At 35.9% G+C, this 103610-nt stretch overlaps 2 protein-coding genes across 2 annotated transcripts; one reads left to right on the plus strand and one right to left on the minus strand.

Annotated features, from left to right (window-relative positions):
* Positions 1 to 4907: 4907 nt before the first annotated feature.
* Positions 4908 to 44359, minus strand: LOC129260938 (trichohyalin-like). Its single transcript, XM_054898948.2, has 15 exons — positions 44263 to 44359; positions 42265 to 42398; positions 37145 to 37338; positions 35492 to 35643; positions 33492 to 33550; positions 32924 to 33013; positions 32378 to 32440; positions 30734 to 30852; positions 29392 to 29497; positions 28562 to 28627; positions 26776 to 26874; positions 26003 to 26148; positions 25041 to 25167; positions 16766 to 16888; positions 4908 to 14322 (listed from the first exon to the last, which is right to left on the minus strand). The coding sequence occupies exons 2-15, from the start codon at positions 42307 to 42309 to the stop codon at positions 10543 to 10545; spliced, it is 5169 nt and encodes a 1722-aa protein (XP_054754923.2). The 5' UTR covers positions 42310 to 42398; positions 44263 to 44359; the 3' UTR covers positions 4908 to 10542.
* Positions 44360 to 66284: 21925 nt separating this feature from the next.
* On the plus strand, positions 66285 to 98701 carry LOC129260937 (SH3 domain-containing protein 19-like). The gene is made up of 13 exons (XM_054898946.2): positions 66285 to 66488; positions 72683 to 74064; positions 76221 to 76365; positions 76949 to 77064; positions 83734 to 83802; positions 84232 to 84360; positions 85262 to 85441; positions 87595 to 87635; positions 89672 to 89880; positions 90867 to 90928; positions 91732 to 91869; positions 92629 to 92898; positions 93797 to 98701. The coding sequence occupies exons 1-13, from the start codon at positions 66482 to 66484 to the stop codon at positions 93902 to 93904; spliced, it is 2856 nt and encodes a 951-aa protein (XP_054754921.2). The 5' UTR covers positions 66285 to 66481; the 3' UTR covers positions 93905 to 98701.
* The last annotated feature ends 4909 nt before the right edge of the window (positions 98702 to 103610 follow it).

A 103610-nucleotide genomic window follows, 5' to 3' on the forward strand; every position in this document is an offset into this window, starting at 1 on the left:
AATATACATGTAGATGGATCGAAGCAAATCATCAGTGAATTGCAGAAGATGTGACAATCTTCCACAAATTCACAAAAAGAAGTCCCACAGTATTGACGGGACATACATATTGGGCAAATTGCAAGAAACCAACAACTTTTAAATTTTGCAAATCAAGAGTAACTCCTAAAATCAGGTTTGATGGAGAGTGGCATTTGAACACAAATCAAATACAAATTTGTGTGCAATGAAAGGATTTTTTTGCTTGAGAGGAGCATTTCATCAGCATGTTTGTCCAACAAGTCCTTGATTATGATTGGCTAAGAGGCACTGTTACCATAGTAACTGTCAGATAAAACACTACTTGTCGGATAAATGTTTGACAAATCCTTTCACGAAATGCTCCCCAGGACTAACATTTGATTTGTACTTGAACATTGGTTCCATGTAATACCAATGGTCTTTTGGAAAAGGAAATTGTAATATTTTGCATTTATCCCCAGTTTATTTCTGGGCATTAACATGGAATCGCACAAATTAACCAGCATTTCAGAAAAAAAAGTGTTTGTTGTGTAGCAAGAGCCAAGAGAATGGTAGCTTTATAATGCTGTACATTTTCCTGTGTAGCCATACTATGCATGTATGAATCATGTTTTTGACATTAGATAAAGTAGTCTGGCTCTACTATATTATCACTTTTTTATTGAAAAGCAAAGCTTGAAATTACTTTCAAAGCATTTGCATAGACTCAGTATGATTTCAATTCGTGTCTAACTTTGCATCTGTAATATTCCATACTTTCATTTTAGGTGTGTGATGCTGTGTGCTATATTTCGTTATAGCCCTCTTAGAGAAATTTTACTAGATCATTACATGAATAATTTCAATCTGAATTTTCAGTGACTTTGACTTGAATGATTAATTGAAAACCGAGCCCTGTTGCCTGTAGTTAAAGGGGAAGTTCAACCTGACAAAAACATTATTGGAAAAATAGCAGAACAAATAATGAAAAAATATTGGTGAAGGTTTTAGGAAAATTCAATAAAGATTAAGAAAGTTATCACCCGGAATAACTAATTTTTTGTATTTGCGATGTCACATACGAGCAGCTGCCCCATGTGTTATGTAATATAAATGCATACATTTCTTTTTTTTTTTTAACGGTTTATAATGAATAGAATTTTTTTCTTGCGGGAGCAGGAGTGATATAATTTGTTTGTTGATATCTGAAGGTACAATAAAAATATTTTAATTTTTTGATAAAATGACATTTCATTGAATTTTGTAATTCACGATACATTGGAAGCTGTATGATGTTACAAATAAAAAAAATGACATTCAGATAACTTTTAAAATCTTTAATGGAATTCCCTCAAATTTCACCAATATTTTTTTCTGCTATGTTTACAATAAACTTTTTGTCAGGGTAAACTTCCCCTTTATTATAATGACAAAATTCACATGGAAGTTTATGCAACATTTAGGACCCAGCATTGCTGATATTGTCATTAGGTGTGGCCTTTAGATACTACAGGTGATTCTTTTGGAACCGTGAAAAAATCTGTTTGATGTAGAAGATGTAAATAACACGTTTGCATATTCTGGTCTGAAAAAAAAAAGAATGCTTCGGCTTTGATATGGAAGGTCAACATAAAGGACAAGTCCACCCCAACAAAAAGTTGATTTGAATAAAAAGAGAAAAATCCAACAAGCATAACAATGAAAATTTCATCAAAATTGGATGTGAAATAAGAAAGTTATAACATTTTAAAGGTTCGCTTAATTTCACAAAACAGTTATATGCACATCCTGGCTGGTATGCAAATGAGGAGACTATGACGTCATCCACTCACTATTTCTTTTGTATTTTATTGTATGAAATATTCTAATTTTCTCATTGTCAAGTGATACAACGATTAATTCCTTCCTGAACATGTGCAATTAGCATTGTTTAATACTATATGGTTCAGTCAAGTCGGTCCTTATTGTCAAATCTATAAAAATGAAATATTGTATAATTCAAACAATAAAAAACAAAAGAAATAGTGAGTGATGGACATCATCGACTGACTCACCTATTTGTGCATATCACTGTTTTGTGAAAAATAAGCGAAACTTTAAAATGTCATAACTTTCTTATTTTACATCCGATTTTGATGAAATTTTCAGCACTATGCTAGTTTGATTTTTCTCTATTCATTCAAGTCAGCATTTTCTTGGGGTGGACTTGACCTTTAAGCAGAGTCTTATGTTTTCCTTATGACATGTTTTATCAGGAGTTTGCATTCAAACTGCTATGATGATTACATACTCCTATAGAAATGCTACAATTTTTGGGTAATATTTCATGTACAGTATATCTGCCTTGAATTGTACAATAACTACATTCAGTCATGTAAAAAATTAAAAATACTGAGTATTTTTCTGTCATAAATTCATAAATTCGACAGAATTATTGAAAGTTTGTTAATGCTGAACACATGGACAATATTCATATTTTGCATCCACATTTGCCTTGTTTTGTGAAATCAGCATTGGCGCATATAGGTAATATGCGCTTGTGATTGCGCACTCCAAAAAAAAAAAGGGGGTGGGGATTCGGGATCCCCTTGCGGATTAAACCTTCACTGTGAACCTAACTCTAGTTCATAGTTTCACACCACTGTGCATAATACAATCCTCTCCATTGAAAATGCATTTGAAAAATGGAGTTGGACAGTGAAAAATGGAATTGGACAGTTTGTACATCATCTCTATTTCTAATTTCATTTGTATTAAGAGGACTATCAAAACTGATATTCTGAAAATTTAAAAGTATAATGTTAAATCAGTAGGTACATGTATGTTGTATTGTAACTTTTTATTTGGTTGCTCCGATGCCTTATACTGTGTGCTGGCATTGGACTCTGTGTGTACATGTACATGTTCTTGGACAAATCGAGTCAAGATATTAAAAATCAATATTACATATTTTGGGGTCCATATTTTTTTTATCAAGCCCTGTTACAAGAAAGATACAATCGATTTTGAGGTTTGTCGATAATCACAGCCTTGGGGCAAACCATGCATTTAAAAGTCAAGTCCACCCTAGTAAAAATGTTGATTTGAATCAAGAGAAATTCAAACAAGCAAAACCAAAAGCTTACCAAAATCATGAAAAGCTTACCAAAATCAGTATGTAAAATAAGAAAGTTACAACATTTATTACAGGACTCTATGTCCATGATGCATTGACTTGTGATTAATTTCATGTTTAAATAAGCGATGCCGATTGGTTAATTGCCAGCAGTATGAATAACAACATGAAACAATAGATCTTGTTTCTTGTAACTGATAATGCTATGCCAAACTATTTCCTCCCCTACTGTACGATATAAGAAGAATTCCTTTATTTATGTAAAGTTGGATAATGCGTGATTGATATAGTATACATATTAAGTTGGAACAGCGATGCATATGAAATTGATGCCATGTATATAATACATTGTACATGTATTACTTTGACAATGAAATAAAAAGGAATAATCTTGCAAGGAACTAATTTGACTCTTATCTTGATTTTTGTGTGCATCTTGTTTGAAGATATTTCTTTATTTTTATCTTACAAAGGTGATTGTAAAAGAAAGCATATATGGATACCAATTTGTCAATTTCTTTATAAAATGTTAATTGTAACTACATATTATTCAGCCCCCCCCTGGATTTCTGTCTTAAATCGTCAGTGATTTTATGAACAGGCTCAAACGTAATTTTTTTGCATATTCTGAAAGCCAGTGATTCACTCTATCGATTTGCCAAATTTCAGATAAAAAATTTTATTATTGAAAGAATAAGAGCATCATTAAATTTCTTACGAACCATTTCAACTCCCTCCTCAGACCATTCTTTGTGTACTATAAAGTCTCTGGAATGGTGCGCTCAGGCCAAAGACCCAACCTAGATGCTGCGCGTATATGGTTTGTGCTGCTAAAAAAACAGTGCGCATGGTTTTACCCCGTTTGGGTCAAACTTAGCAGCCTCTGAAATGCATACATGTGCACTTCATTTCAAATATTGAAAGAATGAAGATGAATTGCAGACAAAATTTTGTATATTATAAAGGAATAGAATAAATGCTTTAAATTGGTATAAATAATTGATCTGGTTTCTTTCAAAGTGTGAAGTTATGAGCGTCTGAAAAACATCCAAACTTGAGGTGATTATCTCGAAATATTTTGGAGACCAGCAGAGGTTTGAGCCAGTTCGTAAGATCACTGACGAAAAATGGGGATTATGAATCTCTGATCAAACAAAAAATTCATCTTCCAACTTGGAAAATAGTAAATTTAATCATGAGATATACAATCATTGATTACCTTATTTGCATAAAATAAGATATATTACCATATTGTGAAATTAAGTAAAAAATTTTGAATGTCATTAATTTTCCTTTCTTACTATACATCTGATTTCGATTAAGTTTTCAGCATTCTCCTAATTTGATTTTCTCCTTTTATTCAAATCCATTTTTTGTTGGGATTGAATTTAACAAATTGTGACCAATTCTTCTGCGCAACTGGGTTTTGACACTTAAATTCGTCATGTACACATGAATTGTTCAGATTATATTAGGTGTTAAAATAGGGAAGAACAAGTAACTGATGAAATAACGTAAATGAAATGCTATAAATCATTTGTCTATGTTAAAAGATATGACCAAGAATTTTTTTGGGGGGAGGGCACCCTCAATTCATGAAATATGAAAAATGCTCCTAAACAGCAATTTTACAAACTGGGGCCAAACATAATAATTTGCATGTTTGCATCATGAATATTTACTTGCATTTAGTGGTAACTACAATTTTTTCAAATAATATCAGTGATGACACCAATACACACGGAACACACATCACCGACACAAATCAAATATTACAATTATACCGCAAAAGTTGAATGTTCTTTTTTGAGTTTTGAAACATTTATTTCCAACCCAGAACAAGTCCTCTTGATAGATGACCGGATCTAAATCCAATTTCATTTCAACTTGATGTTTATAACACATTTTCTTTACATACAGGCAAAATATATATACACTGTGAACATATACATAATTATTGAGTTTACAACTAGATTTTTCTCTCATTAAGAGCATTTCCCATATAGAAGTTTTTAAATTTGGCTCTCTTTCCGCATCTTATTTACAAATCTACTGGAAATTATCTCAATGTACAGCATATGAAAAATAGTTTGCTTTCTGCATTTTCACATGAAAACATTGGTATAAAGAATGATTTTGAAGCACAAAGTAGGGAAAAATAGGGCTATTTATTCTGATTTTTCTCTCCATTATTCAAAGTATATCCAATACAACCCAGATCGTCAATTGCACAGGAGTGAGCTCCATGTACACTAAGGCCCCATTAACACAAAGCCTGGTGAACGATCCTACGACTGACTTTTGTAATTGACTGCACATTAGGATCAATGTATTGAATGTTACAATCAACCCCATAGCCAGCTGTTCAGCTCGTATTATGGACCAATATTCTTCAATCATGCACTTCAAATACCACACACTACACGGTGGTACTTGCATTACAAAATACACTAGAAATTATGAATAGGACTACACACAAGGGGTAGCTGAGCCACAAAATAAGTAATCGTATCTGTATGAATATATCATTAATGAACATCTTAAGTCCCCCTGGGCCGTCTTACAAAGAGTTCCTATTGATCCGATCGACCTCGACAATATGGAAACCCGTCAATGCCATTTTTTTTCTACAGGAAATTTGCACATGTAATGTCCTTTGTAAAGAAAGAGAAGCACACTGAATTTCCAAGGAAACAATGAATATATGAATATAAATCATATCCAGAAATATTTTGAACAAATGTGCATTTTAGATGTTGATGTTGCTGGCTTTCCATAATTGTGGTCGTCTTACTCTTTGTTAAGACCTGTAACACGAAGCATAGCATTGATTAGAGGGTTGAGCTCAACAATCGATTACATTGACCGACATGAGCAATCATTTGTAAAAGTTCAATTGCTATGCTTCGTGAGACCGGGCCCATAACATGAGCTGATACAGAACTGCGGGGACACAAAGACATGTAATTCCTATCTAAACTAATCATTTCGATGACATATTAACCTCAACAACAAACCCTGCCAACATGCAAATAATTACAATCCGGAGCATTGCCCCACATCTTGATATTCATGTAAGTAAAAAGATAATCTTGTTCACCGATAAGGTTATGTAGACTGGTTTAAACATGAGAAATTATTTTTTCTTTTTGGTGACAAAAGAACACTTCAGAATTTCAATACCTTTGCTGTCTCGTAACAAACACTATTTGAAATACTAGCCACTTAGTGGACATTTTATTAAATCTGACTTCTTTTTTACTACAGGGATTAACTGGATGCCTAGTGCTATGTATTTCCAGTATTAATGTCATGTTTTGTACAATGTGACCTTTATTACAAACAAATGGGGGAAGAACTTTCTTTCTATCCTTTTTTTTTTCAATCTAGAAAATCAAAGTACTGGGGTTCTTTACAAATAACATGGCACTGGAGGTGCAGTATCTGACAATGAGTATTTTCTGTGGTTGTTTGCTATTCCAATTTGTTATGACAATAATTGAAAAATATTCTAAATAAAATATTTTAAAACCTTAATTTTAATAGAAAAGAAAACATTTGAGAAAATGACATATCACTTGAAATAGAAGAATAAATACATATTTCAGAACTTTTACAAAAATCCACATCTATTGCAACTCACTGCCATTCCAAGAGGACAGACACTCTTGATGTTATTTAACTTGTAATCTCTTTTGATTTTAAGACATAGTTAGACCATGGCCCAAGTTAAACTAGACTTCAGAAATCAGGCCATAGACAATTGAATCCATTACAGGGACCACTCTGTTCCAAAGGCAATGTTTAAAATTTACGACTCATGAAAATGTTGTCTTTAAACTGCCAATTAATGCATTTTGAATAGTGAATCACAAGAGAAAAGAAAACTTTAAACGAAATTGCAAACTTCAGGAAATTTTGAACATTTCTATTTTCTAGGGAATGAACATGTCACATCCACTGTAAAAATGCCTATTGAGAATTGAGTTGAGTTGGTGAATCCCTGATTTTTCAATAATTTTCATCTAATTGTGTCAGATTCCAGACTTTCACCAAATGTATATCCATTCTTAATAGGTATCTATCACACAAAATGATTACCGGTAATTTCCAATTTTCGGATTGCCTTTCAAAATCAACATGTAAATAGTGAAGACAAAATACAAAATGTTAAAATGAACATGCATTTATATATGTAGCATACAACTGGGTGGTCTTTCATAAAGCTGTTCTTAAAGTCATGCAAAATTTTACGCACGACTGGAACACGTTCCACGTGATAAGTCAGCTACATAGCACAAGGGTCATCAGTTGTTCATAAAGTCCTCCGTAACTTGCGAAAAGCTTTAAGAAACGGCCACCGGACTTACAAAAATGGGTTTAGGGATCTGTACAAATAATTTCAAGAACTACAAAGAACCAGAATCCTATACTTTCAATTTCCTAAGATGATTACAATATTACTGTTAAGTGTTAATGCCCAATACTTTTTTCTCCATAACCATTATCGGCCGTACAAAAAAAATGATAGTCCCAACAATGCAATAACAGAGGCCCCTGTTACAACTAGTGATGTTGCAGCAATGCCTAATGTCACAACAACGCCTTATTTTTCCATCTTGGATCAAGGTTTGACATCACATTCCAAAAAATGTGACTGGGCCTAATAACTGTTAGTACTAACAAAGTTTCTATGCAGCCGTACGGACCACTTCATTGTGCAATATAATTGGTTTGCTTTCAAGTGTGCGAGTGATTATAATATAAAGCCTAGAGATTGATCAGGGGGCAGATTCCTAAAATTGATTACTTTGATTTACGATCAATCTTAAACATTAGTCCCACAATCTATCACTAGAGCTCTATGTTACAGCAGGTTGCGACCTATTATATCAGAACTCTGAACTCAAGCTTTTTTGAAGTTCTCCTCAAAATTTGTTAATCTTGAGATACAAGATATTAACAGCCAGTAACCCAAATCTTAGCAATCATCGTAGAACATTTTTTCACAATCGATTACATTGACTACAATGTACAATCACTAGTCAAAATCAAGCATATGAGTAATTTCTAACCTTTGCGTTACGGGACCCAGACTTGTCTATTCGAAACTTCACATAGATTTACGCATGAATTTGTATTACCTTCAGCAATTCTGTTTCTAATACTATATGGGTATGTACTGTCAGGTTTTAAAATAGTACATTAAGATTAAATCATTGTTCAGATGTGCACTAATAACCACCAACTTCTCGAATGAAACCATATATTGAAATAACTGTCAAATGCAACACTCGTCTTTTGCATGTACGACAAAACTATAAAGAAACTAATTGTTTAACTCCATAAGAGGGTGATTCACAAACTACTGAAATTAATTTTCAAGTGTTTGTGCAACACTCTAATATAGCTAAGTTGACTATAATTGGATTGCATTACGATCAGTGGTTCTCAACTAGGTTTCTTATTAATTGCAAGGGACCTTGTTACACAAAGCATTGCAATCAAACATTGATCTGATTTTTATGATTGATTGCATTGATCATGATGTGCAATCAAGCATACAAATCAACTGCAAAGTCAATCGCTAAATTTGTGAAAGAGGCCCCTTCCATGAAGCTTCCCTTTTTTTGTTCCAATTTAGAGTGAGCCCAAAATTGGAATACGCTGCATAAAAATTACAATTTAAAACAACCAGTGTGATAGTAAGGCAATCTTTTGACCATGATATTAATCAAATAGCAGAATAAATCATTGAGTTATGAAAATCAATGATTGTAATTAGTTTACAAGTACCTAGGAAATTAACAGAATAACATTCATTTATTCATGTCCAAATCACAATTCTAAATTTAATAAAGAATCATTATTTATTGATTTAATCTCAGCAAATAAAACCCTATTTTTTAAACAGTTTCAGAGAAACCCTAATCACAGAACCAGAGATGCCAAACTGATCAAGAACATTTCATTATTTTAAAGGCTGAATTTCAGTATTTTGGTAAAAAAATCAGTATTTTCACAGAAATACCATAGGACAACACATAAACTAAAACTTTAGAAATCAGTAATTTGCCTGAAACCGCCAGTATTCTTTCTCCTTTTTAAGTAATAATTACTGAAAACCAGTACTACTTGGCAGCTATGCAGAACAAATCACTGCCTTCTCCTACCCAATAATTAGACCCCATTTTGTTATATACCCCAAACCCTACATTATGATTTATGTAGTCAATTATGCAAACACGACAGTGAGGCAATCCTTTGATCATGATGTAAATTTCTATACCAAATAGCAGAATAAATCATGGTGATGCATCGTAATACCACAGAAGTCTTCAAAATAACTAAATTTAATAATGGGATCAAGAGTTACCTTGAAAAATCCACCAAATTGCCATAATGGGAGCTTCAGCCCCATATCCAGAACCACCGATCTAATAAAAATATTCATGTAGATTATGAAGAGACAGTAAACAAATAGCGAATAGGCATGAGTGAGATGGTGCGAGATTTCGATGAGGTGAAAGAAAGATGCTCTATTCAACGAGATGTTAGCCGAGCTGAATAGTGTCACTTTCTTTCACCGAATGCGAAATCTCGCACCATTGCACGGATAAGAATATTCTCTATTTGTGTTGTACAACGGCTCGGAGTTTAGCGAAAATATAAAAAACAAGAGTTTTTCCCTGCAGTAATCTATAAAAAGGGAGCAAAAATATTGAAAGCGAAAAGCAAAATCTCACAAGTGCACATGACCTTGGGCAGCATTGCGCATTTAGCCAGCAGGCTATACGCGTATTTCACCTTCATTTTTTTTTTACTGAGTGCAATGAATTGAATCGTATTGTGACATCACCTACTAAAGCTGTGCAACGGTACATTTTGGATGGTACGTTGTGTGTGCAATAGTACGCATGTTTGACATTCAGTCTCCCATTTGCTCGCGTACAAGCTAAGCAGGCGTTGTACAATATGAACATTGAAAAATAGCAACAATGGAACATAAACACTTTTCATCTTAAAACTCACTCAATAGTAATTATTTGCATGTTGAATATAATTCCTCCTTCATTGAAATTGTCTTCTAAAATCTATCTTTCTTATTACATTCAGTATTACCCATGATAATGAGATGAAAAATGAAAAATAATGCATGATTAGCTTGTTCCACAAGGTTTGTTCATGCTACTACCAAGCTACTACAAAATAGCGGATAAGAACTTCTTGGAGTGCTAAGCACTACTCACATCACAGCTTCTTCTATGCTGTACCCTGTACCTTAAACCTTGTCCACCTCAAGATAGCGAGAAGAGAAAGAATAAGAGAAGCCATTAAAACCATGCAGATTTGGTCTTCAGGAGATGCCTGAGATGTAACAGTTATCCCTGAACGAGGCGGGTTTATTGTCACTGGCAAAGTGAATGCTAGAGATTGATAGTTGAATTCAGGAAACGTACAGCTGCATCGCGAATCCTGGAGCTGAGGTTGCGCTTCTTCAACCTCTCCTCCCTTGCAATGTTTGCCTGGGCCGTCGTCAGACTGGCAGGGGTCTCGTTCTCTTCCTCGCCCCCTTTGTAAGGGGAATCCCGCCCCTGGACACACAAGCTCACCTCCTTGTCGACGTTTTCAAATTGTCTATCACTGCAGCTGCTCTCACTGTCTATCTCATCCTCGATCAGTTTCTTCCTGCTTCTCGTCTCCGGTTGGTGCGCGGGTTCGTCGAGCTCGTCGACGAACTCGAACGGATCGATCTCCGGGGTTTCCTTCTTAGCAGGTCCATTGGACAATGTATGTGAGATGACTGGCTTTTTTTTAGGGATACGGTAACTTTTCAGACTAGGTCGCGGCGAGGCACTAATTAGGATACGCTCTCTCAGTTTTGTGGCTTCCTCGTCTAATTGTAGCTTTTTAGGCGAGATCTTTGACGGGCTGTGGATCTTGATGGAAATCTTACTCGGTGAATCCCGAGTGGGAGTCCTAACAATACTGTACACTGGTTGATCACTGATGTCATCGCTGCTTCTCCTTTTCCTGTTTTTCGTTTTGCGATGGTGCGAGTCTCGCTTTCGCTTTTTGGACATGCCGTTCTTGCGCATCTCTGCCTCGCGGATGGCTTTCAAAGATATTTTCCGCTTGAGGGACGGCCTGTTGGGAGGATCACCCTCACTGTGTCTGTGCTCCGTGTCATTGCTAGTCACTGAATCCTCAACGGGTCTCAAAAATGGTCCTTCCAAGTATTCATCATCCTTCGACGCGCTACAGGACGTCTCCGAGCGCACATCGTCTTTCAATATCTCCTCCCTTCTCGCTTCAAGACGCAACGGAGACGAAGATCTGATGAAAAAGTGTTCCGAATCTGAATCGTCAATATCCGATTCATCTGCGTCCACACTCCTAGGTGAACTGCAGCGGTCATTGCTAACAGAGGACTCTCTGCTTCGATGTGGGCTCACAAGCCTTAGATTGCTAATGTAATTGTTGTGCTTTATCACAACGCCTTTCGTTCTTTCTTCGACCTGATTCAAATGTGGCACTGGGTCTTCCTCCTCTTCGTCATACTCTTTAATCTTTTCATTGATTTGCAGTAACAAGTCTGTAGCGTCTTCGTCTTCATCAGGCTCTTCTTCCTTCGAACCACTTTCCTCTCTTGTTTCTTCCTCATTCCCTTCCTCCTCCGCCTCAACCTTTTCCTCCATCTCTTCATACATCGATTCTTTTCCATAATCGTTCTTTCCTTCCTTAATTCCAGCAGACACATTATTCACAAGTTCCCTCTCATCGTTCCGACTGTCGTCCTCCTTTTTGTCAACCACTCGTATCCGTAGCCTCCTCTTGCTTTTCCAATGCTCCTCTTCCAGCTCCATCTCTTTTGTACTTAACCTTTTATTCTTCCAAGTATCCTCCTCTTCCTCCTTTTCCTCATCTTCATTCCTTGTCCTTATCCTTCTCTTATTCATCCAGTTCCCCTCATCCGTCCCTTCTTCCTTCTGCTCCTCCCTCACCCTAAACCTTCTTTTACTCTTCCAAGTTTCCTCCTTTTCCTCTTCTTCTTTCTCCTCCTCTTCGTCCCTTGCTTTAACCTTTCTTTTACTCTTCCAAGTTTCCTCCTTTTCCTCTTCTTCTTTCTCCTCCTCGTTCCTTGCTCTAACCCTTCTTTTACTCTTCCAAGTTTCCTCCTTTTCCTCTTCTTCTTTCTCTTCCTCTTCGTCCCTTGCTCTAACCCTTCTATTACTCTTCCAAGTTGCCTCCTTTTCCTCTTCTTCTTTCTCCTCCTCCTCGTTCCTTGCTCTAACCCTTCTTTTACTCTTCCAAATGTCCAACTTTTCCTCTTCTTTCTCTTCCCTCGCCCTAACCTTTCTCTTATTCTTCAAAATTTCCTCTTCTTTCTCTTCATCTCTCACCCTATTGTTTAAATTCCCCTCATCTATCTCTTCTTCCGTCTTCTCCTCCACAATGTCCCTAGCCCTAACCCTTCTTTTATTCTTCCAATTATCCACCTCCTCCCCTTCTCTCTCTAGGTTCCTTGCCCTTAACTTTTTATGCTTGAATTCAACAGGCTTCTCTTCCCATTCCTTCTTTTCCTCCTCTGACGAGTCCCTTGCCCTTAACCTTGGTTTATCCTTCTTATTCTCCTCATCTTCTACCTTATCCTCCATAACATCCCTCAACCTCAAGATCATTTTATCCTTCCTATTCTTTTCATCATCCTCTTCTTCTTTCTCCGCCTCCGAGTCCCTTGCCCTTAACCGAATTTTATCCTTCCAATGATCCCCATCCTTTTTCTCCTCCTCGTCCTCTTCCTTCTTTTCCTCCTCTTCCTCATCCATGTTCCTTGTCCTTAACCGTCTTTTATTCTTCCAATTATCCGAATCATCCTCTTCTTCTATTTCCTTTTTCTCCTCTTCCTCGTCCTCCTTTTCCTCTTCCTCTTCCGCGTTCCTTGTCCTTAATCTCCTTTTATTCTTCCAATTATCCTTAACATCCTCCTCTTCTATTTCCTTCTTTTCCTCCTCCTCCTCCTCTTTCACTTCCTCCTCTACATCTCTTGCTCTCAGCCTCCTTTTATTCTTCCAATTCTTCTCCTCATCCTCTTCAATTTTGTCCTTCTCCACCTCCCTTGAATCTATCATTTTCTTACTCTTCAAACTATCCCCCACTTCTTCCGGTTCCTCTTCTTTCTTAATGTCCCTCCCCCGAAGTCTTCTTTTATTCTCAAAATTAACCACCTGTTCTTCATCTTCCTTCTCTTCCTCCTCCACTTCCCTTGCCCTTAAACCCCTTTTACTCTTCCAACTTTCCTCCTTGTCTTCTTCTACTTTCTCTGCTTCTTTTTCCCTCACACTTCTCCTATTCTTCCTTTTCTCCTCGTCCCCTTCCCTCGATCTTGACCGTCTCCTAGTCTTCAATTTCCTCACTGCTTCCTCCTCCACTTCCCTCGCCCGTGACCTTCTTCTCTTAGTGGTTTCCTCAATCTCCTTCACTTTCTCTACCTTTACCTCTTCTTGCTCCGCTTCTAATTTATCTGGGGATTCCTTAGCCACTTCAACATTTTCCTTCAAGATAATTTCCTTTTCCTCCTCCTCCTTTACTTCCTTTTTATCCCCTTCCTCCTCTTCAGAAACGACCTCCTTCGCCCCTCCTGTCTCAACCTCTTTCTCTTCCTCCTCCCCCTTCACCGACTCCAGTTCAAACTCCTCATCATCGTCTCCTTTCACAGCCTTGTCCTTTTCCTCCTCCGATTCCACAACTTCATCCGCCGCTTCTACCGCCTCCATTTTCTCATCCTCACTTTCCTGTTCGTTGCATTCCTTGTCACTTTCTTTTCTCCTGTCCTCCTCTCCTGCGCTTGATATTGCATCGGTGTCAGCACCATTCTGCGTTTCCGCCGTCCTTTCCGAAGCACCCCCTTCGTTCTCCCGCTCGCTTCGATCGTCCGTATCACAATCTTTGGACAGCCTATCGTCCGTGTCGCAGTCTTTGGACGTTGACGTAGAAGTGTCTGTTAGTGTAGCCTCTGAGTCAGAGACTGGCAAGTGAATGGCAAATTTCCCGGCATTGATGGCCCATGCCAAATCTTCCTCGGAGTATCTGTCCAGCCCAGCTATATGCATGTCGTACTGCTTGCGGAATATCCCTTGACTCAATACGCTCAGCTGACGGCTTAACTTCTCTCGTCGTTGCACCATATAGCAAAGGTTCCGCACCTGGCAAAACAAAACACAAACAGAGGCTGTTAAGCTTTGAGAAGAGTAATCTTTATCAACCAAAGCAGAGCTGCCAACCTGGGCAAGACAGTATTTTGGGTGATTTCTCGAGAGGATATCTTTAAACAAATACCATAGAACACATAAAACTGAAAATTAAGAAATCTGAATTTTGCATGAAACGATCAGTATTCTTCTCATTTTTCAGAACTTAATACTGACAATCAGTACTACTTGGCAGCTTTGCTAAAGGATATCAAAAATACATACACTTCACTAGTACCTCTCTGGGAACTATCTTTTTAAACCCTGAAATACTGGGTTTAAAAGGGGAAACCAGATTCAAATACAATTCAAAATGAATAGAACCACTTCAATGGAAATAATAACAAAATTGTCTTGACATATATACTTCCATGAGCAGAGGAAATTAGTTTCCTTTTGCTCATGGCAAAAAAGTTCTGTCCTGTGAATAATTGTCCTGCAAGCCTTAAATTTTATGTTTTGGGGCCAAGGCCACATTTCTATAGGAAGTTTTATGGTTATGCATCTCCTAGCAAGATAATAAATTTGTGTTTTCTCTTTATTTTGGCTGCTTATTATAAGAGAACGAATAAAATTTCAAGTAGAGATGACTGGTTGACAAAGGCGAATGGGGTACATTGGTATGGGCACGTTCTGAGGGGTGACTGGCATGCTTTAAAGGACAAGTCCACCCCAGAAAAATGTTGATTTGAATAAATAAAGAAAAATCAAACTAGCATAACGCTGAAAATTTCATCAAAATCGGATGTAAAATAAGAAAGTTATGGTATTTTAAAGTTTTGCTCATTTTTCACAAAACAGTGATATTCACAACTAAGTGACATGCAAATGAGTCAGTCGATGATGTCTATCACTCACTATTTCTTTTGTTTTTTATTGTTTGAATTATACAATATTTCATTTTTTTACAAATTTCACAATACGGACCAACTTGACTGAACCATATAATATTAAAAAATGCTAATTCCACGTGTTCAGAGAGGAATTAATCGTTGTTTTACTTGACAATGAGGAGAAAATTAGAATATTTCATATTTCGTATAATAAAATACAAAAGAAATAGTGAGTGGATGACGTCATTAGTCTCCTCATTTGCATACCGACCAGGATGTGCATATAACTGTTTTGTGAAATTAAAGCGAAACATTAAAATGTCATAACTTTCTCATTTTACATCCAATTTTGATGAAATTTTCAGTATTATGCTTGTTGGATTTTTCTCTTTTTATTCAAATCAACTTTTTGTTGGGGTGGACTTGTCCTTTAAGAAGGGCCTTTTGAGTTTGAGGTGGGTGGTTTGAGGAGGGGATGGTCAATGAAGACATGGAAGAGGCAAGTGGAGGAGGAGAGTAGGAGGGTTGGGGTGAGGTTGGAGGAATGGATGCACTGAATCAGGGAAGGTGGAGGGTGGGGTATAAAGGCGATTGCTGCGAGTTTGAGGTGAATCCGGCCACCCTTGTTCACGCGGACAAAACCAGTTTTAAAACTTTGAATTGATAATGATTGGTATACTAGCAGTGGTTCTAAGTGCAGAGACTCCAACTCTCCCGCTCTCGGCGGGAGATCTCCCGCCGAAAGCCCATTTTCGCAAAATCTCCTGTTCTCCCGCTTGAGATTTAATATCTCCCGCTTAAGATGTGTTTTCTCCTGCTTAAATTATCTTTCTCCCGCCCAAACACCTTTTTAAACTAACTGGAATCAAATTTTCATATCCAAGCCGATATTCAAGTTAAGACTTACATGAAAGTAGAGCGTCAACGCTCCGCGCGATCTCGTACTCGTACATTTAACGGGTGCGAGCTAGCTAGCTAGCATCATCCCTCCTTAGGTCCTCCTATGGCCTACCGTACGTGTTGATTTGATTCATTGAATTGTTAATTACTAAGTACCATTCTAAGGTGTACATCCCACCCCCCCAAAAAAAATCACGACCAAGAACAAAACAGAAAAGGAAAGAGAGAAGGGTGAAATATGATATCAATTTTTTAATATGATGTCAAAATCTATCACAAAGTTGGATTTTTAAAGTAAAAGTGTCAAATTTTTTGATCGCTCGCAACTTTTTATGAATTTTATGGGATACACCATATCAAGCCCCCTCAAAGTTTTGGCTCATTACGCCACTGTTGCCATCAATATTGAAAAATTAGCCTGAGATAGCATGAGAGAGCATCTAGAATCCTAAAGCTTCCTGGGCCCTTTTAGCGAGACCTGGACCCCGGCCGTAAGGGACTTCGCGCTCGTGATCAAGTTGGAGTCTCCAGTTTGCTAGGGGATCCAGGCGGGAGAATCTCCAGATCAGAAGGTGTTTGGGGTTGGAGTCTCTGTAAGTGTAATTGTGGGCACATCAGTGATGCCTCATAATGAAATTCATTCGACAGGAAAACTGAACACTCACCCTTTCAAGATCTTGTCGTAGATGTACAAACATCTTCATTCTGGCAGTGAGGTTGTATTCTTCATTTGATCCCATGCTGCCAACTTCCTTGGTCGGCGTTACTAGAGGTTTATTGTGACCAGACTGAAAGGAATAACAACGTTGGCATGGTTACAAGTATTTTTAATTTTGTGATTACAATTTTTTTTTCAATATCATGGTCATACAATTGTTAAATATCCCTCAAAGAGGAGAAAACAGGAATTTTAACGCATTCCATTATAATTATTAACATTTATGTTTGCACAGTTGCTTTAGGCATCTTCAAAAAGAGTAAGACCATTGAATTTTGGTGAAAAATAAAAAATTATTGTGACTTGAATAAAAAGTAACAATAACTAATCAGGTTGGCATGGTTACAATTTTTCAAAATAATGACTGGCTACAGAAGAAAGGATAATAATTACAGATGAAGGCATTCTTATACTGGGTCTCCCCCCAAAAATGGAACAGAGAATATTGTTGTCTTCAAAGATCATTGAATTTTATTTTAGGAGAATTTAAAAAGTCAAAGTATTGTTAAGTAGTGTAAACACCGGTGTGTACGCTAAGCTGGTAGTGGTCCGTCTCACAACAAGGAGGTACAAACCCTGGCCGCGTCAGACCAAAAGATGTTAAAAGATGGGAGTTTCTGTTACCCCATTTGGCTTTCAACAATAAGGGATAGAGCTACGTCAATATGGCGCTGCCCAGTGGCTGCCGGGCCCACAATCAATTGGGCATCATTTTTGGAGTATTTCTTTATTAGATTTCATTTCAAAAAATAAAATATGGATCTTCATTTTTTTTTAAAAGGAAAAGTACTAGACCAAGTGCCAGGACCTAATTGAGAAATTCAGACTTTTCTTCATGAAATACATTCTGACGGAAAAAGGAGCAAGTAGAAGGCATTGCTGAGCACCTAGGTTGATTAGCAGACCTGCCAACCTCTGGGAATGAAAAAGTGTATTCTGTGATTAAACAAATGGAACACCTATGGCAGTCTCGCCTGCATTACGCGATTTAATATAGCAGCAGTGCTAACTTTTAAAACTACTATAAAATAATCATTCACAAAAACACCATTCATATAATGACATAATACCACGTTCATTGACCATAAATGACATTTGAACGGTGACTTAAGACTTGTCAACTACACCCATGTCCACATCTATAAACTTTCAAAGTTATGATGGCAATTCAGCAATTACCCCAACATGGCCTAAGTTTATTGACCTTAACTGACCTTTGACCTTGGTTTTGTGACCTGAAACTCACAGGGGATGTTCAGTGATACTTGATTACTCTTATATCCCAAGTTTTATGAACTAGATCCATAAACTTTCAGAGTTAGGATGGTAATTCAACAAATACCCCCAACACGGCCAAAGTTCATTGACCTTTATTGACCTTTGACCATGGTCATGTGACCTGAAACTCGTACAGGATGTTCAGTGATACTTGATTACTCTTATGTCCAAGTTTTATGAACTAGATCCGTAAACTTTCAGAGTTAGGATGGTAATTAAACAAATACCCCAACGCGGCCAAAGTTCATTGACCTTAAATGACAATTGACCATGGTCATGTGACCTGAAACTCGCACAGGATATTCAGTGGTACTAAATTAACCTAATGTCCAAGTTTCATGAACTAGATCCATAAATTTTCAAAGTTATGATGGTAATTCAACAAATACCCCCAACTTGGCCAAAGTTCATTGACCCTAAATGACGTTTGACCTTGGTCATGTGACCTGAAACTCAGGCAGGATGTTCACTAATACTTGATTAACCTTATAGTCCGGTCTGTTAGCGTCAAAAACACCCTACTTGTGGACACGGTGGACAAAAGCATGATTTTTTCTCCAGACCTTTGTTTATGTATGAGAATTAAAAATGGGGTATGCTCCAAAAAATCTGGCTGCAGGAACAGTGAAAAAAATGGGTGAAAATGTCAGAATTTATGAGTTTAGATTGGTCTGATATATAGACTAGCGCTAGTGCAAAACTCAATAGCAGTGCATTATTTTGCATTGGTTTAGTTCTTGAATTCAGACCCTTTTTGAACAAATATTCTGTTTGTCCTCACATCTCAATGCACTAAATATCTGAATGCAGATGCTAAACAAGCCGAAGGGTGGTGGTGGAGGGGGTTGAATGTTGGTGTGTATGTACATATTTTGGTCTTGTGGTAAAGATGTGCCATATACATTTTTTGCATGTGTTGGAAATTGTGTTGCCATGGTAACAGTGTATTATGACAAAAATAAGGTAAAAATATTGCAGTTAGAACTACTTCCTCTGTTTTCATCAGATTCTCATGAAATTTGGCACACACATTGGTCTTGAGGTGAAGATGTCTAAGACACATTTTTGTGTGTCTTTCAGAAATTTTGTTGCCATGGTAACAACATAACATTTGGTGAAAATTGGGAAAAAAAACCTTACAATTCAAATTGCTTCATCAGTTTTCAATCAATTCACATGAAATTTGGCACACACATTGGTATTAAAGTAAAGATGTACAAGGCACTTTTTGTGTGTGTTTCAGAAATTGTTTTGCCATGGTAACAACATATTATATGGCAAAATTTAGGTAAAAACCTTGCAATTAGAACTACTTCATCAGTTTCAAACCAATTCTCATGCATGAAATATGGCTCACACATTGGCCTTGAGATAAAGATGTGCAAGAACCTTTTTTTTTTTGCATTTGTCAGAGAGTGCATTGCCTTGATAACCACATATAGCCAGAAATGCAGGGAAAACTCATCAATTGTGGATCAATCTACTTCTCTGTTTTCAGCCTGTGCTCAGAAAAGTTTACACAAATATTCATTTACACAAAGATTCATATTCAGTGTTAAAGGGGAATCCAGCCTTGGTCATAAAATGTTGTGTGGAAAAGGAGAAAAATAAGAAAGGTGAAAGTTTGAAAGCAATCGGATAAGCAAAATAAAGTTATGGCTGCTTTAAAATTAAGATCCCTAAGGCTACTAGTATGTAGATTTCAAATTGACAATGGGTAAGTAAATTATGACAAGGGGCGAGGCTGCAAGGACAACTTTCCCATTGGCCTTGTACTTTGATTTTTGGTTTTCTCCTAAATTCCATTGGGGCCGTAATATAAACCTGTTAGTATAATGTTTTATGTCCTCATGAAAGAAAGATACAATTTGAAGTAAAACTTTTGAAAAAGACATTTTAGTCAATTAATTATTTCTGTACATGGAAGAGTGGTCCTTCCCTTACATCATTATGACATCACGTATGCGGCCAATTTGAAGTCTTCATGGGTATATAGTGATTACCAATGTTTACAACTTTTATATATTCACAACTTTCTTATGGTTTGTCTGATATTGTTTAAACTTTGACCTATTGTCTGATTTTTCCTTTTCCTCTAAAAACAAGTGTTTATTTGGGTTGGATTCCCCTTTAACATCATAAAATAGCGCAGGGTATTCATGGTATTAATCACATTCAATAACATTTATAGGTTCTTTTTTGGGGGGGCGGAGGAGGTCCTTAAAAACTGACAACATAAAAATATAGAAGGTTAAAGGCCATGGCCATTAGGAACGTAAACACTCTTAAAGCAAGCACCCCTTCCATTTTTTTTTTTTTTTTTTTTTTTTTTTTTTGGGGGGGGGGCCTTTAGAAAATTGCCACATAAAGATTAAAAGGAAATAATTACAACTAGGAACTGAACCCCCCCCCCCAAAAAAAAGGGGGGGAAGAAAAATCCTTTACACTTCAGCGTATTAATTTAAAGCCTAAAACATTCTGGTGTGATAAAAGATCATTTCCGGTGCCCAATTAATCAACGTTTTATTTATCTCCTACTCAGTATTTGTTCATTTCAGTTCTTACTCTGACTTTCTTACATCACTTTTTGCACTTTTTGCACTTTAGAGCTTTACCATACCTTCTTGTTTTGTTTCCTCTCCCCCCCCCCTCTTTTTCTCCCTCTCTAAGTACATTTTTCTTTGCTATTTTAAATCATTATTATCTAGCAACAATTATTCCATTTTGAATGCTTACACCTACACTGAAATATAATACCATGACATTTATTATTTTCTTCATAATCTTTTAAACTCTATTTTGGCTACACTCTGTCCTAAATAATACTATTAGCTATATTTAATGTCTAGTTTAAAGAATTGAAGAAATGGCTGTCATGATATTATATTTTGGTAAAGGTGCATCAAATTCATAGTTGCAGCATTCAGAATGGAATAACTGTTGCTTGAAAAAAAAATGGATTTAGTTTTTTTCCGAAAATCCTCTGTGAAAATTTTAGTTATATCACTGAGTTTTTCCATTCCTGCAGTTACCACCATCTGAAAGGGATATGACTAGAATATATGTAGAGAAATAAAAGTCATAATTTGCTCAATGAACAGTGAATACGTCTGTCCTTACTCCAATGGAAAATTATTTGCATTTTTTGTGACAGTCAGATCTTGCATCCAACAATTTTGCTACTGAAACATAATATTCATTTTTTGACAATTGGAGATGTAGGATGTATAAAGCAGGGGGCTGTCACAGAAATATACTGAAAAAATTAAATGAAAGAAAATAGAAGGCAAAAATTTATTGTGCACATATGCATATTTTTGATATGGTATGTTATTGAGTCATGGATTTGCAAGTGAATTTCTAAAACAAGTGCAGAGATTTTTGTATATATATATTTCTATAATTAGTTGCATGATTAAGGTACACTTTATAATATGTCAGAAAAAATATACTTGGAGAGAGAGAGAGGGGGTAAAAAAAGAAGAGAGGAACCATAAGATGGTATGGTGAAGCTCAAAATCAAGAGTGATGTGATATAGTTAAAAAGAAAGAGTAGGAATGGAATATGAATAACAGACTGAGTAGGAGAATATAAATAAACAATGATTAATTGGCTACTGTAAACAATTTTTTACCAAAGCAGAATGCATTAAACATCAAATGAACGGTCTGAACTCTGAAGTGCAAATGACTCTCCTTACCTTTTAATGGGGGGGGGGGGGCATTTTTCTGCTCAAAAAATATATCAGCCCCCTATTTTTTCAGGGGGGGTTAAGTTCCTAGTCATAATCCTTTAACTTTTACTTTTATGAGGTCATTTTCTAAAGACCCCCCCCCCCCCCAAAAAAAGGGAGTAATGTCTCGCTTTAAAATCCAAAGACCCCTGAGGGGCAAAGGCGTAGACTGGTTGAGCATGGGGAGATAGAAGTGGTATGGGGAGGGGTGCACATCTTGGGGAGGTGGAACTAAGGTTTGGAAAATCAGCCGTTGAAAGTAGAAGGGGTACACATTTTGTTTTGCTTGCCAGTGTTGGAACTCCTTTGCCACAGCGGAAGGTTTCACATTCACCCAGTGTACCCCCAGCCTATGCCCTTGAGGGGATGCTTATTTCAAGAGTGTTAATGGACACCGCCTTTAAAGGACAAGTCCACCCCAACAAAAAGTTTATTTGAATAAAAAGAGAAAAATCCAACAAGCATAACACTGAAAATTTCATCAAAATCGGATGTAAAATAAGAAAGTTATGACATTTTAAAGTTTCGCTTAATTTCACAAAACAGTTATATGCACATCCTGGTTCATATGCAAATGAGGAGACTGATGACGTCATCCACTCACTATTTCTTTTGTATTTCATTATGCCAAATATGAAATATTCTAATTTTCTCCTCATTGGCAAGTGATACAACAATTAATTCCTCCCTGAACATGTGGCATTAGCATTGTTTAATATTATATGTTTCAGTCAAGTTGCTCCTTAATGTCAAATCTATAAAAAATGAAATATTGTATAATTCAAACAATAAAAAACAAAAGAAATAGTGAGTGATGGACATCATCAACTGACCCACCTAGTTGTGCATATCACTGTTTTGTGAAAAATAAGCGAAACTTTAAAATGTCATAACTTTCTTATTTTACATCCGATTTTGATGAAATTTTCAGCACTGTGCTAGTTTGATTTTTCTCTATATATTCAAGTCAGCATTTTCCTGGGGTGGACTTGACCTTTAACCTTTATTTTGATGTCAGATTTTAAGGACCAATCCCGCTCCTCCCCCAAAACCTAGAAATGTTACTGAAGGTGATTAATACCCCCACACTCATATATTTTAATGCAGTTTAGAATTTGATATGAATCTTTACCCAAAGATGAATATTTCTTCCAACTTTTATGAGCACTGATTAAAAAAAGGGGAAGTTGTTTGATCCACAATGAGTTTTCCTGCATTTCTGGCTATCATATGTGGTTACCATGGCAATATACTCTCTGACAAATGCACACAAAAAAATGGTTCCTGCACATCTTTACCTCAAGGCAAATGTATGAGCCAAATTTCATGAGAAATGGTTCAAAACTGATGAAGTTGTTCAAATTGCAAGGTTTTTACCTAAATTTTGCCATATAATATGTTGTTACCATGGCAACACAATTTCTGAAACACATACAAAAAGTGCCTTGTACATCTTTACTCTAATACCAATGTGTGTGTCAAATTTCATGAGAATTGATTTAAAACTGATGAAGCAGTTTGAATTGTAAGGTTTTTTTTCCCAATTTTCACCAAATGTTATGTTGTTACCATGGCAACAAAATTTCTGAAAGACACACAAAAATGTGTCTTAGACATCTTCACCTCAAGACCAATGTGTGTGCCAAATTTCATGAGAATCTGATGAAAACAGAGGAAGTAGTTCTTAACTGCAATATTTTTACCTTATTTTTGTCATAATACACTGTTACCATGGCAACACAATTTCCAACACATGCAAAAAATGTATATGGCACATCTTTACCCCAATACCAAAATATGTACATACACACCAACATTCAACCCCCTCCATCACCACCCTTCGGCTTGTTTAGCATCTGCATTCAGATATTTAGTGCATTGAGATGTGAGGACAAACAGAATATTTGTTCAAAAAGGGTCTGAATTCAAGAACTAAACCAATGCAAAATAATGCACTGCTATTGAGTTTTGCACTAGCGCTAGTCTATATATCAGACCAATCTAAACTCATAAATTCTGACATTTTCACCCATTTTTTTCACTGTTCCTGCAGCCAGATTTTTTGGAGCATACCCCATTTTTAATTCTCATACATAAACAAAGGTCTGGAGAAAAAATCATGCTTTTGTCCACCGTGTCCACATAATTCCGCTAACAGACCAGACTATTATGTCCAAGTTTCATGAACTAGATCCATAAATTTTCAAAGTTATGATAGTAATTCAACAAATACCCCCAACTTGACCAAAGTTCATTGACCCTAAATGACCTTTGACCTTGGTCACGTGACCTGAAACTTGAGCAGGATGTTCACGTATACTTGATTAACCTTATGCCCAAGTTTCATGAACTAGGTCCATATACTTTCTAAGTTATGATGTCATTTCAAAAACTTAACCTTCGGTTAAGATTTTGAAAATAATTCTCCCAACATGGTCAAAGTTCATTGACCCTAAATGACCTTTCACCTTGGTCATGTGACCTGAAAGTCAGGCAGGATGTTCAGTAATACTTGATTAACCTTATGTCCAAGTTTCATGAACTAGGTCCATAGACTTTCTAAGTTATGATGTCATTTCAAAAACTTAACCTTAGGTTAAGATTTGATGTTGACGCCGCTGCCGCCGAAAAAGCGGAGCCTATAGTCTCGCTCTGCTATGCAGGCGAGACAAAAAAGTGTATTTTTCCCCAAAAAAGTGTATTTCATAATAAAATGTGTGGCGCACTAGCTCATCGCAGCGCTCAAGCTGCATATAAGCTAAAATGCGCACTGCTCTTGCAGATAAAAAAAAAAACATTTAAACATGTGTATATCTCACCCTGGTTTTAACAAAATGATTGAAAAAAAACAAGTTACCTGAAATTACATTGGTCTAATTACCATATTTGTGTAAGTTTTATGAAATAGAGACATATAGAGATGATTTTTCTCAATAAATTACGATTTTGTAAAAAAAAAAAAAAAAACGTACTAAATACGCCAAAAACGTACTGGTTGGCAGGTCTGGATTAGGGGCCCCTTTCATAAAAGTATGGTAACTTTGCCATTGCTGTAACTATAGAAACCTTGCTTGTGATTGGCTGCTGAGTCCCAGTATCACTGTATTTAAACTCTTTTGAGTCCCAGTATCACTGTATTTAAACTCTTTACTGAACATGCCCTTTTATCAATCATAAAGCATGAAGTAAAAGAAAAGAAAGAAAAGTTACCTTTCTTTTGAGTTTCCAGTACTCATAGACCATGTCTACCATCTCCACATCGTCCTTCATATTAAGAGCAGAAACAATGTCCTTTAACTTGGTGTAGCGGTAGAACTCTTCGGTCACTAGCTGTATTCTGTTACAATAAAATTAAAAGAAATTATACTTCAATTTTTCTCTTAAATTGAGCATAAAGAATTCTGTCTCTATATTCAACTCTTTTTTTCCTTACATGATTTAATATCTATTTCTGCAAATTTAAGTCAGGTAAAGGAAAACGACAACAACAAAAACAAAATTGAATACCAAACTTGCCCAGTTTTTGAAGGGATTGTTCTTTGTTGCAACAATGCAACTTTGGTAACTGCGGCAATTTTGGAATCGATTGCAGTGGTGATTTTTAAAGTTGATCATACTCAACAATCAATGCAATTGCATCAGCCAATAATTGAAATGAATTTTGAATTGGATTTGGATCAAATCTCACTGTCAAGTATATTTACAAATTACACGGAATAGTGGTGACACAACAGCTGCTCCTGCGACAATTGCTCTAAGCTTAATGTCATCCAAGATGTAGGGTTAGGGTTTTCTGTATAGGTTTAGGGTAGTGTATAGTGTTAAACCCAGGGTTGAATTTGCTCATTCATTGTGTGGAAATTAGAGCGGAGCAGTTGTCGCTGGAGCAAATGTCATGGAACTGAAATAGTACATCACATCAGAATAAAAACATTTGGTTATTATCAATCACTAAGCTTTCTGTTATGGACCCTGGGAAGTGTTTCACAAAGATATTTATAAGTTACAAGCAACTTTACGCATGACTGGTGATCCTTTCTTAGGAACTACATCAACACCAATGAAAACTCTAGTGTGTACATTTACCAGAAGAAAAGATCACCAGTCGTTCCTAAAGTCACTTGTAACTTACTAACAGCTTTATGAAACCCACACCTGATACTATAACTAACCTTATTGCTCTTTCATTAGCTCTCTCCTCCTGGGTCATTTCTTTGATATCTTTCTTAGGCGTACCATGAGCCTTGTCAGGGGTCCCAAGCTTACCATCGATACCATCCATCTCACGTCTGGCTTTGGTGTGCTTTTGGCAATACGACTGAAATCATATGTAAATAATGATAATAACAAGGAAACTAACGTAACATTTTACCAATAATAGCCACTTCAGTTGCGAAAAAATCTCGCAGTGGGCTCTGCTTAACATAATGTTATATGATTATTACGCCAGCTTTAGCACTGCTACCCAACAACTAATCCATTCACCCACAACACCTTTAAATGATGGAAGGGAGAAGGAAACAAAATGAAAAAAAAAAACAATGAAAAATCTTTGTAGAGATAGCTAGGGTTTTTAAAAATGGAAAAAATGATTTCTGACTGAATTGAAATGTTGTTGATGATGCTTACATATTGAGTGTGTGACTTGGAATGTACATTTACTTTGCAAAAGCAGCAGAACAGTTACTTTATGAACTAGTTTTAATTCGCCTAAAAAATTTCCAAAATAGAATGCTTCAGGCAACCATCTCTTGTAGCATCACCCCAAGAGCCGCAAAAGAAAAAATATTGGAGAATGTTTATAAAATCAATATTCCACACAAGGCAGATCAATATTTTGGATATACTGCATAGATACTTGTTACGCAAACAGGTACTCCTCTGAATGAAGGAAATAGCCCCAAAGTTCAGGAATAGCCCTGATCTGAAAAATATCTGAACTTACCCTAAACCTGACATCTGCCTCGTCATCTAAATATGTCTTCATTTCTAGACCGTTGCGGAACCCACAGGTCACGTGATATGCAGTCTTACAAGTCTTCACCTACAAACAGATAACAAACACGATTAATAATAATTGTATTTGCTTTTATAGCACTTGACACTTACTATATCAAAAGCCTCTAAGCGCTCTACAGTAATGCAACATAATTACTCTGGCTTTTTAGCAGAGCGGCTGTTACGCGCTCATGAACTTCAAGAAAGAGATTTACTAAAATCTTATGTAATTTTTATCTCTCTCTCCCTCGATAAAGCATTGTGGGGTAGCAGCTCTGACTCTTGCCTTGTTATCAGAGGGCTATGTGCTCGAATCCCACTGCTACCTCGCGTCCTTTGGCAAGGCCTCAATCCACAATTTGCCTCTCTCTACCCAGGTGCTAGGTGGGTACCCAGTAGGATGTAAAAGCCTATGTATTATGTTTAGCAATTGAGTCTTGGAACTCTTGTTGGAATGCTCCCCAGGGAGTGGAGTTATGAGCGACATCACAATAAGGGTGCAAGATGCCAGTCAGACCGCAGGTCCCTATGCTAATGAGCAAAAAGGCCAGATTCATCCAAATCATCTCGTGGCTGAATCCTCCTCCTTGCAAAATCTCGTGATTCGTGAGATTTTCTTTCTCTAAGAATTTACCTGTTTTAACCTCAAGTTAAATGAAATATTATTGCACCATCAGATAGAGTAAAAGTTACTCTTTCATATTGGTCATTTATTTTGTATACAATATTTTGTTAAATAAGTAAATTTCTGGCCCGAAAATGTGCCTCAAAACTGAATTTTCTTCCACTGTTTTCTTTTGCAAATTGTGCAAAACTTTTTATTTTGAGCCTCAATGATATCGCTATCACCATAAAGCTGAATTTCTGTACTTTCTCACAATGCCACTCTTGATATGCGGCACCTTTTAATCGGGTCAAGATCACACTTTTCCCACCAAGGTACAAGACGAGATTTCTGAAATTTTGTACTTGCATGAAATCCAGAGTTCTGATTGGCTGGATAAGGTTCACAGAACTACAGGCGATTACCACATGGGAAGTGTGACCTTCCCACGAACCCAGGCACTGGGACCGTTGGAATTTGCCATTGTGTGGTCTCTTTGACCAATCAGAGTGCAGTATTCTTGTTTTCAAACTGCTTTATGTACTTGGCAAATGAAAAGTGTGATCTTGACCCGATTAAACCAATTCTTATTTTGAAACCTATATCATTTCAAAGCATACATTTTCAGCTTTATCATGATATAAAAATCATTTGGGCTCAAACAAAAATAAAGTGTGAAAATAGCAGCTTTTTTCAGGTGAAAATATTTATTTTGTAGCATATTTTAGATCAAAATTTTAACCTATATTACAAAATCTTTGAATAAATCCAAACACATGACCTGAAAGAATGATTCTTCTTCTTTACAATGGTACCAAATTCATGAAATTCGATGCACAATTAGAGCAGCAATGACCGAATGAAAAGAGGTGTTTTGGTCCGCATCAAGCTCATTAAATATGCAAAACATCTCAAGTCATGAATATCACTTGGATGAAAGAAGCCACTTTCTTGGGACCTGCAGTCTGACTGATGCATGTATAATGAAACACACAAATTGCATTTCCATTCCCCACTTTTTTCCTGTCAAGTATCAATTTTGATTAGTTTTATTTTAGACATGAATAAATGTTAGAGTAACATCCATTCTATCACTTGGAAAAGTGAAAATGAACGAAACGTTACTTACCGAACACTGTATACAGGCCCCTGTTCTTTCTCTGCATATGACACATATAAGGGCCCATCGACTTGCCTAACATAGCAATACAGAAAAAAAGAGCAACCAGTCATTAAAATTGTTCAAGAAATGTTAAGATATTTCATAAACTCAAGTTATATCTTTAATTTGACAATTGTTCCTCAATGAATTTGTAATTCATGCAAATAACTTTCAAAAAGCATTTCACAAAACCATCGCTAATGTATTTCATTTATTTTCCCACTTATATTAAAACCAATATTGCAGCGATGTGAATTTCCACTCTAATTCTCACCACATCATTGCACATGTACATCTAAATCTGGTCAATTACAATAAATCAGACTTGGCAAAATTAATAATTCTTTGCCAGAAAACACAGATAAGCATACATGCCACCTTTTCATAATGAAATTTCTTACTGAAACAGATAAAAAAATCTTATTTGGGGGCATCTACAAATCAAAAGTATACTGCACCTACTTTCGAAATCTGAATTTTTGCTTTTTGAACAATTTTTTTACTAAACATGTTAAAATCTGACTGGTTGATGGACGTGGATAAGCACATATGGGACATTTTAATAACACGCAGAAGAAAAAAAGACTACACCTAGGAGGAATGCCATGCTTGTTTTGCTCTTTTGTCAGCAATTACACATTTTCTACCCAACCATACTTTTCAATAAAAAAAAACACACACAAACACTTGGGTGGTCATTTTATTGGATTCTGTTTGAACTCAAATCACATCAAAATCCAACTTTTAGACTGATAATCACAACCTGTTTATATTAAAGGAAAAAATAATAAACTTACAGGAATTTGCGATATTTTAGTGATGGGTTCCATCCGCTCCACACATCCAATGCTGACCTCTGGAACCCACAGAGCGCAGCTAACATGTGACCACTTGGTACCACTCCTGTGGGGTGTAGGATAACGAGAAGTATTTACATTCAATTGTAACCTATGTACATGGTTTGATATAGATTTATACCAGGCAAAATCTTTTTTTTTTTTTGGGGGGGGGGCGCTACTTTTCACAACTTACTGTCTAAACCTGCAACAAAAACCCTAAATAGACTGGGCTATTTCGACGCCTAAGAAGACTGGGGGGGGGGGGGCTGATTCAGCACCCCCTTATGATCTCGACCGTCGATCGCGACGAAAATTGGCACGCGCGTTACCCATGGCATTATATACAAAACTGTAATATCAAATTCTGCGAAAAATCTCATTGCTCATTAATTATGCTAATTTATGCGTAAAATCATAAGTTTGCTCTAATGAATAAAATAATGCCCCTAAAATGCAAATTTTTGTTTCACATACTCTAGATAGGCATCTGATCAAATTCATTTCTTTTAATTTCAACATCACATTTATTTTCTTATGTATTCTATTGTTTTCTAAATTTCTTATGTATTTCTTTGTTTTTTTACTTTTTGTTTTTTATTGTTTTTTCAATGAAAATTGTCGGGGACTTTATTTTGACCATAAAAAAGATAAATGTAATTGATTTTAAGCAGTAAAAGAAAAAATAATTATACATTTATGAATTTTGGCTAAAAACACTATTTGCATTGGATTTGTACACAAATTCACATTTTTGAGTAATTTTGGGTCTGTATGCACTTACGAAATGTGCACCCGGGGGTCACAATTTTGGTCTCAAAAGTTGCGCGAGACTTGAAAGTAAAAAGTCAGCAAGCGACGCGGTCAAAAAATTTCAAGCAGCGGATTTATCGCGAAAAATGTCGAGGGGGGGGGGGGGCTGAATCAGCCCCCCCCCCCAGTCTTCTTAGGGTTAACATTGCATTGAATGGGATTGTTTTCAGGGCTCTTTTGAGCATTTCAGAGCTAAAAAGCCCCCAGCCCTTGTGTAGATTTTCCCTGATGTACACTTATACTACATGAAGGCAATGCTTGAAGTAAAGCAAGAAGGCAGCCACCTCTTTTGAAGTAAGACGCAATATATATATTTGTTATGCTATTTTGCAATGTTTCACATATCTGATCATGGACATTGTGCCATTGCTATTTATCTTCTTTTTTTTTAATCATGTTTTTATATAGAAAGGTCTTCCTTTTATATTTTCACTAAAGTATGAAATACAAAAATATGTACTGGTTGGCAGATCTGTAAACATTGATTTACCTCGTGCTTTTCATGGCACCTCCTTTGATACCACAGAGTATACATAGAGGTTGTATCCCTAGGGCACATGTTCTACACATCCAGCTTCCCTCCGGTACGTTCACTATGCCGTAACATGCCTGGAGAAAAAAAAGGTCAAATAACTTGAAACATGTAGGGGGTAGCCTTAATGTTATTGTTATGAACAATAAATGATTAGTTTATAACTACTTCTACTAAACTATTATCACTACTACGACTACTTCTATTTTTACTAAACTACTATGACTAATCTACTACCATCAAACTACTACTACCACTGTACTGAAAATTGCAACTACTACTACTACTGCTTTTGCTTCTACTACAACTACTCCACTACTACTACTTATATTCCTCATACCACTTCTAAATGTTTATGCCAACATTGTAATTCATTCATATCAATTTTGTACCATTGTTGATTCATTCGCGGATGCGTCCAATTAGTAGTAGTAGTATATCAATGAAATATACAACATGGATTTTGAAAGGGGGGGGGGAAGAAAAAACAAGTGGAATGCCTCTGGCCGTCTCACCTGCATCACGCGATTCAATATAGCAGCAGTGCTGATTTTGAAAACTACTATAACTCGCACAAGATGTTCAGTGATACTTGGTGACTCTTATTTCCACGTTTTATGAACTAGACCAATACACTTATAGAGATATGATGGCAATTCAACAAATACCCCCAACGTGGCCAAAGTTCTTTGACCTTACATGACCTTTGACCTTGATCATGTGACCTGAAACTCGCACAGGATGTTCAGTGATACTTGATTACTATTATGTCCAAGTTTTATGAACTAGACCAACACACTTTCAAATTTATGGCTGTAATTCAACAAATACCCCAATTTGGCCAAAGTTCATTGACCCTAAATGACCTTTGACCTTGGTCATGTGATGTGAAACTCATGCAGGATGTTCAGTGATACTTGATTACTATTATGTCCAAGTTTCATGAATCAGATCCATAAACTTTCAAAGTTATGATGGTAATTCAACAGATACCCCCAATTCGGCCAAAGTTCATTGACCCTAAATGACCTTTGACCTTGGTCATGTGATGTGAAACTCATGCAGGATGTTCAGTGATACTTGATTAACCTTATGTATAAGTTTCATGAACTAGGTCCATATATTTTCTAAGTTATGATGACATTTCAAAAACTTAACCTTAGGTTAAGATTTTGATGTTGATTCCCCCAACATGGTCTAAGTTCATTGACCCTAAATGACCTTTGACCTTGGTCATGTGACATGAAACTCAGGCAGGATGTTCAGTAATACTTGATTAACCTTATGGCCAAGTTTCATGAACTAGGTCCATATACTTTCTAAGTTATGCTGTCATTTCAAAAACTTAACCTCAGGTTAAGATTTGGTGTTGATGCCGCCGCCGCCGTCGCCGTCGGAAAAGCGGCGCCTATAGTCTCACTCTGCTATGCAGGTGAGACAAAAATGGCAAGATAGAAAACCTGAATGTAAGAAGAAAAAAAAACCTAGACAAAAGAACAGATAGGCAGTTAATTGATGCAAATTATGAAGAAATCTTGGTATTTTTACACCTAGGAATCAACGCCGATTTTCACGATGAAACTCCCAAGAAATTCTTCTTACCTGATGTACGCAGATGTCACACTTGTCACAGAAGACCATTTCATTGCCTTCTTCACTATCAGGCTAAAAGGAGAAAACAAACAGAAATTAAATGATGAGAGTATTTGCATAAACTAAGTTGATACATGTAGCACATTCATCAAGACTAGACTACACCAAACCAAATCAAAGCAAGGCTTTGCTAGACATGTCAGGTTTATGTCACGGAACATTGCTGTTTCATGAACACATACTGACTTTTACATACCACAAACAAGAGGGAATTTATGTGCAATTTTTAGTCAGACTTCTTAAAACTTTCGTGAAACACATGCCAGTGTCCATTTTCGTAAAGACTCGTTATAGTAACAAATGCAACATATCTATAACAAATTTACCATCAGCCAATAAGATAAAAGGATTTCAATAGATTTTTACTGTTATTCCGACAAGTTTTATGAAACAGAACCCTTGTCTGAGAATGAAAGTCATTTTGTGTAACGGAATGCGATTCAGAAATTTTGAAGTTTTTCTCAATTTCAACATAGATTTCAAGGTACAACTCACCGCTCTACAGACATCACATATGACGTCTTCATCATACTCGATACCAAGTCCTTCTTCAGTCTGCATTGCATGCTCCATGTTATTGTTGCACTAATGGAGAAAAGAGGAAAAAAGTTAAATCTCTTCTTGTCAGGAACGGACATCTCTCGTAAGCTCTCGTTTTAAAGGGGGAGTGAACTGTGTGTTATACATAGTCTTAAAATATATATTTTCAGATATCTACTAATACTACAGAGAGAATAAATTGACCTATAATTGTATTTGTACAGAGAAAATAAAATGCTTTGAGAGGAAAAGTAATTGTTTTTCTACTTGGTAGCAGAAGTATTGCGGTATAAATGTATTGAGTAGTTAATTAGCATGTTATCATTCAAGTGGGTCTATATTACTAGACTACACTAGCATTATGGGTCAGGAAACTGGCCAGGTATAAGTAGTTGAGGACTCGACATGGCATTATTGGTTCGTATCTGCTTTAAACCATCACAAATTATATGCCATACATTGCCCTAATTATTCATCAACGCCTTTGAAAGACATCTCAACGGAACAGAATTTATAAGCTCACCTGTACATCACATTCTGAGATTATCCTCTCCATGGTCATTTCATTGATCGGTTCATCGCCTGAAATAAAACAAAGAAATTACATTTCTGGGAAAATCTAATAATCTGTACTCATTATTATTTTTACTTTGACAAACTCTGAATCTTAATCATGTTATCTAACATTTCTAAGCACTTCCATTCCAAGAACTCTTTGGACAATATATTACATCTTTCTGTGGCTGAATAATCCTACTAAAGAAAATAAACATCCACCTTATTTGTATCAAATGAATGGCAACTATGGCAGGCAAATAATGCAATAATTTGTCAATTAATAAACCAATACTCCAGCATGTTGCTCTTGAGGAATGATGAATGAGTGTTCTGACAGATCGTTGTGCCACTTCAAATGACAAAATTTTACATGGCTGGCCTTCCATAGTTGACACTGATTCCAATCAATTTTTTCAATCTTTATCAGACAGGGACTTGTTGGCCAATGCAAGCAAGAATAACAATGTATGTATAATAATAATAATTTTATGGATTTATCATTGTGAAATTCTTAAAAATAACAGCTAATAGCTTTTATTTTCAAGAATTTCACAAGTTGTTGTCATCGAGATGCAAATTAAGGGGAAAAAAGGAATTGGCACTCTTTCCAGGCCTGTCTATGCATGTGAATTTCAAATTCAAGTTATTCACACTGTGCATGAATTTCGGTAGCTAAAATTTGGTTAGTGGCTTAATGTTACTACAGTCCGACCTCTCTTATCTGGACACGTTGGGACCAGCACTAATCCGGATAAGGGATTTATCCAGATCTGGGAGACCCAATATTAGATACATGCAGCTGCCTCCCCAACGGCGGTAGCTACACGTAATCTATTGTAGTGGGCATACACAGTTCCTTCGGTGATTTGGGTGAGATACAGTATTCACAGCAGGATCAGTGCAAATTTATAGGCGGTATTTTTATTGAAATGAAATTGATCGAGGTCCAAAACTATCAGATAATTTACCTGCTAAAATGATTGAGGTATAAATCGAGCATACCTCGAAAGAAAGAGAATGACTCAATGAAACTAAGTTTTACAATTGAATCATCGTGGCGGGTATTGCACCTTCGCAATGTCAGCCATTGTTATACTGACTGTAGGCTCAAACATGATAGATGGCGCTGTCCGTATTGAGCCCTAGCACTAGCTAGCTAGCGAGACGTGTGTTGTTTTTTCCCCAGGCCGGGAAATAAAAAGAGAATGTGATGAAATGTTTGCGATGCGCCCTGATTACTGGAAAATAATCCTGTCTAAGTTCCTTCGGTGATTTGGGTGAGATATTTTCATGAAAAATAATGTGGTTGTTTGTAGACTATATTGGAAAATACATGTAATCAAAGTGACTTTGCATAGGATTGAGTTTAGATTGAAATCTCATTTCTACACGTACTAACTTGAATTGGAAAAAAAAAAATCTTGGCTAGTGTGCGTCCCGATAATGGGAAGCCATTATCCAAGAGATAATGAGAGATCAGGATAAGGGGAGGCCAGAAAAGAGAGGTCAGACTGTAATCACAAATCATTATAAATCAAATCAACACTAATAACATATAAACACACTTACACTTGTATCATACCAACCCTCATTGACTTCAAGTATTTGAATAGTAAGTTTCTTTTGTATTAAAAGCTTAGACATTATCTCCAAATGCATGTATTTCACTGGAAATTATTATTTACAAGCTAATATAAATGTTTACCGTAAAATTTTCACCCCTTTTTCTTAAGTTGACCCTTATTAAAAAAAAAAAATATTTTCTTGTTCTCCTACATATCAATTTCAAAATGCTATTTTTAGCTGAATTAATATTGTTAAATATTAAGTTTATGTATGTGTTTCTATTCTTGTAGCTGTCACTTTACAAGTCAAGGTCGAGGAGGAAAGCCTGCAGGAATTTGTTTTACTTTTTTCTATTCCAGGCAACCTGGGCTTGTACAGTAGACATCCTTTTATCCTTACCCATATCTTCTCTTGTCATGTTGATTTCATCAAGCCAGTGGACGTCCACTTCATCTAAATCATACTGACACATGGCATCTTTCTTCTCAGGTGCGTCGGCATCATCTTCCTTCTCGTCGTCGGTATCGTACCCCTTAATCAACTTCTTACCCCTAGTGGGAAGACAAGTGAAAAAAAAAACAAACCAAGATCAATAATAATACTACTACTAATAATATGGAACATTAATGTATATAGCACTGCATTCTATAGACCTATGCATATGACATCATAATCTCATAGCGCCCTCCCTCAGAGGATATAGGAATACGTGTTAACAGGGTTGTCAGAGATGTGCCAGCTGCAGATCATCAACGCATGCAAGGCAAAGGCTTCAACCTGTCTAAGATGGCGGTCCAATTACGTCAATGCATAAGGTCTTTTCCCCCAGCTATAGCACGCTACCCTGATCGTGCACTCAAGCATTCAATTAATTCCTTCCTCTTGACTACCCATTTACTACACCTGGGTGGAGAGTGGCAAATGTTGATAAATCAGCAGCATAAACTAATTTGCATGATTGAACATCATGATAAATGCAATAAAGTTGTAAAAATCTTCTTGTTCCAGGTGTACAAGTAGTAAAAGACCTCTGGGTTGATTATTTTCATACTAGTATGCCTTGCTGCATTGCTGAATTTCACTACAGGGGTTACATTGTATGACTATAAAGACTAAAGTTCGATTATATGTGATTGACATGTTTCTTGTGACAGGGCCCTCGAGGTCAATTTCTTCAATTTGGACATGTAGAATTGTGAGTAGTGAAAATAAAGAACTTTAATTCATGTTATTTGTACCTACATGTAGCTCTTGAAGTCAATAAAAATACTTTGTATTTCATAAGCATGAAATTTATATTATATGTATATTAATATATGCTCATTTTCTGGAAACAATTCCAACAAATGATTTTACTTGTAGCAAGCAAAACTACTAAGACAACTCCCCACAATATTTCAAAGGGCCAAAATCTCATAAAAGATGTATCATGGTACAAAACCATGATTTGTGCCGAGTTTGTGTAAAATGAATATTTCATTGTACAAATTGAAATTTCATTGTACAAAGAAAAGTCCAATGAAATGCAAACTTTAACCAAAATGTGTTATATTCATGCTTAAATGAAGTGCAATTATACAAGAAATCTGCAGAGACAACGGTCTTGTACCACGGTACAATTGAAACCACATTTGTGAATTCGGGCATACATGTATGACTGATCGAAGGAAGGAACTTCCTTCGATCGAAGGTGGAAGCACCGTGGTGTAGCGGTTCTGACTCTCTCCTTGTAATCAGAGGGTTGTGTGTTCGAATCCCACCGCGGTCTAGCGTCCTTTGGCAAGGCGTTATTCCACACTTTGCCACTCTCGACCCAGGTGCTAAATGGGTACCCGGTAGGATGCGAAAGCCTATGTAGTATGCCTAGCAATTGAGTCTTGGAACTATTGTTGGAATGCTCCCCAGGGAGTGGAGAAGGTGCATACATTGTATGCGGACATGCAAGGATCCGATGACCGGGGTAATAATATATCTGTAAACTGAGCGCTTAGAGACGTCGTTCCGATGTGTAAAGCGCTATATAAATGCGGAATATTATTAATATTAACTTACAACTTGAAGTCGATGTCTTCAGGTTTCCTAATCTCCTTGATGTATGCCTGAGGGATAGACCGGGGATTGACGGGCACCTGGACACCTTTCTCCCATTCCGGTTTCCAGTTGTCCGTCATGATCATGTACTCGTCGGGCAGGAGCTGGGAAGAGTCCGGCAGCTTCATGGCGCTAATCAGATCCTTGCGGAATACCTGGGTGGAAACAAGAGAGGGCACATCACAGTGTGTGTCACTTATACATTAAAGTCTGAAAATCATTTAGAATTACCCCTTTCCAACAATATAAAGGTATTTTCTACAGCAAAAAATATGTTGAAAAAGTCCTTATTCAGACATATGTACATGTATAGTCTGAAAAGTAGCATCCCTGTCCTAAAATGCATTTCCTATCCATCAAGAGATTTATCTTCAAAATCTACAAATTTGCAATAACAATTAACACTTATAAAAAGCTAGCTACTAAAATCACTAAATTTGATTGGCTGAGAGTAAACATGTTTAAATTGTGCATTTCTTATTACAACAAGTCTTCATGAAACATAACAAAATTGATGATCCAAATCACATTAGTGCAGCTCCACACCTAGTGAGATGCATCTCAAGACGAACTTCTTACTTTCAAGTTTGGTGCAGTGTTGATGTAAATATTGTCCTAACACCAACACAAAAGGATCAACACTGAATTTGAAAAAAGCCACTATCTGTTTGAAATCCCTATGATGTATCGGACTATTTTAGTATTACCAACAACAAAAGGTGTTTAAATTGATACATATATATAGATGACAGATCTGTGCAACAAGATTTTGGGATGAAAAAATGTTGCATTGTTTTGTTGCTTTACATTGGAAAACGCTACAGTACATGTACATCATTACATGTACCTTGTCGTTTCCCTCCCATAAAAGGAAAATCAATAAAATATTTAAATGCATGAAAAGAAAGATATATACTAGAGATACTGAATTATCTGCATGTAGGTTGCTTCGAATGAAGATGTGCAAGGCAAAAAAATTGGATGGATTGTGTCGCTAGAGATCCGTGTTAGCAAATGTGTCGAAACATTTAAGATTAAGCTAAGAATCAACCTCTATATTCCTTTTATCATTGATTTCTGCGTTCCTTTGTTAATTTGTTTGCTCCCACCTTCACTTGTGTGCCTTGAGCATCTCTAACGAATTGGATATGGTGCCTAATATAACCATTATAACTATGATGCCTAGTTCTGAACCCCTCCAATAATGAGTCATAAACAGAAAAGATCTATAAATAAAAGAATATTACATAAGATTTATCAAAGTCACATGTTATAATAATAATAATAGGCATTTATAAAGTGCCATCTATCTAGAAATATTCTATTCCGAGGCGCCTTGTTGTTATTATTATCATTACCCTGGCTTTAGCTCGAGCTAAAGTATGTACATGTATGATGTACATGTAAATGAGTGCACATACATGTACGTACATGAACTTCGTCATTAATTTCATTGCCTTGTCGAAGTAGATACTACAATATTTTATTTCAACCTTCAGAGAAAAATATCAATTTCAGTGAAATCATTAAATCCATAATGCATTTTCACGATATCAACATCGTTAATGCAAAACATTAACAGATTTTAAGCACATGGAAAATGAAGATAGGGGTAGTCAAAATGTACAGCCTGAATGAGGTATAAATACAAAGTACAAGTTGAATCTTTGGGGATCATACTTGATAGATTTGACTCATTAGAAAAAATAACATGTGATTTGCATGGGGGGGGGGGGTTCAAAAAAATATATTAAGTCTGACTAAAAGTTGCACAATTCTCATTCGTGTACAGGACTTATAAAAACGCATTACCTCATTAGTCAGCTCATGCCGTAATGATAAATGAGATTGCATATAATGTGCACGTTGGTATGAAAGCATGAATTCAAGTCACATGTAACTCTTTGTGAAACAGCCCCTCATCCGAAAATGTACTTTATTTAACTTATGGAACGTCACCTCATGCAAAATCAACTGTATAATTACTTAAACTGCCATTAACTAAATATATGTTTTACAATGATGTAATACACTGTACATTCTATCATTGTACACATTTAGTATTTTGTTCCATGCATGGTTCTTAAAAGAAATAAAGTGAATTATTAACCGTATCAGACATCTGAGACATTCAATGCATGGTTCTTAAAAGAAATAAAGTGAATTATTAACCGTATCAGACATCTGAGACATTCAATTCATGGTTCTTAAAAGAAATAAAGTGAATTATTAACTGTATCAGACATCTGAGCAGGGCAACTTTTATACATTATTGCTTGCTTAAAACTGTGATCAAATGGTCGGTCAATAAGTTTCCAATTGTTTATCCACGGACCCAATTTATTGCCCGCTCAGGAAAGTCAATGAGTAAATGCGTGGAAATGTAGCGGGCAATAAGGCAGAGCTAACATCCAGGTATTCTATGCACTTTTGTACGCGTCCTTGAACCGCGCAGTGCTATACGTCACAATGTTAATCAAGTTGAGACAACGCTGGATACTGCGTCCCCAGGCCAGGGACGTGTCATTTCAATTACGTCACAATGGTAAAGTTCAGAGGCCCAGTCTGCTCAACATGACAAAATAGATTCCCATTCTTAAACTCTAAAATATCTAAATTCTAACGATTTTTGCTCTAGATGTCTGATTTGGTTAATAATAGCATTATTGACTGGCCTGGGGGTGCAAAAGGACATATATTGCCCTCACTAAATTGATATCACCCTCAGCTCGTGAAAAAGACCCCCTCTCCATTGCTGATTGACCAATCAAGATCAGGTACAGAAGATGCTGAAGGACCAGTCCTCAATTGAATTGAGTGCACAGATTGTAAATATTACACCTTTCCCTGCAATCATTTTCTCCTATCAAGACCATCATTTAAATCAAATATCTGGTGGGTGATTTATAAAGATGTTCATAAATTACAAATAACTTAAAGCACGACTAGTGACCCTTTCTTATGGTGATGATACTGTATATCCCTATTTACCTGACTGAGCAGTTAAGAACATGTTCCAGTCATGCATAAAGTTGTAACTTAAGAAACAGCTTTATGAAACACACCCCTGGACAGGTTCCCGCACATTGAATGGCTTTCAGTTTCAGTTTTGTCTATTTCCAATGTCAGATAAGGACAAAATCTATAGAAATACAATCATTTCCTAATTACTCTAGTGAAAGCGAACCTACATGTACCCTCACACTAGAATCTGACTTGAAACTGGTTTTGTACTCGGGGAAAACCTATCAAGAAATCCCTTCTTTTCAACTTTTTATTAAAAAATATTGATCTTAAAACAGACTATATTGTCAAATGTCAACTTGTCTTCCTGGGATCCATCAATGATCTTAGCTATCAACAAAATGAACAAAAATAAGGGAAAAAACACAACATGTATGTTGACATTGGACATGTATAACATGGTTTTCACAATAATTCATGGGGGAACAAACACTATAACAGCTGGCAACGATTGAATACCAACATTTAGAACATCGTGCAGCATACCAACAACGGCCATGCCATTGAAGGACAAGTCCACCCCAACAAAAAGTTTATTTGAATAAAAGGAGAAAAATATAACAAAAATAACACTGAAATTTCATCAAAATTGGGTGTAAAATAAATGAATTATGACAATTTTAAGTTTCGCTTATAGGACAAGTCCACCCCAACAAAAAGTTGATTTGAATAAAAAGAGAAAAATCCAACAAGCATAACACTGAAAATTTCATCAAAATCGGATGTAAAATAAGAAAGTTATGACATTTTAAAGTTTTGCTTAATTTCACAAAACAGTTATATGCACATCCTTGCTGATATGCAAATGAGGAGACTATGACGTCATCCACTCACTATTTCTTTTGTATTTTATTATATGAAATATTCTAATTTTCTTCCCATTGTCAAGTGATATAATGATTAATTCCTCCCTGAACATGTGGAATTAGCATTGTTTAATATTATACGCTTCAGTCAAGTTGGTCCTTATTGTCAAATATCTATAGAAAATGAAATATTGTATAATTCAAACAATAAAAAACAAAAGAAATAGTGAGTGATGGACATCATCGACTGACTCACCTAGTTGTGCATATCACTGTTTTGTAAAAATAAGCGAACTTTAAAATGTCATAACTTTCTTATTTCACATCCGATTTTGATGAAATTTTCAGCACTATGCTAGTTTGATTTTTCTCTATTCATTCAAGTCAGCATTTTCCTGGGGTGGACTTGACCTTTAATTTCACAAAACAGTTACATGCACATTCTGATCGGTATGCAAATGGGGGTGACTGATGACGTCACCCACTCACTATTTCTATTGCATTTTATTATGATATATGAAAAATTCAAATTTTCTCCTCATTGTCATGTGATACAAAGTTTTATTCTTCCCTGAACATGTGGGAATACCTTTGTTTAAACATTTTATGGCTTAGTCAATTTGGTCCTCATTGTCAAATCTTTTTAATAAAAATAATATTGTATAATTCAAATAACAATAAAAAAAGAAAAAGTGAGTGAGGGAGATCATCAAATCTCCCAAGTGCATGTCACAGAGTTATGCATATAACTGTTTTGTGAAAAATAAGCGAAACTTTAAAATGTCATAATTTTCTTATTCTTCATCCGATATTGATAAAATTTTCGGCATTATGCTCGGTTGATTTTTCTCTATTAATTCTTATCTCTGGATTGAAAAAAAAGTTTTTCTAGGGTGGACTTAACCTTTAATAAGCCCCCTGTCATTGACTGTACAGGGGAGTGTTCAATGAAAGGTTTTCCACTGACAAATGTTACAAGCTACTGTGATTCCTTGATTCTGATTGGCTGAGGGCAAACTATTCAGTGAAAATCAGTAACAAATCAGTAAAATATCTTTTTATGAAACACTACTCAAAACAGTGTCTAGCTTTCAGGGCCTACATTTTACAACTCACTGCCCAAATCTGCAACACTTGATAAAATGATTGGTGATTTTCCTGGGATCCTTTTTGAGTTTTCAGGGTTCTTTTGAGCATATCGGGGGCAAAATCACCCCAAGGCCCCGTGTAATTTTTTCCCTGCTAGCTTACCTCCGCAGGTTGATTGGAGCTACCATGGCTGCTAGAGCTGAACATGGCGAAAGTTTCTTGCTTTCCTCCTCGATGTCAATCCTTATGTTTCTTGTGTTTTCTTCTCACCAACCAACTAGCAAAGAAGGCTGGCCCTGCAAATTGCAAAATAAAAACATTGATACGTACAATATACAGTATACATTGGTGAAATCATTTTACTTTGCAATAAAGAAGCAATGCATTCTGCTCGCATGATGGTGTAAATATAACAATTTTTCTGCCACTTTCACTAAATATTGCTCGACTTTATAGCTTAACATTTTGCTCTGTGATTTTGAAAAGTAAAGTTATTTTCAGCCCTGATTACCCCTTTAATAATGTACTTTTTTCAGTTATCAATAGAGGCGCTGGTCTTAAAAATTGGGATTATCCCAGAAAACAAGGATATCCTCATAACCCAAGACAAGTGGTGTCTTGATAAATTGGGATTATCCTTGTTTATGGGGACAGTTTTTTTTTCACTTACCCCCTGCGGGACGTAGATGGCAATTACGGGATTGAGAGAGCTGAAAATAGATTCAGTGACCTCAATTCCCCCCAGTTCACCAATTATTTTTCATGACTTGCTGTCTTCCAATAATCTTGTTGTGAAACCTGATATGTTTACATTGACTCACTTGATTGGTGTCGGAACTTGACAGGTGAATGAACTTTCTTAGATTTCTTGTGTGAAACAATCTTTGAAAACTGAGACAGTCCCAGTAAACTGGGATGATCCCAATTTTCTGACCAGCGCATCTACTGGTTATAGGGTCTAAATTTATAAAAGCTAATTGATCCATAAGATCCATTGAAATGAGACCTGGGGGTCAATAGTGAATTTCAACAATAAAAAAAGAAGGTCTATCGCGACACAGAATTCCTGAATTCCTGAATTCCTCAAAAAAAGGAGAAGTTCTGTCTCGTTCATTCTCCTTCTGTCAAAATTGAAAACAAAATGGCTGATCGATACCAAACGAACGCAACATAGACGTCTAACTTTTCTTTTATTTGAGGGTCTAGTTTGTGCCTCGATGTCAGGAATTCTGTCTCACGATAGACCTTCATCCATATAATCGAGGTACAGGTGCATAATTTATTTCTTCCCCTTTTATTTGGAGTGCTATTGCGACCACATTCTACCCCATTTTAGAGAGTATATGTTTGACTAGTATTACACGGACGAGTCCTGGGCTCGTACTGCAAGCCCTTTTAAGATTTTTATCCTCATTTGTTGATACCAAAAATGTTTACAATTCTTGATATCAAGAATCGATATTGAAAATGAAAATGTTATATATATAATATGCATGCACGCCTGCGTTGCCGAAACCTTGTACGTCGCTGAACGATATCTCGCTGTTAGTGTTACGGTTGCAGTTGAATTTAAAAGTGTGTAGGCCCTAGGTAACTTAATTTGTAAAAAGAAAGAAAAATTATTTTCCACTGCATTTCATTTATTTCCGATTTATTACTTAGGCCAGGCATGATCATCACCGTTTAGCATTTCACAATTCACTTTCATTCAGTGTTTAACTGCTCAACAATGAAAGAAAAAACCACGTAGCTTAAACAGAGCCATATTTTATCAAACAGTAACACTACAGTTAGTGAGTTACTAGTTTAAGTTAGGACTATGCACAACAACAAACACACAGCCCCAACAAGCACTCCTACTACAGTCACACTCGACCCCTCACACTCTCCATTTCCCCGTATATTTTTTACATGAACGCCACATTCATACACAAACGCACACACAATCACAAGCATTCAAGTTTATCGTGCAGTGTCATGACCTCTGGTATTTTTACATAGCCAACGGTCACCAGCTCATAATAATCAGAAGGAAAACTTCTTTTCGGAACATTTGAATATATACATAATGTGTCGTTCGAACAACAACTTCAAAATTTTGATAAAATCAAGGAATTTAAGTAATAATGAAAAATACAATAATGTTGATTTTATACTTACGACTCAAGCCATACTGTTACTGTTCGTAATAGATTTTCTACATTGATGCGCTATTGGCGCCATACGTAGCATGCGTATTGACCTTTTTCTGTGCAGTAAATTTATATTTTACATATTTTACATTTTATTTCATTGCATGATTTAATTTTAAAATAATTTTAAAAAATAATTAAAATGTGTAAAATATTTTTTTTATTAGATTTATGTGAAACTTTAATTTCTAAGGTACAAAGACTTTTCCCCATAATTGGCAAACTTGTTTTGTAATCTTTTTTCGGTATCTGAAAAAGATGAAGATAGTCGAGTATTTATTTTGCTAATTTGATGAGTGACTGCACAGAAAAGATTGCATACTAGTAATCCGTTGGCAAGGTTTATTTTTAATTAATTTAGATAGTTGGCGTCTGGCATACAAAACCAAATTGTTCTAGTAATACACATAAGGTAAGGTATGAAAATATATGAAATTTTTAAGTTTTATGTTTTCCAATACATTTTTTTTATTTTTATTTTTTCATGTATTCTCCAGGATTATTCCATGGTCAGGCGCGTATCCAGGATTTTGCATCCGGGGGGGGGGGGGGGGGGGGCCTAATGTTGGTGCTCCTGTGAACTTTTCGGAAAATGCCCCCCCCCCCCCAGGCAATCATATGTGCCTTAAATGCATGTTGAAATATCTTATTTTATAATCACGTGAAATTTTTCAGTATACTGACCTAAAAACCGGAAAAAGGTACCTGTTTAGGACTGTTTGTAGTAACTCATGAGGAGGATACATATCTCACTACACAGATAATGTGAGTGCCGAATAAATTTCTTTATATTTTGACCTGAAAGCTTGATATTCTAAGCATTTTTGGTACCAATGATTAAGATGGGTATCTAAAACAACAATAGATGTGAGCGCGAAGCGTGAGCTGAAAATTTTGATATTTCGATCTGAAAAAATTGACAGTCTAATGGACGTTTTTAATAAAGAACAAGGTATATATATCCAATCCAACAAAAGATTATTGCAAATCGAAGCGGGTGTTCTTTTGAGGTTTAGAACTGAAAACGGGACATTCTATTCACCTATTTAATCATGAAAAGTATGGGGTTTTGCTACAGAAATGATGCGAGCGCGAGCTGAAAATTGTTATATTCCAATCTGAAAAGCAGACATTTTGAGCACGATTAAAAATAAAGGACGAGTTGTGTATCTCAACCTCCCTTGCTGATTTCTTTGTAGCATTACAATCTTATTTTATTTTTGCACATGCGGCATTATTGGGGCAGGCGCGTAGCCAGGGGGGCCGTTTTGGGCGGTTGCCCCCCCCAAAAAAAAACGTCTCCAAAAAGAAAAAAAAAAAAAAGGGAAAAGAGAGAGGAGAAAAGAAAAAGCGAAGGGAGGAAAGGGAAGAAAGGTAGCTTTGTGGGTTTTTCTTTTTATTCTTTTTTTCTCAAAAGAGAAAATCCTTCACTCTTGCTCTAAATTTATATACATGAATTTTGCTTCCGCGCTGCGCGCGGTTAAATGACAATATTACAGTTCTCCTTTGTATCCCCTCACCCTTTCTCTAACCCTGTTTTTCCACCTCAGCTATATGTGTTTCTTGCCATTTAAAGGGTAAATGTATACATTAGGGCATGGAATTAGACATGTTTTATATAGCTCCATGGAATTAGAGTAAGGTTAGTCCGAATTATAAATAAATTTATCTTCTTTTTTTTTAATTGATCGCGCAACTTCTGTGCGGGTAAAATCTTTATATAAATTTCTGCTGTCACCTCCATATAGGCAACTTCTCCCGATTTTCAGCTATACTAAACAACCATAATTTGGGGGCAAACAGGTACCTAATCTAAAAAGAGGATGGTATAAATCCGTGTCGTATTAAATAAAAAAAGTACAACATATTTTTTTATCAAATTCTATTCGACTTCATTTCCCTGCACATTCATCTCCTGTCTTGTTTTGCGCCCTCAGTTTGAAATTTTGAATGACACTTAAGTTTCTTTATCATTCAAAATGAAAAAAAAATGTCATCATCCTTTTTTTTTATCTAATTTCAATAAATCACAGAAGTTTCAACTTTTTGCGCATTATTTTCTTTGTAATGAAGTTCAATAATCTTAAAAAATCAATTGAATTAAAACCGATGAAGTATTAGAAATATGTGCATTTGATGAAACGTCCGCCCTTTGAAATTTCAGAATTTCATGGGCGGGGAGGAATATCTTCCTCCTGGCATATACCCTTCTTCTCTGTTTTGGGTGTCAAAGATATGCACTGTCGCTAAATTGTATGTAATCAAATCTGATCTTTCCAAGGGAAGCATTTATTTTAACTTAGAGAATACCCTTAACTCGGGACCCTTTTCTTTGGAAAAAAAGCTTGATAAAACGCTTTAGCTTCCGCACTTTGTGCGGGGTAATTATTATTTTAATTTCCTCCATTCTATCCCTTTTTTGTGCGTTCACAATCACTTTTGAAAACAAGGTTCAAAATCACAATATAGTCAACTGAATTGGAGCTGATATAGGTACTAGAGACAAGAGAGACGGCTCCTTTTCATTTTAATTTATGAAACACCGAAAGCTTCGCGCTTCGCGCGGGAGGGGGGAACTTCCCCTCCCTGCACCCACCGCCTAGGGAGCGCGCTTCGCGCGCTCTGTAAGTGTTGGCATGCTTCGCGTGCATTTACCGCCCCCTCCAAAATGAAATCCTGGGTACCCGATTGTATGGGGGGGGGGGCAAAACGATATGCTTGCCTCCCCCCAATATTTTCATTGGTGGGGCGATCGCCCCCCTGCCCCCCCCCCCCAGGATCGACGCCTCTGCTAAGCACTATTGGTAATCATGAACAGGATAGGTATCCAACATTTAATGCGAGCGCGAGATTATTTTTTTTTATATTCCGACCCAAAGTTGTGCATATAAGCACTTTATTTAACCATTCGGAACAGGATCGTCACTTTATCTATCCCAACATTTTATTGACAATTTTTTAATTTCCGACCCAAAACTGGACATTATCAGCACTTTTTGTAACCATGAACAGGATGGGTGCAATTGTGCCAGAGCGAATCGCGAGCTGAAAAAAAATGAAATTCTGACCTAAAATTTTGACATTCTAAGCACTTTGGTAATCATGAACAAGATGGTTAATTATATAACTAAACAACTGATACGACCGCGAAGCGCTAGCTGATATTTGTTTACTTTGATTTAAAATTTTGATATTCGAGTAAGCATTTTTGGTAATCATGAAGAGGATGAGTATCTATAACAAAACATTTTATGCAAGCGCGAAGAGCGAGCTGAAAATTTATAATCTTTCGACCCAAAGTTGGACATTCTTAGCACTTTATCCAACCGTGATCGCCACCTTACTAAACAATTGATGAGAGCGCGAAGATCCAGATGAAATTTTTTGATATTCTGACCCGTAAAATTTTTGGTAATCATGAAGAGGATGGGCATCTAACTTAGCACTAATTTTGATGCGAGCAAACATAAGTTTGGCGCCCCCCATGTGAAATATGAATTTGGCGGCCCCGGTCAAACATCAAATTGGAGCTCCAAAGTTCGAATATGAATTTGGCGCCCCTCCCTAGGTTGAACATGAATTTGGCGCCCCAGGACAAACATCAAATTGGCGCCCCTATGTCAAGCATCAATTCGACGCCCCTAGGTTGAACATCAATTATTGGGCGCCCCTATGTCGATCAACAGCAATTTGGCACCCCCTAGGTCAGACATCAATTCGGCTCCCCCTATGCTGTCGAACATAAATTCGGTGTGCACCCCCCCAGGTTGAACATCAACCCCTATCTCGAAAATCAATTTGGCACAGCTGACATCAATTCAGCGCCCCCCCCCTTAGGTCGAACATAAATTCGGCGCCACCTATATATCGAACTTCAATTCGGCGCCCCTATAACATATATTCGGCGCCCCCTAGGTTGAACATATATTCGGCGCCCCCTAGGTTGAAGATCAATTCGGCGCCCCTAGGTTGAACATCAATTCGGCGCCCCTAGGTCGAACATATCAATTCGGCGCCCCCCTCGGTTGAACATCAAATCGGCGCCCTCCTCGGTTGAATATCAATTCTGCGCCCCTAGGTCGAACATCGATTTGGCGCCCCCTCGGTTGAATATAAATGATGTGCCCCCCCCCCCCTATGTCGAACATCAATTCGCCCCCTCCCCCTATGTCGAACATCAATTCGGCGCCCCTAAGTCGAACACTAATTCGGCGCCCCCTTAGGTCGGACATCAATTCGGCGCCCCTAAGTAAAATATCAATTCGGCGCCCCAAGATTCCCTCTTCTTCTTTTTTCCTTTCTCTTTCTTCCCCCTTTTTTTCTCTTCTTCTTTCCCTCTTTTTTCTCCCCCTTTTCTACTCTTTTGGCGCCCGCTTTTTCGCCTACCCGAGGGCTCGGGCCCCGAAAGCCCCCCCCCCCCGAATACGCGTATGATGGTGATTATTATTGTTAATATCGCTAGTTGTTGTTGTTATGTTATATAGACAAACTAGTCAGTTTGACTATTCTAAGTTGTTGCCTTGCTAATATGCTTTCCCACTAGTTAGGCCTATTTGTTGATCAGTGCGTGGGTCTAACTTTTAGTTAAAGGTAAAAGTTCCAAGAAATCGTCTGCAAGACTACGCCTTGATCCTGCCTTATTTCATAACACTATTGTGATAAATGTGTAGACGACCGACTGGAGACGAATAATACAGGAGTTAAAATGTGTGATGTGTATTATTTTGAAGAGCTCAGTTGCAAAAGGGGTTAGGTCCATTTTTCATCAATTTTTTTTGTCTCAATGTATAGATTTTAGTAGCTCTATAAGATGATATCAAAGAAAAGTTGAAATTCCCATTAAAAAGTGAACAAAAATTGCAAAGAAAAATTAATTTTTTGTTCAAAAGGGGTTAGGTCCATTTCAGTTTGGTTGCAAAAGGTGTTAGATCCGCAGATAATTTTTTTGGAAAGGAATATTTAACAAAATATGAAGACAGGTAGATTTCTTTTATACCCAATGTTATGTTCATAGGGTATCATGAAAATTTAGTTTCGCATATGAATATTGCAATATGGGAGAATAAAAAAATGATTTTTTTTGGAATGGACCTAACCCCTTTTTGCAACCAAACTCTTCCGAAGAGCTCATTTGTCAAAAGGGGTTAGGTCCATTTTTCATAAATTTCATTATTTTCTGTCTCAAAACTATATATTTTTAGTCGCTCCAATGATACCAAAGAAAATTTGAAATTCACATGAAAACATGAATAAAATTGGTAAAGAAAAATCACATTTTTTATTCAAAAGGGATTGGGTTCATTTCAGTTTGCTTGCAAAAGGGGTTAGGTCTACAATGATAATTTTTGAAAAAATATATAGAAAAAAATTGAATACAGGTAAATTTCTTTTATACCCAATTTTATGTTCACATGATAGGGTATATTACATCGTGACAATTTAGTTTCTCATAAGAATATTGCAATAAGTGAGAATAAAAAACATGATTTTTCTCGGATTGGTCCAAAGTGGACCTAACCCCTTTTGCAACCAATCTCCTCATTTGATTTTGTTTTTCAGATCGACGTTTATCAATCAGATATATGAATGATATTTTTAGTACACTTTAGCGATCATTCATGCGATAAACAGTGAATAATATTGTGTTTTCTGTCAGGAAAAGTGTTTTATACTTATATTCGGACCGACCTTCCGTCGACCGCCCGAAATACTTGACCAGGGCTCGAACCTCTGCATCAATCTTTAACCCCCGCCCCCCCCCCCCCACATAGCTCAAGCTTATTGGATTACCGGGCTAATTAACGCTATAATGCCCAGTTGTTGAGTGAAAGGGGCCATTAAAAAAAAATAATAACATGCAATCCAAACATTTTATTTATTTATTTATTTATATCTGATATTTTGACAGGGTAGCCCATTCACCAATAAGTAGTGGTCTTCCATGGGGCCCTGAATAACAATAAACATATTTACAAAATGCATAACGTATGTACAGAATGTTACAGCATTAAGATTCACATTAGGATTTGAATGTAAAACGAAACATTAACAAACTTAGCAGCAAACAAAACGCAGACGGGCACTCGTTTGACGTATAATAAAATATCAATAAATCAAATTAATTAAGAAGGACATCTTGAAAATACTGATAATATACACCAAATCATCAAGGTCATGCTATCATAAAATAAGCACAACAGTGGATGTTCCGCAAGTTATTTATAAATTACAAGTTCTTTTAAACATTCTCTTAAATGAAATGACAGAAGGAGCTGTTCTAATTGAATTATCAAGCTTATTCCATTCAAATATTGAAGATACGATTGGACTACACTTATAACAATCAGTGCGAAACTTGGGCACGCGTAAATATCCACTGTCTCTCTGTCCGGTATGATGTTCATGTACATCATTTGGATTGGTTAAGTTTACCTGAAGGTAAGAAGGTGCTAAATTATGAACACATTTAAATATCATCAAAACGCGACTGAGCTCAAATCGTTTGTCTAGTGTCATCCATTTAAGACTTGTGAACAAATCAGCCGACGGTGTGTCGTATGTCTTGTTCAATATAATTCTTGCAGCCCTCTTCTGAATTTTTTGCAGCTTAATTGTATGGGATTGAAATCTATTCGACCATACAGCAGAACAGTAATCGAATCTTGGCAACACTAAACTGTTATAAAGCAACTTTAAGGACTGCACAGGCAAATAACTTTTCGCTCTCTTTATTATGCCAATGCTTTTCTGAGTAAGTTTACATACATTTTCAATTTGTTTTGACCATTTCAGTTCTTCATCTATCAAAACTCCTAAGCATTTGGTGAATTGAACTCTATTTATCAAATCACCGTTTAACGAAATCGTGAAAGAATCTATTTTCCTGAGATTAGCACGAGAACCTATTATCATGACACAAGTTTTTTTCATTCGCACTGACGGTAAGTGTCGTGTCGTCAGCGTACATATCTATAATACCTTCATGAATACATTCAGGTAAACTATTAACATATATTGAAAATAAAAGGGGACCTAGAATTGACCCTTGTGGCACGCCTAATTTGACGATTGAAGGGTGCGATTTGGCTCCTTTGAATTGTGTTACTTGTTGTCGATCAAATAAATATGATTTGAACCAAGTGATAGTCCTCTTACTACAACCAATGCAAGTTAATTTCTTTAAAAGCAGCTCATGGTCCACGGTATCAAAGGCCTTCCGAAGATCTATGAACGCAACTCCAGAAATAAAATTGTTATCAATATTTAACGACCACTGATTTACAAGTTTTGCAAGGGCAGTAGTTGTTGAATGCATAGGCCGAAAACCAGATTGATTTGGGTGTAATAAATCATTCACGTCCAAGAATTCACTTAGCTGTTGGTGAACAGCCCTTTCTAAAATTTTACTCACGATTGGTATAGAAATTGGGCGGTAATTATTCAACGAAGACATATCACCAGATTTAAATATTGGTACTACCCGAGCCTTTTTCCATTCACGAGGAACAACTCCAGTAGTAAGGGATTTGTTTATAATATCACAAAGGGACTCTGCGATAACATTTTTTGTCATCTTTAAAAGTTTGCAGCTGACATGATCTTCCCCAGTTGATTTATCTATACTCAGATTATCAATCTGTTTCAAAACAAAATCTCTAGTAATCAACTCTAGCTCAAATTGAGAGTGAATTGAACCAACATTTGTATCATCTTCTATCTGTTGAGACGTATCCCTTTGCAGGTCCTTAGTAATATTAGTAGCATTTGAAATGAAAAATTCATTAAATGCTTCAGCAATATTTGCATTGCCCGACACATCTGTTCCATCTACGTTTATGGTGTTGGGAGAAATAGGTAATGACATTAACAAATCTATATACATTACAATTCAAACGGTGTTTATAAAGGGAAAATTCGCCCGATATCTAGAAAAGTTTGTTGTAAAATACCAAATAAAAATTATTTTAAGAAATATTAGTGAAACCGTTTTTTGAGGAATACTCAGCAAAGATTAAGAAAGTTATTAGAATTTTAAGAATTTTACAGAAATATATTTTATTATGCGATACATGGGGAAGCTGCTCCCATGTGACCACGTTTGTGAAAGTTATCAGTCAAATATACGAATGTTTATGTCCAATTTACCGATATTGGGTGTGTTTTTTTTTAATCATAGGCAAATGGTCGGGTAAACTGCATGGACCCAGAGATAATTTATATCTCTATGACTGGACCCGACCTGGAAATTTAGAGGGCGCTTTTCTTGAATGGTCGCATTATTGCCAGACCCGGTCGCGAAGCGCGAAAACGGCACTTATCTCATTGAGCAAAATAAATGCGAGTGAAATATATTGACTTGTGTAAGAAAAGTTTACTTCAAGAATGAAGACGATATGCATCTCACTAATGGAAAAAAAAAAAGATACTACGCTTATACTAACAAAATTAATGATGCTGGCTTGGAGTGCGAGCTTGAATTATAACAGTTGACATACTGACCTAAAATGCACTGTTTGTAATCGTAGATTAGAAAAAATGAATAAACCTATACCTTAAAAGGACTGTTTAGGACTCTTATACAAATTCAGTAAAAGGATATAGGCGTACATAATATTCAGGACTGAAACAAGACATTTCGTGTACTTTGTAATCATGAACAGGAAAAAGTGTGCAAAGCGCGAAATTAACTATTTCTTTATGACTTGGAAACGAGACAATTAAGCAATATGATATCTCATTAATAAACGGGTGGTGCGAGCAGCGAGCGAGAAAAGCAAGCGAAATTTTTGTTTTGATAGTGACCTAAAAATCGACATGTTTACCTTTTGTTCATTTACCTTCACCCCTCCTTTATTTCGCTTTGTTTTTCTTTCCTCTTCTCTTCTTCGTGCATACTTTTCTAACTCTAATTATACCTTTTCTTTAATTTCCTACCCCTTTTCTTTTTTTTAATAAATTTTTTCTTTAAGCCGCCAATAAGGAACCACATGGATCTGCATTATTTCCCCCATCATTTAATAAGCTCGCTGACATTTCTAAAAATACCCCCCTGCTTCGCTTTCTTTCCTCGGCACTGTCTCTTTCTTGAATTTCTTAAATTGTCCGTTTTCTCTTCAATTTTCCATTCCCTAGCTCCTTAATTATCCTGGCCGCTAAGGCATGGCCCTGTGATGAATCGGGCCAGGGTGCTGGGGGGTGATGAATCACCCCAAAGATTTCCTTTGCTGCGTGTATTATTCTCCATAGGCAGCACCCCCATTCTGAAATATGTGTGAAAATTGTAAAATGTAACCAAAATGGCCTTCATTTTGTAAGAACCTTTTTTGTTTTTGTTTTTGTTTCGGTTTTTTTTTCTTCATTGAAATTTCTCGGAACCAGTTTGATTTCCATTTTGTAGTGAAAACCTTTTTTTTTAATTTGTTTTTATTTTCAAATTTATATCAGCACCCGCACTGTAAAAAAAATCGTTCCCAGGGCCCCGCGCTACGGCATGGCCACTTTTGCCGGTGGAGCATGCTGGCCTCGTCACCTGCTTTCTCATCACAGCGCATGGCTTCTTATCTTTTATTCCCTTAAGAAGAAAATGTAGGTATAGGCCTATATTTTATACAAAGACCCTCACCTGTTTTTCAAAAGAATCTCGCCTTTCACATGCAGTTTCACATACGGAAAGGTAGATGCTAAGATTATATTTTCTTGTTGAATTTCCTCGTTTTCTTTGCCCCCCTCCGGCGTCCTTTCCCTTCTTTTGTTTCTCTTTCTATCTTTTCCCCTGGTATTCTTTACTTGAGTTCTTATCTTTCCTTCCCCTATACCCTCCTTTTTGGTGGGTTGGGGAGGCACCACCCCCCCCCGGCCTACGATTCAATTATTAAATCAGGGCTGAAATGCCTTGCCTGGCAGCTCCGGCAACTTTATCACGTTTAATATCTTTATGAGACGGATCTCAAGCTTGCTCCGAGCGATTTTGAATATCAAGATACCACATGTTCTTTTTGTTTGTAAAGCTAGTATATCGTTCCCACTGATCTGAGGTAGGCCCTATATTTGTTTTTCTTAAAAAAATCATTATTTCTCGCAATGCCAGCCTTAAATCGGCAATGCAAATAGGCCCTTCTTTTCGTACCCTTCTTTTCAAAGTATTCATTTAGCATTCATTTTTGGTTGCTGCCTTCTACCCGAAGCCGGAAATCTGGATTATTTACCGTCACCGTGAAGTGAATAGCCAGCAAAACTAACTTACGGAAATTAATTGAGTTATTTACTATACCAGCTAATACATAATTGCAGGGGAACGTAAGTAGAGTGTATATATTTACGTTAAATGTTACGTTTAACGCCTTTTTTGATCTGTTTGCATATTCTCAATCTCACTTCGCTCAGCAGGTTCAGCGGCAAGCGGCTGCCGTTTCACGAGTTGCCGTCGGCTTCGCGGGATGTGACTGGGGATCACGAGCGCGCCTCCTGACTTGGGGTTCCGCCTACCCGCCTATAAACGTTTGTTAGCTCGTCGTAGCCGAAACTCTCATTTAAAGAAACTCGGCGATGTCACATAAAAAAATGGCGCTAATGCAGTTTCGCACTGGCTGACTTCGAGAGAATTTGGAAAGAGTTCCATATCATACCAGTGTTGAAATTATTTTTTATTTTTTTTAGGGAGCCTAAAATTAAAAAATTCTAAAAAGTTAGAGTCCAGGGGCCTGTCAGCCTGTTGCATGACGAGATGAGTGATACGTAGGAACGTCCTAGGACCATTCTTCCGAGATAGGAAGATTGGCGACAAATCAGCGCTTTCCGTTTCACGAAAGCAATTTTGTCTTTCAAGTACGCGACATCGTTTGATATCGATAGACGATAGTATCGGAAATATATAATTTAGTCTTCATCGTCACCTGGAGCCCGTAACACAAAGCTTAAGTTGATCGTAGAACATTTTTCTACGATTGATTCCATTGACTACAATGTACTATCAATCGTGAAAATCAAGCGTACGATCAATCGCTAACCTTTGTGTTACGGGACCCAGAACCTTTTTTTCGGAATGACGACTTCATAAAATCATATATTTCAATTAAAAGGGGATCAAATAATGTTTTATTTATTACTGATTGTAGAATTGATGTATGGAGCGTAAATAAACTCGGTCAGTAATAAAATTGTATATTTGAGAACATTTTGTTAAATTCTAATCAAATTTGGTCCGTAGAGAGCCACCGGATATGAGCTTCAGTTTTGAGTGTCATGAGGTGTTTGTGAATCTGACTCGACCAATCGAGCAGGGTTGTTTTGAGCGTATACAAACAGCTGTAGGTGACATCATCCCCACTGCGTTAGGCTTGAGATTAGTCTTGGTATTCAGACACAGTATGTTTCAGCCGTTGTATATTTTTTTGTTATTATAATTATAATTATAGGCCTCATAATTATTGAGACAGTAATAACTATTATTACAATGATAATTATTATTGTAAAATAATTGTAATGATAACAATTATAATGAAAGTAATTGTAATTGTAATAATTACTGAGACAGTAATATTGATAAGTCATCAATAATGATTATTATTATAAAAATTATTATAATTATAATTATAAATATAATCATAATTATAATTAAAGGCCTTATAATTATTGAGACAATAATAATTATTTCAATAATAATTATGAAATAATTATAACAATAATTACTATAATGATAGTAATTATAATTGTAATAATTATTTAGAAAATAATATTAACGAAACAAAAATAATTATCATGATAATTATAATAATAATTGGGACAATAATGAAACGATGATGAGACAATAATAATATCAACAATTTTATTGAGACCACAATAACAAGACAATAATGAGATAATAGACAATTGAAATCAATCTTCTTTATTTTTTTCTAGAAATCCTAAGATTATTATTTTAATTCTCTTTCTTTGATTACAAATCATATTCATTGAAAACTTAATTTCTAATGCTCAAGCAAAGAAAATCAATATCAAGTCATGTTTACCCTGTGCACAAACCTACCACAGGGCAATTACCCCCGAAATAGGGTTAGGTTAGGTGTAGATTTTTGGATAGGGGTACAGTGCAGTTGTCCCGGGGGGGGGTGGGGTGAGGGGAATTGTCCGGGGTGGGGGGTCATCGTCCAGGGGTAGTTGCCCTTGAACCAAAGAAATCATATGCCAATATGTCAAATCAATCTGAGTACTTTAAGATTTAAATAAAAAGCTTGTACAATTCCCCATAAGCTATGTATTAATATTATAAATGTGCCATGCCCAAAACAAAGAGAATAATAAGATTTCGCAATCTTCTTTTGTCTACAAAAAGCCCTGTGAATCGTAGATATTGAGCCTCATTGTGAGCCTATCAAATATGCTGGAACAGCCTTTCCTAATTTTCACCTGAAGTGCCTATTTATGAGGTAAAAAGAAAAAACTTTAAAGATTCACAAACATAACTGGATAAAATCAAAATTTTCATTATTTCCCTTATTTAGAACACGGTGTCCTTTTTAGAGACACCTTTCATTGATATTTCAACAAAAGAGACCCTTGTCCGACATAAAAATTGATTTAACTAAGTAATTTCGACATTTCATTAGTTCAATATACTGATTTTTTATTGAATACATATATATAATGATGATTTTGCAAATTATGCGTAATATCTGTTGAGGTAAAAATAGGGTTTGAATGGAGTAAACAAAATCAACAGTGTCTGATTGTATGAGACTAAAATGGAAAATATGAGAGGCTGCCTGTGAAAAATCTAATTTATTTATTTTATTTGTCAGATATAACGCAAGAAATACAAATGTGAGTGTTTAAAGTATAAACATACCTCAGTTGCATGATGAGTAACCGAAGACAAGGAAAATATGAACATTGCTGCAAACATGTCCAAGTGGATAAAGTAGTGCTTTGCAATAACAATTTAAACATAGAAAGAGGTGTGCAATCCGCAATGGAAAAAATACTATTTACAGAAATAATGCAAAATATTACAAATACAATGATCATAAATGTTGGTCATTAAAGTTGATCACTAAATTTATGGAAGCTTAGAATATAAGGTTTAAGAATATAAAAAATATATATGTTCAACATTTTAAAGTTGAGGAGTATAGAGACTATATTATTACATAGGGGCCGAAAGGGGCCTACCCTACGATTTAAAATGCGCCTCTTCATATAGACTTTCCATAATCTTTTCTTTAATGAACTACATGTAGTTTATCTTCATTTGTAATAATTGTGATGGATTCGTAAGCTATAGGCCTAATCTGTATCTTAAATTCAATTAGCTATTTTGTTACTGCAGATTTTTTGTTTTGTTTCACTGTTTCACATCTCAAGTTAGCCCAAATCCGACAATTTTCATTGATTAAAATTAATCTCAGCAAAAAAAATAATTATAATGAAAATGAAATAAAAATAAATGAATGATTTACCATGTTTAACGTTTTAGTTTTGTATCGTGTTTTTTTTTGCTGAACGTTATAAACACGTTTTTTACCTTACATAATTTCTTTTAAAGAAATTTGTTTTCATGTTGTTTAATCATCTATAATGAGAAAGCATGAGGGTCAGAGAGATAGTGCCGCCCATTTCGATATTTCAAAAAAATTTAATGGAAATGGTGTGGGGATAGGACGGAGAATAAAAGAAAACATATTGAAAAAAATATTTGGGCCTACATGTACATTACCCCAGGACATAATGCCCGGAGAAGTTAAAATGACATCTGTTTTTGGTCGTCTTGCCGTGCAAACAGACGACCTGAAATTGATGACAACTAGCCCCCATATAAAAATAACTTGGCGCCAAAAATGTTTAAAGGTGATATGTCAGTGTGGCTTGCCGTAAACGCATTTTCTCTCAATGCCGACGATGGCGGGCGGTGTGCAAAGAAGATCATGCCTACGTAGGACATGTCTGGAGGTGTCTTTCCAATGACCATTCTTCGTATCGCCCAAATCGGCTTTGTGAAACAGTTGAGCGATATCTCGTTCTTACGTAGAATGGTTCTACGAAAGTCTCTTTCATGCAACAGGCCCCAGCATTCTCGCCAGGATTTTTCTTACGCGTGTCGGAAACCCGCCGATTTGGTGGTGGCCAAATTTCCGTGATGTTTTGATTTTCACATGCGCTGCGCTTTGATCCAAAGTCAAGTCAGTGTAATGCTGTTTTAATCGGCTGCGCACACCAATACCTAAAATTGATATCGGCAAAAATATTGGAATGTTAAGTTGTTTATTCTCAATCATATTTAGGGGTATTTTTTTTCATTTTGTCTGGACATGTTTTAAAGTGTTTTGAGGTGTTAATGAGTTAAAATATATTTCATTACGGACTCCCATTCTCCGAGAAAAAATATATTTTTATCACGCATTATTCTGACAACGGCGGAAAAGAAAATAAAACAAAAAAGAAGTCACAAACATCTCAGATTAATGAATGATCGATTTGGAATGTTTTTAAATTGTTTTGAGGTCCTAACAAGTTAAAATATATTTTATATACCTTTCGCTATGAACTCTTTAAGAAATATGAATGATGCACTATTCTGACAACGGCGGAAAGGATTATTTTATAATAATAGAAGTCACAAACATCTCAGATTAATGAACGATCTATCACCAGGACATGTTTTAACATTGTTTTGAGGTGTTAATGAGTTAAAATACAGTATATTTGATATACATTTCGTTATGGACTCCTGTTCTCCGAGAAGAAATATAAATCATCACGCATTATTCTGACAACAGCGGAAAAGAAAATGAAACGAAATAGAAGTCACAAACATCTCAGATTGATGAACGATCGATTGGGAATGTTTTAAAATTGTTTTGAAGTTGTACTAAACGAGTTGAAATATATTTCATATACCTTTCGTTATGAACTCTCTAAGAAATTAATAAATGACGCATTTATTCTGACAACAGCGGAAATGAAAATAAAATAGAACAGAAGTCACAAACATATCAGATCACTTGGATTGTGAAGCGTCCCGGCTTGATAGGGAGACCTGTATAAACTGGGGTATAAATGATAGTTAAAATTGTTGAAGATTCATAACATTTGTAAAGAGTTTTGATGTGATATCGACATGATTTATGATATAAAGTCATTCTCCGAAAAGCAAAATGAAGCACACAGCCAAAAGCAAGTGATACCTCCTTCATCATAAGGTACATTGCATAATACCTTGGGTGACCCAGCTGGGCCAGGTCTGTCATCAGGACACTCGACAACAAATTGAGATAATCTGTTCATTTGCTGAACCATTTGAAATCAGGTAAACATGAGATAAAAATCGTTTCTCTTGGGACTCATTTGGGTAGCCACTGACGTAATTTTAAAACATGAGCCACGCAAGCAATTGCTTTGGGTGGTGATGGACATTTCATTGATTTCTTTTTTAATCAGCGACTTTAGAAATAAAAAAATAATACAAATTCTAATAACTTTTTAAATCTTTGATGAATTTTTCTCAAACTTTCACCAATTCTTATTATCATTATTTTTTCTGCTATCTTTATAATAAACTTTTTGTCAGGGTGAACTCCCCCTTTAATGTTTGGTCACTTGAAAATGACACCTATTATGAACATGTGTTTTCAGTTGGGAAAATTTGGAAATGTACACGTACAAAATCATACATTTATTTTTACCATGTTTTTTTTTTTCCAGAAAATTGAGACTTCAAAAATGTGTTTTTGACCATTTTCATCATTTTGCAATTCAAATTCCCTTTAGAAAGATGTTGCAAAGTCTTAGGCATATTTCTGATCTGTACGATGCCTGATCTGTACGATGCAGGATCTAGGGGCGGGAGGGAGTTGGCATGGCATATCGATTAGAAATACCTAAAAATATATTTTTAATCAATATGTCATGTGATCTAATGCCACCCCTTCCCCCCCCCCCTGCCCCTAGAACATTAATCAATAGAAAGATTCAAAAGTAAACGTTGAAAACAAGCAATTAGCTGTCAAACAAACAATATAAACTTGGTCTTGCTCCTGGGATCTCGCTTTTCTCCTTTCACAAAATCGTGCACGCAAAAATTGAGAATGAACGTTAAGAATAGTACTTACATGTACATGTAGCAAGTAATTAGCGGGTAAATTATGTGGAACAATTCATTTTAAATAAAAATTTCTTGAAAACTATCGGAATACGGTATCATGTAAAAATGAAAGGCTACAATGTACATCGTACCACAGACAATTCAGCTCCAAACATAGTATGCATGTCCGGCTCAGCTAGCGCTAACTAGCTGGGCCGGCACGCTGGCAAAGTTAGTTGATTTATTCTGTTATATTTTTTTCCATTTCTCTCATTTTTGTTTGTTTTAACTGAAACCAAACTTGTTATGAGGGTGAACATTTAGACTAGTATTGTATCTTCACTATCTCTCCCTCAATAATTCTGTTGAAAAGCAACAGCACAGGTTTAAACTTCTCGAAGTTAGCAAAAATGAAAAAGTGTCAAATTTAAGGACATACTTTTACATAGCCCACCCCTTTTCTTGCCTGTGAGCTCCAGCCTCCAGCATTTTAGCATTTTTTGTGTATTGATAGACATAATTTATTATGTCATTGAAATGTACAATGTGCAATGTTTATTATAGAGGTTTTTCCTCTCAGATGTGTGATGGGAAATACAATGTACATCACTGGAAATAGTCATAAACTGTTCTGTATTACTGAAACCATGTCCCATACTACATGTACATGTGTCTTAGATTTATAGAACAAGGATATTATTTTAAATTGCCATGTAACTTTCATATTTTAATTCAAATTGAATTCAGTTCAATTTATTTATTAGGTAAAAATCACATGAGTATTTTATTGTAAGATATGACGATCAAAACACCCTAGAAAAGCCAGTGGCTTGACAAGTAAGGGGAATCCATAACAAATGATAGTGATACAATTATTTTCTGTAATTGTATTCTGTATTTTGTACAATGAACATGATAAAGTATACATGTACTTTAATTTATTATGACTTGCACATAATGTACATGTACAATGTCGATTCTGATCAATTGGTAAAACATGCCTAATGATTGAAAATGATAAAAGATGTGCTGGCCCAAATTGGAAAAAAAAAGAGACAGAAATTTGGTCCTAACTCCTAACATGCTCATCAATATGATCAATTTTGAGAAGTACACTGTACATGGTTTTTCAACTTTTTTTTCTTCTGTATTATAGGTTGCTCTAACAGGGCCTAATAAATCGCCATCATAGATTTGAGATTACAGTATTTTCTTCGGAACTTTTTTTTTTGACTCGTAGAACTCAAAGGAAAATTTCACTGTCACACAAACAAATTATTTCTTTTTGTATGACACTGAAACTTGTTCCTTTTGATTTACTTTTGGCATGTACAGAAAACTGACTTGATCACTTGTGTAGTATTTATTTTTGTTTTTAATTGATAATATTTCAAATACTTGGTATCATTATATATATGTACATGTATGTCATATTATTTCTCATGTTACTTTGACTGGACCTCAAGGAAGAATGGAGCCATTATATCAATGGCTCTGAAGAGAGTGTTCCATCCGTATATTTTTATGTGCATGTTTATATTAGGCCTGGGACGAATATCAATTTTACCATTCGATTATTTCCTGAAAAAACAATCGAATCATTCGATTGTTCGTCGGGAATCACGTCTTCTAAGCCAATAGTTGACCTACTTGTGAAGACCTCCCGAATAGGGTTTTTCAATTATTGAACATCTAGGGTAGAGTAGGCCTACTACATGTATCTGTTCCTTATTTATAAATTAAAGTACACATGTACATGTATGTTGTATGATCCGTACTTGACTTTCCATGGGGATTTTTTCCTTTATATATGCCCATACATGTTCATGTATGTCTCCCACCTGAATTCCCTCAGCTCTCCCTCTTTATGCACTTGACCTTTTTAAACCATGATTCACTCTCCTCCAAGCTGGCATCATTTCAAGCCAAAAGCTTTCATAATGTAATGCCCTGGAAAACACAATTTGGAACATCGAATGAAAAGGGGAAGAAAGGAAAGAGAAGGGAATAAAAAATGCATCAAAACGCAGGTACACATGTTGAATACAAAACAGAGATGAAAGAACATTTGAATAAAAAAATTTAAATTGATGTACATGTATACAAGTAAAAGTGATTTAATCTAAAGCAACAAGGAGCAATAATTTTCAGTGATCTATATATATATATATTTTTTTTTTTTTTGCTGTGATCACAAATTCATGTATCTGATTATACATGGTGAATTCACCTGCCTCTCCTACCATGTACCTGTACATTTAGTAATGAATATTCATTAATGTTCAGGAAGATGTAGGTGAAAATCCTTAAACTCGCTGCGACAACCACGATGTGTCAGTCATGCAAGTCACCATGACTCATGAGACATGAGGCAACATATGAAATGTTGCTTGCGCACTCTCAAAGGAGTGAGACTGCTCGGGAACTCCTTGGGATAAGGTGATAATCAAACGAACTTGACCAGGAAATAGCTGCAACTTCTCCAGGTGGTCTTTCAAGTTGCAGCAATTGCTTTCATGACATACCATCAGTCTCAAGCAAGTCACACCACAGTGGTGTTATGTCAGTGATGTCAAGATTCTGAACTTGATCTCTCAATGACACCGTTCTCATCACGCTTTCTAAAACTAGTTTACTGGAAACCGGTTCAGGAAACCAGTTTAGAAGATCGCTTTGGGCCGTTCCCACTTGATCACATGAAATTTGTTTTCAAAATCACTTCACAAAGAACAAGTGTAAGGTCACAAGCTATAGCAAGAATTCCTTGTTGATCTAGTGACTTGCAAATTTATGGGGTCAAATTTTAAAATGTATTACAGGGTGCTACATAACTTTTTTGAAGCACTTGCCCAGTCGGGCAAGGAAATTTTCAAATAGTTTGAAAATACTTGCCCGAATATAGATTTCACTTGCCCGAAAAAATCCTTCAAAACAAAGTTTTATTGCTTCAACACAAGTTATAGCCTTATAGTTTTACATACCATACATGTACAATTGACGGCTTTAAAAATACATTTTTCAACATGACTATGATGACTACTGATGTACCTTGTAGTTGTATTTCTTTTTTTTAATGATTTTTATCTTGAACATCATGACAAAATAAATATGCTTTTAATTAATTTCCTAATCTCATATATTTTCAATATATTTTGGAGGGGACTAGGACACACAATAAAAAAAGGGGAAATCACTGAAAATAACCGGAGAAAAAAAATTAAGAGAGGGGGAGAGAATGAAAGAAAAAAAGGTAAGAAGAAAGACAGAAAGGACGAAGAAATAAAGGAAGGAAGAAATAAAAAAAAAGAAATAAAGAGAGAGAGAGAATGGCTGCGGGGAAGAGAAAGATGGAAAGATAGAAAGAAAGGAAGAAAGAAGGGAAAGGAGGATGGAAAGAAAAAAGAAAGAAAGAAAAAATATATTTAAAAAATGAGAGGAATGAATAAAAGGAAAACAAGAAAAAAAACAGGTAAACAGAAAGGAAGGAAAAGGGAAAGAAAGAAGACGAGAGAAAGGAAAGAAAGAAGGAAGAAATGAAGAAAGAAAAGGTATACGGATAGATAGAAGGAAGGAAAGAAAAGAAAAGAAAGATACAACAAAAGACAGAAAGAAATGAAGGAAGGAATGAAGGAAAGAGATGAAGGAAGGCAGAAAGAAAAAATAAGGAAGAAAAGAAAGGATGGATGGAAAAAAAAAATCAGAAAGAGAGAAGGAAAGAAAGGAAGAAAGAAAGAAAGAAAGAAAGAAGGAAAGAAAAAAAATAGAAAAAACTTGAGGGGAAGAGAAAGGAAGGAAAGAGAGGAACGAATAAAAAAAGAAAAAGAAAGGAAGAAAAGAGAAAAAGAAAAGGTAAAGGATTGATGGAAGGAAGGAAAAGAGAAAGAAAGAAAATGAGAGAAAGGAAAGAAGGAAAATAGGAAGAAAAAAGGTAGAAGGATAGATGGAAGGAAGGAAAAAAAAGAAAAGAAAGATACAACGAAAGACAGAAAGAAATGAAGGAAGGAATGAAGGAAAGAGATGAATTAGGAAGGCAGAAAGAAAAAATAAGGAAGAAAAGAAAGGATGGATGGAAAAAAGAATGATCAAAAGAACGAAAGACAGAAATAAAGAAAAACAGAAAGAAAGAAGGAAAGAAAGGAAGGAGAAAGAAAGAATGAAAGACAAAAAGGAATTAAGGAAAGAAAGAATGAAAGGGATGAAGTAAGGAAGAAAAAAAGACAGGAAGATAAGGTAAAGAATGGATGGACGGAAGGAAGACAGTAAGAAAGAATGAAAGGAAGGGGAAAAAGAAGGAAGGATTAAAGAAAGAGGTAAACAAAGGTTGGATGGAAGGAAGAAAGAAAAAAAGATAGAAAGAAAGAATGACAAAAAGAAAGACAGCTATAGTAACAGAAAAAATGAACAAAAGAAGGAAGGAAATTTAAAGAAATAAAGAGAGATTCAAAAGAAGGAAAGATAGGCAGAAAGAAAGAAAATAGAGAGAAAGAAAGCTCAAACTATCCAGTCATAAATAAAGAAGAAAATTTATCAATTTCCTTGGCTAAAAAAAAGTTACGAAAGAAACCACGTTTATCAACATACACACAAATGCATATGTGGGACTGTCAAGCAATGTATTTCAGTGTGTGCGATACAGACGATCATTCGAAACCCGTTCTTTTTTAAACATAACAGAAGTGAAAATTTCTCCTTTTACTGCTTACAAATGACAGAGCTACCCCAATGTTTAGGAAATATGGACATTACAAGAATTTTCATTGGAAAGAAATGTGAATTTTGACAGTTCTGTGGGAGATTTCTTCCAGAGCAAACTTCGCTCGTGCAGCACCGTACTCCTTAGAAACTTAACTACATGCATGGCTGCGTGGACTAGGCGCTAGCTAGCTAGGTATGCTAGACTGCCATTGATTCTGTGTGTGTGTGTGTGTACTCTGAGCTGTGTGTTTATTGCAGAAAATGGCGCAAAGTTTGCAATTCGAATTAAAAATTTTTTTGAAAGAAGAAATTAATGATATTGCTTTTTTTTGGTCTCTTTTTCTTTTCTATATTTTGATGGTGAAATATGGGGAATCGTTCTAAAATATAATTTCCATAGGAGAATTTTGCTTGCCCGATTCAGGCAAGCAGTTTTTGTCTTTGCTTCAAAACACTTGCCCGACTCTAACTTTTACTTGCCCCGGGCAATCGGGCAAGCGCTTATGTCGCACCCTGGTATTATGTAGTAGGTGTAATACATGTTGTTTGTACTACATGTACATGGTAGTTGTATTTGTCTTCCGGTATACTCGTTACTGCAATCATTTTTTGTTAGAGTTTGTTTGTTTTTACAATTCATTCTTCTGTGGACCATTGTGTCATGTGCATTTGAATAGATGAACAACAGGTAATGGTGGGTGTCTCAACTGTGAATGACCTCTGCTTTTGATTCTTCTAATTGACTGCGTTGGGCTGGTCTTCATCAGACCGAGTTTGCTCCATTTGAGATTCAAGTCTGGCTACATCAGCCCAAGTAGGGGATCCTCCAGAGATTCTCATTTGAACAGAGGTTGTGATCTTGAGCTACTCATATGAATGCAACTTCTGATTTCAATTAGTACTAATTTCAATCTTTAGATAATATAGAGGAGATTAGATTCTAGCCTAATGCATAAATGTAGGTATTCTCGTAACTCTGTCATCATCCATCATTGGAATCCCTTGATTTGATTGGCTATTGAGTAAATATTGTTACCACTGGATAACAGAGTTACCACACTAGGTATAATGTAACAGAGTCCAGATCAGATGTAATTCCATTTTAATACTTAAACTTGGGCTAATCTAGACAGGCCTTTTGTGACAATAACTGCATTCCTTGCATGCAAGGATAGTAATTAGATTTCAATTGTGTGCAGATATTACTATTATTTGACTCTGTCTGCCCCTGTATTCAAGATGGATCCTACAATGTACATCCGCCCTGTTGGAAAACTTTATGAATTCAAGTCATTGGTAACTGTTTCTCTTCTATTTTTAAATTCATCCCCTTCACAGGTCAGCAGTCGACTATCACTATCCGCCGTTATTGACTTTGGCCGTTCATTGACTGGTTACAATTCAGAGTTTTACCAAGATGGCTGGTGAGTGTTGTAAATGTGTAGGATCTGTAGGTGTATATCACTATGTATGCAGGTAATAATCTTATACCCCTTTCATACTGCCCTCTTCATTTTTCACCGGCGAACTTCGCCGGCGAACTTCTCCGCCTCGCATTCCTCACTTCCCCGGCGAAGAAAAAACTGTACCTTTCGCACTGACATTTCTTCCCTGGCGAAAGTCAACGGGCGATTGCAGAACAAACGAAAGAAAATTGTAAACATTACTTCTTACCTATTACAAAAAGGTATCAAAAAAATTAATTACAACATATTTTGGAAGTATTTTGATAAAAACAAACAATATCACCTTGTTTTTATATCTTAGCGCATTTTATACATGTAAAAAGTGCTTTTTAATAAATATTGTTAGTAAAAAAAAAAAAATGTTCGAGGGTATCTACTTGGCCATAGCATTCAGCTGAGCTTGCAACTATCGCGCGCGGAATCTCGGTGCAGGGGACTTCGAGAGAGAAAAAAAATTGACCTCTGACGTCATTAAAGAGGAGAAGTTCTCCGGTTTGCTTTCATACTGGCCTTTTCACCGGCGAACTTCGCCGGTGAAACAGTTTGGCTGGCGAAGTTCTCCACCTCTAGAGGTGGAGAAGTTCACCGGCGAACTTCACCGGTGAAGTTCTCCTGTGTACCTTTCATACTGGACACTTTCCCCTTCGCTGGCGAACTTCGCCGGTGAAGTTCGCCGGTGAAAGGCGCAATATGAAAGGGGTATTAAATGCATGTATGTGTGTTGTTTTTTTTGGGGGGGTAATTTCTGCTTTATTGTTACATTGTCTTCACTAGTAAACCATGTGCAGTCATGCTGTCCAATGCTGCAGTCACATTTCCCTTATGGTGTCTGCATGGTGAGTTGAAAATCAGCCGTTTGGATTTCTATATATGGGCAGGTCCAAGCTATTTGACTTGTGACGTTTGGGACATGATTTAGAGACTTTAAAGTTGTATAAACATAAAAAATAAATGCACAACAGAGAATCTTTTATGGATTTTGAAAGGCCAGTTGTGCCCTCTTTATTCAGTAAAAAAATTAGTGATCTACAATTCCATTATAAACGATGTCATATTTTGATTAATATGCACTGTGACGTACGGGACCAGAAAAAACTGATTTAAAAAAAAGTTTGTCATTAAAACTCTGTGAATTGGAATAAGCTGGAAATCTCTCATTATCATGTTTTCATCTTGTATCTTTATTAAGTTTCATTAGCCATGAATGAAATGATGGAACTCATTGTTGTTATTATGTAATAGCTTAAAATATAAACATCTGCGCTGTGACGTACGGGACATTTTTCCATGTGTAAAACGAATGGGCAAAGTAAAATTTCATCAAAATTTATGAATAACTTGATGTAAACCAAAGTATTAAAAGTTTTACATGGATTATTATGATTGGTATATATTTCTATTATAATACATGATGAAACAAAACATAACAAACACTTTATGACCTTATAATTATGAAAGATTTAATTAATAACATAAAGACGTATGTTAACAATTATGTTAATATATGCACCTTTGTTATTTATTACAAATCTTAACTTTATTATCAGCCTAATACCAATATTCAACCACTGACATAATATAATTTATCTAAATTTACTTTATCTTTGCTTCTAATTGAAAAATAACCCTAATTAGAATTACATAGAAATCCTATGTATAAAGTATGGTGTGTCCCGTACGTCACACATTTGTCCCGTACGTCACAAAGCTTTATTAGCTGATATAATTAAACTTAAAATTGATTCAGTAAAATTCACTTCAATTTTTGGATGTATAGTAATACAAATAAGAACTCTCCAAAGTGTGAAGAAAACTGTTCAACTTTTCCTTAATTAGAATCTAAAAAAAAACCTATGCTAAATTGTGACGTACGGGACACTACCCATTGGACACCAGATAATTAACTTAATTATCAAAATCATTTTTTCTCTCAAATGTTTGCATTAACATAGCACTACAAGTCCCCACAGAAATATTTGCAAAATATAATTTGCATTGTCTGCAGATAAAAAAAATGTGATATCCCGTACGTCAGGCTGATTAATGATTTCTTGGAATCGTGACCTTGGCATTCATTAACTCTACGTTTTCAGAAGAAAAAAAATACAGGGCAAAAAAATTCAGAGTATAAGCTTTAAAATGACATACAATATGTTAGATTTAGGCAAAGATTTAATTTTGGCTTCAGAGGGGACAATAGCTTGGACCTGCCTACATATATATGACTATAACATGGAAGCTGGTACAAAAATATAAAAAAGGCTGTTTTTGACTCGCCGTACAGCCATCGTAAGCAGAATGTGACTGCGCATATAAATACATTATGCATGTAAAGTTTAATACCTAGTCCATTTTCAGAAAAATCATAACTAGTGTTAAACACTACATGTAGGTTGATAATGGGTGGGGAAGGATAAAGATATCGATTGCTTTGAATTTGCATGAAAGGAATATGAATTTTGTCAAGTATTGGCTGATATTACAGCTCTGTAATATTCTGATATTTTTCTTTTTGAAGTTTAGCATAACACAGCTACTGAATCTGTTTGAGTTTAAATTTTCATTCTTGCACACCATTTTTACACTGTTAAAATAAAGTGCACTCTATTATTATACATACATGTACACCTAGTCATTGTTATTATCGTGTGTGAGGAATGATTTTACTTCTTAAATTCAATACCAGTTTAGGCAGTTGGGGAAATATATTGATCAACAAAGTAAGTCCTATGTCAAAGCCTGCTATATATGTATACAAAAGATATTTTGTTAGCATTTTGAAATGCATAGCAAACGATCAATTGATACAATAAGAATTAGAGCTGTTAGCTACATGTACATGTAGGCCCAAAAATATTTTAATAGTAATACAAGCACCTACATGTAATTAGAAATTACCATAAAGACAGCATTGAAATTAATTGGTAGATCCATGGGCATTACTAATAAAAACTTACTGATGAAAAGTGAAATAACATTAAATAACATTCGAGCAATGGTACTTGCATTGTAACTATGTATGTTTATTTTTATTCTCATATTCATGATGTGTGCTGAAGATGAAAGTTGTCATACATTGTACAGCCGTGATTATGGTTTGTTGGTAGACAACAAAAATGTAGCTGTATTACTGTAGAGCTCTGCAATAATTACTTAATTTTACTTTATGCCGATATGAAAGCTTTCTCCCCCTAAAAAAGTTCTTGCTCATTTTCTTGCATTTTGAAGAATTTCTTTTTAAATCTGTATGTGCATGCTCCTATTACTGCATGTTAGCAACTGCACATATTTAAATGCATTGCTCCAAATTCGTCTCTAGATTTGGGAAATTAATAAAGAATTTTTTTTCTTCCTCTCCATCCTACACCACCTCCTCATTGGCAGCATAACAGGAAGTATAAAATTAGCTGCATGTATATGTCTGTGTAGATCATAGATGTAGTACTGACTGTTATCCAGATTATGATCTAGATCATGTTCACTTAAAATATTATTCACTGACACACTTTAGTAATTCCCGCAATATGACATTTATCACGTTTTCAGAAATTGAATCAACATGCAGTTGGAATTAGGGTCTATAGATGATACTAACATACTGCAGTCAGTGTACACATATCACACACAACATTTTTGTTGTTATTGTTGTTGCATTGGTTAGTAAACTCAAGAATGAAAATGGTCTTTATTATTAAACATGACCTTGAACCTTTGATTTGAGAGGTTTCTTTTTTAAAAGAATTTCTTTGATTTATTCTTTGTGCGGTATTGAATTATTTACATGTACAGTGTGTTTTGTATCATTCTCTTATTTTGTGAAATTGTCACTGGAAAGGATGTGAATTTTCAAGTATAAATGTGTGCTGATGCAAAAAAAAATTGTATAAATCAAAATTATAATTACATGAGATGTAAGGCTTAACAAAGGTTAAACATTAAATAAAAATGAATTTGAATGAAAATGAATGGAAAATCAGTTTATTTTGTACTGAGAAAATGCCAAAACTTGGTTTCTACATTAACTCACTTGATAGAGCAATGAGATAAACAGCTTATCTTGACAAATTAAAGTGTACATGAAACTAATGTGTACATAGCTTTAGAATAGAATAGAAACGAAATTATGCTCATCATTAGTTTTGGTTTATTTCACAAAGTTATTTCAGATCATGAATTTGAATTATAATCACTTCACAACCGGTACATTTTTAATTTTACTTGTTTTTTACTGTTACCACATTAAGAAGAATATCCCTCATGAATTTAATGATAAAGCTAAGCTTTTTTCAAATAAACTTCAATATTATGAATAAACAATAAATACCAGTAATATTGTAGCTATAGGATTATCTTTCTCTATATTTTTGTTGCTATTGTGCATTTGTTAATTGTTAATCATATGTAGTCATATTGAAATTAGCTCAAAATCCTGCATATAACAGCATCTTTTTATTTACAAAAAAAAACCGATAGCATGCTTGCTTTGAGTATTAAAAATGAGAATCATACCTAAAAGGTTTGGAATAAAAAAAAGAAAATTGCTTGTGCATGCATGAAATGAAATTTCCAAAATTCATTTACAGGCAACCATAACCTGTATGTGCAGTAACCGCTGATCTCTCCCTTATCTGGATGGGAACAATAACGCTGATTGGCCCATTCCGTGTTGAAGCACCGGAAGTTGGTACCTTCGCACGCCGAGTTCCCCCCAAAAAGCCAAAATCGAAGTAGAGTCTGGTTCACGGCAATAGTGTCAATTCTTAATTATACTTACCAGATCAACTCTTATTACAGCACTTTTCAATGTGAATTTATACCTGATCAACATAAATTTTGGGGGGTCTGTCCCCCAACCTAAAATTTAGGGTGGAAAGGACCCCCCCCCCCCCCCGCTGCCTATACTATGAACAAACTGGGGAGAGGATAATTGAAGAGGGTCGATCGATGTGACGGAGGGAGAGAGAGAGAGAGACACTCTTAGAGGGCGAGTCCACCTCATGGAAAAGATTATTTGAATAGAGAGAAAAACCACACAATATGCTGAAAATCTAATCAAAATCAGAAGTAAAATATGAAAGTTATGATATTTTAAAGTTTTACTTAAGCGATGAATTTTTCGGTGTTATGCTTGTTTGATTTTTTTTTGGGGTGGATTTAAATAAAAGGGGGTTTCAAGCCCAGTGTTATAAGCCTGCATAACCTAGAAAGTCCTCGCCCTATCCCTAAGATGTTATTTGGCAAACCTTCAAAATACCCCTAGACAAGTCAAGGATTTCATCCATTCTTCCTTAGGTGAGAAAAACACCAACCGCTTCAAAATTATGTTTCCGAAATGTACTGGGAAAGTACCATGGTTTCAAGAATATTGCGAATTCTGGCACCTTAAATATATGAAGTTTTGTATGAAAAGCAATGAGAGCTTCAGTGTGCAGACAGCTACATGTAGCGCTACATGTAGCGTATCGCTCACAATGCACATGCTAGTGGAGCGATCGCGTTCCTTTTGGGGGAACTGGTATGGCGGACAATAGAACTCGCGGGCTTCAAACAAAGGACCCTCCCCGCATATCCAGTTAGTGGAGAGATCAGTGGCAGTAACCTACGGTGATGCATGTGTAGTCTTATTTCCTGGTTGTCTATTGTTTTGTCTAAAGTTCTGAATTTTCCTCTTCCTTTTTTTAGCTAAACCAATAAAGAAAGAAGCTATGGAATCAGAATATTTTCATTGGATGATACAAATAGATTAGCGATAGCTAAACCAATAAAGAAAGAAGCTATGGAATCAGAATATTTTCATTGGATGATACAAATAGATTTATGAGAAAACAAGGGTAAAAGAAAATATGATACATTTTTTTTAATCAAGATTTTGCTGAGGTTTATAAAGGCCTGTTCCTACAGAAGCAATCACAATATTTTGGGTTTGCATGAAATCAGTCTTAAAATAATGCAAAATAGACCTACTGTTAAGTAAATGAAAAGTTTACAAGTTTTGACTCTCTGGTTTCTGGATGTTTTATAATATGAAATACATTTTAATGTAGAAGTCCACCTGTTTGGAAGTTCTTTCACCTCTTCTCTTTCTAACCGACACTTTCTTGGGGGTCAGCAAGGCTCACTCTTGGCAACTCATTTATTTATACTCACTGCAGGTGCACCACCACCACTGCCTACATCAAGGCCCAAAGGAGCTTATGTACCTCCCCCTGTACCATCCAATCGTCCTAAAGTTGCCTATGTGCACCCTCTCCCTCCCTCCACACCAGAGCCCAATCGAGGGGACGTTAGCATGAAACCTGGCCAACAATCTGGCGTGATAAACATGGACCAAAATGACGGAACCCCAAGTAGCTTAGGACAGCAATTGCAGGCAGCGCTTCATGGTAGGATGATGAATAACTTAAATAACATCTCCAGCAAACCAAACCAGACTAATAACGCAAGTAAGGTGGAAGCACAGAGGCCGATCCCATCTCAGAGACCAGAGATTGCACATAGACCGGCATTGGTACCAGCGCCGAATGCCACTCCCAAAAATAGACCTTTGAGCTATAGCTCCTTTGGGGACCTGTTTGGCGGTAGCACTAACAAACAGCAGCCACAGCAGCAGCCCGCATCATTTTCAAACCAAACCCCTCATACATCATCATCAACATCATCATCATCTTCCGCATTTAATCAGTTAAGTGGCTTGTTTGGTTCCTCATCCTCATCTTCACCATCCACAGAGGGAAATGTATCCTTGACAGCTACGTCGGAGCAGAAGAATGCTGCTGCTCATTTCTCTTGGAATGTTGCTAAGGATGCCTCAAAGAATGTTAGTACCAAAGACGTCTTCAGTGTTGGGGGTCTCTTTGCATCTGCCTACAACAAAAAGGGCAATGTGAATGCTAGCCAGGAACAGCAAGCAGCTCTTGGACGCATCTCAGGTCAAGTCGGTCAGAGCGCTGTCAATAATGTCACAGCGAAGGAGTTGGGACACGCAGCTGACTTTGCAACCACAAATGTAAAGAACAATATGGCAGGGACTGCAGAACCGAGCAATCAGCAACAATCCTCAATGGATCTTCTCGCTCAAATGATGGGGAGCAAAGGAGGAGGGCTACCGCCTTCGGCCAGATCCAGACCAAAGCCGTTGCAGCAGAATACCCCTGCTCAACCAAATTTCATGTCAGGTCTCCCTCCCCCTCCTTCTCCCACCCCGCGTCAGAAGGTAGCGCCTCAGGCCCAGAGGGTAGCCCCTCAACCCCAGAGGGTCGTGCCCCAGCCCCAATCAACCCACTTAGTCCCTCCAAGAGCAGCGCCAAGGGCACCACCTTCCAAGACAAAGCCTCAAGGAGGAAGCTCGCTGATTGACTTTGATCCTTTGGAATCGGTCAAGTCTGGGCCACCAGGTTTACCCAAGTCCAAGGCTCAGGGTGGAGTTGGAGGTAGGATCAAACCCACCATTATCAGACCGAATGCGGGTAACAGTAGATCTTCATCACCGGCAGTAGATCAGCAAGAGAAGAAGAAGAGCAAGCCCCCTCCAAGGGTAAGATCACAATCCATGTTAGTTTTATGGGGTGTTGCAAGAAACTTGCAATCAATTGTGCACAGGACAATTTTAGGTCTTAAACTCAATCACAAGTCTTGATTGCAAATTTGCAGTTGATTTCTGTCTGGTTCTTGCAGTAAAATTGATCTGCTTTTAATAGTTAAAAATTAGTTTGTCACTTGTGAATTTGCAACTGAAATTTGTAATCGATTGCAAACATTTTCTTGCAACACTCTCTTTTAATAGTTTAAATGATTTTGATGGAGCACGAAACTCAAAGTCAGCATAATAACATTACATGAGAAGTAGATTGCAATTAGCTGGCTCAGCCTATTGTACTTTGGTGGGGCTAGTTATACCACACCCATTCAGTCATACCAGGGGTGAAAAAGAGAAGAACGACAGAGGGCGCAGATCAGGCGGTAACAAAGTTGATGTGCACATACCGTTTATTCTTGACAATAAACAGAAACTGAAACCCCCTAGTTTATTAATTACCCAGGATAAAGTTCCATGTGCGTCTCCTGGTCGGCTGCGCCCATGGCCAGCAGCCTGTTATGGTAAAAGCCTCAGCGGCTGATGAATAATTAACTGCAAACAAACATCAGAATATGAAACTATGTAGCTTTCCAGCTTCCCAAAACTACGAGTCTTGACGACTTCGTTTAATGTTGTGCATGGGATAAGGTTGCTACCCAGCTACAAAAGCTTGCCTGATATAGCTCTGCATTAAAATTCATGACGTCATATATGTATGAATAATTTACCTATATGTATGAGTGTATGTTTATATTGTTTGATATTTTTTCGACAACAATAAAACAATATAAGATTATGATAGAAAAAGGGAAGGACTACATTTTTTCTTCGTGGAATGATACCAGACCCATGTGACCAAAAAACTAAGATGGTTTTGCGGTCTGTGACGTAATTACACCACACCCGAAATGGTTGTATGGTGATACAAAAGTGACAAATCAAATAGTAAACTTAAAGAAATTAGTTTGGTCACGACAGTACCATTGAATTGAAATACAAACATTCCTTTGCTTGTTTCTGCCAAAAAGGGATCTTGAAGGACACTAAAATTAATTTCTATTGATCAAGGAAATTTAATTCTACTCAGGCTGATGGAGAGACCTGGGCCCTGTAACACAAAGTTTTAATAGCAATGATCGAAGGACATTTTTCTACGATTGATTCCATTGACTACAATGTACAATCAATCAAGCGTACAATTAATCACAAACCTTTGTGTTACGGGACCCAGGGGAGTGATTTCATGAAGCATCTTGTCAATGATTTTCAGTGACTAATTATTTTCTGAGCCAATCAGATGCAAGGATTTCAGTAGCTTATAACAATAGTTTGTGAAGAGTCACTGACTTTTTGTTTCATGAAGTGCTCCCCTGTCAATGGGTAAACACATGTCTTGAATTTCAGCATTGGGTATTAACGGAAAGATGATAAAGGTAGCTGTAACTTTTTTAAAATAAAAGATCTTGATATTTTTTTGCTATCAAGTGTATTAAATAAACAACTCATACCGGTATGTTAGTCTTTAATTTTTTTTCTTTCAAAAAATCAAACAAACAATATTTTTGTTTTAAATGATACCAGTGTACTTTCACCAATAACAATGGCTTATCCAGGGTTGTAAAGATTTGGTTTGATTAATGAGAACTTGAAAATGAACAAGTACTTTTATACCTGGCCCCATTTTTACAGAAACTTAATAACTAATCTGTGGCTTATGTACATGTAGGAGTTGATGATAACCAGACTTATTTAAGTCTTATGAATATGGGCAATTTCTTTTTGCGCAGAATTGAAACAACCAAAGATGGTGAACTTTCCCTTTCTAAGTAATTTATTAGTTGATAAATGCAGCCTATTTATGTTTTGCATATCATACTTGTAACTGAGCATATGCCTGATTATTATCTTTCCTTTAAATTTCCTTTTGTCTTCCTGTTGCCATTTAAAAGAAATTTACCGCATTGTGCCGTGTGAACTTGCTCCAATACAGGAAGAGATTGTAGTTACATGTACAAAGTAATTCAGTACATGCAAGAATTAAGGTACTCAGGTACAGTCCATGTAGGAAGCTTTGTAAAATCGAACCTTGTTGTATTTTCCTTCACATAATGCAGCCTGTCGGTGGTCCTCCGATGAAGAAGCTGGCTCCGGCGAGACCCAGTGCTGTCCATGGCACCCGGTCTGCCGGGAGTACACCACCCAGACCCAGCGGCCTTCAACCAAAGAGGAAGGCACCTCCTCGACCTGGTAGTCAGAAAGGTAGGACATCCAAAGCTTCATATAGACCTCAGACCAGGGGGGCGTTTCATGAAAGGACTTGTCGGACGTTTTAGCCGACAAGTCCCATTTTATCCGACAGTTACCATAGTAACAGTACCTCTCAGCCAATCAACATCAGAGAAAGATGTCAGATCTGACAACTTGTCGGATGAAAATGTTGATGAAACACTCCCCAGGGCTCCGTAACACAAAGGTTTGCGATGAATTGAAAGAACTGCCCTGATTGGTTCCCGGTCAGTATTTTAAACAGAGTGCGCATGCAACGATGATCTTGATTGGTCATTGGTATTTAGCGATTAATTGCAAACCTTTGTGTTTCGGAGCCTAGAAGTTGAATCTGAAAATGTGCATTACACTGTATAGTATGCGAGGAATAATACTATGTAAAGTACATGTATGAGGTTCTAATATGTGTTCATACTGATTACTATTGATGATGTTCGTACAACATCTATCGTACTATTAATGATGTTCAAATTTTTTTGCAATAATGTAGTTTTTGTTTATCTTATATTGATCTTTACTTTGACCTTGACTTTGACCTTGTTTGTTGTACCTGTAGGTAAAAAGAATGCTCCCAAAGGTCCAGGAAGAGGAGGAGGCGGGGGTGGAGGGGCGGCATCCAAGAAATTACCACCAAGACCCGGACCAGGACATCCTCTTTATACTAAATATATGGTAAGATATCAAAGCATTTATACATTCATTCCTTTGTGCGTTCGTTCGTTTGTTCTTTCATTCATTCATTTATGAATGTACAGGTACATGTATTTATTCATTACACAGTGTTTTTATACATGCATGACACAGTGATGTGATAGAATCATAATTCAGATCAGTGTAACGTTGCAATCGAACTTTTTTAATTGTGATCCTGCAAAAACTTTTTTCAAAACACCCCTCTTCTGTGTTTCGTTCTTGTGATTGGAAACAGGTTTACTCTGATTTTGTGTAAAACACAACCTTGTCGTTCATATCATGATTGTAGGGCAAGAAAGTTACACTGCATGTATGTCTATTATACATGCAAACTTCATGCCATGGGAGTAAAATGAAACTCTTTTCTTTCATGGCGTAAGTCTCAATTTCATGTTTATTGAATTTGCTAATCACTTCTCTTTTGATTAGTTATTTTGCATGTTCTTATTAAGATGATTTAAATGTCATCTTTAGTTTTCACGTAGGGACTGCAATCAAGATTTAGGGGTAAATTTGAATTTGGTCCAGAAGCCTAGTCTTTTATCACAGACTCTTATACCAGCATCAGGAAATCAATGCATTTTGTTTTAATAGGGGGAAAATTCAACATACTGTATACCCAAATGCAAATATACTGGACCCGTGTTTTTGGTGAGATTATTAAAAAGAAAATTATATGACTGAAACTGAGAACTAAATTACAGATTTTTTAAACAAAATGAACTAATGAATCAATAATTACATTTATTAACAAATACATTATCAAAAAGTTTTGAATCAAAGAAAAAACCTCCAGAAACATACTTCAAAGATAATGTATTAAAATATCAAGGTATTTAATATTCCATGATAGTGTGTACAGTAGTTCAAACTTCCAAAGCTTTTTTACTTGTACATTATAGATTTGTTCTTTTGTTTACTTTTTGTGATACAAACCAAGAACTGTATAAGAAATGCGAGGAAAATAAGAATGAGAGAGAACGAACCTTGCAGTAGGAGTTTTATGATTGCACTCTTCCATCTTACCAGTCACTTTCATAAGTATTATAGGACTTTTGCCATGAAGGAAAACCCATATAAACATTGAATATTAAATTGTACACAATCATCAAGAGAGAGAGAAAGAGTGAGGGGGGGCATCTACAGGTGGTTTCAAACCGCCTCGATCAGAAGAATCCGTGTTAAATTACGAGAACTTTTACATGCTCAAAAATACCAAATAATTATTCTCGCATTCAGACCGCCCCGAAACACACTCTTTGGGGAAATTTCTCAAAGTTATGAGCATGCGCAGTACTGTCTGGTAGCAGACAAAGAAGCGGGCGCTTTTAGCGGTACGATCGGGGCGGGAGATCCGTCTGCGGCCGGCCTAGCTCTAGCTTGTACTAACTATACTCGATCGTATGCGCAAATCATTTGTTCCCTTGATCATCTGCAATTGCGCTAGATTTCTCTCCACATTGAAATTAAGGCCTTGGTGGCCTCCTCACTCTAGTGCGATGTCATCTGGTATGAAAATGTAGAATACCGGTAAATATCACCCTTAATTCGTAAAACTATTTTTTAAGAAGAAGAATCAATCGCCTAGTCAAAGTCGAACCCCGAGTCACATCGCATGAGAAGTGTATGTACCGGTATGTTTATTCCTGCATATGCATGCATCCATGCATATCGAACAGCGCGCGCTATGCACCGGAAATTCACTTATCGTGGTGATTGATGGGAAACAAGTTCCTGTAGTTTGCTTTCAGATTGCCAATATACCCACGACCTTGGAAAAATCCCCGCGAAAGTTCTCGTAATTTCGCCAAGTACCTACTATTTAGCGGGTATTTGCTTTCAGGGATATTAGGCGTAGTTTGCTTTCACATAACCAAAATACCTGGTATTTTCTGATCGGGGTAAATTTCCCGATCAGAGAATACCTGGAACTGACAAACTTCGAGGCGGTCTGAAACCACCTTACATGTATATCTGCAGACCTCTAGAAAGATGACAAAACGTAAAGGTCAAGTATACCTGCCACTAATTAAAGCTGTACTTTCCCCCTTTATAGAGAGATTATAATCATTTGGCATCCTTGAACTACATTGTGTATTGTAGCCCTCCTACAGACATGTCTACCTATGATCAGGAAATGATTCAATATTACAATGTAATTATCTGTCATCCTGTTCTAACATTTTTGTCCTTATTTTATAGTTTCTGTGACTAAATAATGATCGTGTACATTGTATACATTTACCATTCTTTTTGTACTTGTACATTGTACATATTGTTGTTAAGAACTGTGTAATTGTAACACAATTGAGTCCATACGTTGTATTAAAGAACGACCCAGGTCTATAATAGTTCATGAGTAAATGAAGAAAAACAAAATGACAAGATGGACTTCTGCATTAGCAACAATATGCCATGTCCCATTTTGGCCTGGAGATTGGTAATTCCTATTCAGTTATGAGCTCAACATACATCCATTAACATACATGTGCACATGTATGCATTAAAAATGATGACATGTGAGGTATCAGTACTTTAAAAAACACTTTATTAGAGTTCACAGTTTTGTTTTGGGGGCTAAAGGAGTATGAACAGACGAACGATAAATTCTTATCAATGTATTTTTGTGAACCATCTTTTTCAGAAATCATTACTTTTATCCTTAAGGCCTACTTCCTTAATGATGTCAAGTTTTGTGAATTCTGTAGAAATTGAATTTGGTTCTTGAGAATGAGAGCAAACTGTAACAAGAAACAGTAGCTTGGTCGCTTGGATGACTAAAATCGAACATCATTTTTTCCCCCTTAAGTCTTTCAACTTTATAATCATACTATCGCATTCAGTCAAACCTGCTTTTAGCAATGCTGTCAATGGTTTAGGTTGAAATTTTCCCTATTGAATTACAGGAACGTGGTCATGAAGTCATAAAGAACACCCTTTTTGTCTCCCTTTTATAGACAGGGTTTCAATACAAGATCTTGTTATAAATTTGTAATTCACATTTGCAGGACTTCAAGTTTCTTGCAACCCCTCCCAAAGGCTCCCATTCATGAAATGTTAGAATTTTTGTCATAATGAATATGCATTCAGTGTTTTAGAAACAGATTGTGCAGAAGTCTGCAGTGAAACAAATTGTGTTTTCTTACCGATACCTTTATCATAACCCCCCCCCCCCCAAAAAAAAACCTGACTTCATGCTTTTAGACTCCATCATGTCACTGATACATGTACATGTACATCTTCTTTTTAGGATTTGTTGCATTTACTTGCATTTGCCATGAATACTTGTGAAACAGAAACAGTTTTCATTCTCATTCATGAAGTGAACATTTAACTTGAGCCAACCAGTATGATATACATTCCATTATTTGTTACATGAATATTTCTGTATGAATACAGTAAGTTTACTGCTTTAGTAGACTCAGTCATCCTTCTTACATTCTGGAGTGGTACAGAAATATTATTCATCTTTATTAAAATAAAAATTATTCCATTATTTTGTATATAAATAAATAAAGAGCTAACCATGTTAAAATATTACATGTAGTTATTCTTCTTTCTATGATCTTTATAAATGGGGTAATGTGGAAGTATTCTCTGTAAGAATAAAAATGATTCCATTATTCGTATATATAAACATTTCTATAAAATACAGACGTTACCACGTTTATATACATTTATACTCAGTCGTTGTTTATCATGTGATCTTTATTTCTTTATTAGGGATGATGTGGAAATCTTAATATGTTTCCATTATTTCTTTATTAACATTTTTGGTTGAATACAGAAGTTACCATGCTTTTGTAGACTACTAGACTCATTGATCCTTCTTCATATGTTTTTTTTCTCTGAAAGAGTGATGCGTATTAACTATTTTTCATCTTTATAAGAATAGAGATGATGCCATTATTTCTCAAATATTAATACTAATTATTTGATACTAATATTTCTATATAAATACAGTGATTATCATTACCAATGTATATTGAAGGTCAGTCATCCTTTTTTTGTCTCACCTGCATAGCAGAGTGAGACTATAGGCGCCGCTTTTCCGACGGCGACGGCGGCGGCGACGGCGGCGGCGGCGTCAACACCAAATCTTAACCTGAGGTTAAGTTTTTGAAATGACAGCATAACTTAGAAAGTATATGGACCTAGTTCATGAAACTTGGCCATAAGGTTAATCAAGTATTACTGAACATCCTGCCTGAGTTTCATGTCACATGACCAAGGTCAAAGGTCATTTAGGGTCAATGAACTTAGACCATGTTGGGGGAATCAACATCAAAATCCTAACCTAAGGTTAAGTTTTTGAAATGTCATCATAACTTAGAAAATATATGGACCTAGTTGATGAAACTTATACATAAGGTTAATCAAGTATCACTGAACATCCTGCATGAGTTTCACATCACATGACCAAGGTCAAAGGTCATTTAGGGTCAATGAACTTTGGCCGAATTGGGGGTATCTGTTGAATTACCATCATAACTTTGAAAGTTTATGGATCTGATTCATGAAACTTGGACATAATAGTAATCAAGTATTACTGAACATCCTGTGCAAGTTTCAGGTCACATGATCAAGGTCAAAGGTCATTTAGGGTCAATGAACTTTGGCCAAATTGGGGTATTTGTTGAATTACAGCCATAAATTTGAAAGTGTGTTGGTCTAGTTAATAAAACTTGGACATAATAGTAATCAAGTATCACTGAACATCCTGTGCGAGTTTCAGGTCACATGATCAAGGTCAAAGGTCATGTAAGGTCAAAGAACTTTGGCCACGTTGGGGGTATTTGTTGAATTGCCATCATATCTCTATAAGTGTATTGGTCTAGTTCATAAAACGTGGAAATAAGAGTAACCAAGTATCACTGAACATCTTGTGCGAGTTATAGTAGTTTTCAAAATCAGCACTGCTGCTATATTGAATCGCGTGATGCAGGTGAGACGGCCAGAGGCATTCCACTTGTCTTTGTTCTTTATCTCTTTAGGGTTGAAATGGAAATGTAAATCATCTGTAAAAGAATATTATGATTCAATTATTTTTCACAAACATTTAATAATAATAATAACAATTGGCATTTATATAGTGCTTTATCAATCTAGGACTGTTCAAAGCGCTTCACAATCATTTCTGTTTGAATACCAAAGTTACCATGCTTTTGTAGACTCACCATTAATTCTTCTTTAAAGGTGTGGTGTATATTAAAAAGGTAATAGAGATGATTCCATTATTATTTCTCACATAAACATTTATGTTTGAATACAGAGGTTAAGATTCCTTTGTAGACTCAGTCATCCTTCTTTGTACAGTCTTTAAAGGGGTGATGTGGGATTATTAAACATCTAAGAATAGTTTGCAAGAGTCTATAATTAGAATGTGGTTAAGTGTGATACTACAGTGTGTATGAGTCACTTATTTTTAGATCAGTTTTTCCCTTGTCTTTCAACACCTGTTAGGGTCTGAAGTTAAATGTTATATTTCCCAGTAGAGGAAGATGTATCCTTGACTTTTATTTTTTCTTGAGCATTGGTCTATTAGGGGAAGAATTACATAGGGGTCTGGGGCGATTTGGCCCCCTAAAATGCTCAAAAGACCACTGAAAAAATAGATAAAGGCCCTGGAAAATTCCCATTTACTGCAACGTTAAAGCTTATCCAATGTTGCAGATTAACATTTGATTTTGTACTCTAATCGTTCAATAATTCTTGTAAATATTGTGGTTTTCTTGATTTTATCAATAAAAAACGAATTATAAAAAAACATGTACATGAAGGCAGTGAAGGCAGTAGGGAATGAGAAATGGCCCCAGAAAAGGAAAAAAATTTGCCTGATATCTGCTTTCTCAATATGAATGTCCATGTTTGATTGACATTGATACTTCTGTTTTGTACCTTAACCATTAATATCCTTTTTCTTATTTTTTGATAAAATGATACAATGAAAAATAATATACATGTATGCACTACATGTATTAAATAAAGATGAATTTGAATAGGATTTAGTCAGGCCTGCATTTAGTGATTTTTAAAATGAGAATTATATTGCAAACAAAAATTCTATATTAAGATTTTGGATCACCAAAATGATGAACGAAACAAACTTTATGCATTTTATTAATAGTCACTTGCACTGTGGGAATGAATGCTTGTACTGTATGATACTAATTACAATGCTCACCACACATTATGTGTAATATCTTTAATGAACTTGATTTTTACTGCAATAATATTGTAGAATGATTTGAAAAACACAACTTCAAACTGAAAATGATTTTGTTTACCTTTTCCACAACAGGGGCTCCCTTTCAAAGATTACAGTTCTCGCAGATTTCAGCTTTCAGAAATATGAAAGAAACATATCGATGGCAATTTGATGAAAATCTATCAATCCATTACAGAGATATGGATTTTAATTTTTTTTGTTTTAATGTCACTTGCTAGTAGCTCCACCATTCATCATGTATGTGATGTTCATGAAATACCATTTTTCAAAAAATTACCTGCACATTCAATATACATGTACCACATATGCAATTTTGTACGTTATTCTATAAGAAATATACACATATTTTCAGTCACTATATGAATATCTCATCATTAAATAATTTTTTTTTATATGTACTTTTCTTCTTTTGTCACCAGGGATCTGAACCCCATGCTATTGCTACATTTGATTATAAAGGAGTTGAGGCCGATGAACTCTCATTCAAGGTATCAAACTTTTTAATAATTTTTTTTCTCCTTCACTGAACTAAAGAAATAGAAATGTTTTAAATTCCTTTTGAGAAATAGACTGATGGCGATTGCCTGAGAAAGTCCTGTCTCCAGCCAGTTTCCATATGATTTATTTAAGACAAAGTGGGTCACTGGAGGCTTGTTATTCCTGCATTTGATTAGAAATACATCTTTCATTTATGATTGATACAGTTCTCATACTATTATCATTTATTGGAGTGACTTGCATGCATCAATTAACTCATTCACTATTCATATTCTTTTTCATGATTCAAATAAATCTGTATTAAGAATGCACTATTTCACAAGAAAAGTTAGGTTATATAGATTTCCATCTTGTGTTATTTTGTTATTTAATTATTTTACAAAATTGAAAGCTATGGATTTAAAAAAATTTCATTTTAGACCGATGACATCATCATTCTCGTCAGGAGGATTGATGCTGATTGGTTGGTTGGTAAATGCAACAACAAGGAAGGAATGTTTCCAGTTCAGTTTGTCAAAATCGTGAAAGATCTCAACGAAACCAAGGAGGTATTATCTTATTTCTAATATTTTATTCTTTTTCCTTTTCTTGATATTGGTGGAAAGGAAAAAAACCAAAACATGAATTGTGATGGATGTATACAGATATGGTTTTAGGTTTTATCATTATTATTATTATTATTCATGGTTTATTTCAAATTGTGTCTCGCAGCCAGTGGCTGAATTGTACACATTTTGTAGGCTTAACATTGAAATCCACAATAAAATGTCACATGAATAATCAGAAACGGAAGAAAAAAAATGTCAGAGAAACAATCATTTTTAATATTTCAAAGTTACGATTGTGAATGAATTTGGCATTGAAACTTAATAAGATAAATTAAATTATTGAAATTTTTACAACTGCATTTTCGAGAGGCTAATAGGCTATGCATATGGTTTTATTTCACTTGGTTTAAATTACAGATAGTCTAATACCACATAGGCTTTATATTAAAAACACAATTTGTGTAATTACTATTTGATCTATGTGTTGTACTTGGTCTGATATCCATTTACATGTCGTCTAATGCCTAGATATCAGCGTTGGAAGTATATGAGGGTGACGAGTGATTTTGCCCTCATAACGGTCCAAATCGCCCCCAAAATTCCCCCAAATGCATGGTTTCGGGTGACCGTTCTTGCTAGAGGAGCCCCAAGATCTATCAGAAACAATATTCAAGATTATTTAGACAATCAATACTCCAAATATGGCAGAATAATGTTTTTTGCTTTTACTGCATAATTGCTTGTTGCCCCTAAAAAGGAGCCCTTGAAATGAAAGAAATGGGCCCCAGCGTAAAAAAAAAAGATAGCCCCTAAAAATAAATGCTATTCCTACCCTACTAGATGTTCTAATTTCCTGTTATTCTTCTTATTTTAATATCCTGTATTTTGTATCCTTTATCAGGATGATTACAATGGCCCCCAGGCTGTGGCCCTGTTTGGGTTCCAAGCATCTGCAGCTGATGAGCTAAGCTTTGACGAGGGTGATACCATCAAACTATTAGGAACCGTCGGCACTGTGTGGTTCAGGGGAGAAGTGAACGGAAAATCTGGTATTTTCCCATCCAATCATGTGGAAGTCATTGTAAGTAATTGATTTTCTTTGCTTCATTTGCCACTCATAGGGAAACTATGAATGACAAGTACAAGCTTGATTTTTAAAGGACAAGTCCACCATAACAATAGTTGATTTGAATAAAAAAAAATTGATCAAAATCGGACGTAAAATAATAAAGTTATGCCATTTTGAAGTTTCGCTTAATTTCACAAAACAGTTATATGCACATCCTGGTCGGTATGCAAATGAGGAGACTGATGATGTCATCTACTCACTATTTCTTTTGTATTTTATTATATGAAATATGATATTTCCTAATTTTCTCCTCATTGTCAAGTGAAACAAAGATTAATTCCTCCCTTAACATTTGGAATTAGCATTGTTTAATACTATATGGTTCAGTCAAGATGGTCCTTACTGTCAAATCTGTAAAAAAATGAAATATTGTATAATTCAAACAATGAAAAACAAAAGAAATAGTGAGTGAAGGACACCATCGATTGTCTAATTTGCATGTCACTGAGTTGTGCATATAACTGTATTGTGAAAAATAAGCAAACATTTAAAATGTCATAACTCTCTTATTTTACATCCGATTTTGATGAAATTTTCATCATAATGCTAGTTTGATTTTTCTCTATTTATTCAAATTAACATTTTTCTGGGGTGGACTTTGACCTTTAAATGATTTTTCTACATGTACAGTGGTACTCAAAAGTTAGTGAACCCAGCCAGAAAATGACCATATTTGAAAGTGTTCAAGTTCTGCCATGTATTAAGTAGAACATTGTAGTGTTGTCTACATTCAACACTTAGCATGAAGGAGTGCATTTTATGGTGAGGTTCACTAACTTTTGAGCACAAATATATATCTTTTTATTTGTGTGTGCAATCTGCATCTTATTGCTGTTGCAATTTTTTTTTCTGTTGTATTGTATCTTGTTATTAGTGCTTGTCATTTCTTATTGAATTTTATATAATAAAATTTATTTTGATATGTCATTGCTTTTCCAATTTATTGATTCTTTAGTAGCGTTGCTTATTTGTTGATTTTATGTGTATTTGTTACTCTGTTTTGTACATTTGTCATTTCAGCTGTTACAAGCTGCGATAATTTGTTTTTAATAAACCTTGAATCTATACTGTATTATATTTTGTGAGAGGGGAATAATCAAACTTAAAGGAGAATGAAACCTTTAAAACAAGATAGCTTGTGTGAAAACAGAAAAATCAAAGAAACAGATCAACGAAAGTTTGAGAAGAATCAGATAAATAATGAAAAAGTTATGAGCATTTGAATATTGCGATCACTAATGCTATGGAGATCCTCAAATTGGCAATGCAATAAAGATGTGTGATGTCACTTTTGAACAACTCTCCCATTACTTTAGTATATATTTCACTTAAATTGCCTCTTTTATCACATCTATCAGTAGATCATGTGTTCTTTCTATAGGAGGGCATGTAATACAGATTTTTAAAGAATACATCATGGATAAAGAGTTTGTATCACCACAAGAAAAAGCAAAAAGAGACATTTTTAGGGTATTTTATAGTCCATCAAAGGGAAAGTTGTTCACATGTGACATCACACATCCTTGTCGCATTGCCAATAGGGAGGATCTCCATAGCATTAGTGATTGCAATATTCAAATGCTCATAACTTTCTCATTATTTGTCCAATTTTTCTCAAACTTTCTTTGTTCTTATTCTTTGATTTTTCTGTTTCGACACAATCCTACTTATTCCAAAGGTTTCATTCCCCTTTAAAGTAAAAACTAGAGACCCCAGTTTCCCATATTCTAAACTGCCAATTAAATGTTCTTTGTTGTTCTAAACATTGAATTCCATGTTTTTCAATGACATGTACAAAGCATATATGATGAAGCAATTGTTTCCATACAGATAAAGATTTGCATACACACACTAAACACTAAAAAGATTGAATGGCAGATTGCTCACTTATGCACAGTTTTGTTTTATTGGGTTTTCGTGTTTGATTTTCATGAAGTTTACAGTATCTATCATTATTCATTTTTTTTTACCTGGAAAATTGGGTTCCCTGCGAAATTCTTTGAATACTGTGCTTTTTTCTGTTTCCGTAGTGCGAAAATTTGGGAACTGTACTGGAACTTAATTATTAAAAATATCTTTAACCCTACTTTTTTTTTAAATTCTAGATACCTCTACCAGATGGTTCACCATCCATGGATAGTATCAGGTGAATATTCAGATCCTAAAAATCAAAACAACATATTCCACAGTGACAGAGGCCCGTATTCAGAAGTCAGGTTTAACTTAGACCACGGTCTAAATCTGTGCTGAAATTATGGGAAGCCAAAAGTGTCAAAAATTTTATTAAGGTGTATGTTTCTTGTGTTTACTCTGCTCTTTCCTGATTCATCGATGGTGAAGACAATCATCTATTTATACTTTCTAGACAATTATGAATGATTTGAGAGCCAAATGAGCTGAAATATGATATCTCTACTGTTAGTGATTTATGCAACAATTGGCTATCCATACTTGAAGAATCACAACTTTAAACCTGAGTTTAAGTTAAACCCGACTTCAGAATACGGGCCTCTGAGTCCAGTTTGAGACCAAAACCACTTGTATAGTTCTTGAATCATTACCCAGAATGCAATATTTTGATCATGTACAGGTTTTGTATATTTTGAATCAGCACAAAATTTTACCCCATTCTATCCAAACTTTAGTGCCCCTCCCCTGAGCGTAATCTGACCAATAGTTATGCATCTTATACTGCAAACAACTGGGAATAATTTTGAAATGCTCCCCGGTCGGAAAAATTGGTTCCACTTAGCCAATTATTAGACCTGTAAACAGGAGGTTGACTTAGACAGACTTAAAGATAAATTCCAGTTGTGGGGACGATCTCAAAATGACTTTTTACAGAATTTAATATAATGATCACCAAAGTGTCTGTTTGTATGAATAAAAAATATGTGCCAAAGGATTCTGGAAGAAATTGTGTAATTGCTGAGAAATAAACAAAATAAGCGCGGATTCTGTCACTTCCGTCGGGTCTTTATTCCAGCAATAATAATACACTGTCCCACGTGTGCCTATCCGTGTTGGCGATCTTCAGTGTGATCGTTTTTGTCTCACCTGCATAGCAGAGTGAGACTATAGGCGCCGCTTTTCCGACGGCGACGGCGGCGGCGGCGTCAACACCAAATCTTAACCTGAGGTTAAGTTTTTGAAATGACAGCATAACTTAGAAAGTATATGGACCTAGTTCATGAAACTTGGCCATAAGGTTAATCAAGTATTACTGAACATCCTGCCTGAGTTTCATGTCACATGACCAAGGTCAAAGGTCATTTAGGGTCAATGAACTTAGACCATGTTGGGGGAATCAACATCAAAATCTTAACCTAAGGTTAAGTTTTTGAAATGTCATCATAACTTAGAAAATATATGGACCTAGTTCATGAAACTTATACATAAGGTTAATCAAGTATCACTGAACATCCTGCATGAGTTTCACATCACATGACCAAGGTCAAAGGTCATTTAGGGTCAATGAACTTTGGCCGAATTGGGGGTATCTGTTGAATTACCATCATAACTTTGAAAGTTTATGGATCTGATTCATGAAACTTGGACATAATAGTAATCAAGTATTACTGAACATCCTGTGCAAGTTTCAGGTCACATGATCAAGGTCAAAGGTCATTTAGGGTCAATGAACTTTGGCCAAATTGGGGTATTTGTTGAATTACAGCCATAAATTTGAAAGTGTGTTGGTCTAGTTCATAAAACTTGGACATAATAGTAATCAAGTATCACTGAACATCCTGTGCGAGTTTCAGGTCACATGATCAAGGTCAAAGGTCATGTAAGGTCAAAGAACTTTGGCCACGTTGGGGGTATTTGTTGAATTGCCATCATATCTCTATAAGTGTATTGGTCTAGTTCATAAAACGTGGAAATAAGAGTAACCAAGTATCACTGAACATCTTGTGCGAGTTATAGTAGTTTTCAAAATCAGCACTGCTGCTATATTGAATCGCGTGATGCAGGTGAGACGGCCAGAGGCATTCCACTTGTTTAGCTTAGATATTATGATTTCACAAAGTTCAGTTTTGGTAACTGTACCAGATCTAGATCCACGATGATATAGTAATACTTAACCTTGGTTTTACAGACTTTCTCACGAAATCAGTATTTTACTGCAACTACTGTCATTTAGCTTTAACCTTATTTCTTTTCACTTTCTATGGTTAATAGTGGACCTCGCTGCAAGGCCAAGTTTGACTACCCCAGCAGCAGCGCAGACGATCTGACCTTCAACGAGGGCGCCATAATCAAACTAACTGGCCGGGTAGGTGGTGAATGGTTTAGCGGTGAGCTGAACGGACAATCAGGCATCTTCCCCGGTGCATTCGTTGACGTGATTGAAGATCTAGCTCCTTCGCGAAGGGCTTCTCCGACCATAGGTAGCCTCCCATTTTCATTTCATAATATGGATTATTTTAAGGGGATATGAACCAGCAATTGTAATAGCCCCAGCTCAAGTCCTCAACTGCTTATATCTGGCCATGTTCATTACCCATAATGCAACATTCTGAGCAGTGTTGTCTTGTCATATAGACCCACTTGAATGATATCACATTAATTCACCTCTCGATACATTCATATCACAATGATTATGTCACCAAGAAGCAAAACAGGTACTCTTCCTCTCAAAAGCATTTTAATTTCTTCATACAAAGAAATTCATAGGCTATTCTATGTGCTATTTTAGTAATAGTTATCTCAAAACGTTTATTTTCAAGACTAGTCATTTTTGAAACACAGTCAGTGAGAGATCAAACAATGGTTGGTCAGTTCACTCTTCCTCCTTTCGCAATGGCGATCCACAAATTTTGAAATAGAGGGGTGAAAGAAGTAAATTTTGAACTAGATGGGGTGCAGATGAATTTTTAATTTTTGTTTAGATTTAGCTATATCAATATGTATTTTCAACGGGCAATTCTCAAAATATAGAGGGGGTGTGCACCCATGCCTGTGTTTAGGAGACGTATTTCAGTTTTTCTATATCCTGAACGCTAGCACTCACACGTGGAATATGATGAGAAAGAGAAAAATTAACTTTAATGATACCATTCCCAATGCTGTATCTGGTGCTGGTCCTAAATGAAATCTGTTTGATGTACACGTAAGTTGATCACACTGTAAATTGGCAACATCATGAAATGAAAAAAAAAACAGTGTCACTTTTTTTAAATGAAAATTGGCAACTCTTCACTAAAAATCATTTTGACTGATGATGTTATATCTTTTTTTTTTCTTCAAAGTATGAAAATGAAGACACTCTAGTACCACCCACGTTATAATCACTCTTTTAGAACATGTATTTAAATTAAGTCGTGTAATGTATTTAATTTGATGCTAACCATTTTGTTCTCTTATTTTACAACAGGAAATGAAGTCCGTGCAATGTATGACTTTGATGGGGCAGACAATACAGAGCTGACTTTCAAAGTAAGTTTCACTTTCTAAATCTTATTCTGTTGACACTTCTCTTAGCATTATGCATCTCAAATGTCTGGGTAGGTTTCCGTCTTCTGATCACAGCTTCTTTATTCATTGATTAGATAAGCTAAGTATGATTTTATTACTCTTTTCTTGGCCTGGTCATAATGTTCACCATTAAGATTACCATGTCAAATTACCAAAGATCCAAACAAACAGTTTGTTGTTATCAATGTCAATTGTAACTAAAACTGAATTCATGCTAGGAGGAAGCTTAAGTAAACAGATGAATGAGGTCAGAAAGAGAGATATGTGAAGGAGGATATGGGGAAAAATGAATAGAGATAGAAAGATAGGGAAATATGTACAGGTAAGTCAGAAGGATAGGTGATACGAAGAAGAAAAGGAGAAGCTAGAAGAAAGAGAGGAGATAAAAGAGAGATGAGTTTACACATATTTTTTTAAAATGAGTGATGCTCAGGGATTATAGGCAGTTTTTAGACCACTACACTGGGGTTTCCGGACTATAATACTTTGTATTATATGAATAGTAAGTTCTTAACATGCAAAGGTGGTGACTCTACTCTACACAGTTCCTCCATTTAACATCCTATCTGAGGTACAGGGCGTTTTCCTCTGTAGCATAGCCCTCGAATATGAAACATGGAAGGGGCATATTAACATATACAGCAGGCGTCAGTCATCCGCCTGGGATGACTGAAACCCACAACGTTTGGTTTGATAGGCAGGCGTTTCTTCCCTTAATGTAATTCTGATCATGTATTTTTTAAATCACGTTTTATCCCCTGTAGGAAGGAGATAAGATCACTGTGATGGCACAGGTCAGTGGTGATTGGTTGGAAGGAGAACTAAATGGAAAGAAAGGAAGATTCCCAGCTGCATTTGTAGATAGAACACCCCCTGGACTTCCACAAGCTACTGATATTGAGGTACGGCAGTTATAAGCTATAGTGTGTGTGTGGGGGGGAGGGGTATAGAGGTACGGTTGATATAAGCTGTAGTTTATGGGGGTAAGGTAGGAAAATTAATAGAAATGGGGTTATGTAGGTTACCAACTGACCACAAGGTCATTGGTGATTGGTTAGAAGTAGAACTTAATGGAAAGAAAGGAAGGTTCCTGGCTGCATTTGTAGATAGAACACCCCCTGGACTTCCACAAGCTACTGATATCGAGGTACGGCAGTTATAAGCTATAGTGTGTTTGGGGGGGGATATAGAGGTACGGTTGATACAAGCTATAGTGTGTTGGGGGTAAGATAGTCATATCAACAGAAATGGGGTTATGATTGGCTACTAACTAACCGCAAGGTCATTGGTGATTTGTTAGAGGGAGAAATGAATGGAAAGAAGGGAAGATTCATTTGTAGATAGAATACCCTCTGGTCTTCCACGAGCTACTGATATAGAGGTACTGCTTTAATAAGCTACAGAGAGGAGGTGGGGTAAGGTAATTTTTAAGTACTAAATGGAAATTACAGAAAATTTCAGGCTGCATTTGTAGATAGAATACCCCTTGGACTTCCACAAGCTACTGATATAGAGGTACGTCTGTTTTGAACTAGATTGAGAGGGGTTGAGGTACTTAAATTTACAAAAATTGGGTTATGGAAGGTGTAATACATACTTACCTCAAGGTCAGTGCTAATTCGTCCTGACTTATCAAGGTATAAAACTTTTATCTCCTATAGACCTCTGGAGTCGATCCCCATTGTGTGGTATCATTTGACTTTGAACCTGCCGGGGATGATGAGATCAGACTTAAAGCGGGTGAAATGGTTATCCTCTTGGAAAGGATCGGTGATGAGTGGCTTCGCGGCAAGGTTGACTCGCGAGAAGGTATCTTCCCTCGTTCATTCGTGGACGTCGTCATAGATCTTCCGTCTGCCGGTGCTACGCCGTCTACTGCTAAGGCGCTCCATGACTTTGATGCAGAAGATACAGATGAGCTGACATTTAAAGTGAGTTTAATATGATACATATGTTTTATAGCACAAATAAAAGTCAAGTCCACCCCAGTAAACAGTTGATTTAAATAAATAGAGAAAAATGAAACATGAATAACGCTGAAAACTTCATCAAAATCAGATGTAAAATAAGAAAATTATGACAATTTAAAGTTTCTCTTATTTTTCACAAAACAGTTCTATGCTCAACTCAGTGATATGCAAATGAGAGAGTCGATGATGTCACTCACTCACTATTTCTTTTCGTTTTTATTGTTTGAATTATACAATATTTAAATTTTTAGGAATTTGACAATTAGGACCTCCTTGCCTGAACCACAAATTGTTAAAATAATGGAATTCTACGTGTTTAGGGAGGAATGAAACTTCGTTTCTCATGACAATGACGAAAAAATCAAAATATTTCATATAATGAAATACAAAAGAAATAGTGAGTGGCCGATGTCATCGGTCCCCTCATTTGCATACCGAACAGGATGTGCATATAACTGTTTTGTGAAATTGAGTGAAACTTTAAAATATAACTTTCTTATTTTACATCCGATTTTGATGAAATTTTCAGTGTTATGCTTGTTTGAATTTTCTGTTTCTATTCAAATCAGCTTTTTGTTGGGGTGGACTTGTCCTTTAAAGATAAATTCTGGTACTGGTAACAACAGAAAATAAAATGTTTTCAGATTTGAACAAATTTTACACAGAATCATAAAAACTAAAAATAAATGTTATCAGCCAAATGAATTTTCAGGATAATGTCTAATTACAAAGGATTGAGCAAATAAAGATCAGAAAAATTACTGAAAATGCCCATCTGTTTACAGTTTTGTCCCACATGTTATGGAAAGGAAAAACTTTACACCAACAGCATATTTTTTTCTTTTAATTCATTTGACAGGCTGGAGATGTGATTTCCATCACAGAGCGTGTGAATGACGAATGGCTAATGGGTACAGTCAATGGCAAGTCTGGGCGATTCCCCGCAGCGTTCGTTGAACTCTCGTGATGCATGTTTGGAGAATCAGTAGATAGAGATTAATTCCTTCTCAATGAACCTTCCTACAATTCAACTTTAATATATGTATCAAACAACTTATTTTTAAACTTCCATGTGAAGATCGCTTCCTAAAGAACAGTTGTTTCATTACCTACGCTTCAACCAGTTTAACAAGGCAAAGCGGTCTTGAAAACCACATCGCAAGGTGGTTTTCCAAACTGATTTGAAAGACCACTTAAAATCACTTCCAAGATCACTTTGAGCGATCCCATTAAACTCATTTCCACTAAAGTAATTTAAATAAGTAGATGAGAACTGAGTCTGACTCACCATTCATTTCAGTGGTATGGAGTTTACATCCCACTGCTGCCACAATTTATTGAATACCTAATTTAAATTCAGTCTATTCAATCATTTAAGCACTTTAAATATTTATTATTACCATAGTCATTGGATTTAGCATAGACAAGGATCCTCCAAAAGACGTTGTTAAAGCTTCACAATTACAAATGAGAGTGTGTAAGAAATACTGGAAGATTAAACTTTCACAGGTTTCTAGGAATATTGTATATTTGTAATTAGTAAAAAGATGTATATTACTGTATTAAATATATGGTATGTGCAAAGTCGACTTATAAGCCTTTCTAAAGATGTGTCTGCATGATGCTTTATTTTATTGGACAGATTCAAGCCTTGTTCAGAATTGACTCGATTGTGTCTCCATTTTTCCCCCCATAGTTTCTGACAATTGATTTGAAAGATCAATATTGAACTTTGCCCATATTTGCTTATCGGAAGGATGAAGCTGTGAATAGATTTGAGGTTATCAAACTTGCAGTTCAGAAATAGTGATGGTTATGTTAATTTGTAGTTTGCATCTGCATGGTCTGCTAACAAATGATGAACCATCTTTAGTAGGGTTGGCAGGTTTCCAAGAAATTTACCTTCCAGGAAAGAAATACTAATACTGGGAAAACCCTATAGATCCTGGGAAGTACTTTTTTAGGATACACAGGGAAATGCTAGAATATGCTTGATAAACACCTGGGCAATATTCAAGAAGTATTTTTAGTATTTCCCTGCTTTTCCAACCATTATCCCTTATTCCTAAAAAAAATCTTGAGGCAGTATTTGCTGATATTTACTAGCATTATTTCCTCTCCAGCCAACTCTGATCGTGATACATTATAACTTTAGTCTCAATATTGTATATGGGGTGGACATTTATGTCTAGGTTACTGAAAAATGTTAATATACATGTACCAGTCACTTGTCATTTGTGATATGTTCAATGTTCGTTGTATTCATTGGCTGTTTGTAACGGTGTGCAGACATATGCTGAATTTGACTTTGGACATGTGAACAATCTTTTATCATACAACATACTAATGGATATGCTATGTTTACATTGAACACTTTGTATTTGAATGTTTTACCAGCTGGCTGTACATGTACGTTCCTTATTTGTTCTGGCAAAGCTCACTATCAGCAACACCGAAAGTTTGTAGATGAAATTCATGGCATGACTTTGCCATTAACTTTGCACACTGAAGTAGAAATTCTACTTTTTGTTGAGTGCATATATCTGTGTGTGACCCAACAACTTCCAGTCTACTCTTATCATAGTGTAGGTATTTCTAGTCCACTCGCATCTGCTTTTGCACTGCATTCTCATTCTCTTACATATCAAGGAAGAAGCATTGTAAACCTTGCTACCTGTATTATCCCTCCTGCTGTGTACTATACTTACCTTCAAACTACCAGGGTCCCGTAACACAAAGGTTAGCGATTAATTGTACGCTTGATTTTCACGATTGATTGTGTATTGTAGTCAATGGAATCAATCGTAGAAAAATGTTTCTACGATCATTGCTAAGCTTTGTGTTACAGACCCCAGAAGTTACTGGGTTACACAAGTAAATGGCGTGAGCTACATCAGGGAACTTAATTGTCAATAGCGAGAATTATTCCAAATACTTCCAATTCATGGGGTACCTAGCTTAAACAAATTGATTTCAGAAGTGCGTTTTGCTTATGCTGCATATGTTACTTTTGTCTCCAGTAATATGGTTAGATCACCCTCATCATTCAGTTAACCATATTTCCACTCATTTTCTGAGGACCTGGGGAGTGTTTCATGGAACAAAAAGTCAGTTATTGTCACTGACAACTGTTGTAAGCTGCTGAAATCCTTGCGTATGATTGGCTGAGATAATTTTTTTCTGAGAAAATCACTGGCAAGATGCCTCATGAAACACTAACCTGGGAAGCATTTAATGAAACATATGATAAGTGATTTTCACTGACAGGAGTTAAAAGCTACTGAAATCCTTGCATCTGATTGGCTAAGAACAAATGAGTCAATTAAAATCACTGGCAAGATGATTCATGCAACACTCCTCGGATTTTGTCAGAGAATTCAAGCGTACTGGAGGAAATTTCAACTGAGGAAATATGTACTCTAGGCATATGTTACTTGATTCTTTAAAGTGTGGTAGGGTCTTTATTACATCAAACACTTATAGTTACTAGTATATCAATTGAAATTAATTGTAGATATAAGATATCCTTTATGAAGTGTGTAGAAGGTTTATATGGATTGCATGATATAATACCGAAGATCAAATATTTATTGTGATTGAACATTCAATGATGTACCATGAATGATTGTTTTGGTGTTTTTTTTTACTAAAATAATTGATAAAAGACATTGGGTAAAATGCTATGCAACTGTATATGCTTCTACTTTAGTTGCAGATGAATTATCATATACTTAGTATCTTTATTTGACATATTTTCATTTTCTACATCTGATTGCCTCTAAGCAGTTGCTCTTTGAAGCAAACCCTTGTCCCCCCCCCCCTCCCCCAAAAAAATCCTTTAATCACAAACTAAAACAATTTTTTACATGTTTATCAAAATCCTCTGATTAAATTGTTTTGATACTTTCAAAGTTACAGAAGTAGAATATATATAATGAATAAAAAAAGAACTTTCAACAAAAGACAAATGTTTTAATTAGTCAAAGTGCTATTAATATCTTTAGATTCATACTCTTGCCTTACATTTGTATAGAATTGAAGAATTGTATAAAACATAGATATATTTTGTTACAAAGTTATAGTGTTGTCTGAAGAAAAAATATAAAGGATTATATGTTTTGGAAACAACAGCATGGGTTTAGAGTTAATTAAAATCTGTCAAGAGTTATATATATTTTTAGATAAATTTGTCATGGAAATTTAGGCATACTCAATTTTAAATTTGTAAAAAAAAATGTAAAAACATGAGCATGTGTTGTTCTGTTTACTCTATAGTACATGTATATTCTATCCTCAGTCTATTTTCCTTGTTTAAATGACCAATTTTCATCTTCTGTTCTAGGGGCGGATCCAGGAAATTTTTGACAAGCCAAATAAAAGGGTCTTCACACCCGAATGAAAGTGATTTACATAAACAAATTTTTAAAGCAAAAAAAATCCACCAAAAAGACATTTCTACTATAATTTTTTTTATACCTCAAAGGGGGGGGGGATATGGGCCCAATTTGCCCCCACTTGGATCCACCACTTTTTTCACCTATGTTTTTACTGTGCACCTTCAAGTAAATAAAGTTTGCTTGATATTCTGCAATGTCTTTATTTTTATATACTGTACATGTTAAATGAGATACGCATATGGCAAACTTTTTTTATGTGCACTTAAAGTATTCAATTTGGTTGTTAAAAAGATTATTGATGTGGATTAGCGTTCAATTTTAATAGAAATGTATTTTGTATATCTTTTCCACTTGTAATGATAGCAACCCCCCCCCCCATCCCCACCCTACAATGAACATTCACAACAGGGATGCAAATCCTCCAAATGCACTTATGATCACAAAATTCTAACTTTCTTAACACAAATTTCTCTTAAATGTCGGGATTATGTTCTGCTTCTGTGATTTGTCTCTCTGTTATTTTCAGGTAAAACTCTATCAGTATTATAAGTTTAGCTTCCTTCTTACCATGCTGGGCATGCTTTCTTATTTGTATTTACCTTGTACTATACGTCGCGTCCTTGATTGTAAATTTTAAGAATTTTATTAACCTGTTCATAGGTCTTCTCTAATAAACAACTTTGAATAGTATTCTAGCTGTTTATGATATATTAGAGCATGAAACAGATTGTTATTTTTTATTGAAAGTAGTATAAAAAAAATTCAGCATGAAAATTATTATGTGCACCGAAATTCTCTGCATTATTTCATATCTGCACCAGAGTAAGGTAGTAAGTACATGTAGATTTGTTAATAGTATTCTTGTGAAGAAATTAAACTGGTAGTATTACTTACCCGGGAAAGGAAATATGCAAAAGTATACTCATATTTTACTGGGAAGAGGTTAAAAGGGCAGGCAGAGGATTGATCATTTACATCATTAAAATTTTTGATTCATAAGTATACACACAATGACAATTTTACTGTAGGCTTGAATTTTAGCTGCAAATAATATATTTAAAAAATTAGTTCACATGATAAATGCTGCTGTGTTTTGATATCATGTACCTTATTTGTTGGTATGTATGCCCACTGAATACCAAAACAGTTGCAAAGTGTTTTTTTACTTCATCATTGCATGCATTCGCTGTAACTGACTGATGAACAATAGGAATACAAAGAGTAATGAATGCTCTTTGTTGTGGAGTAACTATGTGAATATAGAAATGTTTGTTGTAAAATATGGCAGCATGATGATGATGTTTCAGAGATTGTACAATTTTGAATATATATAGTATCATTAATAAAATAAATACACTTTAAAACATCACCAAAGTTTGTCCTGGTGTCTTTTGAAAATGAAATTACTTGATTGTAATTATACATGTATATATATACAGTGGCGGACCGTGACCCTGAGGAGACAAAGCATTGGAGGGGCACAGCATTGTTCACAAACAATACAGTGCCCCTCCAATGCTTTGTCTCCTCCGGGTCACGGTCCGCCACTGTATATATATATATATGTAAGTGTGATCGATCTTGGTGTTGTACATTTTCAGTTCTCCTTCATAATTATATTTGAGATCAATGTATGAAGAGGGCTGTATATATATGTCTACACTCACAATATCAGTATACTTGTAAATACTTTTTTAAGGTCAAGTCCACCCCAGAAAAATTTTGATTTTAATAAATATAGAAAATCAAACTAGCAAAACGCTGAAAATTTCATCAAAATCAGATGTAAAATAAGAAAGTTATGACACTTTAAAGTTATCTTTATTTTTCCCTAAACAGTGATATGCACACTATGAGACAGTCGATGATGTCCCTCACTCACTATTTCTTTTGTTTTTTATGGTGTGATTTTTTTTAATGATTTCATTTTTTATAGATTTGATAATAAGGACCAACTTGACTGAATCATATAGTATTTAACAATGCTCATTCCACATGTTCAGGGAGGGATTAATCATTGTTTCACTTGACAAAGAGGAGAAAAATATAATATTCCCTATTTCATATAATAAAATACAAAAGAAATAGTGAGTGGATGACGTCATCAGTCTCCTCATTTGCATACCCACCAGGATGTGCATATAACGTTTTGTGAACTTAAGCAAAACTCTAAAATGTCATAACTCTCTTATTATAAATCCGATTTTGATGACATTTTCAGTGTTATGTTTGTTTAATTTTTCTCTTTTTACTCAAATCAACTTGTTGGGGTGGACTTGTCCTTTAATTATAATAATAAGGATAATTGTTTTTTATATAGCACTTATTTCAATCAACGATTGCTCATAGTGCTTCACAAGTATTATTACCTGGTCACTGGATTCATATGGGCCATATTTATTCCCTTGTTGTACGCATGTGCAACCAAAAAAAAAGTAAATATGTCTTGGCTTGCTAGGCACATAACTTGTTATTATGGCCAAAAATCAGGTTGGGGGAGGTCTAGAATTGAAGCAAACTGGTCGGACAAAATGGTAGGCCTGTATATCTTTGTGTCAACAATTTCCAAGAAATTTTACTTTATTTTGGTATAAAGATGATGGAGAAAGGGAAAAAGAGATGGAGAATAAGAGAAATGGGGAAGGAGAATAAGAAGGAAAAGAATGAAGAGGATGAGGAGGAGAAGGAGGATCGGAGGAGGAGGGGAAGATGGAGAAGAAGGAGGAGGAGAAGAAGAAGGAGGAGTAGCTAGAGAAGAAAAAGGACGAGAAGAATGAGGAGGAGGAGAAGAAGAAGGAGGAAGAGGAGCAGGAGGAGAAGATTGAGAAAGAGGAGGAGGCCGGAGCTGCATCCACGTCGCCGAAAAAGTGCTCCCAAAACAGAGTACTCACAAATCGAGTCGAGCGCCCCTTACGGTCAAATATTTTAATCTGCAAAAAGCGCTGTTTTCAAAATCAAATTTGTTGGGAGTGATGATGCGACCATCGTAAGTTCTATTTTCTTGTTATTTAGATATCATTGTGTAGTACATATTTAAATGACATATTTCATGAAAACTTTGCTTTGTCAAGCCTCCATTTAATTGTAAAGATTAGCATAAGAATAGAGACTTTTAATCCCCGAGATGGACGTGTAACGTTACGCTAAGTTACGGTTACTAAGTAACATTTCAGTCCCACTTGCTGAAAATGATGTTCTGATAAAGTGATAGGCCTATATACGCAGACAGTTTTAAGTTTGTTTACAAACGATAAAAATCAAGATAATTTAATATTTAAACAGATTCTTTTAGTTTGATTTGGGGTAAATATTCTGAAGATTATTACATTAGCTAAAAGAAAATAAAATTACACTTGACTTACATTAGTCATTACAACTACAAGTTACACAGACTCAGTCTCAGTCACTGACTGCTGACACTTGACAGTGACACTAGGCTGTAGGCACTTCAGTCGGGCGGGCGATCGCGCGGACACAGCGCTAGACGTAGATTTTTGCATTGCAGTGAATGGCGAGCGCCTATCTAACACACACAGTTCGCTCCGCTCGGCACTTTGGCCGAGCGCTGGAGTTGCATTCGACATTGCTCGAAAAGACAGTCAGTTTCTTCCTTTATTCCGCTGATTTTGATTGGTAAAAAATTCCCGCAGTTGCTTCGTACATCTTCGGTAAACATCGGAAATATACAAGACGGAGTCTCATTTACCTTCATTAGAGTTACCAAAAGGTCGGCCGATCCACTGAGCAAAATTGCTATGGGCAAATGAAAAGCCAATTGCAAGTGCGTAAACAGTGTGCATTGCCACCATCGTCTGTTCTCGACGGCAAAAATGAGCATTGAAATGCTTTTCCTCAGCAAATTAGTTCATCTTAGTGAAAAAAATTAGGCCCTGTGTATTCTACATTTAAATTAACTTATGTGGGATGAAGTGTCTTACCTTCATGTGGTATCGAAAGTGACGTTTGGAGGTTAAATCCACGAGAAATCCACAGAGTTTCGTCGCGTGTATTCGCTATGGAGAAAAATGCGTGCGATCGCATGCGTTATTGCAAGCTCGAGACGGCGCTGTTGAACTTGGTCTGGAAATTCATAAAAATAAACAAAAATCCTTTGAGTAGGCTCACAATAAAATCATAAAAAATATGCTTTATGACTAAAACGGTAGTTCTCTTGCCCACACATATCATACTTGTTGTTGCGTAAGAAATCCTTTTTTCATGATAAAAATATAGCAATAAATGTTTTAAAAATTATGTTTTCCACATGGAATATGTTTGAAACATCTATATTAGAAGAAAAATGTGTTTTTTTAATGAATTCAAACTAAAATGAAGTTTATACATGCTTGCACTTTTTCATACTACTCAAAAAACAAAATGGGCCGTCAATCAACGTTGGTTACCTCGGCAAGTAGGCGTGGTCTATCGTGAAGTTCGCTGGTGACGTACCTTTCTCGCTAGACTTTACTCAGCCGCCGAATTTAATTCATTCTCCGCGCACGTGCAACTGCAACTTATTATCGTCACTGCACTGCTGGTGTTTGCCGCATTGAGGACAGATGAAACAATTCAGATAGAGTTGCGCGTGTACAATGAGTGAAACAGCGCGATCGTTTCATGATCGAATGAAACAGTGTGCCTGTCGAGATAAAATTCATCTGCCATGTTATTTTCTATCGTGTTTTATGCAACTGCAATTGATTTGTTATATTATTTTCTTTGATATTTCCTGTATATGTATGTATGAATTTTATTTGAAGTGAATTAATTATGCTGGTGTCCTTGCCATTGAGGACAGATGAAGATGAAACAACACTGATAGAGTTGTGCGTGTACAAGGAGTGAAACAGCGCGATTGTTTTATGATCGAATGAACAGTGTGCCTGTCGAGATAAAATTCATCTGCCATGTTATTTTCTATCGTGTTTTATGCAACTGCAATTGATTTGTTATATTATTTTCTTTGATATTTCCTGTATATGTATGTATGAATTTTATTTGAAGTGAATGAATCATGCTGGTGTCCTTGCCATTGAGGCAGATGAAGATGAAACAACACTGGTAGAGATGTGCGTGTACAAGGAGTGAAACAGCGCGATTGTTTTATGATCGAATGAACAGTGTGCCTGTCGAGATAAAATTTATCTGTCATGTTATTTTCTATGATGTTTTATACAACTGCAATTAATTTTTTTTTCTGTGATATTTTCCTGTTTATGTATAAATTTTATTTGAAGTGAATTATTATAAAGATTAATCCAAAACAAAGCAAATAATTGTCGGCTTCATTGTATTCGTGATGAACAAGTTAAGGTATCAAAAAATGATGCTTATTTTTTTTATTTGAATGACTTTGAGTAAATTGGAATTGACAAGGACGTTTAATTAGTGTTTCCTGTTCAGTGCAATTTTTGTTTTCTTTTTTTCATTTCACATTCTCGGGATGCGAACCTCCACTATAATTATAATTAATGAATACCATTATAAACAAAAATATTTGAAAAATAAAGACTCGCAAAAATTTTAATACTATAGTGCAACGGTGATTGTTTTTTTTTTGTTATTTCATTTACTGGGAGGTACGACAGACAAATACCCGGTGTAGATCAACATTTTGCTAATGGGGGGGGGGGGGGCTACAATTTTTACCTTTTTAATTTTCGCACCGCCAGTAGGAGGGGTTGCCGCCGCCCATAATTGGGTCCGGCACCTGGATCTGCCTATGGAATGGATGAGGAATAAGGAAAGGGGAGAAAAATAAAGGTGCCCCCTCCCGTAATATATCAAATATTTGTTAGTGGATTTTGTCGTTCATTCTCAAGTGAGGACTTATTTTTCAACTTTTCCCAGGAATTTTGTGTATGGAATGATTTTTTCTTAGCATACTAGGTCTTGAATGCCCCCACTTTGGAAAATCCTGGATCAGCCCCTGTCAAGGTGTATATAGATGAAACTAAACTTGAATAGGGCTCCACATTAATGATTTTCAAAATTTAGCCATTTCCTATTTTCCCCGTTTAACATTGTGAGGTGAATAATTCAAATGCTTTCCCCATCGCTACCATAGAAGGATCCAGGGGGGGGGGGTCATCCCCCCTTCCCTGTTGGCGGATTAAAGACCAAAAAATGGAGAAAGGAAGAAGAAACAGAAGGAAAAGAGAGGGGGAAAGGGAGGGAGAAAAGTGAATAAAATTAGGGAGGGGAGACTTTGATAATTTAAAAGAACATGCAAAATTGAAATTTTCGCTCGCGCTTCGCACTCGCATTGCTTATTTT

Source organism: Lytechinus pictus, unplaced genomic scaffold (assembly GCF_037042905.1).
Source record: "Lytechinus pictus isolate F3 Inbred unplaced genomic scaffold, Lp3.0 scaffold_19, whole genome shotgun sequence".
NCBI classification, from domain to species: domain Eukaryota; kingdom Metazoa; phylum Echinodermata; class Echinoidea; order Temnopleuroida; family Toxopneustidae; genus Lytechinus; species Lytechinus pictus.

Excerpts from the sequence above, each read along its gene's own strand:
- LOC129260937 (XM_054898946.2), top strand. Across the intron at positions 89,881-90,866 it reads AAGGGCTTCTCCGACCATAG|GAAATGAAGTCCGTGCAATG; the intron begins GTAGCCTCCCAT and ends ATTTTACAACAG. Across the intron at positions 91,870-92,628 it reads CACAAGCTACTGATATTGAG|ACCTCTGGAGTCGATCCCCA; the intron begins GTACGGCAGTTA and ends TATCTCCTATAG.
- LOC129260938 (XM_054898948.2), bottom strand. The coding sequence starts at position 42,309 with ATGTTCAGCTCTAGCAGCCATGGTAGCTCCAATCAACCTGCGGAG. Across the intron at positions 28,628-29,391 it reads CTAAAATATCGCAAATTCCT|GCAAGTCGATGGGCCCTTAT; the intron begins GTAAGTTTATTA and ends TTGCTATGTTAG. Across the intron at positions 25,168-26,002 it reads GCTAATGAAAGAGCAATAAG|AATACAGCTAGTGACCGAAG; the intron begins GTTAGTTATAGT and ends TTATTGTAACAG.